Raw genomic sequence first — 144,179 nt, forward strand, 5'->3', positions numbered from 1 at the left:
TTCAAAGTAAGGAGGAGTAAACTGGATGTGAGTAAAGCCTGGATGCATCCTTATGGTGGGTGGCTGGTAATTTGAGAACTAATTGCCAATTGATAGCTGACCCTCCAGGCCCTGGATTTTAATTATCATGTAAGCAGCCATGATAAGCTTAGACTCATTCATTAGCAAAAGGAAGTGTGTGGGATGTGCAGAGGCTTCAGAGGGACCTTTAAGGTAACCAGCAGCTCAAGTGGAGTAAACAGAACAGCCTAGAGATGAATCTACAAGCTGCAGGGCCCCAGGAGAGGGGGCTCTGACGCCCGGTGAAGTCACCGTTGCATGACAGATGCTAATGGACAAAGGTCATGGCCTCCATGGTGATGGGCATGAGGCATGCTCTGTGAATCACTCACAGGCTTGCCCAGAAACTCTGGGACCCGAACCAGGCTGTCGCCAGAGCCGCACTCCTATAAAATACATGATTAATTATGATAAAAGCTTCTTACAAATGTAAGGCTCCAGGCTGGGTTTGCAATTAGCATGAAGAGACAGTGCTTCACATTCAATTAATTTTTATTTGACCTGCCTGATCTCCTGCAGCAAAGCTTGGCCGCTGCTGTAAGGATTACATTCTCTGCCAGGGCCGGGGGGAGCTGCAGCTGGGGGTCCTTCCAGACTGGAGAGTGTATTTGTGAGATGTGCAAACCGAGCAGATGGGGGAATAATGAGATTCACTGTCCTCTCCCCTCCCCCCCCCCCCCCCCCCCCAGAAACCTGGGGAAGTAAAATCGAGCACTTTCCTTTGGAATTTGAAAGAGAAATCAGGTGGCACAGTTTTTTCCTCAAGAAAGCATATTTTTTCAATAGATGCAGAAAAAGCTTTTGACAAAATTCAACACCCATTTCTGGAGAGTTTATAAAAACTCTCCAGAAAGTGGGCATAGAGGGAACCTACCTCAACATAATAAAGACCATATACAACAAACCCACAACAAACATCATTCTCAATGGTGAAAGACTGAAAGCATTTCCTCTAAGATCAGGAACGAGACAAGGATGTCCACTCTCACCACTATTATTCAACATAGTTTTGGAAGTCCTAGCCACGGCAATCAGAGAAGAAAAAGAAATAAAAGGAATACAAATTGGAAAAGAAGTAAAACTGTCACTGTTTGCAGATGACATGATACTATACGTAGAGAATCCTAAAGACGCTACCAGAAAACTACTAGAGCTAATCAATGAATTTGGTAAAGTTGCAGGATACAAAATTAGTGCACAGAAATCTCTTGCATTCCTATACACTAATGATGAAAAATCTGAAAGAGAAATTATGGAAACACTCCCATTTACCACTGCAACAAAAAGAATAAAATACCTAGGAATAAACCTACCTAGGGAGACAAAAGACCTGTATGCAGAAAACTATAAGACACTGATGAAAGAAATTAAAGATGATACCAACAGATGGAGAGATATACCATGTTCTTGGATTGGAAGAATCAATATTGTGAAAATGACTCTACTACTCAAAGCAATCTACAGATTCAATGCAATCCATATCAAATTACCAATGGCATTTTTTATGGAACTAGAACAAATTATCTTAAAATTTGTATGGAAACACAAAAGACCCCGAATAGCCAAAGCAGTCTTGAGGGAAAAAAACGGAGCTGGAGGAATCAGACTCCCTGACTTCAGACTATACTACAAAGCTACAGTAATCAAGACAATACGGTACTGGCACAAAAACAGAAACATAGATCAATGGAACAAGATAGAAATCCCAGAGATAAACCCACGCACCTATGGTCAACTAATCTATGACAAAGGAGGCAAAGATATACAATGGAGAAAAGACAGTCTCTTCAATAGGTAGTGCTGGGAAAACTGGACAGCTACATGTAAAAGAATGATATTAGAACACTCCCTAACACCATACACAAAAATAAACTCAAAATGGATTAAACACATAATGTAAGACCAGACACTATGTAACTCTTAGAGGAAAACATAGGAAGAACACTCTTTGACATAAATCACAGCAAGATCTTTTTTGATCCACCTCCTAGAGTAATGGAAATAACAACAAAAATAAACAATTGGGACCTAATGAAACTTCAAAGCTTTTGCATAGCAAAGGAAACCATAAACAAGACGAAAAGACAACCCTCAGAATGGGAGAAAAATTTGCAAAAGAATCAACAGACAAAGGATTAATCTCCAAAATATATAAACAGCTCATGCAGCTCAATATTAAAGAAACAAACAACCCAATCCAAAAATGGGCAGAAGACCTAAGTAGACTTTTCTCCAAAGAAGACATACAGATGGCCAAAAGCACATGAAAAGCTGCTCAACATCACTAACTATTAGAGAAATGCAAATCAAAACTACAATGAGGTATCATCACACACCAGTTAGAATGGGCATCATCAGAAAATCTACAAACAACAAATGCTGGAGAGGGTGTGGAGAAAAGGGAACCCTCTTGCACTGCTGGTGGGAATGTAAATTGATACAGCCACTATGGAGAACAGTATGGAGATTCCTTAAAGAACTAAAAATAGGATTACCATATGATCCAGCAATCCCTCTACTGGGCATATACCCAGAGAAAACCATAATTCAAAAGGACACATGCACCCCAATGTTCATTGCAGCACTATTTACAATAGCAAGGTCATGGAAGCAACCTAAATGCCCATCAACACCGAATAGATAAAGAAGGTGTGGTACATATATTCAATGGAATATTACTCAGCCCTAAAAAGGAACAAAACTGAGTCGTTTGTTGAGACGTGGATGGATCTAGAGACTGTCATACAGAGTGAAGTAAGTCAGAAAGACAAAAACAAATATCATATATTAACGCATGTATGTGGAACCTAAAATAATGGTACAGATGAACCAGTTTGCAGGGCAGAGGTTGAGACACAGATGTAGAGAACAAACGTATGGACACCAAGGGGGGAAAACCACGGTGGGGTGGGGATGGTGGTGTGCTGAATTGGGCGATTGGGATTGACATGTATACACTGATGTGTATAAAATTGATGACTAATAAGAACCTGCAGTATAAAAAAACAAACAAACAAAAAAAGCAACTAATACTGAACTTTCTTTGGGTTATATGTATGGAAATATGTTAATATAAATGTTTCAGACGTTACATGAAATTTCTAAAAATCTTATATGTTCTGGTATAATGTTATAAGTCATAATTCTAGTTATTACTTTAATGTATATCTCAGAAATAACTAAATTTCCTTGTCAATTGCATTATTATGAACTTTCATCAAATTTTTAACCGTGGTCATTTTTAAGTCTTTTGTCATTTACAGACAGTTCTGGGTGTACTCTGATGCTTTTTGCAAAAATATTCCTATAAAAGGGTTTCATCTTCAAGGAATTCATGGAAAAGACTCTGACAAGTACAGGTTTCTGGTAACTGACTATACTGCTGAACTGAATGAATAAGCATTTTCAGAACTCTAATGGAAAACTGATGAATTCATAAACGTGCTAACAAAAGATCAAGATAAAAAAAATTAATTACATGGGACTGAGTGAACTGATGAGGATGATTATAATTTTTGTGACTTTCTGTTTGAATAAAAAAAAAAAAAATCCCACAAGGACTCAGAGGCAAAAAATATACAAATCAACTTTCACTGCAAAGTAAAGGAGCTGTTACAGTGGAGGATTACTGGACTGAATGTCAATATTCTGACATAGTATGAGTGTGTTTTGTGTTTGTTAATTGCAATCGTTGCTTTTGTTGTGGTCATCCATTTACAATGCTTGGTGTCAGTTTATTTATCTCTTGTAAAAATAAAATACAGTGTGTGTGTGAGAAAAAACAAACAACAACAAAACAAACAAACAAACAAACAAAAAAAGAAAGCATATTTTTAGGGGAAAATTTCTAGCCTCCAGAGATGATATTGACCCTGCACTGGTAGAGCGAGAGGGGCAGGAACACAAGCCGTGGGTTCCTGATGTTTTCTGTGATGCCCCAGCTTTAACTTGCCCATGTCTTGATTTTCCCCTCCCCTGTGCCACGCGGATGGTCGGCGCACACGCTGGAGTGGGTGAGGCTTTCTCTGGGCTGCACAGCCAAGCACAGGCTCTTGCAAAAAGCGCCGTATCTTGGGGCAGAATTGGACCACTGGGTTGAGCAGGGAATGCTAATGTGACCCCTGGGCTGGTCTCCTGATCTGAGGGCCCAGTCCTACCACATGGGGGAAGAGGGGGTGGTCACAGGAACTCGGAAGCACTGGCTCTTGTTGAAAGCAGAGCGGATGGGATGGGGGAAGCCAATGGAATTGTTCACCAGAGAGAAAAGTCCGAGGCAGCTGGTTGGGATGGCACTTGAATGGGATGGAAGGATTTGGATCTTGGGATTAGGGGTCACTTTATTCAACCTTTACATAAGGCTGGGGTACAGTGGAATGCCACATCCTGGGAAGCCTGGAAGTTTTGAGTTTCAGGAAGAAGGGTTCAGAACTCCTACCTCCTAATCAGATTTACTCAGAAAGCTTGAGTCAGACAAATGCAGTTCTACTTCCTCCCTGTTGAGTCATCTTCGGGAGGTTATTTAACTTTCTAATCCTTATCTTTATAATATGAGAGTAATAAATACCTCCCTGTTAGGGCTGATGTGAGGGTCAAATGGAATAATACCAGCATACCCAGGGGTCAGCTGCTGCGGTGTCCTGAGCCCTCTAGCCTGAGAGACTCACCTTTTCCTTGATACCCTGAAAGTCTTACCTGAAGCCCACTCCACACACTGTGGCTGGTCCCATCTCCCCTCCTTCAGGGCTCTCAGAATTCTTGGGGGGGATTTTGTTTTCCTCCTGAGGATTTCTCACTCTGATTTCCTGCCTCCAAAGAATTTTCAGGCCCCCTCTGCATCTTTCTTGCTGTAACTGCCCTCCTGTGACTCCCTGACCCCTGTCCCTTTTATTTACTAGGAAAAGTATCATTATGACGGTGGTTGTGTTTACTGAAGATCTGGGTCTAGTTGGGGGTGGTTCAAGAGGGTTTACAGCACAGACCAGACAACAACCTAAAGCTGAGTGTTAGGTATTACCCTTCTAATGTCTCTCAGCCATTCCACAGGCCGTCTCACTAGTCATCTGTATCAGTTAGCTATTGCTACATAACAAATTACCCACAATTTTTGGTCACAATTCTGTGCATTAGCAATTGATGGTCAGCAATGTGGTTCTTCTGGTTTCAGCTGGTCTCTCATATGGATCGTCAGTTAGCTGTGGTCAGTTTGCTGATCTTGGTTGAACTCTCACATGTCCGGGGGCTTGGTTGGGACATGTAAGCTCTATTTCATGTGGTCTCTCAACTTGTAGCAGTTAAGCCCAGGTTTGTTCACATGGCAAGTGAGTGGAAGCATGCAAGGTCTCCAAGATGTAGGCCTACAATTGGCACTCTACTACTTTTACTGTATTCTGTTGGTCAAAGCAACTCATGGAATCAGCCCCAATTCAAGAGGAAACAAAAAGGAATCTCCTTTTGGATACAAGGAGCTGCAAAGCCACATGGCAAAGGTGTGGATACAGGGCAGAGTGAAGTACTGTATCTATGTTTTGTAAACTATGGCTCCATCTTTTCCCCTCAAGGTCTCTCCTATTGTCTTATTGTTGGATCTTCAGTCTCTCCTCCTGGACTGTCTGGATCTCTTTCCAAAGAGATCTCTTCTCCCTCTTCTAGGTTACCCAACTCTTCTTCCTATTTGAAGAACACTCCAACTTCTTGTAACTTTATTATGCAAAATGTTTATTTTTCTTTGTTGACAATGTTTTCCTTTCCAATCATGTTCTCACCAAAAATAGTCCTAAGTGTGTTGACTAAAGTATACTAGTGGTTCTCAACCTGGGCATCAGAGTCACCTGCAAAACTTTCAAAAATTACTGATGACTCGGTCCCACCCCCAGATGTGGGGTAGGCTTTGATGTTGGTATTTTTAAAAAATCTCTCCAGGTGGTTCTAATATGTAGCTAAGGTTGAAAACCACTGGAATAAACAAAAACCCTGTGTATCTCTGAGATGAATTTTGCTCCTTCTTTAAAATGTGGACATCTTAGAAGCTGGATTTTTTTTTTAAATGAGCAAATTCCCTTTTCATACTACACTTGTGTAGTGTCCAGTGCATTGCAGATGGCTCACTAAATATGAGCCATCATCAGTGTTACTATTGCCATCAGGGATAGGACAGTGTGTTGGTAAGGAACGTGGGCTCTGAAGTCAGACCATTTCACCTCTCTCTGCCTCAGTTTCCTCATCTATAAAATGAGGATAATTAAAATTCTTACTTCATAAATATCTACTTACCTCATAGGACTGTTGTGGGGATTGTCTTAATGATTGAACTTAGACACACAGTAAGTGTTCAATAAATGGTGGGTACTCTGTAATTATTGTTTTATTCTTTCAGCACCCCATTTTGTTTTTTAACTGAGCTCAGTTTTCTTTCTCTTTGGACCAGTTTCCAAATCAAATATGATGACAATGGATGGGGAGAGGTGGTGGTGCAGTTACACTGGAGCGTGCTGGGGTTGGAGGATGCGGAAGAGAGACATTTCCATTGCTCGGGGGAGCCCTCAGCTCTGCCAAGTCTAGATTAGTCACAGCATTAAGAAAATTCTCTCACAAACTTGGGAATTGTCTTTCTTTTCCAAGCTGAAGTTTTCTTCAGCCCAAACATTCATTTTAATGGAGGCAGCTTCAAACTTGTGCAATTACTTGAGTAGTGCATAGTTGGCACATTTAGCTAATTCAGATGTCCTGAAGATAATAGATGTGAACTAGGATGCGAAAATCTTCCAGGAGCCTGGACCGGGTCTGAGTGCCCGCCTGGGTGGTGGGGTACAGTCAGCACACTGAGGGGGTGGTGGGTAGGACAGTGGACATCTTGGAACCACAGAGAGAGTCAGTGGGACCCTTTGATGTCTAGACCCACATAGAGGGAAACAGAGTCTTAGAAGAATTAAGCATATCCAAAATCACATAACTGTGACTGGTAGAGCTCAGACTAGGGGAATCATGCAGATGTTAACTGTCATTGTGTCCTTCCTTGTGCCAGGCTTGTGTTGGGTCTCTATCTTTACTACCTCAGTTATATCTCACAATTCCAGGAAGTAGGGATTATTGACTACATTTTGTAGCTGAGAAAACTGAGGCTTCAAGTTACGATGCCGCAGCAACTAAATGAAGAGTTAGGTCACCACACAGTGAGCCTGTGACACCACAAGGACTGTTTAAGGCACTGGAATGACTTAAAAAAAAAAAACTCCTATAAAATTTCTATTCACCCAGAAGCAAATTGCTCACCTATCTGCAGATGCAGAATGGAATTATCTCCATGGTATGATTGTAGGAAGACCATAAATTTAAAAAAAATCCTTTCCAAAAACTGAAAATCAGAAAACCCAAATCTCACTTCAGTTTCCTCTCACCTTACTCATTGATAAGTGAAAATAAATTAGAGCTCAACTTAAGGCTTTAATTTCTGATACAATGAAATCATTCTTGAAAGAAGCTAAAACTCAGTTTGACCTGAAAGAGGCAACATGGTATAGGGTAATGAGCAGTGTGATCTCATATTTTAAAGAACCAATTTGGGTTAAAACTTGGCCAGCCCAGAACAAGTCACATATATGGAAAATTCTGGAGGGAAGGGCATGGGCAAGATCTTATTTGTTGGAAAACAAGTCAAAATTATAAAATACTTAGAAAATATACAATTTTATTATTATTTATAAACAAATGTATGTGATATTTTTGAACTATAAGATGGGGATAAGGAAAAGATAAATCTCAACAGCCCTATTAATGTCTCACAGGCATAAAAACATTACAAAATTAGGATGCCGTGTAGTAGGGTGGCTAAGTTTTTAGACTTGGGAGTCACACTTCCTGGTTTCATATTCTCGTTGTATCATGTTACTAGTTATGTTACTTTGTGTAAGTTTACTTAACTTCTCTGGGGTTGGGGACCCCTGAGTTAATGTATCATTATCTTCTTCCCAGTGCAGGATTCTCTTAATAGAAATCCTCTCTGAATTGTTACCTTATTGCTAGTAATATGTTTTTTTGATTTAAGGCAACCACTTTCCTGGTTTCTGGTCATTATCTTGGCATCGGAATGTCTGGGATTACCTCTTGTCACTTGCCCATGGTTGCCTTGGCTTAGACCAGCTGCTCTTGCATTGCCTTTCACATTAGTCATGATTTGCAGAGCTTTGGCAAATGTACACTGGCCCATTGTTTGCAGCAAGAGGCACTGTGGAGGGGAAGGCAGTTTCTCCTGTGTCATTCCCACTAGAAGGTGACCAGGGCATATCCGCTTGCTCTGGACGTGTCTGTTGGGTGTGTAACTCATGGATGGGTGTGTTATTTTCATGTCTGCACCCAGAGGCTTTGCCAAGCACTCGGCCTCTTACCTACTCCCGGTCCTCCTGGAGATCAGGCACTGCACTAAGGCAGGAATAGGGTTATCTGGGGCCCATACGGAGAAGAAAGAGATAGACTGCTTTCCTAGCCAAAATACCACCACAGACATTTTTTTAAATTAATTTTTATTGGAGTACAGTTGACTTACAATGTTGTGTTAGTTTCTGCTGTACAGCAAAGTGAAATCAATTATACATATACATATAGCCACTCTTTTTTAGATTCTTTTCCCATATAGGTCATTACAGAGTATTGAGTAGAGTTCCCTGTGCTATACAGTAGGTCCTTATTAGTTATCTATTTTATATATAGTAGTGTGTATATGTCAATCCCAATCTCCCAATTTATCCGCCTCCCCAATCCCCCTTGGTCCAACACAAACTTTTACAAGCAAACAGCACAAATGTTTCTATTACCACGTTCTTGGATTGGAAGAATCAATACTGTGAAAATGACTATACTACCCAAAGCAATCTACAGATTCAATGCAATCCCTATCATTTTTTACAGAACTAGAACAAAAAATCTTAAAATTTGTATGGAGACACAAAAGACCCCGAATAGCCAAAGCAATCTTGAGGGAAAAAAACGGAGCTGGAGGAATCAGACTCCCTGACTTCAGACTATACTACAAAGCTACAGTAATCAAGACAATACGGTACTGGCACAAAAACAGAAACATAGATCAATGCAACAGGATAGAAAGCCCAGAGATAAACCCACACACCTATGGTCAACTAATCTATGACAAAGGAGGCAAAGATATACAATGGAGAAAAGAGCGTCTCTTCAATAAGCGGTGGTGGAAAAACTGGACAGCTACATGTAAAAGAATGAAATTAGAACACTCCCTAACACCATACACAAAAATAAACTCAAAATGGATTAAAGACCTAAATGTAAGACCAGACACTATGTAACTCTTAGAGGAAAACATAGGAAGAACACTCTTTGACATAAATCACAGCAAGATCTTTTTTGATCCACCTCCTAGAGTAATGGAAATAACAACAAAAATAAACAATTGGGACCTAATGAAACTTCAAAGCTTTTGCACAGCAAAGGAAACCATAAACAAGATGAAAAGACAACCCTCAGAATGGGAGAAAAATTTGCAAAAGAATCAACAGACAAAGGATTAATCTCCAAAATATATAAACAGCTCATGCAGCTCAATATTAAAAAAATGAAAAACCCAATTAAAAAATAGGCAGAAGACCTAAATAGACATTTCTGCAAAGAAGACATACAGATGGCCAAGAGGCACATGAAAAGATGCTCAACATCACTAATTATTAGAGTAATGCAAATCAAAACTACAATGAGGTATCACCTAACATGGGTCAGAATGGCCATCATCAAAAAATCTACAAACAGTAAATGCTGGACAGGGTGTAGAGAAAAGGGATCCCTCTTGCACTGTTGGTGAGGATGTAAATTGATACAACCACTATGGAGAACAGTATGGAGGTTCCTTAAAAAACTAAAAATAGAATTACCATATGATCGAGCAATCCCATTACTGGGCATATACCCAGAGAAAACCATAATTCGAAAAGACACATGCACCCAATGTTCATTGCAGCACTATTTACAATAGCCAGGTCATGGAAACAACCTAAATGCCCATCAACAGATGAATGGATAAAGAAGATGTGGAACATATATATAATGGTATATATAATATTCCATTGTATATATGTGGTACATATACACAATGGAATATTAGGAATGAAAAGGATTCCTTAAAAAGGAATGAAAGCCATAAAAAGGAATGAAATCAGGTCATTTGTAGAGACGTGGATGGACCTAAAGACTGTCATACACAGTGAAGTAAGTCAGAACGAGAAAAACAAATATCGTATATAAATGCATAAATGTGGAATCTAGAAAAATGGTACAGATGAACCGGTTTGCAAGGCAGAAATAGAGACACATATAGAGAACAAACGTATGAACATCAAAGGGGGAAAGCGGTGGGGGGGGGGGTGATGGTGGTGGGATGAATTGGAAGATTGGGATTGACATATATACACTAATATGTATAAAATAGATAACTAATAAGAACCTGCTGTATAAAAAATGAATAAATAAAAAAAAAAAAGAAAACAAGTTATGCAAGTGAAATAAAAAAGAAGAAGAAATAAAATAATCATACCTTGAAATTGATATGAAGATGCTCTCATCAGGCAGGTGACCTCTTTGGAGGGCTCCAGAAGACCCCGGGTGCTTGGCATTATGATGTAGATACTTCCTTCCTCACTTTGTGATGAATCTTGATCAAGTGTGTGTGTGTGTGTGTGTGTGTGTGTGTGTGTAAGAGAGAGAGAGATTGTGACAGTTAAGGGACAATTTGTCCGGGCCATGCTGCCCAGATATGTTGTCAAACATATGTGCTTCTGTGAGAATGTTTTTGGATGTGATTAAAATTTAAATTGGTGGGCTCAAGTAAAACAGATTGCTCTCCCTAGTGTGGTGAGCCTTACCCAATAAGTTGAAGGCCTGAACAGAACAAGACTGATTTTCCCCTGGGCAAGAATTCTGTCAATCAATGGCCTTTGGACTTGAACTGCTCTTCCTGGTTCTCCAGCCTGCTGGCCCACCCTGCAGATTTTGGATTTGCCAGCCTCCATAATTGCATGAGCCAATTCCTTAAAAGAAATCTCTTGCTGTTGGTTCTGCTTCCCTGGAGAACCCTGACTAATTCTGGTGAGACAATAAGAGTATCAGTGTTCTCTGCTGCCTTGTATCAGCTGAGGGACTTCACTTGACAACCCTGCTCATAGCACTTTTTTCACAAAAATTCTTCATTTTAGAAATACTGTAGTCTTTTTGTCTTGTGCCTGCTTTTCAGTATTTCCTTACTTGGGATAAATTAAAAGCATAAAACAGGGAATAATATGGTCATTATTAGATTGTACTATGTTCAAGGGAATCTTAATTCATACTAAGACCAAAGACACACACCCACTCCTCTTCTGATGACAAAATAAAAGACAATATAAGCCAGTTTCCATCAACGTAGTTCTATTGTAAGGACCTACAAGGCAAGGATCATTTTAATAATTATGATAGTAATAACAATAGCTGCCACTTAGGAGCCCTTACCAATTATTTGGCATATACAGGACTTTACATATATTATTTCCTTAAACAAGATAATAGATTTGGACAGCCTCCCCAAATGTACCGGGGAATCACTGCAGGCTTCCAAGTTGTAGTGTTTAGTATCTCCCTAGAAATGATACATTTTGAAAGGGCTATCTCCAGATGATTTTCTACCAGATTCTTTCCAGTTCAGTTTTATCTATCTTCAACTCTTCATGTGGTAGAGTAAATATGTACGGTGGAGGTTTTGTTTATCTAGATCCAATGACAGAAAAGCCAGCATCATCAGAAAATATGTTTATTCTGGGTAATCAAGTATTCTGGTTATATAGATTTCACATAACCATATGCAGCTGAACAGTTGTCAGATAAATCTAATTCAATAAGATATATTTAATGCTCTGCCTCTGGAATGTAATTGCATTTTGATGGGTCATAAACCTCTTTAGGATATCTCACTGCCTTTGGGTCATCTTCACAGTCATCAATTCTCACTGTATTGTACCACTACTTTTTTTTTTTTGCAGGGGTATACACTTTATTCCTAATATTTTATGTCATAAGCTGGGCAATAGTAACATGGGAGTTTAATATATAACTTACATCCTTCATGTCTAAACTGTTTTAAACAAAAAACAAGAACAAAGATTCACGCGGTCTCTGCTTCCAGAGAGACCTGGTTTTGAATCCTGGCTCTGTTACTTACAAGCTGTGTAATGCTGAGTAAATCACTGAACTCCCCTAAATGTTAGCTTGCTTTTCTGTAATTGAGGATAAAAATAGAAGCTACCACATAGGAATGCTATAGAATATTGAAATAATAGGATACATTTAAAGCTCTTAGCATACTTCCCTGTTCTAGAATAAGTGGCAAAGAAGAATAACCTCTGTTTAAACATGCTTTAAATAGTCTCCTTGATATTTTTTATGCTCTTTATTTTTTTTTGACAACTTTATTGCAGTATAATTGCTTTATAATGTTGTGTTAGTTTCTGCTGTATAACAAAGTGAATCAGCTATACGTACACATATATCCCCATATCTCCTCCCTTTTGTGTCTTCCTCCCACCCTCCCTATCCCACCCCTCTAGGTGGTCACAAAGTACCGAGCTGATCTCCCTGTGCTATGTGGCTGCTTCCCATTAGCTACCTATTTTACATTTGGTAGTGTATATATGTCCATGCCACTCTCTCACTTCGTCCCAGCTTACCCTTCCCCCTCCCCACATCCTCAAGTTCATTCTCTACGTCTACATCTTTATTCCTGTCCTGTCCCTAGGTTTTTCAGAACCGTTTTTTTTTAGATTCCATATATATGTGCTAGCATATGGTATTTGTTTTTCTCTTTCTGACTTACTTCACTCTGTATGACAGACTCTAGGTCCATCCACCTCACTACAAATAACTCAGTTTCGTTCCTTTTTATGGCAGAGTAATATTCTATTGTATATATGTGCCACATCTTCTTTATCCATTCATCTGCCGATGGACACTTAGGTGGCTTCCATGTCCTGGCTACTGTAAATAGACCTGCAATGAACATTGTCGTACATGACTCTTTTTGAATTATGGTTTTCTCAGGGTATATGTCCAGTAGTGGGATTGCTGTGTCATATAGTAGTTCTATTTTTAGTTTTTTAAGGGACCTCCATACTGTTCTCCATAGTGGCTGTATCAATTTACATTCCCACCAACAGTGCAAGAGGGTTCCCTTTTCTCCATACCCTCTCTAGCATTTATTGTTTGTAGATTTTTTGATGATGGCCATTCTGACCGGTGTGAGGTGATACCTCATTGTAGTTTTGATTTGCATTTCTCTAATGTGTATCACTACTTTCTAATCAATAGGATGCTAAATAAATGAGCCTTTATTGCATTACTTGCCACAGGGGAAAAGGGGCTGTGTTTGTCTATAAAAATATCATTTGAGGTCTATTTAAAAGTGTTATAAGGTAATGGGAAAAAGGAGCTGTGAAATATACTTTCTCCTTACTCACTGCCCACCATCACCTGTCGGGCCTTCTGGATGTTTTTGTCCTGGATTTGCTGCCCGGATAGGCGACAGCGGCATACATTGTCTTCTGAACTCACTTAACTTCTGTAACAGGTATTCATCCTTTCCCTGATGGTGCCGTTGCCCTTATTTCAAGGGGTAGGATTTTCACCCAGGAAATGCTCTGTGCATGATGCCTGCAGTGACACCAATCACTGGTGTCCACAAAGTGCTGCCCAAGGCCTGCCAAACCCAGACAGTGGAGGAAGGGTTTTGCAGGCAGACTTCCCTAGGTTCAAGGGCAAATGAAGTCACTTGCTAGCTGTGTGACCCTGAGAGGATAATTCGACCTCCCTGAACCTCCTTTTTCTTATCTGTAAAATTGGGGTGATAATTCCTGTGCCATGGTGGAGGGGAAGGACTGTGAAGATTCAATGAGGTAATTAATATAAAATGCTTAGTACATGGTCTGGAATGATAATTCATGAATGGCAGTGAGTCTAATTGCTTGTAAACTCGCCATCAGCTCAGATTTCCCTGACCATTGGAGACACAGAATCTCAAATCATGCTGTGAAAGGCTAAAGACATCCCCAAGATGTCTGCAAATTCCTGAGGCTTAATCTCAAGTGGACAGTCTGCCCCTTTCCCTTACACCCCCTTTGCTTCCAGGTCACCAGCTCCTCTGTCTACAAGCACTACTTCTGTTCAGACGCTAACAAAGGAGAACAGTTCTTCTGTTTCAATATTAATATTGTAGTACTTTGACTTCCAAATTTACCTTCCATTTCAGGAATCTTCATTAACTTTTTCTGAAAGGCCAGATTCAGAATGTGAAATCAGAGGAACAGCACATGGGGTTACGGTGGAACCGTCTCTCCTCCGGCAGCTTTCCAATGAGAATGTGCCCATCACTGTCTCTAAAGAAATAAATGTCTTGATTGTTTGAACAAAAAAAATCACCACTCACCCATTATTGACCCAGATCCTTTGCTCAAAACATGATCAAGAAGGTAGGGAAAGTCAGGGTGTGTGTGTGTGTAACAAATTTTTCCGTTTTAAAGTTTTCTAATAGAACATGTCAAAATAAACAAAAGTAGAGAGAATAATGTAATAAACCCCCATGTACCATCATTGCCCAGTTCCTTTGGCAATTATCAGCTCATGCCTAGTCTTGTTTCACTTCTGCTGCCCTCTACCATACTACCCTCCCCGACAGCCGGAATGGATTCTTTTGAAGCAAATACAAGATAGCTGGGCTTCCCTGGTGGCGCAGTGGTTGAGAGTCTGCCTGCCGATGCGGGGGACGTGGGTTCGAGCCCTGGTCTGGGAGGATCCCACATGCCGCGGAGCGACTGGGCCCGTGAGCCACAATTGCTGAGCCTGCACGTCTGAAGCCTGTGCTCCGCAACAAGAGAGGCCGTGATGGTGGGAGGCCCACGCACTGCGATGAAGTGTGGCCCCCACTTGCTGCAACTGGAGAAAGCCCTCGCACAGAAACGAAGACCCAACACAGCCATAAATTAAAAAAAAAAAAAAAAAAAAAGAGTCAATCTAGAATATTAAAAGAAAAAAGATAGCAAACCACTTCACCCATAACTATTTTTATGTGTATTGCTAAATGAGAACCTTTTAAGAACTGAAACCACATAACCATTTTCACACCTAAAAGTGGACAACAAAAGAATTTCCCTATTTATATGTATTTTTTTAAAAAAAGAATTGGTTTGGGGAATTTCCTGGCAGTCCAGTGGTTAGGACTCTGTGCTTTCACTGACGAGGCCCTGCGTTTGATCCCTGGTTGGTGAACTAAAATCTCACAAGCCTCGGGGTGTGGCCAAAAAAAAAAGAAAGAATTGGTTTGTTTCAATCAGGTCCAAATGAGGTCCACACCTTCTCTTAAATTTCTTTTAATCTATAATCTTTTAATCTTTTTTTCCTTTTCAATTTATACATGGAAGAAACAGAGTCATCTGTCCTGCAGTTTCTCACATTTTGTATTTTGCAGCCCTAAGTGTCATTTCATCTGTAACTTGTTCCTCTGACCAACATTTCCTATAGACTAATTCTTTAGACCTACAGTCTAGAATGGAAAGTTTGATCTAAGTATAATTTTCCATCAAGAATTCTTCATAAGTGGTATTGCATACTTCTTTCAGGAGGCAAACTGGGCGACCAGTTGTCTGTTTGTTGTAGTTTATCATCTTTGATTAGATCCGATTTTTCAGTAGGGATTGCAAAATGGTAATATTCTAATTCTATCATTCCTTCATTTATTCACTGGAAGACTTCTAGAAAGAGAAACTTTTCCTTAAAACTATTTGGTTACCCTGAGATACAGTTTGTATGGCAAGGGCAGTTTAAATCCTTGATTCTTAAATGTGTTCAGAATAATGAATTGGTTCTCAGGCATCCTCCAAAGGTGATCAATGAGTTTTTGTTGTCAAGTATAATTACAACTTCATGGATTTTAACATATTTGATGTGTTTCAGTTCATTGCTGTCATTATTCTTGTTGGTTTTCAAATATTTCCACCTTTTGCCTCTGAGAGCCCCTTTCTGTTGCTTCTGAATCCTTTGACACAACCCCAGTATTTTTTGATAACTTCCTTGACAAATGTTCTAGGTACATTTTGTACATTTCCTGCTCCAGACCTAGAATCAGCAATTTCTCCAAGGAGGCTTAGTTCCTTCTGTGAAAAACAATATTTAAAGATCACAAGCTGGCTTTAGGGCTGCTCACTGCTTATGAGTTGGTCATTGTTTCTAGGCTGTTTCAGTGGACAGAATGATAAAAAATATTTAGGAGAAAATACATCATGAGTTCCTGCTAATATTTTGAATTTGAACTTAGTACTGCAGGACTTTAACTTCTTTGATTTTGTATTTGTATATTTCCACTCTTCTGCCTAAAATCTTGGTTCCAAACAATATTAACATAATTACTTTTGACTTTACTATCTACATTTCAGAATGATGATATTAATATAATTGTTAGCAGAATGATTTCTGAAAACAGTTCAAGATTTTTAAAGTGATTTTTGTCCTTAGGTTCTAACCCAGTAGGGTTCACAGAGATATTACTGTTTGGTTTTTTTTTCCTTTTTTAAAATTTTATTTTACTTTAATTTATTTTTTGTTGTGTTGGGCTGCGTGCGGGCTTTCTCCAGTTGCAGCAAGCTTGGGCCACTCCTTGATGCGGTGCGCGGGCTTCTCATTGCGGTGTCCTCTCCTATTTTAGAGCACAGACTCACAGACTCCAGGAGCACGGGCTTCAGTACTGGTGTCTTGCAGGCTTCAGTAGTTGTGTCACGCGGGTTCAGCAGTTGTGGCTTGCAGGCTCTAGAGGCCAGGCTTAGTAGTTGTGGCACATGCGCCTAGCCGCTCCGCAGCATGGGAGATCCTCCCGGACCAGGGCTTGAACCCATGTCCCCTGCATTGGCAGGTGGACTCCTAACCACTGTGCCACCAGGAAGCCTGATATTACTGTTTTTAAATTACTTGGATTAGTTCCTCTCAGGTTATGCTTCCGACTCAATATGCAGCGAAGTTCATTTGTTTAATTTGCTTTCTATTTTTAGGAATAGCTCCTTTTCAATTTGATTTAATGTTGTTTTGTAGTTATGTAAAGAATTTACATGTTTCCAATGTCAAATCTATACAGTCAGTTATATTCAGAGAAGTTCTAGCATCTGTTCTTATTCTCTCCACTTGGATCCCTCGCTTCCCCTAAGGTAACTATTAAACAAATATAGTTTATCCTTCTATTTTCTGAAGTATAAGCAAATACACACTTACATGTGTTTATATATGTACATAATTTTATATACATACAAATATATAAATTTGTATCTTCCCCTTCTTCATTATTAGCTAAATGGTAGCATACTATATATACTTTTTTCAATCTTGCTTTTTTCACTTAATAGTTATCCTAGAGATTGCTCCATAATGGTATATAGAAATCATCCTTGTTCCTTTTAACTGCAAACTGTTCATTGAGTAGGTGCACCACATTTTATTCAACCAGAACCTTATTGTGGATATTTTGGTTGCTTCTAGTTTTTTTGGTTTTTGGTAATAACTAGTGCTGAAATAAATGACCTTGTACATACATGTTTGGATAATTTTTCCAGTGTATCTATGGGATATATTCCTAGAAGGGAGATTTCTAAGACAAAGGGTAAATGTAATTTTGCTAATATTGCCAAGTTCCCATCCACAGCGTTGTAATACCATTTCGCATTCCCACTGCTCCCACTAGCAATGTATGAGAGTAGTTCTTTCTCCATAGCCTCTCCAACAGGACTTGTATTTTAGATTTTTATTAATCTGATAGTTAAGAAATGGTCTTTAACTTACAATTTTTTTTTATTTTTAGTGAGGTACAGTGTTTTTCTCATATGTTTTAGGGCTATTCGCATTTCTTTCCTGTAAACTAGTGTTCCTATTGCTTGTCCATTTGTCTACTCTTTTGGGTCTTTTTTGTTTCTATTTTAAGAAGCTCTTATACATTAAATATTTCAAGTCTTTCTCTGTTATATGTTGCATGTGTTTTTTTCCTAGTTTATCATATCTTGATACTTTGTTCTTAGTGTTCATTTCCATGCAAAATTTTAAAAATTAATATTATTAAGTTTATTAGTCTTTTCATTGTTGCTTCTGGATTTTGAGTTAGGAAGGTTTTTCCATTTCCTGATTGTAGAGGAATTCAGCCATGTTTTCTTCTGGTACTTGTATGTTTCCTTTAAAAAATTCAATCTGTGGTCTACTTGAAATTTGTCCTGGTGTGAGCATCCTGGTGTGTGAGCATTCAATCTTTCTCATATTCATTCAGGGTTTTGATCAGAACTGGGTAGCAGCAGCCAGACAAGACTCAGCTGGTTAGAAGCTGGTTAGAGCCTGGAAGTCAGTTATTCTAAGTTGTTGAATGGAGGCAGCTATAGATCATTTGTTCAACTCATGAACTTCTGTGTTCAAAGTCAGAACTCATGAACTCCTAGTTAAGAGGCAGAACTTACCAACTTCTGTGATTAAGAGAGCAAAATTCCTCAAATTGTCTACAACAAATGGGTGATGTTAAGAGTAACTTGCATGGTGCCTCTTCAGACTTGAGCACAAGTAGACTTGGAAAAAGCCTCCAAGGACCTAACCAGTACAAGAGGAAAAGAGAAGTTACCACCTTCCTCATCCTTAGGAGAGCCTTAGTGAGCCCAGGAGGCTTCTGAAATGGAGAGCATGGCATTTGGACAGAGCAGTCTGGATGAATTCATATAAATATGTCCAGGAGGGACTATAGAAGTAGATGAATTAACAGGGCTTGTTTAATATTGCCTACTTGAACATTAGTGAGTTTACCCAAAGCAGCAGTTTTAGTTTTGACATAAATTCTCCAGAACTTTTTTTAAGACTATGTAAAACAAAGTTGGTTGTATACTAAGGCCTCTTCTGATTGGTGGAGTCACTCAAGGCCAAGTGATGAGAGAAAGGGTGGGGTCACAGTGTCCAGGGTAGAAGCTGTGACTAGGACATCTCTATAAATCAGGAGCAATGTTCACAGTGACAAAGATCTTGAGTCAGTACATCTGAGTTCAAATCCTAGCTCTGTAACTTACCAGATATGTGTCCTTTAGCAAGGTATTTGACTTCTCTGAACCTCATTTTCCTTAACTGTAAGTGGGGTTGGAGATCGTGACCTAACTTTCAGACTTGTGTACATTAGAGATAACATAAGCCAAGCACTTTGCCCAGTGCCTGGCACAGAATAGACACTTGCTAAATAGACATCATCAAAGTAACTGTTTAGAAGTAATTCAGAAAGAGAAAGACAAATACCATATGATATCACTTATATGTGGAATTTAAGATATGACACAAATGAACTTATCTATGAAACAGAAACAGGCTCACAGACATAGAGAACAGACTTGTGATTGCCAAGGGGGATGTGGGGTGGGGGAGGGATGGACTGGGAGTTTGGAGGAAAAAAAGAGAAGGCATAAATCAACAAATAAATGGAAGAAAAACAAAGTAACTGCTTAATGATCAGACTAAACAGTTAAGCAGGAACTGGGGACCATCCCTAAATTCAGTAGATGAACACTTTAAGTGGCAAAACAACTTCTGGGGCAATCAGATGGGCTACATTTGAAAACTGTGCAAGGTTCCTGCTGGGGAGAGTTACAGGCTCCACAGAATATGAAGACAGGGTTATAAAGAATATGCTGCAGAATATAAAGAATATGCTGCAGGGTTATAAAGTCAGGGCAACTCTCTAGTCAGCTACCAATAGAAATCAGAGTTCCCACTGCAACTCCAGAAGTCATTTGGTGAGAAACATGTCCAAATTGTGTTCACTGTGGTGTCTAATGACTCATTTCAAGCTTTCTCACTGATGTTTGCTGCATTTTAACTTTTTAAATAGAAACTTATATGAGGATTTGAACTTAACTTTCTGTGGCTTCCTTTGTATTTGGTTTGCTATGTTAACGACACCAATTTTAGTTTCCTAGCAGGCTTTGTAATACAACAAGATAGGGTGATCAAGCCTCCTAGGCTTGTGACAGATGAGGCTAATTGCTGTTGGTTTCTGGTCTGGGCTTGGGAGGCAGATGGCAAAAACACTCTCAAGGCAGGTGGAGTAGAGTTGAAAGGCTGTTTAGAAAAGTAATTAATGGAAGATGTTGGGATTTCCTCTTTCTACCGTCGATATATTCTTAAATATCTTGGTACCATTTTTAGACAGAGTTCAGAGCTCCCTACAAACACCCCTAATGCATCTTAGTTTTTCACCCCCTTGGGCCACTGCAGTTATGAGCACAAACAGACTAGGGGCTGAGGTATGGAGGGTCTAATCTAAGATTTCCAAATCCATGTTGGTGATAAATATAGAAGTCAAAGAATAGCATTGGAATTGGGATTCAGATCCTAATTTGCCAGTACCCAAAATCTGTTGTCTTAAACACTCTGACTCAGAGAATAGTAGACTTGTTTATTAGGGAGCTAAATAAATCCAGGGAGAAATAAGTTCTCATTGCCTGTGTCAGTCTCATGAAATGTGTCATTGACACTGAGAACCCCTGGGACTGGCTCCCTGGTAATTTTCCCTTCATTCTTTCCCTCATGATCAATAAAAAAAAGGACCAAAGAGTCCTGTAGTCTAAAGACAGAAGAAAATTAATTTTCAAAGTCCAAGGTTCTTGTTAAATTCCAGAAGGAAGGTCAGCACGTTGGCATTGCTGCACTGGGAGCCACATGATACCCCAGTAATGGAGAGAATGTTCAGTCACTGAGGGGAGGGTACATGTAGAAAGCTCACTGAGTGAGGGGTAATTGAGTTACTGCTGGGGGCAAGGTGCACCTGGCGTCACGTCTAATTCTTTGAACAATATTGGCTGCTAGGCCTGGCTGGTCTGAGCTGAGCTCCAGTAAAGCTAACCACTTCCTCATTAGCTCTGAGAGAGGGTGACCTTCCTCCAGACCAGCTGAGAGAGAGACTGGATCCAAGTCAGCCAGGGGATGCTCTTGCTCCATGACAAGGGAGGTCAGGGGGACGTCTAAGAGGACACAGCTGGGGAAGAGATCTGGGTAGAAAGCGCTCTATGGGATAAAGTGGTTGATGTTATCAGTGAATGGAAATGACACCCGGGCAGGTTTCACAGCTGGGGCAGGATTCCCAGTGAAGTAACTCTCAGAAAAGGTGGAGTGGAGGGACAGCTGGTGAGAATGTTGCTGGGGTGGAAGTGTTGATGTTTTGGCTGTGGCTCTGTGAGCTGATGCATCCGCCTAGCGGACTGAGCTGCCCATCTGATTGTCGTGCCTGGTAGGTAAGTAGAGCTGCGTAGGAGACGCATTCTACAGGAGCTCAGCCCAGGGCAGCTGTGAAGTGCTTTGATTTTTTTTTTTTTTTTTAAATTCACACCTGGATTCAAGCCTTGGAGAGTCCATTTTTATCTTCTTTGTTCCTCAGTTTCCTTATTTGTAAAGTAATAAAAATAATGACCTCACAGTTTTGTTGTGAGGAGTCAATGAGATACTCTGCTGAGACCAATTAGGAAAGTGCCCGGCAAAGGCAAGCATTAGATCGGTGGGTCTCAACCTGAGCTGTGCCTTTGGTACCAAGGAGAACCTAGAGATGGTTGCTGTCAGGTCATCAAACACCAATCTTATCAGAATCCCTATGATTCCATGCAGCCAGGGCTAAGAACCTCAGTCCTGAAAATTTATTATTTGTCTTCAGAAAACTCTTTCAGGGGTTAGAAAAGAGTGGTGGGTTTTGGTTAACTTTTAGTCAAGTCCTGTGTTGTTAACTGTTATTAGTTTTCTTTTGTATTTGTAACTTAGAGACGGTACAGCCACCTCTGTCTTGTAAGTCTGTTTGGATGTAGTCCTGGTTCTAGGCAACCCCCTTTGTTTCTCATGTTTAGGGAGCAGATTTGGGAGGATATGGGAGTAAAATAGTCCCTCTGGAGCCCTGCCTCTGTGACACACTGGTCAAGCACATCAGGTTTAAATTAGGGGCATGGGGGTGAGAGGGATTCTAAGCAATTTAATTAAAGGTGCTCTGCAGGGCCTCCCCCATGCTTTGTGAGGGAGACCTGGTGCTTCCTGAGCGTTCATTGGTGACCCCCGAGAATCTCTCCCCAGTGTCTCCCCTCCTCCCCTCCTCCTTCCTCTGCACTGGAGAAGCTCCTGAGCACTGGCAGAGGCAGGGGAACCAAGTGGATCGCAGATGTGAGATTTCAGTTCCTGGATTTTCTCATGTAGCAACTGGAAAATTTCAGGCTTAAGATAACAGAGGTTTTCCAGAAATTCTCCTGGGTTGTTACTGACACTAGGCTTAATGTTACCCTGAGGGGAAAGACCAAAGGGAGAAAAAAATGTCTCCTTTTTCTTCCGAGTTGCTAGGTGTGGTCATGTAGAAAGAAAATTGTCTTCCCTTTTGGGTGGGCAGTGAGTTTAAAGGGTTTCTCTAGTGTTGAACTGCCTGACCTGAAACATTAGGAGAGAGACCGAAGGGCCTGTGGTCACACTGTCTTCTCCTTCCTTCTTTGCTCAGGGCAAAGATAATCTTCAAGTACTGAAATATTCTTATTCACATTTTTAAAAGTAAAACATAAAAGAGGAGATCAAATAATAAGTAAAATAAGTAAAACAAGTATATTTAAGTGAAAATAAAATGATTAAAACCCCTCAAAACATCTATAATAATAGAACACAATGAATTTGTTCTGAAATGCCTGGTCTGAGGTAACTGCAAATGTTTAGCCTGTGTCTTGTATTTCATATCAGGGTGGGTTTGGCTGCAGGACTTACCTCTTCCTTTTTTTGTTAACAGCTTTATTGAGAGAAAATTAATGTACATAAAATGCACCCATTTAAAGTATAGAATTCAATAGTTTTTAGTATATTTACAGAATTGTGCAACCATCATCACAATGAATTTTAGAACATTTTCATCAGCACAGAAAGAAACCCCATATCCTTTAACTATAACCCTCCACCCCATCCCCCTACTCCCTGACCTCAGGCAACCATTAATCTACTTTCTAGCTCTATGAACTTGCCTGTTCCAGACGTTTCACATGAATAGAATCATACAGTACTTGGCCTTTTTTTGTCTGGCTACTTTTACTTCATCCATGTTGTAGCATATGCCAGTGTTTCATTCCTTTTTATGGCTGAAAAATATCTTATTATGTGGATATACCACATTTTGTTTATCCATTTGTCAGATGAATGGACATTTGGTTATTTTTACTTTTGGTTATTATGAATAATGCTGCCAGGAACATTCATGTACAAGTTTTTGTTTGAACATATGTTTTCATTTTTCTTAGATACATACCTAAGAATGAAATTGCTAGGTCCAATGGTTTAAGTTTTTGAGGAAACTTCCAGATTTTTTCCCCAAAGTGAAATCTGTATCATTTTACATTCCCACCAGAAGTGTATGAGGATTCTGATTTCTCTACATCCTCTCCAATACTTGTTATTATGTGTGTCCTTTTTATTATAGCTATCTTAATGGGTATAAAGTAGTATCTTATTGTGGTTTTGATTTACATTTTGCTTATGCCTAATCATGTTGACCATCTTTTCATATATTTGTTAGCTATTTGTATACCTTCTTTAATAATGTCTATTCTTACCCTTTGTCTATTTTTTATTAGATTTTTATGTATTTATTTTTGAATTGTAAGAGTTTTTTTATGTCTTCTAGCTACAATTCCCTTCTCAGATATGTGATTTGCAATATTTTCTCCCATCCTGTGGGTTGTCTCTTCACTTTTTCAATAGTATTCTTTGAAGCACAAATTCTTAATTTTGATGAAGTCCAATTTGTTTATTCTATTGTTTGTGCATTTGCTGTTATATCTAAGAAACCATTGCCAAATCCAAGGACATACAGATTTACCATTGTTTTCTTCTAAGGGTTTTACAGAGTTCTTACACTTAAGTCTTTAATCCATTCTGAGTTAATTTTTCTGGATGGTGTGAGGTAGGAGTTTGACTTCATTCCTTTGCATGTGGATATGCAGTTGTTTCAACACCATTTGTTGAAAAGACTATTTTTTTTCCCAAGAAATACTTCTTAAGGATAATATTTTCAGAGGCAATCCCAATGTTTTCTTGTCTAGTGAGAGACTCATAAGCCGAGAAGGGAAACCAATGTTTATTGAGGCCCCAATATCCAAGTCACAGAGTCCTCCTAGACAAGGTTGGTGATTTCCAGGCATATCCATTGCCAGTCTCCTATTTGTACCCATGACAGGAATTACTAATCAATCACAGCACACATGCTACCAGGGCTAGCATGAAGCGGTGGTGTCCCAGAAGGATCAGTTTGGGAGGAATTAAAACCGTGCGGTTAATTTTGGATATGTTGAGCTTCGTTGTGTGTTTGGGAAGTGTAGATGGTGCTCTGGCAAAAATTGGTTGGACTAAAAAGACTGAAGCCCGGACCAAGAGAGAGATCTGGGCTGGTAAGAGAGACTTGAGACTTTGGTGTACAGATGGGAACAGAGCCAACCTCCTAGAATGAGTGATGAGGCCAGATAACTTGGGATTGACCCCAGGAGTCTAGTGAGGCTACAGATAGGACTAGCAGGGACTGGCTCAAGAGGTAGAAGAAAAACCAGGACAGAGTACTGGCAAAAAACCAAGGGTAAAGGGCAATTCAGGGAGAGCTGTGGATAGTGTCAGATGTTGTAAGAGGTCTGGTAAGGTGCAGCCCAGAAGGAACCTCTGATTATCATGAGGGGGTGTTATCACCTTGGCGAGGGCAGTTTCAATGGGGTACAGAAGGTGGAAACAAGATGCAATGGTCTGGGCAGTGAACTGGATATGAGGAATGACCCATGCTGGTGAAATCTGATAAGAGAGACAGAGACAGGTCTCAGAAAACCAACAAGATTATTGTAATTTCTTGGAATTAAGAAAAAAACTGAGGTCAAATAAAACATTCAGTAGACTGTGAAAAAAAAATGTCTGAGGCAAGATGAGCATCTTTGTGTCTGCCAGATTCAGTCTGCATGTACAACATCAAGCCAACTGCAGTGTTGTATGAGACAGATCCTGCAGAAATGGATCCTAAATGATGGGGGGAAATTAATATCAAGCACAGGCCTTGCTAAAGAATATTTACTGGTGGATAAAGCACAGAATCCTTAAGCTGTGTTTCTCAGCGTAGGGTCCATGTGATTACCCACATAAGGAATCCAGAGGGCTTTAAAAATGTTGATCCCTGGGATGCACCCCAGACCTACTGAACCAGGATCTCATGATATAAGGCCCAGTTTTAATAAACTCTCCAGATTTAGAAAGCTCTAGATGGCATTTGTCCAATGTATGGCTGATGTGGATATTTACTAACCATTCCAGTCATAAGATTCTCTAGCAGTTTCCTGACATGGGTAACTAACGCCAGATTAAGGACCTTGCCTAATTGCCTGGAGCAACCATCTATAGATGGAGTAAAAATATTCCTGAAATAAACAACTGCAAACCGGATCTACTTCTGCCAAAATAGATAGCAGGGGAAAAAACCTCTTTATTAGCCTCAAACTGTATTTTTTGAATATTTTTAGGTTGAACACAGGTGACTCTTAGCTAAGATTTTGCAACTGCATTATGTAGGGTTTGGTGTTTCTTAGCATTAGTGATTTATTTTCTTATCTAGGTCTTAAATCATTTAATAATTCCTTAAAGTGTCCTGGTGTGGAAAATTGCCCAAAACAACAACATCAAAAGAATCCCAAACTCAAACAAACCCACAGACAAGTATAAGAGCTGTAAAAGTAGGGGGTGTATTGCTTATATTTAAACGGACACTGTCCTGGCCAGTGAAAGGAATTAGGGAAAATTCTGCTTCAGCCTCAAACATTCACTAGCAGAAAATTAGTTTCACCTCATCCCACTAAATAAATATGGAACAAAAGATGTAAAATATTGGTTTGAGGGGGTACAAAATCATTCACTTGTCTGGGTTCCCATCAGCCTTGGTTGAGCCTGCCTGCAATCTTATTTGGAATTATGGGATTAAACAACTGAAAGGAGTTCAATTCTAAAAAGTATTTACTGAGTGCTAATGGAAGACAAAGTTTCTGTCATCATTAAGTTAACCTTAAGAGACAGATGTCGAGTAATTTAAAAATATTATTGTTACGTATGTATGTATTATACAACTTCTGTCAGGTGAGGCTGTATGTTGATAGGCCCATGATAAAATGTTCTCAAGACACATGATATGTAATGCAAATAAAGTCCATGTTAAAGTGCAAGTGCATGAAAAATGGAAAAATTTAGCATTTGTAGACTTCGTTTACCACGAGTTTTAAATAATAGGAATATTAAAAATGTAACATACTTTGAATTTTAAGAGTCATTCCAAATTTCACAAAGTTTTTATCTGGGAGGCTATCCAAACTTTACTCATTGCTGACTAGCACTGTCCAAAAATTAAATATTACTTACATATTTTCTAGGGCTAATGTTTGAGGAATGGTTAAAACATTATTATAGACAGAAGTGCTAATATGTTTTAATACCATGAAGTATTTGCCCAAATCTTTCCAATTGTTCACTTGTTTCCATCATATACATAATTTATGTCTACTTCGCTCTGATACAGGGAATTAGTAATCTTCATCAATTAGATTTTCCTTATTATTCCTATTATTACTGAGCCAGTATTAAACTACTGAACTAGAAATGCCTCATTTTTGTGTGAAAATGGGTTCCTAAAATGCAATGGTGTTCACTCTGAAACACAGGGCAAAACATGCATGCTCTTAATCTTTGGATTTAATCTAGAATTATAAAATCCAGATAATTTTATAAATTATAAATGTATAATTTAATACATAAACGATGAAACACACAGCTCTGAGAACCATGCTAACCTGTTATCGTGGAGAGCACAGGAAAAGCCTTTATAATTCAGAGATGCAATCACCTGTTAATTTCTCTGATGGCTTTTTTAGAGTTTAATCAATCTGATTCTCTGACTTGGAAGCTACAGCTTAGAGGTAGCATAAAATATATAGGAAAGCCCAGTTCAGGAACTTGGCCATCTCCCTTCAGTAACGGCCTCACACAGAGGGATTTCTTCCTGTAGATTTTTTATTACTTGGAGTCAGAAGGAAAATAATCCGGCAAATTTAACACTTGTGGTGAATAGGTTGGGCTTTGACTCAGACAGACGAGGGCTGGAGTCCTGATTCTGTAATCACAGGCTGTGTGACTTGGGCAAGAGGTAAAACCCCTCTGTGCCTTTGTTTTCTGTTTATAAGATGGAATCCACTTCAGGCCATGTTGTAAAGACTAAACAAGAAAACATCTTTTTTAACATATGCTATGAACATAGCTGTATAATATTGCTAAGAAACAATGGTTAAAAGTGATACATATATATATACATTCTTTTACAGAAAACTTTATAGATTTAAATGTACTTTTTGCATACCTTATTAGAAAGGACCAAATATTTCCAAAGAAGAAGCAAACTCCTTTCAGAGCAATGCCATGAGATTCTTGTCATTGATTCGGGAGGTGAAACATACAAGAGGAAGCTATTTGATTTTGTGGAACAAGGTCATTTCATTCAGCTCAGGGGAGGGCACAGGTGTTAAGAAAGTGAGAGCTGCTTAGCCTCACTGACCTCATTTCCCTAAATGTGGTTATCTTGGCTGTGAGACAGAGGAAGAAGGATCGTTCCTGGGCCTTCTGGTCCACTGAGTATGCTAACCACTGGCATGCAACTAGGTGGTTTCACTTCACGGTCCCCAAGATAAACGAAGCTTAGGGCTTCCCTGGTGGCGCAGTGGTTGAGAATTTGCCTGCTAATGCAGGGGACACGGGCTCGCGCCTTGGTCTGGGAAGATCCCACATGCCGCGGAGCAACTAGGCCCGTGAGCCACAATTACTGAGCCTGCGCGTCTGGAGCCTGTGCTCCGCAACAAGAGAGGCCGCGATAGCGAGAGGCCCACGCACCGCGATGAAGAGTGGCCCCCGCTTGCCGCAACTAGAGAAAGCCCTCACACGGAAACGAAGACCCAACACAGCCATAAATAAATAAATAAATAAATAAATAATTAACAAAAGTGATTGTTTAAAAAAAAAAAACGAAGCTTAGAGCAATCACTAAGTCTTCTGAAGGGGATCTGGGAAGCAAGAAGGCCATCTAGACAGTGGGCTGTGCTCTTGTGCTTTCATTGTGCTAGACGCACACCTAGAGGCAGATGGAAAACACAACACAGCTCAGGAGAAGCCCAGAAATGAATATCAGAATGGATATCAAATTTGACACAAAGGTGACCTTGATTCTCATCTTTAGTGTAGATTCCAAGAGTGACTGAGGGGTGGGAATCAGGAATCTGTCTAAGAGAGCCCTTGACTTAAGAAATCTGGGGCCGTGTTGTTTAATTGGAAACCTCATTCTGAGTGAAAAAAGTAGTAACTTGCTCTCAGGCAAATCCATTCTCAGAGTGGTGAGAAAAAGGACTTGGTTTGTGTTTTGGGGGAAGGCTACTGCTGGTTGTTTCATGCAGACTTTGAAGAGGACCCTTGGGTTTCAGAAGCAGGTGCAGCCCGTTTGCATCATTGGCTGTACCTTCTGAGTCATTTCCCATGTCTCTCGTGGCTGGTTATCAATGAACTGAGTCACTGCTCAGACATGGCACCCTGTGCTTGTCTGTGTTTAAGACGGAATCTACACAAATATATGTCAGCTGAGTCTTCTGTGCTAAGTGGTAGGGGAGCAAAATATGGATGAAACTCTTGGATGTCATGGACCTCGCACTCTACAGATAGTTGAATACACAGAGTTTTTCCACTTTAACTTCTTCTTGTCTTCTAATTTATTAAACCTACATTCCAAAATTCAGAAACCTGTTTTGAGATGTATTAGATGTGAATTAACTTCTTTTGGTACAAACGCATTTCTTTCCTGGAGTACAATACCTTTTATGACATCTGATGGTTCCTGAAAATCAATAAAGCCAGTCGATGGTTAATGTTTGACTGAAGGTGAAGGGAGAGGCTGGGGAAGCAGAGCAGAGCAGAGGGAGTGTCCTCTGGGGAAGACACTCAAGTCCCAGCAAGAGTCTCAACAGTTGAATGGAAGAAAAATAACTTTTAACAACCATTTTGTTACTTACAGAAAGGTAAGCGTTGACATGTCTTAACAATGTCGATAGTATATTTCTTTAAGAATGACAGAATAGATGGTGGCGGGATTACTTAAGTTGCTGGACAAATTTATTCCTTGAGGGGTGCTATGTGTCATTTGCTGGGAAGGAAAGTTTATTTCTAGTGTGATAAGTTTTGCTTACCGAGCATAACTTCTTTCGTGGTTTCTTTTTATTAGTCTATAACTTTTATAAATTCATTTGATGAAGTGGTTTGGCTTGAATCTCGCTTGGTAGTGGCATTAAAGAAAAGAATAAGCTTTTGGATGTTTAAATGTGGATTACACCCATTCTTTGTAATTAAAATATAAAAAAAGTTCCTAGCCCTGAGATGCCCTGGGGCTCTTACACTCTACAAATCAGGGCTGGAATCTCATTTTTACGAAGTGTCATCTCTCAGATGTGGTCTTCAAACACTGAGCATTCTCTTTACTTCTTAGAGAGTGAGATTCAATTTAGGATTCTTAGGACTGACTGCCCAGGGCACAGCAGGGAAGGGGAAAGCCATAGGAGGAAAAAAGCCCTTTCTTAAAAGAAGTGGAATAAGATTTGAAAACAAACAGATCTGCCTTCCCAATTGGGAAAGCAAGGCTGGTGTGTATGTTGGTCAGATTCTGGTCATTCTTTCGGCCACATCGGCAGACGTAACATCAACTAATGTGTGATTATTTTGAGATGTCTAAACATGTACAGCTTATTGGTGTCTTCAAAGGTCCAGCCCCTGCCTCTGTCTCAGTTTTTTCTTCATTGTGAGTGAGTGACTTTCTGGGAACAGGTGCCCTCTGTGATGGGGGATGCCAAACAGGAGATTGGAAGAGCAATGTAGTCTCTAATATTTTCTTGTCTTTATTTTTCTTCAAAAACTTAGATAGCAAGAGAGGAATAATTTGAAAGAAGAAAAAAGCATATGTTTAGATGACATGGAAAATGGATGGCATTCAACTCTTACCAGGAAACAAATGAGTCTTACTGAGTGAGGGTTTATCATGGACTATAGTGTGAGTGAGGGTTTATCATGGACTGTTAGGTATATAGTTTATGAGTCTTCAGGGTTGGGCAGATGGATTAGACCAGTTTCATCATTTACCAGCCAGCAGGCACTGAACAGATTGCTTAAGCTCACTGTACCTTAATTTTCTCATCTACAAAATGGAGATATTTGCCTAACCAAGTGGTTGTGAGAGTAAATTAGATCAGCGTGTAAAGAACTCAGTACCTTGTCTGACACTCAACAGACGTTCAATGAATATTAACTCTTCTTTCCATGAGAAAGTTCAAGCAGGTGATGCAGGTCAAACTGAGAAGTTGCTGTTTCATTCTCTAGGGGAAAAAACGAGTAATGCTGCAATAACTATATCGTCCATTGTGCAAGGGAGAAACCAATTCTATGCCAAAGAAGTGGGGTCAAATAATATGAGAGGATGAGAAAACACTTGAGTTTTGCTTTTTCTTTTTAATGAGGCATTTAATTTTATTTATTTTTTTTGAGGTTTTTTGTTTTCTTTAACAACTTTATTGGAGTATAATTGCTTTATAATGGTGTGTTATTTTCTGCTTTATAACAAAGTGAATCAGTTATACATATACATATATCCCCATATCTCTTCCCTCTTGCGTCTCTGTCCCTCCCACCTTCCCTATCCCACCCCTCTAGGTGGTCACAAAGCACCGAGCTGATCTCCCTGTGCTATGCGGCTGCTTCCCACTAGCTATCTGTTATACGTTTGGTAGTGTATATAAGTCCATGCCACTCCCTCACTTTGTCCCAGCTTACCCTTCCCCTTCCCTGTATCCTCAAGTCCATTCTCTAGTAGGTCTGTGTCTTTATTCCCATCTTGCCCCTAGGTTCTTCATGACCACTTTTTTTTTTTTTTTTTTTTTTAGATTCCATATATATGTGTTAGCATACGGTATTTGTTTTTCTCTTTCTGACTTACTTCACCCTGTATGACAGACTCCAGGTCCATCCACCTCACTACAAATAACTCAATTTCGTTTCTTTTCATGGTTGAGTAATATTCCATTGTATATATGTGCCACATCTTCTTTATCCATTCATCTGTAGATGGACACTTAGGTTGCTTCCATGTCCTGGCTATTGTAAATAGAGCTGCAATGAACATTGTTGTACATGACTCTTTTTGACTTATGGTTTTCTCAGGGTATATGCCCAGTAGTGGGATTGCTGGGTCATATGGTAGTTCTATTTGTAGTTTTTTAAGGAACCTCCATACTGTTCTCCATAGTGGCTGTATCAATTTACATTCCCACCAACAGTGCAAGAGGGTTCCCTTTTCTCCACCCCCTCTCCAGTATTGGACCTGCCCACCAGAAAGACAAGATCCAGCCTCATCCACCAGAACACAGGCACTAGTCCCCTCCACCAGGAAGCCTACACAACCCACTGAAGCAACCTTAGCCACTGGGGGCAGACACCAAAAACAACGGGAACTACGAAAACTGCAGCCTGCAAAAAGGAGACCCCAAACACAGTAAGTGAAGCAAAATGAGAAGACAGAGAAACACACAGCAGATGAAGGAGCAAGGTAAAAACCCACCAGACCTAACAAATGAAGAGGAAATAGGCAGTCTACCTGAAAAAGAATTCAGAATACTGATAGTAAAGATGATCCAAAATCTTGGAAATAGAATGGAGAAAATACAAGAAACGTTTAACAAGCACCTAGAAGAACTAAAGAGCAAAAAAACGATGATGAACAACACAATAAATGAAATTAAAAATTCTCTAGAAGGGATCAATAGCAGAATAACTGAGGCAGAAGAACAGATAAGTGACCTGGAAGACAAAATAGTGGAAATAACTACTGCAGAGCAGAATAAAGAAAACAGAATGAAAAGAACTGAGGACAGTCTCAGAGACCTGTGGGACAGCATTAATGAGGCATTTTAAAGCCCCTCTGATGTTTCACTATAAGCCTTCTGGGGAGGTGTGGGCGTGGCATCCTTTGAAACTTGCTAAGATGTCCCCTGGGAAAACTCATTGTCATTCAAGGTGAAGATTGCATTTCTGGTACCTCCTCCATTCTTTTATGAAAGGCAAAATATATCCTGGCAGCAACTCGACTTCCTATTCCTTTGTCAAAGGCACTCTCTGGAAAGTGTGCTCTCGCTTTTCTTCCAGGTCAAGAGAGATGACTCTGAGAAGGAAAGCTGAACACCACTGTGTCCCTTTCTCCAAAGGCTGACAAATAAGTGCTTTTATGGCTGTTAGTTTACACAGATAGAAATATACATATTTATTTGTTGGCATAAAATTGTATTCCTTCAGAAACCTCTGGTGTTGAATTTTTAAGGGACTAGTTGTTCTGTGGTCTCCCCAATGATTAAACAAGGAAAGAGTACTGAATTTTGTTAGGGGAATATCTATCTATCTATTTGTTACTTGTGAGAACAAACATGAGTGTTTATTTAGGTATAAGAAATATTAACTTAATAAAAGCAGACATTCACCTAGTGGTGGAGGTTTTAACCATACTCAAGATGATTTTTTCACTTATGCATATATAACAGACGAAGCTATCCTTGGTTATTGTGTATGTGACACAAAGAAAACTTAATTTCTCTTAAAATATTCTGTAAGACTGACACTGAGTTCTCTCATCCATGATATTCTGAATCAATGATTTCTTACCGTATGTTAATTATTTTAAAACTTTAGGACTTGTGTTGCTGAGTAAGAGATAAAGAGAAATCATAAAGGTAGATTTATGCCCTTAAAGAATATTTAAACTAAGGATGAGCACATCTTCCTCACATAGAGGGTCTGTGCTTGGTCTCTGCAGTCAGACTGACACCCTTTCCTCAACCTCTCTGAGCTGTTTCCTGCCCTGTGGGATGGCAACAGGACCTGCCTATAGGATTGTTGTGAAACTTAAATGAAATAAGTCTTCCAAAGTACTTAGCTTAGTAAATGTTCATTAAATGCTAGTTTTTTAAACTTTCAATTATTAAAAAATACTAGCCAACGAGTGAGATTTCATAGTGGTATGGCATCCGTTATGAAGACAGAACTAAATTTATTTCTGCCTTACTCTCTTGCCCATCCCAGTTGTCAATTATGATTTAATTACAGAAATCAGAAAGTTAGCCTACTACACTCGAGCATGACTGTGCATTTTTGTCATTGCCTCAAGGTCACCTCATAAATGAGCTAGTATTGTAGCAAGTCTTTTGTTTTGTTTTGTTTTAAATCTCAATGTTTAAACCATATGGGATGGGATCTAATTGAGATTTACCTCGTACTGAATTTCTAAGGCCAGAGTGTGTAGTTTTATTATCTTGACAAAATACTCATCTGTGCACTTTATAATACACAATGAAATGTTGTATAATGCATGAAGCAACACTTTGTCAAAAATAATTAAGCCACTTTTTTGAGAAATAGTGATTTCTACCCTCCTTTTTAGGCCAGAAAAGACCCTTGTGATGTTGTTCTGCTAGATATGGAAGAAAGAAAGTCCTCCCTCTGTCTCTCTTGTAGAGTTTCTGGGGTGGAAACCTGTGCACCTCAGAGAACTCAACACTGACATCCTTACTGCCAACCTGCTTAAGACGTCAGAGAAGCACCATGGGGTGGGGGGGGTCACCATCTGTGTCCCCATGTGGGGGGCATCCCTCCCCTCTGACCTCCTCACCCCTGCTGCCCCTTCCCTTGCTCATGCTGGGGGAGTGCCAGGTGGGACAATAGCCAGCTGGGAGTAAGAGTGACCACACTTCCTAAAATATTCCTTAGAACTCATTATTATTTTCTTTAATAATTATGCTTGTAATTTGTATTTAAGTCAATCATAGAAATTTAAAATATTTTAAGAGGAGCCATCTATCCTCTCATAAGACTATTTACCTGATCATGAACCTATTGATTAAGTAAGAAATCACCCTCAATTTTGCATATGTGTAAATCCAGATTTTCATATGCTGAAAGATTGGCATACTTATTGCAAAGTTTAGTGAGAGAAAAAAGTGCTTACGTTTATGTGTATGTTGGGTGGGGAGGGGGCAATCCACCCTTCCTTTTCCTTCCTTGGTCCTTCCTTCCTCCCTCCTAATCAGTCTGAAGTGCCAGGCAGCAGCCCAGATTTTATGCCTGCCTGTTTGTTTCTAGCTTATTAATGGTCACTTTCATTGGGTCCTTAATTTGCCAAGAGTGCAAATTGGTCAGATCCTCCTGTGATTTTTTCTAAACCTTAAGTGATGTAATTGGTGCCAGAGATTTGTGAGTGAGAACACAAAGATGGGCATGATTGATCTGAACAATACTTGATGAACAATGGTGTGAGCAAGCTTTTTATCTGATCTTTATTCATATCTGGCCTTGCTGTATAATTTATGCTGCTCTTAGCAATATACAATGCAGAGGTAAACTAAATGGCACACAGGATATTTGGTGCTGTTTGGTTCTGGTGATGTTATGAATTCTAGTCACATTCTTTCCTGTCCACATCACCTATGATATTTGAAAACAAATTTTGCAGTCCTCTCCTTCTGTACCTTCTTTGTTCTTTGGAAATGTGTGGTTTAGCCTTAGAGCATGGTGAAGTGTTTTAATTCAAAGCCCTTAACATTTTTTTTTTAACAAAAAGGATGAGCCATGACTGACTCGATTTAAGGTTTACCTATCACTTAGCTTTTGTAAGAGAGGGGAAAAATCAGTGCTTATGTATTGATTTACTTGTAGATTTTGAGAACTGATACCTAGAAATTTCCTGTCCTTACTCAGATAAATGGGGAAATGACAGGAGTGTCTAAAAATGCCTCTTGGAGTCTCTGGAGCCCAGCAGGAGATTCGATCAAGCTTGGAGTGGACCCCCTGGGATGCCGTGGGCACTGCATGTATAATAACTGGATAAAGCCCCATCTGAGGCCACCCTATCCTGGGACAGCAGTGCCTTTGTCAGTCAAAACTAGAGTTCCTTGATATGTTAGTTTGCTAGGGCTGCTGTAACAAAGTACCACAGACGGAGTGGCTTAAGCAATAGAGATTTATTGTGTCACAGTTCTGGAGGCTCGAAGTCCAAAATGAAGGTGTCTGCAGGGCTGGTTCCTTCTGAGGGCCATAAGGATTGGTTTGAGGGCTTCCTCCTTGGCTCTCAGACAGCTGTCTTCCCCATGTGTCTTCATGTTGTCTTTCCTCTATGTGTGTCTCCACATCCAAGTTTTCCCTTTTGATGAGGACACCAGTCATATTGGATTAGGGCCCACCCTAATGACTTAGTTCTAACTTCATTACCTCTGTAAAGACCCTGTCTCCAAATAAGATCACATTCTGAGGTACTTGGGGGTTAGGCTCCAACATGAATTTTGAGGCAGGGGACACCATTCAACCCATAACACTTGGCTTGGTTAAAAAATAAGAGACTGCTGAGGTGAAGGTCAGAAGGAAATGAGAAGGAGAGAGGGTACAAATCAGAAATAGATGTGCTGTAGGAGCCAAACTCCTAGGCTGATGGCCCTCTGAGAAGGCAGACTCATGTCAGCATCTGAAGAAGAAGAGCAGCTATGGAGTGAAAAAAAACCTTTTTGAATTTTTGGAAAGATGTATAATAGATTCAGTACTGCTAGATATCTTATTTATCAGGATGCTTGTGCTTTCATAAAGAGAATAATATACGAATAAGAGTATAGGTGTGAAATTAGCCAGGCAGTGTGATCTTGTACAAGTCTGGTAACTTTTTTGACCCTCACCTCTTGATTTTTGATCTTTGAGAGAGAAATTTTAACAGTACCTGCTTCATAGGGTTCTTATGAAAAATCAGTAAGATAATTCATATAAATCTCTCAGCATGTGCTGAGACAAAGGGCTTCTAGTAGATGTTAGCTGCCTTTGTGATGTTATCCTGGCTGGACACAGATTCAGGATATGGAGGGTTTCAGTGTTGTCTGGGCTACGGTGAATTAAATGAAGCCTTCAGCCTTAATCTGCAAGTCCAGCAGCCCTGATTCTGCATGTGTAAATGGTCCAAGATTAAAGCAAGTGGTGGTGGCTTTTCAAAACCCCCCTAAACCTTTGACCTCTGTTGCTAAGGATGTACTTGCCGTCTCAGATAGTTGCCATAGAAACTGTCTGAATTTAGTCTTTGTACCTGAGGAAACCCTGACAAATAGCAAAAATTCCCAGCAGATGGTTGTATCAACTATTTCAGGTAGTTCAGACGGAATGTCACTGAATTATCTGGAAATCTACTCCAATCTTTTGCCAAGTAGGGTTTGTGAAATAATCTATCAAGTGTGTATGGCTTGGTGATTTTAGGCAATTTCAGTTATAAACCATGGTTTCCCTCCAGCATCATTATGATCCAGGATGTGGTATTCATTAGTGAAATTATGTCTGTAAGAAGAGGAAATACAGGCAAGACTTGTTTGAGAGGCTGAAGTCCTCTTCTGGAATAATCCTAGTAATGGTGTAGTTTGCCTTGGATCATTCAGACGAAGGCTTTGCCTGGCCACTTCATTTGGCTGTGAGGGTGTTGCTGTGAAGGGTGCTTCTTGAGTATCCTTATGGCCAGGGCCATTGAAAGCTGGGAATTGTGATAGGAGCTGTCCTGTGGGACAATATTTAATTTCTGACTAAGCAAACTTGGGTGGCAGAAGGAATTTTTATTTGACAAACACTGTTCAAAATATTAACTTATTGAGTCCCATAACTCTCAAAAGTAGATCCTTTATTATCCTTGCTTTACAGATGAGTAGACATGAGTCAGTGAAGGAGCCAGGATCCAAACCAGTCAATCTAACAACCACATGGTGTGATAGATTTGTCCACAAAGAAATCACAAGACCCTAGGCATGGGAGCAGAAAGCAATTACTTCTGTTTCCCACCAGAAACCCTTCTGTGAAGGATGAAACTAAATGTAAATGACAAAAGAAAGAATGAGTGTAATGCTACGTTTACTTTTTAGGTTCCATTAAAACACTGTGGACGGTGGTCTGTTTGAGCATCTGACTAAAATAAGGCATTTATTTTTTATTTTTTTATTTTATTTTTATTTGTTTTTTATCATTCAACTTACATGTCTTTGGAAGATTGAAAGTGCTAAAAAAATCATTTCAAGTGGAGATGGTATATATATCAACCAGTTCTTAACCTATTTACTGAACAGAAATCTGTTCATGTATTTAAAAGAGAAATAATCCTTTTCGTCAACAATAAAAATTTATTACTTTGCATCAGAATAAACTTTTAGATCTCAAATTAGTTTCCTTTAACATTTTCTGTTTATTCTGAAAGCTCTTATAGATTGGACAAATTCATAGAATACCAATCTTAGACAATCACAAGTGTTTTAGAATTTAACAAACATCTGTTGAGAGCTTAGTATGTGCAAGCCATACTATGAAGAGCCATGAGAGGTTAAAAAAATATAATTATTTTTAATAAGTTTATTTATTTATTTATTTATTTATTTATTTATTTTTTTGGCTGTGTTGGGTCTTCGTTTCTGTGCGAGGGCTCTCTCTAGTTGCGGCGAGCGGGGGCCACTCTTCATCGCGGTGCACGGGCCTCTCACTCTCGCGGCCTCTCTTGTTGCGGAGCACGGGCTCCAGACGCGCAGGCTCAGTAGTTGTGGCTCACGGGCCCAGTTGCTCCGCGGCATGTGGGATCTTCCCAGACCAGGGGTCGAATCCGTGTCCCCTGCATTGGCAGACGGATTCTTAACCACTGCGCCACCAGGGAAGCCCCCAAAATATAATTTTAAAATGAGGTCTCTGTCTTGAAGGATTTTGTATTCTAGTAGAGGCAGCAACACAGACATGTAAATACGTGATAAAAAATAAAAGGCAGGCAGGAGGGGCCTTGAGAGGAAGATGCTTCTGGCTGGAAATCAGGGAGATTTCATGAAGGACGTAGGTTCTAGCTCCATGAAGCAGACCCTGTACCCCTTATTTTGTCATCCTCGTTCTTAGCACAGTATCTGGCACATAATAGAATTATTAAATTCAGTGATTTTAAAATAAATGAATAAGTTGGTCTTAGATGGTAGGGTATGAGAAGTAAAAGTAGAAGTGAGAAAGGATAATCTCAATCCAGCTTGATTCAGAAAATATCAATTGTCATTTACTCCGGGTGGGGCCCTGTGACGGGTGGGGAGAACAGCCAGTGACAAAGCGTGGAGACAGGGAAACTCGGTGCAAAGTCCATGGGGTGCTCAGCATTACTGGGTGTGGTGGGTGTGGGAGATAAGGCCAGAAGAGTAAAGTGGGAACAGCATTTAAAGGATCTTGAGGGACTTCCCTGGTGGCATAGTGGTTGGGAACCCGCCTGCCAATGCAGGGGACACGGGTTCCAGCCCTGGTCCAGGAGGATCCCACGTGCCGCGGAGCAACTCAGGCCGTGCGCCACAACTACTGAGCCTGAGCTCTAGAGCCCGCGAGCCGCAACTGCTGAGGCCTGTGCTCCTGGAGCCCGTGCTCCGCAACGGGGATGGCGGGCCACAGCAGTGAGAAGCCCGCGCGCCGCATTGAAGAGTAGCCCCCACTCGCCGCAACTAGAGAAGACCCACATGCAGCAGCGAAGACCCAATGCAGCCCCCCCCAAAAAATAAAAATAAATAAATAACAGTTCTTAAACGCTGAGGGGTTTGAGGAGAAAGAGCCTCAAATGTGTCATTATTGTCTGTATTTTTACTTCTCTTAAGCAAATATTGGTTGATAGCTGATCATGTTTATTTGGCTAATAAAAAAAAGACTAGTTAGACTTAAGAATACCAATTTATTCATTTAGATACATTTCATATTGCAATATGCTAGAACCTGCGATTGTTATTTGTTTCTGTGTGTTTCAAAACCCTGTGAGCAGTCTAAAGCAGCAGAAAAATGTCTTGTTTGTGTTTGACAAGGAGCCAATTCTAAAATGACGTTTGGACACATAGACCAGACTAATTCTGTTGCAAAAGCTCATTTCTAAACATTCACAAAATTTACAGATCTAATTGCACTGAAGGGGTGTAGTCCTAGCTCTTCCTTAAAATAGCTGTAGAACCTTGGGACAAGTTGCTTCATTTATATAGCATGTACAAGCAATATGTACATTTTATACGTCTCTACATCTCTACACCTACAGCTACATCTCTTCGGCTATCACACTGTGTAGGGTATAGCAGAAAGACTCGAAAGACTCTTTGGACTTTGGCATCTGACAGATCTGGTTGGAAACACGGCAATATCACTTTCTAGCTATGTGTCTTTAGGTGAATGGCTTAACTTTGAACCTCAATTTCCTCATGTACAAAATAAGAGTAACATTTCCTAACTCATTATGTCTGTGATAAACTCATAAGAGCACTCATTACTGAGCAATTGCTTTATTACTGAGCAATTGCTATGTATTTTCCATTTGAGGAAACTGAGGCACAGAGAGATTAAGTAGTATACCCATAGCCACACAGCTAATGAAAGGCCAAGCTGGGTTTCCGGTCCAGGCTGACTCAGAGTTTACCTTCTCCACCTCTGTCATTCTGTTTGTAAAAGTCCCTCCACTAATCTACCCTATAGAATGATGCTTAATAAATGCTCATTTCTATCTTTATCTCCCAGGGCATTTGTGAAGCTAAAATGGGATAGTACTTTGACCTTTTCAAAGTTCAAATATAAGCTATCCAAAAGTAAGGAATTAAACAGTTTCAGGGTCTAAATTTTTAGAGTAGTTAGAATTTTATAACCATTTTCCCATGCGGATTATATTGATGATATAAGTTCAATGTAGAAAACTTTAAAAAATAAAGAAAAAGATAAAGAAATAAACCAAGATCATCCACAATCCCTAGAGGCAATAAAATAATTGGAATTTTAGTGAAGTGAATGCATTCTTCATTTCCCTGGTTTTTTGTTTTGTTTTGTTTTAGCAGTCCAATATTATGATAGGCAACAACCCTGCTTTACAGGCCATGTGGAAAATTTATCTCAGATCTTAAAATCAGTTAGTCATGACGTGTCTTAGGGTGAAAGTTATAATTTCTGTGAAATGCAAAGGCACAAGGAAAAAGGGAAAATAACATTGAACAGAATAGAAGAGGGGCAGAGTTTGGATTTTTATTGGGTGGCTTTTGAAGTAATAAGAAGTACATTTTTTCCTTAGATGTATTGCATAGTTAACAGCAAGGTTTAGAAGAGCAAAGAGGCAGCTGGTGAGGTCTTTGAATGAAGGGTTGTGAACATTCTTGGGTTCTTCCTGCTTGAAGAAGCTCATCTATTTGCAGCTTTGAATCAGCACCACTAAAATTTCAGTATCTAGTTATTGGGGCATTTGCCAAAACATATATCCCACACACATATAATGAGTGAAAATTATACTTATTGCCTATCATTTAAGACTCTTAAATGAAGAAGACTAATAAAGTGAAGCGGTTAGTAAAGATGGAATTAGCACATGCTTGTTTCCGGATGTTGACTTGTAGTTGCTGTGGACAAGGTATCAGGAAGCTTCTGGAAGTCCAGGCTGTTCCACAGAGGAGAGGCTGAACTTCAAGGATGCATTCTACTAGGTTTATAAATGAATATCATCCAATGATCCTTTATGCTTGGAGAAACATGGTTTTAACAGGATGGCAACTAATCAACTTATCTCCGGTTTATTCACAGGAGTTTGAATAGAGGAAACCATGATGTTGCAAGCCCAACTGCACTGCTTGTGTCTCTTTACACTTTACTTGGTAAGAGAAGAGAATGTTCTTTATTTATTTAGTAGACTATTTCCAGTCATCCTTCTACCCCGTACCAGGGAAGCAACGGCTATCATCATTTAAAAAATAGTCTATCAAAATGAACTCATTGCGAACAAAGGACACTTTGCCCCGATGGACTATTTTTGTTGAAATAGCTACAAGTCATATGTCCAACCTTCAACCAGAGATGTGCTTTCTCCTCAGCTCTTAAAAGCCAATGCCACTTCACAGGCAAGGTTTAAACAAATCCATCTACTTAGCTTTAGACCGTTGCATACAGCTCAGGGAATCTGGAAAGAAAAGTATACTGATACATGTGTTAGTCTATGTCCCTTAATCATGACTTTTTTGTTTTTTTAACTTTGACCATGAGAAATTACCACCAAAATTAAGAAAAGCATTTTCTCCATTTTTGACCCTTCTCTGCTCTGTACTTTTCTTCCCGTATATGGCTTGGAGTTTTCTGACCAAATTTGTGCTTAGTCACTTGTTGAGCTAACCCTATCAACTCGGGCTTCTAGAAGTTGGAGCTGGATGGAAACTGGGGAGACCAGATCTTAACCTCCAGTAGAGACAGGGATGCCGTCTTCACTTTCCTTATTAAGCTCATAAAGGTTATACACTTTCCAAATCTGTTGTATTATGAAGCAAGATTATGGGGAAGCATTTGCTTTCTCCTTAGAAGGAAGCTACTAGATCCTCATACCTCTAATCTTGGTTCCTTTCTTCTAAAACCCAAATATAACATATTGAATTTCAAGTTCCAGAGAGCCCCTGAGAGCCCACACAGTTCAAAATATTTAGAGTGAAATACAGCCAAACTTGTAAATCTACCAGAGCTTTCCCCTTGGGGGGAAAATCTGCAGTTCAAACCTTATGAGCAAGGTGCATCCTCACAGACCTGGGCTTGAAGCTTGTAGCTAAGACTGCCTAAGGACTGGGTCCAACATCCCCACTTGACTTCTCTCCTCCTCCTACCCTCTCAGATGTCCTTTGCTATCTATATTATCTCAGAATGGTGGTGAAGTCAGTGCCTAGTTCAAACTTGGCACTGCTATTGATCAGTGACAAGAACTTGGGTGAGTTACTAAGCTCTGAACCTCAGTTTTCTGCCCTGTGAAATGGGTCTAATAATAGTACTTGCCTTATGTGGCAATTAAATGAGATAATGCATTTATAAAGCCCTTGGATCAATGACTGGCACAGTCTAAGGGCTTGATAAATATTAGCTATTAGTATTACTACCACATTTGAAATATTCAGCATCTACACTCAAATGGACTCTGACCTCCATGAGGAGGACTGTGTTTTAATCATCTTTGCAGCCTCAGCACATAGCACAGTGCCTGGAACAAGTTAGAAATTAAATACATAATTATGGATTTATATTAGGAAACATTAGGAAACAACAGTGAGACCTTAAGAGAGACAGAAGATTCTGTCTCGATAATCTGACATCAGCAGGCTCATCAGCTTCTTGTCTGAGAAGGAGACATGCATTCTTCTTCCTAGATAAAGGATGAAAGTAAGTTTTCCTTTTTCCCTGCTCTCACCCCAGTGGGATTTCTACCTGGAGTAAGAAACACTGCCCAAACTGCTGCTGGCAGCAAGAGCCTTGCCCAGGAGACAGCCACGTGCACAGCTGTCTCTGGGTGAAGGAGGGAGGCTGAGACCTGTGTGCTGGGATTTCAGGGGCATTGGGACAGAGCCATTTCTCTTCTGCCTTCACCGACCCCTATGCCCAGACCCCCTCCTGTGAAGGCTGGAAGTTCCGTTGGAGCTTCTTTCCTTCAGCATAAAGTTTTTTTAATCAGCAGAGGTAGCCATTTAAAGTGATTGCCAGTCATTTATTCTATACTATGAATGGCTCTCCTGTCCTTTCCTGAGAACTGGTTCTCATAGGGGGTTAGAAACACTGCATGAATATATTGTAAGGGCACTGATGAGAGGGTTTGGGAAAGAGTGCTGAGTAGGGAGGCAGGGAAATCAAGGAGAAGCCAACTATTTTGGAGTTTTGCCTGGGACTATGCTTCTTCCGGAAGGAAGAAGAGCTGACATACATACTATGTAAACATTGCAGAGCACTCTTGCTGGAAAGTACAATGACGGTGGCTACTAGGCAGGTAGATCTGACAACAGCATGCATCCTTTGCTGGCTTGGAAGGCAGTGGAGCAACATGGTGCAGAGTTGGGTCTTGGTGGTCCAACAGAGCTGGCACCATCCCACAGCAGCACCAATTACATGTGCCTCTGCTGTGGGACTTCTCCAGAGCTTCCCTGATATTGTTGAGGATCAGAAGAAATGATGTGTGTGGAGGGTCTAGTTCCATAGCTGCCATACAGGAAACACTCAAAAATATCAGTTCCATTCTCTTCCTACTTTTCACCTTTTTATGCAAGATGGTGGGTTTTATTCTTCCAACTCTTTTCACAAATTTCCACCATAGCATTCTTCCCAATTATGGATGTATGGCTTGATGACTCATGATGTGCCCATGCATTTTGAAATCTTTATAGCTCAGATAGCCAGGTTAATGGGCAGGAAGAGAGATTTGTTGCCCTGATACGAGAACCCAACCCAACTTTGAACACTGCAGCTGAGACTTATCCTTTATTTCTCATAGGTGAGTCAGCTCGTCCACCCGGGAAAAATGCAGGCTTATTTGTGAGGTTTGCCTGACTAATGTAGTTTTCCTATAGATGCCGTCACTGGTGTGATCAGCTGAAAGATGGACTGCTTGCTGATGTGAGCAGAAAGTTGATGAAACCGTTTGCTGTTAAGCAGTAGCCCCTCAAAAAGCACTGCCCTCGTCCTGTACCAACCATGGCACCCACTTCTTGTGTCCTGCCTTCCAGAGGAACTGATGGAGCTGGAGAAGATGTGGAAAGGAGTGGAAGGGAGGAAGAGCCCCCCAGAGGAAAATACACTTTGAGAGGAACTGATGAGCTAGAAGTCTATATAATTATTGTGTCAGTTAAGAATGCTTTTAGCTACAAGCAAATTTAGAGTGTCTCCAGTCAATAGGGATTTATTTTTCTCAGACAACGAGAAGCTTGCCGTGGGCAGTCCCGGGCAGGTTTAGCAGTTCTGTGATGTTATCAGAGATTTGGGCTTCTTTCTCTTTGCTCCACCGTTGTTTGAGCTGGTTTGTCCCCTCGTGGTTTCATGATGGCTGCCACAGCTACAGACATGAGGTCCATTGCTTGAGCAAGAAGAACAGGGCAGATGCCAGCCACATCTGTCTTTCTTAATCAGGAATACAAAATCTTGACCAGAACCATTCCCCCACCTCCACCCAGACACAGCAGACTCCACCTTTTGTTTCGCAAACCAGAACTGGGTCACTTGGTCACCCTCCTAGCAGCAAGGGAGTCTGGGAAAGAGATCACTTGTCTTCCCAAGGGAGAGAGGCTGGCGATGGCTGGGGTCAGCTAACCCAAGGGCCTGACACAACTCTGAGGGAGAGGAGACCATATTCCAAAGTCCTCTGTATTCTTGTTTGTTACTATTTTTTTGTTGGACAAGCCAGATCAACTTAATCAAGATTCAATGAACCAAGGGATATAGTACAAGACCTTCTTCCCCATGATTTCATCCTAATTGTTTTTGGGTTATTCCCAGTGTTTCTATACGATAAGAGTGTACTAGCTCCTCATAAAGAAATGGAAAATAAATTCTCTTCTCGCCAGTTCTTCTTTCTTTTTTGGTTTTACCTGTCCAGTTCCCCAAACCATTAACTTTCCGTATCATACTTCTGATTCTAACCTATCCCACCCCTGATTCCCATAACAAGTAGGAGACCTAAAGAACCACTCGGGAAGGAGGGGGGACTGGCATCGGTGTGGGTGCTAGATCCTTCGTTCCAGAGGGTGCTCTCTGTGGGGGTTTACGGCTGGCTGTCCCTTCCTGTGTTCTGCCTGCTCTGCTCTGCCTCGCGACTCCCGTTAGTGACCAGTCCTGGTGGGAGACGAAGGGATGGCAGGAACTACTGCTGAATGCACCCTCCTGCACATCCCCATGCTGCCAGCTTCCCACCCCCCCGACCCCCACCCCAGGCTGTCTTGGCTGCTTTTGCTGGTGTGTAGTGGGGGTAGTGGCTAAGAGGGCCGGGTCTGGAGTTGCAGGTTCGAATCCTGCTTCCTGCACTACCTGGGCAAATTTCTTAACCTCTCTGCATCTCAGTCTAATCACCGGTGAAACAGAGCTGGCAATAATAATCTACCCTGTAGGGTTGTTGTCGGGATTCAATGTGTTTAGGACAAAGCTCAGCATATACTAATTTAGCAAGTGTGAGCTCTTCTTGTTGGGTGCCAGGCAAGCGTTGTACTAAACACGTCTACATATTTTTTCCCCTTAAATGTTCAATTGTCTTTGAGGTGCCTGAACTCTAGTGTGCTGGGAATCTGCCATGGATTTCCTTATAAACCAACAGGAGTGGAATAGAAGGGTTTTAAGAAGCTGGTGTAGGTCTTCCCTGGTGGTGCAGTGGTTAAGAATCCATCAGCCAATGCAGGGGATAGGAGTTCGAGCCCGGGTCTGGGAAGATCTCACATGTCGCGGAGCAACTAAGCCCGTGCACCACAATTACTGAGCCTGCGCTCTAGAGCCTGAGAGCCACAACTACTGAGCCCACGTGCTGCAAGTACTGAAGCCCATGTGCCTAGAGCCCATGCTCTGCAACAGGAGAAGCCACTGCAGTGAGAAGCCCTGGCACCACAACGAAGAATAGCCCCTGCTCGCCGCAACTAGAGAAAACCTGTGCACAGCAACGAAGACCCAACACAGCCAAAAATAAAAAAATTTAAAAAAAAAAGAAGCTTATGTAAAACCATGTAGAATTTAACAGCATAGTGGCATTGTGGGAAGATCATGAACTTTCCTTCAGTTAGAACCCAGTGTGTGTGCCATGTCAACTGCTTATGGGTTTTACTCTGGGCAAGTAGCTAACTTCTGTGAGCCTCATTTATAAAACGGGAGTGTTAATTTCTCCCCACAGGGTGATTGCTTGAATGGTTAAATGAGAAAAGCAGTGCTAGGCTCTAAGCAAACCATTTTGACATAGTAGAGCCTCAACAAATATTAAACCCCTTCCTGCCTGTTTTGACTAGATTTCACACTGTTTTGAGCCCGGTTAGAATCTTAGGTTTTGTATATCAGTCCTGGAACCATAAGAAAATCAGCAAGTGACACATATACATTCATAGTAGATGGTGATGCTAATCTTCTTTTTCTTTCTTTTTTTAACAGACAACTGGATATGGCCAAGAGGGAAAGTTTAGTGGACCCCTGAAGCCCATGACCTTTTCTATTTTTGAAGGCCAAGGACCGAGTCAAATCATATTCCAGGTAATGGCTGCTCTTGATCACTGTCATCTTGATTTTGCAGGCTCTCTCAGTGGACTTTTACTCCTTTATCTACTGTACACCCAGAAATAAAATATAGGCATAGTAGATCTCATTACCAAGAATGATTTCAGAAGCTAAGTTAAACACAGAGATGAGTGGCTTCAGTGTTGTAAGACGCTGTACCTGACATCCTCATTCGGACTTCCTCAGTGGTGTCTGGGGCAAGTACTCTCATCTCTGGGGTGGGGACCTTGGTGCCTGTAGACTCCGCCTCTTCCCCCAGTGTGGGAAGGGAAACTGTCTCTGGAGTGGCATGGCCATCTGAGTATCTGTCTCTTCAATGAGCTGGCTGCTTGAAGCATTTGAAGATGAGGGTTCTCTGGATTAGTGCTGGAATGGCCTGCTTTCCTCACCGCCTCCTCTGAGCCCATCCCTGGGCCCTCACCCATGGGTTGGACAAGGCACACTGGGTGGCAGTCATCTCATTTAGTTAGTTAACTGAGAAAAGCATCAGATTGAGGGGTGGACTGCAAGAGACTTCAGCTTTAAGGGCACTGAAATAATCCCGGAAATGTAATGGAGAGAGGGAGAAAAACATACTACTGCACGGACCAGAAATCCCCTGGGGAAGCCTGCTTGGCCTTGGAGTGGCTGAGGATACTTTGATGAGCCTCTGGGTGTGCCCATGATCTCCCATCCCATGCACCGGGGTAGCAACAGAGGGTTGCTAAACTACCATCTAAGGTGGATGCCTTCTGTTAACTGTCCAAGCATTTGTTTTCGGCAGTTCCCGCCCACAGAGGAGAGACTGAAAGCTGCCTCATCCCACCTTCTCTCATTTGGTACCAAATTAGTGCCAAGGGGCTCCATAGTATGAGTTGCTGGGGGTGCACGTGTATCTCTGTGCCCTGCTGTGGGTATTTTAGAGGCTTTGACCTCTGCAGTCAGGGAAGCCGCCACTGAGCGAGGAGCAAATGCTTTGAGAGCTGGAGGCTAATAAGAGAAGAGTGTCCCAGCAAAGGCACAGCTTGGACACCTGCCCTGTGCTGGGAGAGGGCAGGGCATGCCCCGAGTTTTGGCAGAAGGCCAGCAGAGATCCTAAAGAAGAAGGTAGGAGAGGAGGCTGCAGAGACAGGAAGGGTCCTGACCTCTAAGGCTCTTAGATTTTCTCCTCAAAGCAGCGGGCCTGAATCAAGTTTCCATTCAGGGCTACAAGCTGGAGGGGGGGGCGGGAAACAGAAGAGGTTGCAAAGGAACTGGTTGGGAGTCTATGGCAGGGCTCACACAAGAGGTGATCTCGTTAACTAACTTTCTTTCCCTTGCCAGGGAGCACTTAGTTATAGATATCTCGCTTACATTAAAAAAATTCTGTTCAAGATGTAGAGAACAAACATATGGACACCAAGGGGGGAAAGGGGGGGTGGGATGAATTGGGAGATTGGGATTGACATATATACACTGATATGTATAAAACAGATAACTAATGAGAACCTACTGTATAGCATAGGGAACTCCACTTTGCTGTACAGTAGAAACTAACACAACATTGTAGAACAACTATACTCCAATAAAAAAAATTCTGTTCATTTGTGTATTTTTATGCTTCATAAGCTGGTAAGAATGCTGTGGGCTAGGCACACGTTCATCTTTTTTTTTGAATTTGATATATTCTTATTTATTTTTATTGGGGTATAGTTGCTTTACAATATTGCATTAGTTTCTGCTGTACAACAGAGTGAATCAGCTATATGTATACATATATCCCCTCCCTCTTGGACCTCCCCCTCCCATCCCACCCATCTAGGTCACAACAGAGCACCGAGCTGAGCTCCCTGAGCTATATAGCAGGTTCCCACTAGCTATCTATTTTACACATGGTAGTGTATATATGTCATTTCCAATCTCCCAATTCATCCCACCCCTCATGCCCCTGCCCCGTGTCCACATGTCAGTTCTCTATGTCTGTGTCTCTATTCCTGTGTTGCGAATAGGTTCATCTGTACCATTTTTCTAAATTCCACATATATGTGTTAAGATACAATATTTATTTTTCTCCTTCTGATTTACTTCACTCTGTATGACAGACTCTAGGTCCATCCACATCTCTACAAATGACCCAGTTTCGTTCCTGATGGTGCCTATTGTTACAAGGCACTATGCTGGGACTGAGGATACAAGATGATCCCAACACCATCCCTGTGCCCAGTGAGCTCATAGGGTAGTAGCTCTACCATTGAGTAATCCATTAACTCAAAATGGATTAAAGACCCAAATGTAAGACCGAAACCATAAAACTCCTAGAAGAACACATAAGCAGAACACTCTTTGATATAAATCATAGGAATATTTTTTGGATCTGTCTCCTAAAGCAAAGGAAATAAAAGCAAAAATAAACAAATGGAAACTAATTAAACTCAAAAGCTTTTGCACAGCAAAGGAAACCATTGACAAAATGAAAAGACAAACTACGGAATGGGAGAAAATGTTTGCAAATGATGTGACTGATAAGAGGTTAATATCAAAAAGATAGAAAGAGATCATACAACTCAACATCAAAAAGCGAACAACCCAATTAAAAAATGGGTAGAAGACCTGAATAGACATTTTTCCAAAGAGGACATGTAGAAGGCCAACAGTCACATGAAAAGATGTTCAACATCATTAATCATCCGAGAAATGCAAGTTAAAACCACAATGAGATATCACCTCACACCTGCCAAATGGCTATCATTAAAAAGAACACAAATAACAAATGTTGGTAAGGATGTGGAGAAAAGGGAACCTTCATGCACTGTTGGTGGGAGTGTAAATTGGTGTAGCCAAGGAAAACAGTGTGGAGCTTTCTCAAAAAACTAGAAATAGAACTACCATATGACCCAGCAATTCCACTCCTGGGGTATATATCTGAAAAAAATGAAAATACTAATTTGAGAAGATACATTCACCCCAATATTCATAGTAGTATTATTTACAGTTGCCAAGATATGGAAGCAACCTAAGTGTCCATCAATGAATGAATGGATAAAGAAGATATAATATATATATATATATATATACATATATGCACACACACACACACACAATGGAATACTACTCAGCATAAAAAAGAATGAAATTTTGCCATTTGCAACAATGTGGATGGACTTGGGGGGTATTATGCTTAGTGAAATAAGTCAGACAGAGAAAGATAAATACTGAATGATATCACATGTGGAATCTAAAAAATAAAACAAACTAGTGAATATAACAAAAAAGAAAAGACAGATACAGAAAACAGACTAGTTGTTACCAGTGGGGGGAGTGCAGGGGAGAGGGACAAGATAGGAGTAGGGGATTAAGAGGTACAAACCATTATGCATAAAATAAATAAGCTACAAGGATGTCTTGTACAACACAGGGAATACAGCCAGTATTTTGTAGTAACTATTACTGGAATATGACCTTTAAACATTTTGAATCACTATGCTGTACACCTATAATTTATGTAGTATTGTACATCAACTATACTTCAATTAAAAAAAAGGCCAAAATAAAAAGTAGGTTACATAGCAAAAAAATAAAATAAAATCTGGAATATACAAAAAAAAAAAAAAAATAGCATACCATGCTCTCTCCATCTTCTTATGTGGAAATGATGTAGAAAACCCAGCCTTGGTAAGATGTACTTTGGGCTCTTTATTACAGTGGTGGGAAGGAGTTGTCCCAGTTCCCTCATCTGTATCACTTGAAATGTTCTTACCTGAAGTCAGGGAGGCACAAAGCAAGCTTTTTGCCCCATGAGGTTGATCCTTGGGTTATTAACATGTCCTCCAAAAAAGAAAAGAAACAAAGAAAGAAAGAAAGGAAGAAAAAAGAACTAAACACCTACAGACTTCTTTCACTGAGGATTTTCAACTGTCCCCAGCTCTGTACTCTCAGGGGCTTCCAGATCTAAGGATAGTATGATACGTATCTCAGATACGTAATTTTTTTTCTTTTTCTTTTTTTTTTTTGCTTCAAAGGAGTAATTTTATTTTATAATTCTCCCCATTTTTTAGTTACTTAGTACTTGATTTTTAAAACTGCACATTAAAAAAATGATTACTTAAAAAATGAGAGTTGAATACAGGACTTTGGAATAAAGAGGTCAGGAATACCGAATAAATTGAGCCCGTTTTTAGTTTTGTTCATAATAATTAAAGATGATTCAGCAACGATGGCCATTTTACGCAGCTCATTCAGGAGGGCTTCTGGTACATGCAAGTGCATGAACTTGATACAGAGGAGGATTTCACGAAGTTTTAATGACGACTAGAAATATCATAAGGTGACTATGGACGATCTATAAACACCTGTTGTTGTCACTGGACAGAGAAGGCTTCCAGTTTTCCAATTCACAGCTGGAACCAAGCTCTTGGATCTTCCACTCGTCTTCACTGGCCAAAGGAAAACTCTGTAATGGCTGATATTTTTTCCTTACAATTTCAATGAAGCCTTAGATTGGATCACATGAAAATGCCTCCGCGTATCTTCCAGAACTCCCCAATGCCTTCCTTAATAGCGTATTCAGCACAGTTCTTGCACTCTTGGGGTGTAAATCCAATTAATGCTCTCCTTGTAGTGCCAATTCCCCGATCACTTGTCAATTTTTTAACTTGAGCTTCTATGTAATGAGGAGATGCATAATAAAAATGGTCCCCAAGGACACTGTAAGCCATGTATTGAGAGCCTTCTGAGGTTTATGTAACTTCTTGATCTTCAAAACTCTCTACATTGCAAGCTATCTCCATTTTCCCTTCGTGAGGAAAAGCCATCGTTTGGACGCCCTTCAGTCCATTCACATTTGAGCCCCGAATGGCACTAGCGAGCTCTTTTCCCAGAGCCAAGTCTTGAGAATCTATGGTAACATTGCAGTTCATCACATACGGGCTAGCTACGATCGATGCCTGATGTGAAAGTTTGTTTCTCAGTTTGAGGTTTCGCTCAGCTCCTGCCTCCCGCAGATTGGCTCTCGGCTGCTCTAGCGGCGGCATGAATCTCCTCACGGCAAAGCTGAAATTCCAATTTTATTCCAACGCACCTGTCACAACGCCCTGAAGCAAGCTGTTAAACCACATCTTCGGGCAGGTGCAGCTCCCAGGTCAGGTTTAAGAGCACTGAAATCCCTCCTTGTGAACCAGCCCAGTTGCTTCCTTCTCTGGACAAGAGTGCGCTTCTCAGGCAGGTCAGCCTCACCAAAGAGAAACACACTGCAGCCAGGAACACGCTGGACCAGATTCTCAGCAAGGCTTCTGGCCACAGCTCCACACTCTTCCACTCCAACACCAGAGAGAGGGTAAATGGGAATCAGGTCCACTGCTCCCAGGCAAGGATGGATCCCCTCTTGAACCTCCATATCAATTGACTGGAAGGCCTCCAGGCAGGCAGCCAGAAGGGAATTGCCTAACTCAGCAAGAGAAGCTGCTATTGTAGTGACTGATCTGTTGCACTCTTGATCAGAAAATATATTGAGCACTGAGACCTCAGGATGTTTCTGTCCATTTTTTTTCAAGAAAAGCTGCTTTCGCTGCGTTCTCACCAATGTATTTTCTTCTGGCTTCTGAAATGTTTCATAAACAGGCAGCCAAACGGAGCCCCAGTCTGTGTCCTGCGCACACACCACCGTTGGCACTTTTAGGGCGGCAGAGGCTCTCCGAGGAGGCCGTAGTGCGAGGTCTGGGCAGACACCGGCGCTGGGACCCCCTGCGCGGTCCCGCCCAGGTTCTGGTGTGGAGTGGCCCAGACCCACGTGGGCCGAAGGGTAACCCGAGGGACTCGCTGAGGGCCCCGGGAGACTCCAGCAGGGGGATCAGCGTCCGCGGGCGGCGGGGCCCGGAGCGAGGGGCGGCCTGCGGCGGCGCTGCCCCGGGCCCGCCTCCAGCCTGCGACCACGCCGGCAGCTCCGCGGTTTGGGGGGACCCACCTGCGGGGGCGGAGGACGTCGCGGTAGGACGGCCTCTTTTTTCTCTGTAATGTGTGAGATATAGCTTATGTATCATAAGATCTACCCTTTTAAAATGTCCAATTCAGTGGTTTTTAATATATCACAAAAATGTACAACCATCACCACTATCTGATCCCAGAACACTTTCACCAGACTCAAAGAAACCCTGTACCAACTAGCAGTCACTCCCTATTCTCCTCTCCTCCCAGCCCCTGGCAAACACTAATCGACTTGCAGTCTCTAGAGATTTCCTTTATAGACATTTCATATAAATGGATTCATGTAACATGTGACCCTATGTGTATAATTTCTTTTACTTAGCGTAATGTTTTCAAGGTTCATCTATATTGTAGCAGGTATTAGTACTTCTTTCCTTTTTTTTATGGCTGATTAATACCCCATTGTATGAATATAATACGTTTTGAATATCCAGTTATCATTTAATGGACATTTATGGCTATTAGAAATAATGCTATCATGGACATTCATGTACAATTTTTGTGAGGATATATGTTTTCCATTCTCTTGGATATATACCTAGGAGTAAAATTTCTGGGACATAGTTAATTCAATTTTTAACTTTTTAAATAACTGCAAAACTGTTCTGCAAAACAACTGAACCATTTTACATTCCCACCAGCATTGTGTAAGTGTTCTGATTTCTCCACATCCTTGCCAACACTTGTTACTCGTCTGTTTCTTTATTGTAATGATAGCTATCCTAGTGGAGTAAAGTGATATTTCTCTGTGGTTTGGGTTTGCATTTCCCTAATGCTAATGTTAATATCTTTTAATGTGCTTATTGGCTATTTGTATATCTTCTTTGGAGAACTGTCTGTTCAAATCCTTTACCTCTTTTTAAATTGAATTATTTGTTTTTTATTGTTGTAAGAACTCTTTATATATTCTGCATAAAGTTCCTTATCATACACATGATTTGCAAATATTTTCTCACATTCTATAGGTTACTTTTCACTTTCTTGATAGTTCATTTGAAGCACAAAAGCTTTTAATTTTGATGAAGTTCAATTTATTTTCTTTTTTGTTTGTGCTTTTGCTATAATATCTAAAAACCTATTGCCTCATCCAGAGTCACAAAGATTTATGCCTGTGTTTTCTTCTCAGTTTTAGAGTTTTAACTCTTAACATTTAGGCCTTTGGTCTATTTTTAGTTAATTTTTGTGCATGATACGAGAGGTAGGGAACTAACTTCATTCTTTTGCATGTGGATATCCAGTTGTTCCAGCACCATTTGTTGAAAACACTGTTTTTTCCCCATTGAATTATCTTAGCACCTTTGTCAGAAATTAATTTGACCATAAATACAAAAGTTTATTTCTGTACTCCTGATTTTGAATCCATTGATCTATATGTCTGTCCTTATGCCAGTTCCACACTTTCTAGAATACTGTAGCTTTGTAGTAGATTTTGAAATTGGGCAGTGTTAAGTCTCACAACTTTGTTCTTCTTTTTCAAGATTGTTTTGGTTATTCTGGGCCTTATACATTTTTATATAAATTTTAGGATCATCGTGTCAATTCTACAAACAAGACAAAAGTAATTTTGATAGGGATTGTGTTGAATTAGCATCTCAACTTGGAGAATAGTACTATCTTAACAATATTAAGTTTTTCAAGTTTTGAGCATGGGATGTTTTTCCATTTATTTAGATCTTCTTTAATTTCTTTCAACAATGTTTCATAGTTTTCAGTTTACAAATCTTGTATTTCTTTGGTTAAATTTATTCTGATGTATGTTATTCCTTTTAATCCTATTGTAAATGGAATTGTTTTCTTAACATCATTTTCAGATTTCTTTTTGCTAGTGTATAGAAAAAGTTGATTTTTTTTTGTATATTGATCTTTTATCTTGCAACCTTACTGGACTTGTTTATTTGCTGTAAAACTTTTTTAGATTCCTTAGGATTTTCCATATGTAAGATCATGTCATCTGTGAATAGAGATAGTTTTACTCATTTCTTTCCAATCTGGATGACTTTTATTTCTTTCTCTTGCCTAGGATTTCAAGTACAATGTTATACAGAAGTGACAAAATTGGGCATCATTATCTTGTTCCTGGTCATATAGGGAAAGCTTTCAGTCTTTCACCATTATGTATAATATTAGCTGTGGGTTTTTCTTAGATGCCATTTATCAGGTTGAGGAATTTACCTTCTATTCCTACTTTTTATTTATTTATTTATTTATTTTTATTTTTATTTTTTTAAACATCTGTATTGGAGTATAATTGCTTTACAGTGGTGTGTAAGTTTCTGCTTTATAACAAAGTGAATCAGTTATACATATACATATGTTCCCATATCTCTTCCCTTTTGCATCTCCCTCCCTCCCTTTGCCAGTGGTAGTTTGATAGGGATTGCATTGAATCTGTAGATTGCTTTGGGTAATAGAGTCATTTTCACAATGTTGATTCTTCCAATCCAAGAACATGGTATATCTCTCCATCTATCTGTATCATCTTTAATTTCTTTCATCAGTGTCTTATAATTTTCTGCATACAGGTCTTTTGTCTCCTTAGGTAGGTTTATCCCTAGATATTTTATTCTTTTTGTTGCAATGGTAAATGGGAGTGTTTTCTTAATTTCACTTTCAGATTTTTCATCATTAGTGTAGAGGAATGCAAGAGATTTCTGTGCATTAATTTTGTATCCTGCTACTTTACCAAATTCATTGATTAGCTCTAGGAGTTTTCTGGTAGCATCTTTAGGATTCTCTATGTATAGTATCATGTCATCTGCAAACAGTGACAGCTTTACTTCTTCTTTTCTGATTTGGATTCCTTTTATTTCTTTTTCTTCTCTGATTGCTGTGGCTAAAACTTCCAAAACTATGTTGAATAATAGTGGTGAGAGTGGGCAACTTTGTCTTGTTCCTGATCTTAGTGGAAATGGTTTCAGTTTTTCACCATTGAGGACAATGTTGGCTATGGGTTTGTCATATATGGCCTTTATTATGTTGAGGAAAGTTCCTTCTATGCCTATTTTCTGCAGGGCTTTTATCATAAATGGGTGTTGAATTTTGTCGAAAGCTTTCTCTGCATCTATTGAGATGATCATATGGTTTTTCTCCTTCAATTTGTTAATATGGTGTATCACATTGATTGATTTGCATATATTGAAGAATCTTTGCATTCCTGGAATAAACCCCACTTGATCATGGTGTATGATCCTTTTAATGTGCTGTTGGATTCTGTTTGCTAGTATTTTGTTGAGGATTTTTGCATCTATGTTCATCAGTGATATTGGCCTGTAGTTTTCTTTCTTTGTAACATATTTGTCTGGTTTTGGTATCAGGATGATGGTGGCCTCATAGAATGAGTTTGGGAGTGTTCCTCCCTCTGCAATATTTTGGAAGAGTTTGAGAAGGATAGGTGTTAGCTCTTCTCTAAATGTTTGACAGAATTCGCCTGTGAAGCCATCTGGTTCTGGGTTTTTGTTTGTTGGAAGGTTTTTAATCACAGTTTCAATTTCAGTGCTTGTGATTGGTCTGTTCATATTTTCTATTTCTTCCTGGTTCAGTCTCAGCAGTTTGTGCATTTCTAAGAATCTGTCCATTTCTTCCAGGTTGTCCATTTTATTGGCATAGAGTTGCTTGTAGTAATCTCTCATGATCCTTTGTATTTCTGCAGTGTCAGTGGTTACTTCTCCTTTTTCATTTCTAATTCTATTGATTTGAGTCTTCTCCCTTTTTCTCTTGATGAGTCTGGCTAATGGTTTATCAATTTTGTTTATCTTCTCAAAGAACCAGCTTTTAGTTTCATTGATTTTTGCTATTGTTTCCTTCATTTCTTTTTCATTTATTTCTGACCTGATCTTTATGATTTCTTTCCTTCTGCTGGCTTTGGGGTTTTTTTGTTCTTCTTTCTCTAATTGCTTAAGTGCAAGGTTAGGTTGTTTGTTTGAGATGTTTCCTGTTTCTTAAGGTAGGATTGTATTGCTATAAACTTCCCTCTTAGAATTGCTTTTGCTGCATCCCATAGGTTTTGGGTCGTCGTGTCTCCATTGTCATTTGTTTCTAGGTATTTTTTAATTTCCTCTTTGATTTCTTCAGTGATCACTTCGTTATTAAGTAGTGTATCATTTAGCCTCCATGTGTTTGTATTTTTTACAGATCTTTTCCTGTAATTGATATCTAGTCTCATAGTGTTGTGGTCAGAAAAGATACTTGATACGATTTCAATTTTCTTAAATTTACCAAGGCTTGATTTGTGACCCAAGATATGATCTATCCTGGAGAATGTTCCATGAGCACTTGAGAAAAATGTGTATTCTGTTGTTTTTGGGTGGAATGTCCTATAAATATCAATTAAGTCCATCTTGTTTAATGTATCATTTAAAGCTTGTGTTTCCTTATTTATTTTCATCTTGGGTGATCTGTCCATTGGTGAAAGTGGGGTGTTAAAATCCCCTACTATGATTGTGTTACTGTCGATTTCCCCTTTTATGGCTGTTAGTGTTTGCCTTATGTATTGAGGTGTTCCTATGTTGGGTGCATAAATATTTACAATTGTTATATCTACTTCTTGGATTGATCCCTTGATCATTATGTAGTGTCCTTCTTTGTCTCTTGTAATAGTCTTTATTTTAAAGTCTATTTTGTCTGATATGAGAACTGCTACTCCAGCTTTCTTTTGATTTCCATTTGCATGGAATATCTTTTTCCATCCCCTCACTTTCAGTCTGTATGTGTCCCTAGGTCTGAAGTGGGTTTCTTGTAGACAGCATATATACGGGTCTTGTTTTTGTATCCATTCAGCCAGTCTGTGTCTTTTGGTAGGAGCATTTAATCCATTTACATTTAAGGTAATTATCTATTCCTACTTTGTTGTGTATTTTTTTTATCATGAAAGGATGCTGGATTTTGTCAAATGATTTTCTGCCTCTATAGAGATACTCATCTGGTTTTGTCCTTTATTCTATTAATATGGGGTATTAAATTAATTGATTTTCATATGTTGAACCAGCCTTGTATTCTGAGATAAATTCCACTTGGTCATGATACGTAATTCTTTTTATATGTTGCAGGCTTCAGTTTGCTAGTATTCTGTTGAAAACTTTTGCGTCTATATTTATGAGATATTGCTCTGTAGTTTTATTGTGTTATTTTTTTTTTCCTGTTTTGCATATAAGGATGACACTGGCCTCATAGAATAAGTTGGGAAGTATTCCATACTCATCTACTTTTTGGAAGCATTTGTGAAGGTTTGATGTTAATTCTCCCATACTTGTTAGGTAGAAGTCACCAGTGAAGTTACCTGGTCCTGGACTTTCCTTTGTGGGAATTTTTTTGATTACTAACTCAAGCTCCTTACTTGTTATAGTTCTATTCAGACTTTCTACTTATTCTTTGGTCAATTTTGGTAGTTTTTATCTAAGAATTCATCCATTTCACTTAGGTTGTCTGATTTGTTGGAAAACAATTGCTTATAGTATTCTATTTCATCCTTTTTATCTCTGTAAATTTGGTAGTACTGTCCCCTCTTACATTCCTGATTTTAGTTGTTTGATTCTTGTGTTTTTTAAAAAAATATTTATTTGTTTATTTTTTTATTTTGGCTGTGCTCGGTCTTAGTTTTGTCACGTGGGATCTTTTTTTTTTAGTTGCGGTGTGTGGGCTTCTTAGTTGCGGCATGTGGACTTCTTAATAGTGGCATGCATGTGAGATCTAGTTCCCTGACCAGGGATCAAATCCAGGCCCTCTGCATTGGAAGCAGGGAGTCTTACCCACTGGACCACCAGGGAAGTCCCTCTTGTGTCTATTTTTTTCTTGGTAAGTCCAGTTGAAGATTTGTCCATTTTGTTGATCTTTTCAAAAGACCAACTTTTGGTTTTGCTGATTCTCTCCTTTGCTTTTGTATTCTCCATTTTATTAATTTCCACTCTAATCTTTATTTCCTTCTGCTTGCTTTAGGTTAGTTTATTCATCTTCTTCTAGCCTCTTAAGGTAGAAGATTATTGATTTGAGATTTTCTTCTTTTATAGGCATTTACAGCTATAGATTTGCCTCCATGTACTGCTTAATCTGTATCCCATGGAGTTTGGTATGCTGTGTTTTCATTTTCATTCATCTAAAAGTATATTCTAATTTCCCTTTTAATTTCCTCTTTGACCTATTGGTTATTAGAGTGTATTGTTATTTCCATATATTTGTGGTTTTCCTACATTTCCTGCTATTTGGTTTTAGTTTCTCCATTGTGGTTAGAGAACATATTTTGTATGATTTCAATGCTTTAAATTTACTGAGACTTGTTTTGTGATCTATCATATGATCTAGCCTGGAGAATGTTTAATGTATATTTAAGAAGAATGTGTGTTAGGATTTTGTTGGATGGAGTGTTCCATAGATGTCTGTTAGCTTCTAGTTGGTTTATAGTGTTGTTCAAGTCTTCTATTTTCCTGTTGATCTTCTGTCTGTTTGTTATATTCATTATTGAAAGTGAAGTTTTCGAGTCACCAACTATTATTGTTGAATTGTATATTTTATCTTCAATTCTGTCAGTTTTTGCTTCATGTATTTTGGGGTCTGTTGGTAGGTGCATATATGTTTATAATTGTTATAGAATCTTGATGGATTGACACTTGTATCAGTATAGAATATCCTTTTTTTCTCTAGTAATTTTTATCTTAAAGTTTGTTTGTTCTAATAGTAGTATAGTTTAATTTCACCCTCATTTTGAAGGATAGTTTTGTTGCATATACAATTCTTAGTTGGCAGTCTTTTTCTTTCAGCACTTTGAATATGTCATTTCACTGTCTTCTGGCCTCCATGAGAAATCAGCTGTTCAGTTTATTGAGGATCCTTTGTATGTGATGAGTCTCTGCACTTCCAAATTCTCTTTTTTTTTTTTTTAATAAATTTATTTATTTTTATTTATTTATTTTTGGTTGCATTTGTTCTCTGTTGCTGCACGAGGGCTTCCTCTAGTTGCAGCGAGTGGGGGCTACTCTTCGTTGCAGTGTGCAGGCTTCTCATTGCAGTGGCTTCTCTTGTTGTGGAGCATGGGCTCTAGGTGCACGGGCTTCAGTAATTGTGTCATGCAGCTCAGTAGTTGTGGCTCGCAGGCTCTAGAGCACAGGCTCATTAGTTGTGGCACATGGGCTTAGTTGCTCCATGGCACATGGGATCTTCCTGGACCAAGGATCGAACCCATGTCCCCTGCATTAGCAGGTGGATTCTTAACCACTGCACCACCAGAAAAGTCCCTGTTTGTTTGTTTTGTGTTTTATTATGATGAGTCTAAGTTTGAGTCTCTTTGAGTTTATTGTATTTCGAGTTCAGTGAACTTCTTGGAAGCATAGATTAATGTTTTTCTCAAATTTGGGAAGTTTTTGATTAGTCTTTCTTCAAATAATCTTTCTGCCCCTTTCACTCTTCCCTTTTCTTCTATGACTCTCATTATGCATGTTTGCTTGATGATGTTCCATTTGTCTCTAGGGTTCTGTTAATATTTCTTCTTTCTTTCTGTCAGGATGGATAACCTCACTTGATCTATTATCAAATTCACAAATTCTTCTCCTGCTAGCTGAGACTTACTGTTGGGCCTTTTCTAATGAATTTTTCATTTCAGTTATTATGCTTGTCAACTCTAGAATTCTTATTTGTTTTTAAAAAAAATAATTTCCATGTCTTTATGTATATTGTCTATTTGGTAAGACATTGTTATAATACTTTAGTTCTTTAGAGAAAGTTTCCTTTTGTCTTTGAACCTGTTTAAAATAGTTAATTTAAAATCCTATTTAGTAAGTCTAACATCTAGACTTCCTTGGGGACAGTTTCTGTTGACTGCTATTTTTCCTATATATGGGCCTTACTTTTCTTTTATTTGCATGTCTCACAATCATTTGTTGAAAACTGGACTTTATAAATAATATGATGTGGCAACGCCAGAAATCACATCCCATTTTCTTCCCAGGATTTGTTGTTGTTGCTGTTTGTTTGTTTAATGACTTTCCTGAATTAATTCTGTAAAGTCTGTATTCTTTGCCATATGTAGCCACTGAAGTCTGTTTGGTTAGCTTAGTGTTCAGCTAATGATTGAATTAAGATTTCCTTACAAACCTAGAATCAATAAGTCTTCCAACCTTTGCCAATAGGCTCTGAGTACTTGTTGGGTACATCTTCAAAGATGTGGCAAATGGTTTACAACTCTGCCTTAGCCTTTACTTCCTGCTTGCACAGAGCCTCAAGGTCAGTCAGAGGTGAGAGATTAGGGCCTTCTAAGGTTTTTCCTGGGCATGTGTACAGCTCTACTTATGAATGTGGCCTTTTAGACTCCCAGAAATCTATTGGAGATTTTTGATGCTCCCCCAGCCCCTGCAAGGAACATCTTATTCTCAAGTTTTACCTTTTAAATGTTTTAGTTAGAGTCTTGTTTGCATCAACTGTTATCACTGTCTCAGGTAGCTGCAGTATTAAGCAACTGCTGATGATTATTTTCAACAAATTCCCCAGGAGGAAAATTGTTTGAAGTGAGTGAGCTCTGAGTTGGGTCAAATAAAGACAAGCTGCATGAGTAGGTGTTTCCAGGGAGCTTCCAGATAGGTTAGATAGTATCAGTTCTTTGGGGACAGGACTTCTGGGAAACTCCAAACTCCAAACTCCTTCTACCCCCTACATAGTACCGTGGTTGTGAGACTGTTGGTTTTCAAGGCCACTGCATATCCTGAGAAAGGATGATGCCATTAGGGCAAGTCAAAGCAACTACAAAGCTTGGTTCTAACTGATAGTAATTTTCTTAAATAGTCCTTGGATTTTGCAAGCATTTGGTTTATTTCCAAGGTTCTGAAAAAGTTGATATTTACAATTTTTGCCAGTTTCTCATTACTTTTATGGAGAGGGAGTTTTTGTAGATCCTTACTCCACCTTTCCATTGATTTCCAGGCTTTTTAATTAAAATGCAAAATAGTAACACTTTCATTTATTATATAAACAACATAGTATCAACAAGCAAACACTCATAAAAAGCTCTTCACCCACAGTTCTACCCAGGTAACACATCAGCTGTTTTTTTTTTTAAATCCATTTCTTGCCAGCTGACATGAATACACTTGGTACTGTTACAATCATAGTCTAGATTTACTCATGTTCTCCTTTTGTTACTTTACACCGTATCATTGTTCTTTTGCTGATTCATAATTTATAGAATGAACATTTTAATGCTTAAAATTCATTGTCTATGTGTTATATAATTGTATACCTTTCTTTTTTTGACCATTTAGGAGTTTCAACTTTACCAGTATTGTAGGCTACTATACTACACGCATGCAGTTTATTGTTTAAAAAATATTTCCTTACAATAAATTCTGTTTAGTAATATTTGCTATCAAAGGTTACAAACATTTTATGCCTCAAGTTATTTCCAAAAGGATTATGCTAATTTATATTTTCATCAATAATAGGTGTGTTTATTTACATCCTTTACAACATTGACTATTAGTGTTTATTTTTTAAATATATAAAAATATATTAAAAATTATTAATGAGGTTGAACAACTTTTACATCTGCTTTATTTTATGTAAATTTTCTATTCTTGTGGTCTTAAAAGTATTATAGCTATCCCATGAATAATCATTGGGATTTTCTTTACTTCTGAAAAATTAAGTGAGATTGTCATATAGAACTTTATCAGTTAAAGCCAATTTTAAGTTGTTTTCCTTAATATTAGAATGTCTTTTAATCTTTGTTACAATTTTTAGAAGTACTAAATGACATCTTTTTTATCCTAGCAATGAAACTACCCTTTTTAATGTTACTTAAAAGCTAGTAGTATTATAGCTTTCCGATATTCCCGGAAAAATCTCATCTAACTTTAGCTACAATTTAAAGCATCCATTGGCTTTCGTCAATGTACTGAATTATGTCACACATTGTTTCTTGAGGAAAATGTATTTTGAATGTACATAGCTAACGTTCAAGCAGACTTTTAGAATGTATCACTTTAAAAGCTTAGAATTTCTTATTTTAGTGATTGTACAAATGAAAACTTTACCTGAAATTGGTGACTTACTACAAATTCTACAACATTGTTTTTCCTTACAACCTAATCTAATGTTTGCTTTTTCCCAGTTTAAGGCCAGTCCTCTTGCTGTGACTTTCAAACTAACTGGGGAGACAGATGACATATTTCAGATACAACCAGATGGACTTCTGTATCACAACAAAGCCCTGGACAGGGAAACAAGAGCTGTTCACAAACTCCAGGTGAACTGAGACCAGACAAAGAACACTAGCTCTAATCTCTCTGATCACTCTTTGTCCTGGAAGTATCACTGGCACCTTCTTCCCTAGCACAGAATCCTGTTTCAGCTCTCCTGACACTAATGACATGCTTTGCAAATCTCATTTGTCTTTTTTAAATTTAATTTTATTTTTTAACAACTAGAGAGGTGTGTGGCAAAGGTATCCTCTTTTTTAGGCTTTTTGACCAGAGTAGCCCAATTTATATTGCTAAGGCTCTTAGATGGCATTACTCATCAAAATGAGTGGAAACCTGGATGGCACCTGGATCAAAATGATGGCACCTGTTTCAAAACTAGCCAGTACTTCTCTGATACTTCACTGGTGTCTGCCTGTGGCTGTTGGGTGGGCTCTGGACCCACAAAGAAGGCAGCACTGGTACTAGATGGAGCTCCTTTGGGCCTTGCAAGAAGCAGAAGTAATCAATGACCAAAGTCAGAGGCTGCCTAGAGAGACCCTTCTCTCTCTCTTTCCCCCTTAGTTTTCATGGTTTGTATCTCTATCTGAAAGATAGAGAGCTAACTGTGGGGAAAGAGCAAGCCAAAAGCTTTCTATTTAAGTTTTACTACTGGCTCTGCAGATCACCGCTAAAATGCCTCTGTAACAGGACATATTTTCATACCCTCAGGGGTCAAAGTGTTCTTATTTTACTGATTCCAGCTATTTAGAAAAAAAGCATGTCCAGTGTCCAGCCAACCCCACTGCTGGAAAAACAGTCATGATTAGATTGGTTTAACTGATAGGGCCTCTATTTTAGCAGCTCCCAATTTGGGCTCTTATGGGTGTCTTTCTCCCCTGTAGTGACCAGGTTATTGGTTATTTGGGCTCTAATTTCCTTCAAGTGACTTTTGACTGTGTGATATGAGGTCCAGGCTCACCAAGGAGGTCTCCTTTTCCTGTCAACATCAGGTCTCAGCCCTGGATGCTGATGGCAATACAGTGGAGGGCCCAGTCCCCATCACCATAGAAGTGAAGGACATCAACGACAATCGACCTGTGTTTCTCCAGCCAAAGTATGAAGGTTCAGTAAGGCAGAATTCTCGCCCAGGTAATAGGCAGGAGCCTGGAGATATCTGTGGAAAGATGGAAGTGTAACAGGCAGAGGGGCAGATTTGTGTGGCTAACATGTGTAACTATCATTCATTAAGTACTTACCATCTTATTTAAATTTTATTTATCTTATTTAAACTTCACAGCAATCCTCTGGGAGTTGTTTTATTACCCCCATTGCTCTAGGACACAACTTCTCCACGTTGGCACTATTGACATCTTGGGCCTGATAATTCTTTTTTTGTTAGGGGCTGTTCTGTGCGTTATAGGATGTTAGGCAGCATCCCTGACATCTATCAATGCACCAGATGCCAGGAGCAACACTTCCCTTCTAAATTGTGACAGCAAAGACGTCTTCAGACATCACCAAATGTCCCCTGGGGGGCAAAATCACCCTTAGTTAAGAATCACCATTTTAGGGTGAGAATTTAGAACACCTTACAGCTTTAGAACACTCTAGAACACTCTGGAAAGGTAAGCTTACTCTCCCACATCCTCCCAGAAATCCACACTCTCATGGTCACTGCTGGCTTCCAGTTCTTGTTCTTCTCTGTCTTCAGCTCCTAGCTATGGCTCATCCCTTCACTCTTTTACTTTTCATTTCTACAAAAGCCCCTCATCAAAGCATAGGTGTGTGTGGCAGGCTTTACTGAAGATTTAGAGGAATGAAGGAGCATCATGTCATAACAGTGCACAAAATAAACATGAATATTAGAGTGTGAGTTCTCAGAAAGACTTTTGCCCATTTCCATCAACTCACTGTCAAGCTTCCCTCTGTGTCACTTAATCGCTCTCACTCTTCAATGCCCACTTCCAATAACTCAGGAAGAATATTCCTTCCACTTTATTATGTGGAGCAATTTCACGTGTCTCTGCCCCTGAGGTTGCATACCAAAGGCTCACCACTAAACTCTGCCAAGTAATAATCTTCCAGGTCTTATTCTTTACCAATAGGGTTTTCTAATTCAGTGATTCTCAAACTTTTTGGTCTCAGGGCCCTTGTATTCTCATAAAAACTATTGTGGACTCCAAGAAACTTTTGGTTATATCCAGTGGTGTGCTGGTAAATTTTAATAGCTGTCTCTCTGGGGAGAAAAAACCCTGATTTGTAGAATTTGTCAATTTCTGTGGTATAAGTACTCTCACCATAACCTATTTTAAGCTACCACTGGTGTTAATAATTGGCTCACAAAATTTCTGAAAATTCAACTAGGTCTCACGAGTTGACTCCAATACATCACTGGCTATATCTATCAATATTTATCGTATTTGAAATTAAAACTGAGAAATTTAAAAATATTTATTTAGTAATTGATTTAAAGTAATAAGCATATTTTAATAAAAATAACTATTTTCAAAGACAAAAGGAATGTTAAGAAGAATGGCATTGTTTTAATCTTTGCACATCTCTTTAATGTCTGGATTAATTGAGAACAGTTGGATTCTCATTTCTGTTTCTGCATTCATTTTGTTGCCGTATGCTGTTTTGGTTGAAATATTTAAAGAAAAACTCTCCTTACACAGCGTTAATAGTGTAATAACGCTTCACATAATTGTGGATATTCTTTGATACTAGACCAAAACTCAACAAGTGGTGGTTTCTTAAATGCTAGTTGCAATGTATAATCTGAAACCATATTAATGCCTTTTGGGGGATATTCCTTTATGCTAAAATCCATCAAATTATGTTTTGATTTGAATGGGTCTTTTACACATGTATGACCCTAAAAACAGTCTCAAAGACCTCTAGAGGTCCCTGGACCATACTTTAAGAAACCTCATCCTAGAGGAAAGGGGCAGAATAAAGAATTATTCCACCACTGATATGAATTATGACACCTTCCTCCATTCTATTTCTGCCTCTTAGAAGGCAAATGTGTCTATGGTTGGTTTGGGTTTCAATTAATATCTTTTTTTTCTGGGTACATTTTGTTAAACAGGAAAGCCCTTTATGTATGTCAATGCTACAGACTTGGATGATCCAGCCACACCCAATGGCCAGCTTATTTATCAAATTATCATGCAGCTTCCCAAGGTCAACAATGTCATGTACTTTCAGATCAACAACAAAACGGGGGCAATTTCACTTACTCGAGAAGGTAAGTTAAGTGATGCCCTCATATGACTCTATGAGTCAGTAAAAAGGACCTAGATCTGTATCACCTTCAGAGACATTTCCTTTTCTTTTCTCTCCTACTTCCCATAGGATCCCAGGAACTGGATCCTTTGAAGAATCCTTCCTACAAGCTGGTGGTCTCAGTGGAGGACATGGGAGGCCAGAATGATCATTCCTTTAGTGACAGCACATCTGTGGATATTATGGTGAAGGAGAATATTTGGAAAGCACCAGAACCAGTGGAGATTGAAGAAAACTCAACTAATCCTTACCCCATTAAAATCACTCAGGTAGTGCCCAAGGAATGCCTAGAGCCTACCCAGTCAATCAGCACTCACATTGTAGGGGCCCACCCTCATGGTCTTCACTGACATTTTTGCATAGCATCATTATGAAGCAAACTAAATAGACAAGGTCTCTGGTCCCAAGTCTCTGGAGTTTGCCATCATGGGTAATCTCTGGACTTTACAACTTGGATTCAGATATATATATGTATATATACATATATCTATCTATCTATCTATCTATCTATCTATCTATATCTATCTATCTATCTATATCTATCTATCTATCTATCTATCTATCTATCTATCTATCTATCTATCTATATGAGTTTTAAAAGAGAACTTCACTCACCTTCACCTTCACCTTCCAAGTAGATAATACTGTTGTTCCCTGTTAATAGTGTAGGATATGGCTGCCCTAGAGTGGGTTGTATATGGTACATGTACATGATTCAAATTTGGGGCTGCAAATTATTTTTGAAAAGCTGTTTTTTATTCCTTTGGGAAAAATCTCTATGCGAAAGACTCAACCCATCACAGGCTGAGGAACAGAGATAAGACTGGTCAAGTGTAAAAGCTGAGTAGACAACCTTTACCCTTGGAGCCCACCCCTGCCAACTCCATCTCCTGTGGGTACCTCTCCCCTCCATTCAAATCTTCCCCTGGTCCCACCTCTATGGCTGGTGTTCATCCTGAGCCCCCTCCTCTTTCTTTAGCTCCTGGAAATCCACTCTGGTGTTCACCCAGATCTGATCTTTTCTGGAAGATCAGGAAGTTTCTTGACACAAAAGCTGTGAGTTAATGGGAGAGCACTGGATTTGGAAACAGATAAACTGTTATGAGCCCCAACTTCTCACCAATAAAATGGGGATAATAACAGATCTTTGGGTTGTTGTGGATATTAATTAGTATCTGTGGAAGTGAATAAAAGTTATTAATGTTATGAAGGAGTTGTAGTCTGTAGTAGCCCTAATTTTTTTTAGATGACACTGTTGTTGTTAAGGGGTACTGGAATCGCCTATCCCACCATATCTATTGTCTAACTTAAAAGGATTTTTATTTATTAAACGTTGAATTAATGAATTTCACCTTCAGAGGAAAAAAAAAAAAAGAATGAAAGCAAGAAATATTCTGCTTTACCAGCTAAGAAAGTATGTCAGGACTCTTTACCATGAGAATTTCAGATTGGGTTCCTTTACTAAAGTCTTCCTGTTTATTGTTTAGGTTACCTTCATAAGGATTTGTAAATGCTAAAAAGAACACATACACTTGTTTTCTCTTAGGGCTGTCAAAGAAAAGAAAATCTAAAGAGCCACACCCAATACCTAGGCCTGGGGAAGGTACTTTGTGTGTCTTGAAACTGAAGAAGAGTGGAGGGGGACAGCTCAAGAGAGAAGAACTTAGGCTGAATTTTTAGGGCATAAAAGGAGCTCGCTTACAACTAAGAACATGGTCTTTGGCTTGGACAGAGGGTGTGCTTAAATAATTAGAAAGGGATACCCTTCCCAGCCTTGTTTGAGAGAATAGTTTAGTGTGGAAATTTCAAATGGCTGTAAGACTATAGGCAAGTCACTTAAATTTTTGTGCCCTAGTTTCCCCATTTATAAGGTGGGGATAACAATAGTCTCTACCTCATGGGGCTGTTTGAGGATTTAATGAGATAACATATAAAAGTGTTTAGAATTATGGCTGGAATGGGGTAAAACCCTCAATACTTGTTGTTATTAGTAGTAGACTATCAGATAGGCCAGGCTCTGTCTGTAGCAAGTAGACAGGTCTTACTATTGAGTTTATTGACTTTTTATTTCGAACATCTTTATTGGAGTATAATTGCTTTACAATGTTGTGTTAGTTTCTGCTGTATAACAAAGTGAATCAGCTATATTCACTTATATCCCCATATCCCCTCCCTCTTACACCTCCCTCCCACCCTCCCTATCCCACCCTTCTACGTGGTCACAGAGCACCGAGCTGATCTCCCTGTGCTATGCAGCTGCTTCCCACTAGCTATCTATTTTACATTTGGTAGTGTATATATGTCCATGCTACTCTCTCACTTCGTCCCAGCTTACCCTTCCCCCTCCCCATGTCCTCAAGTCCATTCTCTATGTCTGCGTCTTTATTCCTGTCCTGCCCCTAGGTTCATCAGAACCATTTTTTTCTTAGATTCCATATACATGTGTTAGCATATGGGATTTGTTTTTCTCTGTCTGACTTACTTCACTCTGTATGACAGTCTCTAGGTCCATCCACCTCACTACAAATAACTCAATTTTGTTTCTTTTTATGGCTGAGTAATATTCCATTGTATATATATGTCACATCTTCTTTATCCATTCATCTATCAATGGACACTTAGGTTGCTTCCATGTCCTGGCTATTGTAAATAGTACTGCAATGAATATTGTGGTACATGTCTCTTTTAAAATTATGATTTTCTCAGGGTATATGCCCAGTAGTGGGATTGCTGGGTCATATGGTAGTTCTATTTTTAGTGTTTTAAGGAACCTCCATACTGTTCTCCATAGTGGCTGTATCAATTTACATTCCCACCAACAATGCAGGAGGGTTCCCTTTTCACCACACCCTTTCCAGCATTTATTGTTTCTAGATTTTTTGATGATGGCCATTCTGACCGGTGTGACGTGATACCTCATTGTGGTTTTGATTTGCATTTCTCTAATGATTAGTGATGTTGAGCATCCTTTCATGTGTTTATTGGCAATCTGTATGTCTTCTTTGGAGAAATGTCTATTTAGGTCTTCTGCCCATTTTCGGATTGGGTCGTTTATTTTTTTGATATTGAGCTGCACGAGCTGCTTGTATATTTTGGAGATTAATCCTTTGTCAGTTGCTTGGTTTGCAATATTTTCTCCCATTCTGAGGGTTGTCTTTTCGTCTTGTTTATGGTTTCCTTTCTCATTTGTTTATTTTTGTTTTTATTTCCATTTCTCTAGGAGGTGGGTCAAAAAGGATCTTGCTGTGATTTATGTCATAGAGTATTCTGCCTATGTTTTCCTCTAAGAGTTTGATACTGTCTGGCCTTACATTTAGGTCTTTAATCCATTTTGAGTTTATTTTTGTGTATAGTGTTAGGAAGTGTTCTAATTTAATTCTTTTACATGTAGTTGTCCAATTTTCCCAGAACCACTTTATTGATTTTTTTTGCCAAGTTGTTCACAAAACAACTCTAGGAGTTGGCAAATATTCTTTGTTTTAAAAAAGTAATTAATTAGTTAATTTATTTCTTTTTGGCTGCGTTGGGTCTTCGTTGCTGCACGCAGGCTTTTCTCTAGTTGTGGTGAGTGGGGGCTGCTCTTCGTTGCGGTGCGCAGGCTTCACATTGTGGTGGCTTCTCTTGTTGTGGATCATGGGCTCTAGGCACGCGGGCTTCAGTAGTTGTGGCTCGCGGGCTCTAGAGTGCAGGCTCAGTAGTTGTGGTGCATGGGCTTAGTTGCTCCGCAGCATGTGGGATCTTCCCTCACCAGGGATCGAACCCGTGTTGCCTGCATTGGCAGGTGGATTCTTAACCACTGCACCACCAGGGAAGTCTGTTGGCAAATATTCTTATCCCTGAAGTCTTTAAGACTAAAGATTTAAGGGAGGAATGTTCTTTACTTATGTGTCGTTTGTCTTGCTTAAATAATAGCATGGTGAAGAACTGAAAGTGTCTCATCATCTTCACTGGTGAGTTCTGGGAGCTTGTTGTCCATCATGGCTTAGTGCTCAGATAATGCCGCTACTAAGTACATTTTGTTTCTTAAATTGGTGTTTCATGACATGAAGTCTTCACATTCGGACTTCCAAAAGAACAACCCACAAACTCTTTAGAGGGTTCACAAAGAATTGCTTTAGAAAAGAAAAATACCCCTATGTGCTTATTTGGAGCAATATAACTTAGTAAAAAGGAGAAAAAAGGGGAGGGATTATTTTAAGCTGAAAATGAAAAATGTAATTTAGTAGTTATAAGAAACCACAGACATCTAAACAAGGTTGTCAGAAATTTCAAATCGAGAACCAGAAAATTGTTTATTTCCTTTCCAGTTCTCTCTGTCTGGATGTATCTTTCCTAACAATTCACTTTGGGCCCTGTAGGTGCAGTGGAACGATCCAGGTGCACTATATTCATTAGTGGACAAGGAGAAGCCATCAAAATTCCCATTTTCAATCAACCAGGAAGGAGTTATCTATGTGACTCAGCCCTTGGACCGAGAAGAAAAGGACGCAGTGAGTAAAATTAGGAGGAGTTTCACAGGTGATGAGATCCTGGGCCCATGGATATCTGAGAGCAGAAACAATTTTACTTAACACCCTGCCCCCCACCAATATCCCCCAAACTGTGTTCTGAAACTCAGTGCATTATTGCTCTCGGAGACTTGATAATACCCCGACAAATTCAACCCATTTTATATTTTCTCATTTCCCAATTCTAAGCGAATTGATGATAAGGGGATAAATGAAATAGCATTGAAATAGTTGTTTTCTCTGCCTTTTAAAGGAGATGATGAAGGATTCATGTCTTAACTCTGATCTCGTTGTAGTATGTTTTTTATGCGGTTGCAAAGGATGAGCATGGAAAACCACTTGCCTTTCCACTGCAAATTCAAGTGAAAGTTAAAGACATTAATGATAATCCACCTACATGTCCATCTGCAGTGACTGTACTTGAGGTCCAGGAGAATGAACAAATAGGTAAGAAACCGTGTATCTGTCCTCCCTATGTTAATTCTGTAATGCCTTTCTCCTTTTTGTCAGGTAAAAGGTGGGCAGGTAGACCTGACTGGGGATCAGTGGTCCATGCTCAGCACAGCATAGAGATAGAATAGACTTTGGGACTCACATAGGTACAGTATTTAATTTCAAGCAATATCTGGGAAGTGTTTTAAAATTGGAGATTTTATAACTACTACCCCTACTCCTAGCACTGTTACTGCCACTACTATTACTACTACTACTACCACCCTTACCACTACCACTAGCACCGTAACCATTTACACCAGTATCCTGTATACATGTATAAGGTTATCTCTTTGCAAGGTTTTTTTTTTTTTAGATTTTATTTATTTATTTATTTATTTATTTACTTATTTACTTATTGGCTGCATTGGATCTTCCGTTGCTGTGCACCGGCTTTCTCTAGTTACAGTGAGTGGGGGCTAGTCTTCGTTGCTGTGCGAGGGCTTTTCATTGCAGTGGCTTCTCTTGTTGTGGAGCACAGGCTCTAGGCACGCAGGCTTCAGTAGTTGTGGCACACGGGTTTCAGTAGTTGTGGCTCACTGGCTCAAGAGCGCAGGCTCAGTAGTTGTGGCACACGGGCTTAGTTGCTCCACAGCATGTGGGATCTTCCCAGACCAGGGCTCGAACCCGTGTCCCCTGCATTGGCAGGCGGATTCTTTTTTTTTTTTTTATAATTCATCTATTTTATTTATTTTTGGCTGCGTTGGGTCTCCGTTGGTGTGCGCGGGCCCTCTCCAGCTGTGGAGAGCGTGGGCCACTCTTCGTTGCGGTGCGCATGCCTACTGTGGTGGCTTCTCTTGTTGCGGAGCACGGGCTCCAGGCTCACGGGCTTCAGTAGTTGTGGCACGCGGGCTCAGCAGTCGTGGCACACGGGCTCAGTAGCTCCGCGGCACGTGGGATCCTCCCGGACCAGGGCCTGAACCTGAGTCTCCCGCATTGGCAGGCGGATTCTTAACCACTGCACCACCAGGGAAGCCCCTGCAAGGTTTTTCCATAGATTCTTATTTGCCTTCAACAAACTCAGTGACAGGTAAAATCCCATCAAATTTGCTAAATAATTTAAACAAACATTCACACTCAATGTCAGATATCCTGCAATTGACCCTTGATTGTCCCTCTCTAGGAAGCTGATAATAGCGCATGAGGCTGGAAGATGAAGTTCAAATCCTATCTGTTTTTGTCCTTTTGTTCTTGACCTGTTTTGTTTCCTTGTACTGTGCCAGGATAGCTTTAGTTTTGTACAGGGACAACTACTATTAGAGCACTGTGATTTCTGGGAGTTTTATGACTTTGCTGGATTTGGGACACCTATTGTCTATTACCCCTTGGTGTTGAGCCCATTGGCTGAGCAGGCTGGCATTGCTTGAAATGTTTTTGTCTGTTTCGTGTAAGTTTCAGGGTTTACAGGGTTAGCAGGCTCCCATGACTACCATTCCCAGGGCTTGGCTGCCCTTGTAGGCAGGTCCTCACCTGCCTCATGGGCATTCTCATCATTTTCTTTTGATCTCTTTACTCTTCTTGCCACACACTTTTCACACAGTGGGTGCTGTCTTGGTGGCTTGGTGGACACTGGTCACATGGCTTGCTTGCTCAATGCTCACTTTTTTTCCTTCTTGCTGTCAAGAGTCACATGTAGGCTACCTATTGTCAGTGTGTTCTGCTTAGGTCTTCTCTTTTTCATTTATTCCAGTTATTCTTACAACAGGAAGTATTAAATGACAGTTTGAAGGATTTCAGTTAATTATAAGGAAGAATCTTCTAAAGTGACAGTGGAGTAACAATGAAATGTGTGACAATAGCCAAGAAACACTTATGGCATCACCCTTTTTGAAAACATGGGATGGTCTGTGATGCTGAATGAAGGCAGAAGACCTTTGAAGGCCTTTGTAGATGATACCTCAAGTCTCTTTGCACAGGGCCTAACATTTAGTGTATTAGTCATCTATGTTGCATAACAAATTGTCCCAAAATTTAGCAGCTTAAAAGAGCAAACATTTATTATCTCACAGTTTCTGTGAGTCAGGAATCTGGATATGGGGTGCATGCCTTTGATTCAGAATCTGGATGTGAGGTGAGTGCCTTTGATTCAGAGAGAGAGAGAAAGAGAAAGAGAGAGAGCTCAAAAAATGGCAAGTAAGATGGAAGTCAGTCTTCTTATAACTAATCTCGGAAGTAACATCCCATAACTTTTGCCAAATTCATTAGAAATGAGTCACTAGGCCCAGTTCACACTCAGAAGGAGGAGGTTACACCAAGGCATCAATATCAGGGTTGGGGGGATTGCTGGGAGCCACCGTAGAGGCTGCCTGCCTTATTTGGGAGGAGGACAGTACTAGTTTTCTGAAGCTGCTAAGGATGTCATTGTTGGTAAAACAAATTGTTCAGAGGTGCAGCATGCTCTTTGCATCTCCAAAAGTGAGAATTTATTTTGTAACAATATTTCACAAAGTCTTGAATTGTGGACTTAATGGACCAGGAATTCTTATAAATCAACACAGATTGAGTCTATTTTCTATATGTAGCCCAAAGGGGTACAAAAAATGTCCCTGCCTTTTGGGGGCTTACCGTCTAGCTCAATAAAATACTCAATTATTCCTTAGTATATTTATATTCTCCTGTTTGGTGTCTTATATTGGCCAGAATCTTGTGGGACTTATGTCCCCAAGTCTCAGCAATAACAACATTAATTCTGAAATCCCACCTGCTACCAAGACCTTTCTGTTCATACGGGAACTTTATCCTCTCGTAAAAGCCCCACCTCCCTAAAGTATTTCTGAGTGCCCCAAGAGTTGCTGTATGTACCTCTGAATCAACTTGGGCTGCCACTTGTTCCTGGCCTTTCCCACTCAGGGACATGGCACTTCTTTGACTCCTGGCTCATTCATAAGTTCTCTGCTCCCACTGAGTGGCGTCTCCTACTGGAATTTCCCTGTCACTGACGTCAACAGTCTTCACGGTGCTTCTGACAGCTGGAGGTTTCCTCCGTGGTGAGAGAAGGACAGTGTCCTCTGTGTTATGCTCACTTGCTGCGGGAAAGGTCCAGAGCAGGGCTGCTCAGACACCAAACAATCACAGAAGTTTGCAAGACACTCTTTCATTCCAACACACAGATGCTTTCCTTACAAGGGCAGAGGCATATTCCAAAGGTGACTCGGTTGTTTGTGAAAGCAGAAATGGCAGCAGCTGCAACACTAGATACGTGTTCTCTTCTGCTACCCACGTTGCCCCTCCTCCCCAGCCCATGAGACACATCTGCTCGTGCCGGCTCCATTATAGACATAACATAGGTACTTCCATTCCTCCCCTCACAAACCCTCCAAATCTCCCAGTAAATCAGTAGATGCAAAGTAACATGGGGGAGGGGATGAAACCGACCTCCACAAGTGGGGAATACATATTCAAGTTTTAGCCCTCACATGGGATTCTGGCTGTGTGTAGAGAAACCCACAATTCCCATTTCACGGAGCAAGATGACCCAGCACCAACCAGAACTCACCCAGACCTGGGTGGAGCACTGAGTCAGAGCCGGACTTCTGGAACTCCCTGGACTGAGATGTCAATAGAAATAAAACTTAGGACTATAAACTGCAGCAAGGCATAGACAGTGTCTGCCTGCTCTCTGTCCCGTGCCTGTCTTTATCTTTGGGGTGGAGTCAGTCTCTGCCATTTTTCCAGAAAGTTACTTAGAAGTAACCACGGTTGGCTTGTCCTTGTTAAGTTTTACCATTTGCCTTGTGTATTAGTATCTGAGGATGGCCGTAACAAATTACCACAGACTTGGTGACTTAAAACAACAGAAATTTATTTGCTAAGAGTTCTGGAGACTAGAAGTCTGAAATCAAGGTGCCAGCTAGGGGAGAAGTCTTCCTTGCCTCTTCTGGCTTCTTGTGGCTCCTTGGCTGCTTGTGGCAGCATCACTGCAGTCTCTGCGCTCTCTTCACATTGCCTCCTCCTCCTCCTCCGTGGGCATCTCTGTGTCTTCTCTTCCTCTTATAAGAACGCCCATCACTGGATTTAAGGCCCACTCCAAATGCAGGATGAGGGACTTCCCTGGTGGTGCAGTGGTTAAGAATCCGCCCGCAAATGCAGGGGACACAGGTTCGATCCCTGGTCCGGGGAGATCCCACATGCTGCGGAGCAATTAAGCCGCATGTCACAACTACTGAGCTTGCGCTCTAGAGCCCGCGAACCACAACTACTGAGCCTGTGTGCCATAACTATTGAAACCCGTGTACCTAGAACCTGTGCTCTGCAACAAGAGAAGCCACCTCAATGAGAAGCCCACACACTGCAACGAAGAGTAGCCCCCTCTTGCCACAACTAGAGAAAGCCCGTGCACAGCAAAAAGACCCAACATAGCCAAAAGTAAATTTAAAAAAAAAAAAGCAAATCCAAGATGATTTCATCTCAAGATCCTGGATTATGTCCTCCCAAAATTTATATGATGAAGTCCTAACCTCCAGCACCTCAAAGTGTGACTATTATTTAGAGATTGGATCTTTAAAGAGGTAATTAAGTTAAAATGATGTCATTAGTATGGGTCTTAAGCCAATATGACTGGTGTCCTTCTAAGAAGAAAAAATCTGGATAGATACAAGTACTGGGGAAGACCATCTGAAAACATGCACCAGACAGCTATCTACAAGCCAAGGAGAAAGGTCTCAGAAGACATCAGCCCTGCTGACACCTTGATCTCAGACCTCTAGTATCCAGAAACTGTGAGAAAATAAGTTTCTGTTGTTAAAGCCATCCAGTTTGTGGTACTTTGTTATGGTGCCCCTAGCAGACTAAGACACTTCTCCACACACTGCACTACTGAAAGGGTTAGAAGAACCAACATCGATCTAAGAACTTTAGTCTGCTACTCAAAGTTACTTCCAGTGCTTTCTAGGAACCTGATTCTTCAGTGAAATCATTTTTTAATAGAGTAAAAAGAGCCTATAATGGATGGGTTTCCTTCTTTTCTTCTCTACAGGGAGCAGTATTGGAACACTTATTGCTCATGACATGGATGAAGAAAACACTATCAACAGTGTTTTAGGATACAGAATTGTGGATCAAACCCCCAAAGTTCCTAGAGATGGACTCTTCCTGGTCCAAAGCTACTCAGGAACGTTCCAGTTAGCCGTGCAGTCTTTGCGGAAGCGAGACACTCCGCAGTACAATTTGACAGTAGAGGTGTCTGACAAAGGTTAGTATCGCCTTCACTGTGTCAAGAGTGATAACACTTGTTTTCTTTCTAGTTGTGATTTGTTAGGCTGCTCTAATGCCTGGGTGTATTACAGAAGGATGCTGTTTAAGAGTTCTTGCTTCCTATGTAAAACACAGCACAAAGGCAGCAGGCCCAACATGGTAACGGCCACAGTTGCAGCTTAGGCAACGTTATTATGTTGGTTCCTTGAGAAGAAGATGCCCAAGAGGGGATTAAATATATAAGGATTTTATTAGGGGAATTGCCTATGAGAAAAAATGGGGAGGGATACAGAGAAGGCTGGGAGAGCCATCAGAACTCAATACAAGCCGGATGCTGAGTGAAGGAGAGAAGGAAGGACAGTGGTGGGAGTACCATAGACCACTAAGCAGTCAAAGGGAAGCTCAGCAAGGTCATTAGGAGTCCAAAGTTGGCCGTGGAAGGAGTCTGTGATCTCCAAAACAGGCCTACCTTAGCCTGCCGGCCTTGCTCTGTCACTGGCTTGGGGCAGCCAATGGGAAGCAAGGCCTTGGTGCAAATGTGGTGATGGGTTTCAGAGCAAGGCGGCATGTTGTCAATTAAGATCTCTGGTGTTAGGGGTTGGCAAGGCACGTTGTCATGGCCACCATGGTCACAAACAAGAAAATTAGTTATATTTCCCAAGTCTCCCTTTCAGACTCAAAGGATTCTACTATATGACAGTGAAGGAAAAATATATCGTTTGGGAAGTTTTGTCTTCTTATATTAGCTTCTAGTTGGCCATTTGACGATATCTGGAGACATTCTTCCTTACGCCTTATACAATTTCAAAGCAAGTGGTTTTTAATCTGTGTTAAGTCATGAGACCCTTTGAGAATCTGATGGAAACTATGAATTCCTAAACAAATGTACACATTATCAACAAATCGCACAGACACACAAACTTACATGAACTCAGGGGCAGGCTTATTTTAAGATCATTAATACTCCTAGGTTAAGAATCTTTCTTTAACTAGCACTGAATCTTAGATTACCAAATAGTTCAGTGATTGTTATGTTACAAGAGAGAGATTATACAGGTGTGTGGAAGTGAAGAGCATCATTTCATACTGTGTTTCACATTTTTTTTTCATTACACAGTTGCTGAGATACTGAAGAGAGCTGGGGTTTAGCAGGCCCCCGAAGCAGAATGTTTGAGACATAGTGATTAGGCAAATATTGAGGGCCTAACATAATGTCTAGTATTATGTTAAGTGGTACAACAGAAGTGGGTATAATAAATCACCCCTGTCCATGATGAGCTGACAATCTCACACCATTAGCCAGCCATTCTTTCAGCAGCTATTGAGCATTTACCATGATTGAGGCACCATTCAAGGTACTGGGGATACACAAATGAATAAGACCCAGTGTCTGTCTTCAAGGAGCATTTGTGGTAGAGGAGATGGACATGTGACTAAATAAATTGTAAGAAATATGTACAAGGTAGCCCATGAAGGCAATGAGTGACTCAGTGGAGAGGGAGAGAGCTGATAAAGCTTTCTGGAAGAGGTGTCATTGATCTGAATTTTGATGGATGAATATGACAAGTTACAAAATAGTGTAGAGGCTTACAGAGGAGAAGAAAGCCCATGTGAAAATGCATGGGGACCTGAAGCAGTTTGAGGCTGCAAGAGCATCAGATTACAAATTGTCTATGTACCTGACTACATCTATAGACTATATGGACCAGATTATACAGTATATTTATATATAACTATATATGTGTATTGATGGAGTTAAACATCCAGTTGTGTACTATAGAAAATTAGACTGGTAGGCTGTAATGAACATAGTTTTACCTAAAATCAGGGAAGATCTGTTAGCCAGGAGGTCCACTGCTGGCCCAAATAAGGTTTGTGCAGAGCAGGGAGCTAGTGAGTTCAGGCCCTGGGACCTCCTGAAATCTTCAGCCATTCTTGCTGTCTACAAACGTTCTGGGGACTGGACCCGACTTGAGTTAACATCCACTTCTTTGTAATACTGTTATTATTAGATTACACGCCTAGCTTTGTGTCCAGTGCGTCGAGCACAAGCTTTAGAGCTAGGCTGTGTGAGTATATTTGTCAGGATCCCAGCAGGAAACAGACAGCCCCCTCAAAAGAAGTAACCAAAAAGTGTTTAGAGAGGGGATTATTTGTAAAGGCTGGGGGTAGGGGTTATGGGAAACCAACAGGAGGTGTGAAGCACGATGGCAGCCTTTCTTACCTGAAGGTGAGAAGGGATGAGGGAAGGTAACATTCCCTGAAGGAGCAAGGCCTGTCCCTGTGACTATAGAAGAGGCTGCTGGCAGGTGGGGAACTAGACCCTGACCCTGTTCCTCCTGCCCTTCCTTAGATCTCCTGCCAGTGCTCCCACTGGTAGAACCCAGAGGGCCAGGATGCCCACTGATGCAGTTCCTAAGGTCAGCCTCTGGGGCACAAAGCAGGGTGAAGGGCGGAGAGTGGACAGAGAGGGAAAAGAAGGGCATGGATTTGAATTCTGGCTTGACCATTAGTTAGTTGTATGACCTTGGGCAGGTCACCAACTTCTCTGTCCTTTGGCTTCCTCATTTGTGAACTCAATGAGAATGATAATTGTACCTACATCACGGAGTTAGAATGAAGATGAAATGAGTCATGCAAGCAAAGCACTTAATATGGTGCCTGGTACATAGAGAGTGCTAACAATGTCAGTTAGGACGAGAACCTTGGCTCTGTTGCAATCTACATTTTCTAGATAAACTGACGACTGCACAGAGATTTTGAGTGACATTCCCAAGCTTTCACACATCTGATAAGTAGCAGAGACAGAATTTGAACAGTGGGGTTCCAAAACCCAGAGTCTTCGCCCTTGTATAATAAACTACTTCATAGTTAGAACAATGGAAACCCCAACAAAAAACCTACCATGTTGGTTCTCACTGTGGATATTTCCCTGGGGACCCCATCCCCACCTGTACTCCATGCTCATCTTGGACCTAGGTTGAACCTGCTGTCTCTGACTAGGTCTCTGAATTGTCAAACCCACCCCTCAAAGCCTATGCCATCTCCCAGAGTTCTATGAGCTACCTCTGCCTCTGTAGGCTGGGCAGCCAGGCCTTTTGAAGGGGGCTAATTGTACATTTCCTCCCTCACTTGGGCCTTCCCTTTAGGGGGGCAGAAGGGATACAGGACAGTAAGTGCTGGAAGTGTTCAGAGTAGGAAAGACAACCCTCTGGGATGCTCAAAGAAGTCTTTCTAGAAGGATAGTTTTGTACTGGGCTTTGAAGGCTACATAAGTTTCACTAGCCAGAAAAGAGAGGCTGCCTCACAGAAAAGAAACCATCTTGCTCAGGGACAAGCCTTACTGAGGAGGGGGCAGGTAGAGGGAGTGGGAAGCCCAGGGGAGCCTCTCGTGGGGTTTTCTTCAGCCCCTGGTGACCTGCTCATGGGTGCAGGTGGGGAGCAGAGAATCCCCTCACCACACAAATCTCATGTCAATAGTAAAATTGTGGCTATGGCTGTCACTTTACATGCCAACTGTTTTTCTTGCGGATTTCTGATTTTAATGCATGATTTTCAGTGAAAATTTTTGTGATATGACTTTGATTTTCAGATTTCAAGACCCTCTGCTTTGTGCAGATCAACATTATTGATATCAATGATCAGATCCCCATCTTTGAAAAACCAGATGTGAGTAGTTATCACCTTGTTTTTTCTTTACTTTGTTCATATTACCTGACCCCTACTTCTGGGATAAAGACACAAACAGTAGTTAGGGAAAATGGCAGACTTAATATCTTAGTCAATGCACTGGTACCAAACTCAAGCATCATCTTCAGTGGAAATCTTCAGGGAACAGTAACATTCACTGTTATAGTATCTGGGAGCATCTGTTCTTTTTATTAGAAACTTTTGCCAACAACTCATTTATTTCAAGGACTGCTTGGAAGCTACAACCACAATCTTTGTCCAATTGAAAGGAGTTGAGTGGCTGCTTGCAGTTTGTCATTATATATTTTGTGGGTAGTAGGACAATAAATAGATTACTGCTAGGTCTCAAACAAGCATGTGTAGTCAGAATTTAAAATTGTGAATATTGGCAATTAAAACTCATTTTGTAATTATTGGATAAGAGAAAAGGGGAAGAAAAAACTAATCTCTGGTTTATGCCAAAAAATGTGCCCAAGACATCTGCAAGAATTAGAATTGGGAAAAAAGAGCAGGAGAAAAAAGATCGGTTGAGTATATCAAGAGGAATTCAAGTTAACTTATTATTAATGTGGGGGTAGTTTGACCGTTGCTTCCCTTAAAATGGATGCCTCTATTTATTTATTCTGGAGAAGAGAGAAGCCCTTTTGGCTAGATTGTTGTGTTTGAAGTCAGTTTATGAGGCGGACAAGACCCTTGTGATTATGTTCATAAATCACAATAGGGATAAGGCAGCGACAAAGAACGGGAATTGATTTATGGGAGGGTTTGAGGAGGTAAAAGGTGTGACAATATAACTTGTAGAGTAGGCACTGAGGTTAAGCAAGTGTGAGACTAAGAGCCTGTTTCTACTCTGCCTCCATTCTCTTGGGCATTTGGTCCTTTCTGTGTGTTGTAGTTTCCTTGCATTACCTCTAGACAGTGTTTTTAGATTGAGGGTAAGAGTTCTGCTTTGGGAATCTCAGAGCTTGGAAAGGCAAACTGGGCCTTAGAAAGGTGAGTCCACGTCTTTCATTGCTGTGGTCCTTTCCTGGACCCTGCCTGTTACCATCTTCATGATCATCATGCCAAGAGACATGATCTGGGGGATTTTCAGCGGAGGAGTGGGAGATGGTCTAGGTCAGTGTTAATTAAGAGCACCTGCTTTGGAGTTGGACAAACATTGGTTTGAATCCCAATTCTGTGACCAGCTAGCTGTGTGGTCTTGGGTGGGTTTTACCTCTCCAGTCTTTTGCTCCTCTGTCAAATGGAGATGATAATATAGCTACTCAGTAGGGTGCTTTGTTTTGTTGCTTATCTTTATTGAGCACTTATTATGTGCCAGGCATTCAGGGGTTTTATATGCATTGTCTCTGTAAATCACCACAGCACACATGAAGTAGGTTCTGTTATTATTATTATTATCATCATCATCATCATCTCCAAGGACAGATGATGAACCTGAGACTTTAAAAAATTAGATAACTTATTTCAGTTCACCCAGGTCATAAGTGACAAGCCTAGGATTCATACCCAGGCCATTTGACTCCGAAGTTCAGGCTCTTAACCACTATTCCCTGATAGATTTAAGAATTAATTAAAATAATGTAAAGTGCCTGCCACATTGTAGGTACGCCATACATAGTAGCTATCTATTTGTCTCAACTATAATGATAATTACAGTTATTAAACATATTGGATGTGAGTGGAGGGATACGTTTTAGAATCCTATCAGTAGATCTCTGAGACGTTGTGTTTCCTGGTACGATGGATATCAGTCTACAAGTATGACTGATGTCAAAATCAACTGTAACCCACTCATTAATAGAAAAAAAACATGCTTGGTAAGTATTGACGCAAACTGTGACTTGTGTCCATTCTGAAACCAAGGAGACAAGTTTGCCCTTTGACAATTGTACTCGCTGACAATGGACATTCTCATTGTTTCCTTCCCCTGTTTCCTTCTTAGTATGGAAACCTAACTCTCCCTGAAGATACAGCCATTGGAACTGTCATCTTAACCATCCAGGCCACCGATGCCGATGAACCACATACGGGAAGTTCTAAAATCCTGTACCGAATTACACAGGGAGACAGTGAGGGACGTTTGGAGATTGAAACAGATCCCGAAACCAATACTGGATATGTCAAGGTTAAAAAGGTAAATAGCACATTGAATGGAATTTGTCTTTTTCAAAGGTTAATTTACTTAGGACCATTCAAGGACCTATAAGCAGAGGTGACATATTAGCAGTGACCTCTCGGGTGTGTGATGGACTCCTGGAACACTCTCAGTCATTCCTGTCCTCCCAAAAGACAGAAGGCAGGATTCTTGTTCTGGGTCTGTCACTAACTGACCAAGTAGCCTTTGCAGAGTGAGGTAGAATTGACATATAAAATATATAAACTACAAGATAGAAAATTTTTTAGTACAAGTATGTCCCATGAAATACTTGGGACATACTTACACTAAAAAATTGCTTGTTGTTTACCTGAAATTCCAATATAACCAGTTGTTCTATATTTTTATTTGCTAAATCTTGGGCAAGGTGGTGCTCCGGGCTTTATTTCTCTCTTTGCAAATGTGCGGTATTAGACTAGACGAACCCTATGAGCCCTTTAGCCTGTAGACTCTTTATCCTAATGGGCCAGCCATCGGCTCCTCTTTAATAATGACTGGAAATTGGTAGGTCTCCTTTAATAGACAAGTTTTAATAAACAAGTTTATTCTTTCATGGCTTCTTCCCTGCCTACCCCTTACTTTCATCTTTTATGGTATTGCTGAGTCCACTGGCTCTTGCTTTGTAAGGACTGGGTAGTCTAGAGCCAAAATCTTGATTACCATGATACTTGCTTTTTAATAGAGGGTCTTCCCATCCTTCCCTCAATCTACTCCCATCCCCCACTGTGTACAGCTGAAGTTTGACCCTTTCCTCCATGGCTGCCTCATTTATGCTTTAAAGCATGTAAACAGTTTACCAGATGACTCAATAGGAAGCAGCACTTGTCATCCAATGTAGTTAGAATTAAAAGGCGTCAGAGTTACAGCAATGGAGACTTTGCAGACATGGTTGAATGCTGAAGGCAGTGTGTTGGAGGCTGCAAAAGAAAGCTCTGGAAGAAAGTTTTGACCCAGAATAAAGGAGAGCTGAAGTAGACGCTAAAAATGAAGACAAAATAGAATAATTTCACAGAAAATGCATAGAAGCACAGGGAGAAAAGTGCTATTGCTGAAGGAAGCCCTGGGGCAGTATCTCAGAATTCTGATACCATTATGACTATATGACCCACCTCTGATGAAGAGCCTCGCTGGGTTTTAGCTGTGAGGTTTTTGTGTGGACCTACTCAACCCATTAGTATTTTGTGTGAGTCTAGACATTTGGAAAAGGTGCCATAACATCTTCCCCCTCTATTCATGGCTGCCTACATGGAGACAAAGAACCCAGAAGAAAAGGCCAGTTTTCAGAGTTTTCAGTGGGTGGTCCAGGCAACATACGTGATCTTTTTGCAGGAGGTGGGGGCAGATAGCTTCAATCCTCCTACAGGCCCAGAGGTCTCTAGGCATCTAAGAGAAGATAAAGTCCTGTCCATCTCAGTATGAATGAGTCCCACATGTCAGTAATTTTTCACAGTGGCTTGTTGTGAATCAACTTAACTGGACCATTTGTGGCTAAAGGCCACCTATAGGAAAAATTGGTAACCTTGATGATTAACAGTAGGTGAGGGCTGTAAGTATCCTCCCACACGCTCTTGACATGAGGAGGTATGTTACAGTACAGCAGGCCTCTGGCCAAAATCTTTGTCACATCCTTATTTTGTTTGTGGTTATATTCCAAGTGTCCAGAATATTGCCTGGCACACAGTGGAGGTTCAATAAACATTGGTTGCATTGAATAAATAATTGAATTCTGTGCCACGTACAATTAATAACAAGCAGGGACAAAAACCATCATCCAACTTGTGCTTTAGGCTTGTGATGTCCCAGCTCTCTGTCCCTCAGGCACTGTGGGCACAGTACTCTAGTGTGAGGATTCATCTGACTGTCCAGAGAAAAGGTGTTGATAGACAGAACAGAACTGGCGCCCTGGAACTATGAAGGGTATAAGCTGCTGGACTAGCCAGATGCTACACTCTTGTTCATTTAATGACCAAGAGGTATACTATATTTTTAACCAAACTGCGTGTCTTGAATACCACTAATATCACAAAACCTCTTTGTGAGATCACTTTGCTAATTAACAAACCTTCTAGTGCAGCTTGAGATAGTGTGAGCTCAAAGCCTGTAGTAGCTGCCTCTGGAGTGTGGATCTCTGATTAGGATCCGTCAAATGCTAAGTGACAGCCAGCCCAGAGGTGTGGTTTCTTGATGAGGATACACTAGATGTTAGCCAACTGCCCCTAGGATGTGTGTACTCACGTTGACAGATGTATGTATTCATACAGTTTTCAGTATTTTAAATAAATTAGACTCTATTATGTGGTTTTTCGTGTGTAGCTTAGCCTTACTTCTAACTCCCTCCCCATTAAGCCATCCATTGCTTCAGAACCATTGTGTTGATCATTTTTTAAAAATTTAAAATCCCAATGTAGGCTACTTTTATTTCCTGATATTTTCTTCTTTTTTTTTTTTAAATAAATTTATTTATTTATTTATTTATTTTTGGCTGTGTTGGGTCTTCGTTTCTGTGCGAGGGCTTTCTCTAGTTGCAGCGAGCTGGGGCCACTCTTCATCCCGGTGCGCGGGCCTCTCACTGTCGCGGCCTCTCTTGTTGCGGAGCACAGGCTCCAGACGTGCAGGCTCAGTAGTTGTGGCTCACGGGCCTAGTTGCTCTGCGGCATGTGGGATCTTCCCAGACCAGGGCTCGAACCCGTGTCCCCTGCATTGGCAGGCAGATTCTTAACCACTGCGCCACCAGGGAAGCCCTCTTCTTTTTTTTTTTTTAACATCTTTATTGGAGTATAATTGCTTTACATTGTTGTGTTATTTGCTGCTGTATAACAAAGTGAATCAGCTCTACATATACATATATCCCCATATCCCCTCCCTCTTGCGTCTCCCTCCCACCCTCGCTATCCCACCCCCTAGGTGGTCACAAAGCACTGAGCTGATCTCCCTGTGCTATGCAGCTGCTTCCCACTAGCTATTTTACATTTGGTAGTGTATATATGACCATGCCACTCTCTCATTTTGTCTCAGCTTACCCTACCCCTCCCCATGTCCTCAGGTCTGCTCTCTACTTCTGTGTCTTTATTCCTGTCCTGCTCCTAGGTTCTTCAGAACTATTTTTTTTTTTTTAGATTCCATATATATGTGTTAGCATATAGTATTTGTTTTTCTCTTTCTGACTTACTTCACTCTATATGACAGTCTCTAGGTCCATCCACCTCACTACAAATAACTCAATTTTGTTTCTTTTTATGGCTGAGTAATATTCCATTGTATATATGTGCCACATCTTGTTTATCCATTCATCTGTCGATGGATACTTAGGTTGCTTCCATGTCCTGGCTATTGTAAATAGTGCTGCAATGAATATTGTGATACATGTCTCTTTTTGAATTATGGTTTTCTCAGGGTATATGCCCAGTAGTGGGATTGATGGGTCGTATGGTAGTTCTATTTCTAGTTTTTTAAGGAACCTCCATACTGTTCTCCATAGTGGCTGTATCAAGTTACATTCCCACCAACAGCGCAAGAGGGTTCTCTTTTCTCCACACCCTCTCCAGCATTTATTTGTAGATTTTTTGATGATGGCCATTCTGACCCATGTGAGGTGATACCTCATTGTAGTTTTGACTTGCATTTGTCTAATGATTAGTAACGTTGAGCATCTTTTCATGTGTTTGTTGGCAATCTGTATATCTTCTTTGGAGAAATGTCTATTTAGGTCTTCTACCCATTTTTGGATTGGGTTGTTTGTTTTTTTCACATTGAGCTGCTTGTATATTTTGGAGATTAATCCTTTGTCACTAGTTTGATTTGCAAATATTTTCTCCCATTCTGAGGGTTGTCTTTTTGTCTTGTTTATGGTTTCCTTTGCTGTGCAAAAGCTTTTAAGTTTCATTAGGTCCAATTTCTTTACTTTTTTTATTTCCATTTCTCTACGAGGTGGGTCAAAAAGGATCTTGCTGTGATTTATGTCATAGAGTGTTCTGCCTATGTTCTTCTCAAAGAGTTTTATAGTGTCTGGCCTTACATTTAGGTCTTTAATACATTTTGAGTTTATTTTTGTGTATGGTGTTAAGGAGTGTTCTAATTTCATTCTTTTACATGTAACTGTCCAGTTTTCCCAGCACCACATATTGAAGAGGCTGTCTTTTCTCCATTGTATATTCTTGCCTCCTTTATCAAAGATAAGGAGACCATATGTGCATGGGTTTATCTCTGGGCTTTCAATCCTGTTCCATTGAACTATATTTCTGTTTTTGTGCCAGTACCATAGTGTCTTGATTACTGTAGCTTTGTAGTATAGTCTGTAGTTGGGGAGCCTGATTCCCCCAGCTCCGTTTTTCTTTCTCAAGATTGCTTTTGCAATTTGGGGTCTTTTGTGTTTCCATACAAATTGTGAAATTTTTTGTTCTAGTTCTGTGAAAAATGCCAGTGGTAGTTTGATAGGGATTGCATTGAATCTGTAGATTGCTTTGGGTAGTAGAGTCATTTTCACAATGTTGATTCTTCCAATCCAAGAACATGGTATATCTCGCCATCTGTTGGTATCATCTTTAATTTCTTTCATCAGTGTCTTATAGTTTTCTGCATACAGGTCTTTTGACTCCTTAGGTAGGTTTATTCCTAGGTATTTTATTCTTTTTATTGCAATGGTAAATGGGAGTGTTTCCTTAAGTTCTCTTTCAGATTTTTCATCATTAGTGTATAAGAATGCAAGAGATTTCTGTGCATTAATTTTGTATCCTGCTACTATACCAAATTCATTGATTAACTCTAGTAATTTTCTGATAGTATCTTTAGGATTCTCTATGTATAGTATCATGTCATCTGCAAACAGTGACAGTTTTATTCCTTCTTATCCAATTTGTATTCCTTTTATTTCTTTTTCTTCTCTGATTGCTGTGGCTAAAACTTCCAAAACTATGTTGAATAAATGGTGAGAGTGGGCAACCTTGTCTTGTTCCTGATCTTGGTGGAAATGGTTTCGGTTTTCCACCATTGAGAACGATGTTGGCTGTGGGTTTGTCATATATGGCCTTTATTATGTTTAGGTAAGTTCCCTCTATGCCTACTTTCTGCAGGGCTTTTACCATAAATCGGTGTTGAATTTTGTCAAAAGCTTTTTCTGCATCTATTGAGATTACCATATGGTTTTCATCCTTCAATTTGTTAATATGGTGTATCACATTGACTGATTTGCATATATTGAAGAATCCTTGCATTCCTGGGATAAATCTCACTTGATCGTGGTGTATGATCCTTTTAATGGGCTGTTGGATTATGTTTGCTATTATTTTGTTGAGGATTTTTGCATCCATGTTCATCAGTGATATTGGCCTGTAGTTTTCTTTTTTTGTAACATCTTTGTCTTGTTTTGGTATCAGGATGATGGTGGCCTCGTAGAATGAATTTGGGAGGTTTCCTCCCTCTGCTATATTTTGGAAGAGTTTTAGAAGGATAGGTGTTAGCTCTTCTCTAAATGTTTGATAGAATTCACCTGTGAATCAATCTGGTCCTGGGCTTTTGTTTGTTGGAAGATTTTAAATCACAGTTTCAATTTCAGTGCTTGTGATGTGTCTGTTCATATTTTCAATTTCTTCGTTGTTCAGTCTCGGAAGGTTGTGCTTTCCTAAGAATTTGTCTATTTTATTGGCATATAGTTGCTTGTAGTAATCTCTCATGATCCTTTGTATTTCTGTAGTGTCAGTTGTTACTTCTCCTTTTTCATTCTAAATCTGTTGATTTGAGTCTTCTCGCTTTTCTTCTTGATGAGTCTGGCTAATGTTTTATCAATTTTGTTTATCTTCTCAAAGAACCAGCTTTTAGTTTTATTGATCTTTGCTATCATTTCCTTCATTTCTTTTTCATGTATTTCTGATCTGATCTTTATGATTTCTTTCCTTCTGCTAACTTAGGGGTTTTTTGGTTCTTCTTTCTCTAATTGCTTTAGATGTAAGGTTACATTGTTTTTTTGAGATTTTTCTTGTTTCTTGAGGTAGGATTGTGTTGCTATAAACTTCCCTCTTAGAAATGCTTTTGCTGCATCCCATAGGTTTTGGGCCATCGAGTATTCATTGTCATTTGTTTCTAGGTATTTTTTGATTTCCTCTTTGATTTCTTAAGTGATCTCTTGGTTATTTAATAGTGTATTGTTTAGCTTCTGTGTGTTTGTATTTTTTACATTTTTTTCCCCCTGTAATTGATATCTAGTCTCATAGCACTGTGGTCAGAAAAGATAGTTGATACGATTTCAATTTTCTTAAATTTACCAAGGCTTGATTTGTGACCCAAGATATGATCTATCCTGGAGAATGTTCCATGAGCACTTGAGAAAAATGTGTATTCTGTTGTTTTTGGGTGGAATGTCCTATAAATATCAATTAAGTCCATCTTGTTTAATGTATCATTTAAAGCTTGTGTTTCCTTATTTATTTTCATTTTGGATGATCTGTCCATTGGTGAAAGTGAGGTGTTAAATTCTCCTACTATTATTGTGTTACTGTCACTTTACCCTTTTATGGCTGTTAGCATTTGCCTTATGTATTGAGGTGCTCCTATGTTGGGTGCATAAATATTTACAATTGTTATATCTTCTTGGATTGATCCCTTGATCATTATATAGTGTCCTTCTTTGTCTCTTGTAATAGTCTTTATTTTAAAGTCGATTTTGTCTGATATGAGAATTGCTACTCCAGCTTTGTTTTGATTTCCATTTGCATGGAATATCTTTTTTCATCCCCTCACTTTCAGTCTGTATGTGTCCCTAGGTCTGAAGTGGGTTTCTTGTAGACAGCATATATATGGGTCTTGTTTTTATACCCACTCAGCCAGTCTATGTCTTTTGGTTGGAGCTTTTAATCCATTTACGTTTAAGGTAATTACTGATATGTATGTTCCTATTACCAGTTTCTTAATTGTTCTGTGTTTGTTATTGTAGGTCTTTTCCTTCTCTTGTGTTTCCTACCTAGAGAAGTTTCTTTAGCATTTGTTTTAAGGCTGATTTGGTGGTGCTGAATTCTCTTAGCTTTTGCTTGTCTGTAAATGTTTTAATTTCTCAGTGAATCTGAATGAGATTCTTGCTGGGTAGAATAATCTTGGTTGTAGGTTTTTCCCTTTCATCACTTTAAATATGTCCTGCCACTACCTTCTGGCTGCAGAGTTTCCGCTGAAAGATCAGTTGTTAATCTTATGGGGATTCCCTTGTATGTTATTTGTTGCTTTTCCCTTGCTGCTTTTAATATTTTTTCTTTGTATTTAATTGTTGATAGTTTGATTAATATGTGTCTTGGTGTGCTTCTCCTTGGATTTATCCTGTATGGGACTCTCTGCACTTCCTGGACTTGATTGACTATTTCCTTTCCCATATTAGGGAAGTTTTCAACTATAATCTCTTGAAATATTTTCTCAGTCCCTTTCTTTTTCTCTTCTTCTTCTGGGTCCCCTATAATTCGAATGTTGGTGCATTTAATGTTGTCCCAGAGGTCTCTGAGACTGTCCTCAATTCTTTTAATTCTTTTTTCTTTATTCTGCTCTGCAGTAGTTATTTCCACTATTTTATCTTCCAGGTCACTTATCCGTCCTTCTGCCTCCATTATTCTGCTATTGTTTCCTTCTAGAGAATTTTAAATTTCATTTATTGTGTTATCATTTTTTGCTCTTTAGTTCTTCTAGTTCCTTGTTAAAGGTTTCTTTATTTTCTCCATTCTATTTCCATGGTTTTGGATCATCTTTGCTATCATTACTCTGAATTCTTTTTCAGGTAGACTGCCTATTTCCTATTCATTTGTTTGGTCTGGTGGGTTTTTACCTTGCTCCTTCATTTGCTGCATATTTCTCTGTCTTCTCATTTTGCTTATCTTGCTGTGTTGGGGTCTCCTTTTCACAGTCTGCAGGTTTGTAGTTCCTGTTGTTTTTGGTGTCTGCCCCCAGTGGGTAAGATTAGTTCAGTGTGTTGTGTAAGCTTCCTGGTGGAGGGGACTGGTGCCTGTGTTCTGGTGGATGAGGCTGGATCCTGTCTTTCAGGTGGGCAGGACCACATCCAGTGGTGTATTTTGGGATGTCTGTGAACTTATTATGATTTTAGTCAAACTCTCTGCTAATGGGTAGAGTTGTGCTCCTGTCTTGCTAGTTGTTCTGTAGGGGGTGTCCAGCACTGGAGCTTGCTGGTCATTGAGTGGAGCTGGATATTAGTGTTGAGATGGAGATCTCTGGGAGAGCTCTTGCTGATTGATGTTATGTGGGGCCAGGAGTTCTCTGGTGGCCCAATGTCCTGAACTTGGCTCTCCCACCTCAGAGGCTCAGGCCTGACACCCTGCCAGAGCACCAAGACCCTGTCAGCCACACAGCTCAGAAGAAAAGGGAGAAAAAATAGAAAGAAAGAAAAATAAATAAAATTAATAAAGTTATTAAACTAAAAAAATTTTTTTAATTATTAAAATAAAAATAATTAAAAAAGAAGAGAGCAGCCAAACCAATAAACAAATCCACCCATGATAACAAGTGCTAAAAACTAAACTAAGATAACCATATAAATTAGAAACTAGTCAGTTGCATACAGCAAACCCAAAGTCTACAGTTGCTCCCAAAGGCCACCACCTCAATTTTGGGATGATTCATTGTCTAGTCAGGTATTCCACAGATGCAAGTACATCAAGTTGATTATGGAGATTTAATCTGCTGTTCCTGAGGCTGCACAGAGAAATTTCCCTTTCTCTTCTTTGTTTGCACAGCTCCTGGGGTTAAGCTTTGGATTTGGCTCCACCTCTGCATGTAGGTCATCCTCTGGTGTCTGTTCTTCACCCAGACAGGAGGGGGTTAAAGGAGCGGCTGAATAGGGGGCTCTGGCTCACTCAGGCCAGTGGGAGGGAGAGGTATGGAATGCGGGGAGAGCCTGTGGCGGCAGAGGCCAGTGTGATGTAGCAACAGCCCAAGGCACGCTGTGTGTTCTACCGGGGAAGTTGTCCCTGGATCACAGGACCCTGGCAGTGGCGGGCTGCATAGGGTCCCGGTAAGGGAGGTGTGGATAGTGACCTGTGCTTGCACACAGGCTTCTTGGTGGCTGCAGCAGCAGCCTTAGCATTTCATGCCTGTCTCTGGTGTCCGCGCTGATAGCTGCAGCTCGCACCCTTCTCTGAAGCTTGTTTAGGCAGTGATCTGAATCCGCTCTCCTTGTGCACCCCGAAACAATGGTCTCTTGCCTCTTAGGCAGGTCCAGACTTTTTCCTGGACTCCCTCCCAGCTAGCTGTGGCGCACTAGCCCCCTTCAGGCTGTGTTCATGCAGCCAACCCCAGTCCTCTCCCTGGGGTCCGACCTCCGAAGCCGGAGCCTCAGCTCCCAGCCCCCACCCGCCCCGGAGGGTGAGCAGAGAAGCCTCTCGGGCTGGTGAGTGCTGGTCGGCACCGATCCTCTGTGCAGGAATCTCTCCGCTTTGCCCTCCGCACCCCTGTGGCTGTGCTCTCCCCCATGGCTCCGAAGTTTACCCCCTCCACCACCCCCCATCTCCACCAGTGAAGGGGCTTCCTAGTGTGTGGAAACTTTTCCTCCTTCACCGCTCCCTCTCAGAGGGGTAGGTCCCGTCCCTATTCTTTTGTCTCTGTTTTTTCTTTTTTCTTTTGCCCTACCCAGGTACGTGGGGAGTTTCTTGCCTTTTGGGAAGTCTGAGGTCTTCTGCCAGCGTTCAGTAGGTGTTCTGTAGGAGTTTTTCCACAAGTAGATGTATTTCTGATGTATTTGTGGGGAGGAAGGTGATCTCAGCTTACTCCTCTGCCATCTTGAAGGCCATCCCCCTGATATTTGCTTAATCACAATTCTATCAGCACCTGTTCATCTGAATTACAAATGTGCTAACGGCAGGTAAAATTCACTGAGGAGTGCACACTCCACAGCTGAAGCCCCTTGTGCTTCATGAAGCACTTCTGCACATGCTCCTTTTCTTCTCACGCTGACTCTGAGGGAGGCAGAAATAGCCCCGTTGTACAGATGAGGTTCAGGCCCACAGCAAGATACAGTCAGTCCCTCAGGGATGGCAGAGTTGGGAACTTGACCCCAGGCTTCTAACTCCCTTCAGGAAATGATTTCTGTTGGGGCCTGGCATTACCATTTACTAGCTCTGCGACCTTGACCAAATGTTGTAACCTCAGACCTCAGTTTTCTGATCTGAAACATTGGTGAAATGGCAACACCTTCTTGATAAGGACATTGGAGGATTCAGTGTGAAAATACATATATAGCTCTTAACACAGCCCCCAGAAGGTAGCAGTCAATTTAATAAATGTCCAGCATTATCTTAATTCTAATTAATTAGAGTGAGGGCAGAAGCCAGGATTCTGCCTGTGGACAGATGTGTTTTTGCTTCTTGCCAAGGGGACCAAACTTGTCTAATCCAAGAGTCAAATGGTGCCCACTGGGGACTGCTGACTCAGCCTCTCTATGGGAGGACCTGGAAATCAGTAATTTTAGTGCCCTGCAAAGTGTTCCTCCTTTACTCTTGCATTACTACCACACTTCCCTTTTGACACCAGGTTTGTGGGTTTTCCACACATCAAGCCATTCTCCAACAACAGCCTGATGTCCTACAATTTAACTCAGTTCTGACACTGTCTACCTGGAGACAGCATCAGACCCCACAGGTTAAGGGCTCAGTCCCACAAGACTCCCCCCACCCCACTTCAAGAGTCAATTGCAAGTCCTAGGTTGTCACCTGTCCTTCTGACTGACTGGCTATAAATCAGAGGTTCCCATGACTCTCTCCTTGGGTTGGATCATTTGCTAGAACAGCTCACAGAGCTCAGGGAAACATATTTACCAATTTTTATTTAATAAAGGATATGATAAGGGATATAGATGAGCAGCCAGATGAGGAGATACATAGGGCGAGGTCTGGGAGGCCCCCAAGAGTAGGAGCTTCTGTCCCATGGAGTTAGGGTGTGTATCACTTTCCCAGCACATGGATGTGTTCACTAACCCACAAGCTCTCTGAAGGCCTTACTTTGGGGATTTTTACTGAGGCTTCATCATGTAGACATGATTGATCATTAACTCAATCTCCAGCCCCTCTCCCCTTCCGGGGGAGGGGGGTGTGGGGCTGAAAGTTCCAAGCTTCTAATCATGGCTTGGTCTTTCTGGTAACCAGCCCCCATCCTGAAACCATCCAAGGAGCCACCAAGAGTCACCTCATTAGAATAAAAGGCACTCTTATCATCCAGGAAATTCCAAGGGATTTAGGAGCTCAGTGTCAGGAACCAGGGGCAGAGACCAAAATATACATTTTTTATTGTTTCACTTGCCCCAAGTGATGCTTAGGATTAAGCAAGTTTTAGAAGTGCTGTCCTCTCTCTGTTTACTGCTGCCCCAAGCTCTCGCCTGCTGTGTGGTAAATCATCATACTCTTGGGACCAAGCAGGTGTCAGGAGCCAGGAAAGCTATTTCTTTGAGCCCTGCCTGGCTCATCAATAACTCTCCTGGCACCCCTTTCTTGAAATTCAGGGGTTTGTTTTGGCTTTAATTTTTTTTTGTATATACAAATTTCGTCACTTCTTCATTATAGCTGATCCTTTTTCATTCTTAGTATGTGACTTATTTTTAACCAGCCAGAGTATCATCTGGAAAACGAATGTGCACTTTTTTCTCATCACTGATGATTGGTGAAAATGTTAAATATCCCCAGTCTCAATTCCTTTCCTTCAGCACTTTATCTCTGCTTCCAGGTTGAATCTAAATCATGGGGTTTGACCTTTTGAGCAGTTGTATGCAGAAGAGGGATTGTGGCATGAGTATGTGTTTTCAGCTTACCTGATGAGTAAGTTGCCCAGATGGGCCCGAGGTTATCCCAAGAGGCCATGAGGGTCTCTTGACTTGGTTTTGCAGGCCTGCCATGTCATGAAAGACAGTATACGTGGTTTGACAAGGCTTGTCCTTGATTAAACTCTGCTGATTATCATTTGCAAATTTAGCATCTTCCATTTCTAATTTTATCCCTGGAAAATTTGGTTCAGTGTTTTACCTGGTGTGAAAGTTAAGCAGACTGATTGATGACAGGCTGATTCTTCCATTCAGTAAGTGTTTCAGGAGCACTGACACCCTCTCTTAGGAGGGTGACTCCCAGGAGACTGACACTGGTCTCCCTGCCCAGGTCAGATAAATTCAAATCCATCCCTCCCATGGCTGCTCCCAGAGTTAACTTTCTACAACACAAATCCCCCCCTTGTCAGTCTTGCACTCACCACCTCTCTCTGCTCATCAAGAATAAAGTCCCAACTTCTTAGCTTGATGTGCATCTTCTCTGTCATCCCTCTCTTCTCTCAGCTTCACATGTTCTGTTCTGGTAACACAGGCTGCTCCTCATCTGCAGATATACCATCTCATTTCTTTACCCCTCACCTCTGGTGACCACATGAAGCGATGGAAAAGCCAGGGAGGGCACTTAGGACCTGATGGCAAGAATGGAGGGTGTGCATACTCTGCCTGAGCACATAGAATGCTGTGCTGCCTGTCTGAGCCTGGGTGTGGCTGGACCCACAAGGAACAGAGTGCTGTGTCCTTTATCCACATGGCAGGCTTGCTCTGGGGGCCGCTGCCTTTCTGCTCCATCAACCAGACCTTCTCAGTTTGACACCCCTGCCCTTATCCCTTGAGATGATGAATGGGTCCCGGGGAGTCAGATGCTCCAGCTTGCACGCACTTCCTCACAACCCTCTAGGTGAGGGGCCCTTTCAGACCATGTGGTAGTGATCAAGAGGTCATCATGGGGTTGTGCCCTGCAGGCAGTGGGTGCTTATCTCTATGAAAAACCTCTTTTTTTACATCTTAGCTAGCTTACAAAATTTTATATCCTGTATTTTAACAAAGGTCAATTGATTCTTATTTTCTATCTCAAATGACCTTGAGTCTTCATACTTAATTCTTTCTTTTCCATATGGGCAAACTTTCTATTATACTTTCTTTTGAACTAGAAATTGGGTTGTGATGTTGTGTGTGTTTGTGTGTACATGGAGGAGAGGGTTTCTAGAGAGTGGGGATTTTCTCCAGAATCTCTTTCCCACTGGAGTCTGCAAGGGCTTGAGAAGGACCAAGGCCTTCTCATTTTTATCTTTCCTAATGGATATACTATAGGCACTGCATGTCAGCGAAGTGATGAGAAGCAAAGAAGAATATAAAACAATTCCTCTTCTCAGAGAGCTCATGGTCAATAAGGATTTAGAATACATAACCAAACAATTAGAATCCTGAGTTAAGTATGATGAGATTACAGAGGACATGGAGCTCACCCATTTGTGGATAGAGAGGAAGGTCCAGGGAAGCCAATATGGAGAGGACAGCATTGAGCCAATTTTTGACTGAGGGGGAGAATTTTTTCAGATGTTGGGGAAGGGCAGGCCAAGCTAATGCAATCATGTGTCAGTTTTCCTCTTCATGAAAGGATACTACCATTTTTGTTTAACTGATGAGAAACTGATATAAACTCAAGTTAAAGAGCTGACAGCTCACCAGGAGATCCTGGGTCCTCCAGGCCTGGAAGAGTGAATAAAACAGTGCAGTTCCCATAATCTATAATGTGCCTTTTGGGCTTTACTTTGGTTCCTTCATCTTTTTGAGGTCATGGGTACCTTTGAGACTCTGACAAAAGCTACATATCCTCTCCCTACCAAAAGATTCACATATGTATTGTTAAACAACAAAAATTCAATTGTAAATTTAAGGATCAAATTGGCTTTATTAAATACTTCATAAATCAAGTGTCATCCCATTTAGCAAAAAGAAAGAAGCTCCACCAAGCTGTAGAAAAGAAAAGATTTTTTAAAGGTAGAAAGGGGAGGGACAAAGGAAATTATTAGCAAAGAATTCATTGTTTCAGACAAGGTTGCCCCCCTAAGGGGAACAAAAGGGCCTATGGGGTGGATTACCTCACTAGTGCTGACCAGGTAATTCAAGACTGACTGGTTAAAGGTTGCATTCCTGGAGCAGGGATTGAAACTGCAATAAGTTAGTTATTAAGTTTTGATTTGCTTACATGGGGTTTAGCACAAGTGACTCCATTTTGGGCCTGCTGTTTCTTTTTAACAATTTTCCCCTTTTGATCAGACTCTCAGCTTATCTGAGAGATGTGATCAAAATTTAAGGCATTAAATGCCACTATCACATACCTCTCTGTAGTTCTCTCAGCTTCTGTTGATCCTCTGTGTGGTATTCACAAGTCATAATGTTATCTTGCTTAATCTCTATGATAGTCACAGGCATCAGCTTCAGGTTCACAATTTTTAAGTTGGTCATTCTCTTTGTCTCTTTTCTGATGTTCTAGTCTTAGGGAGACTTGGTAGTTAGCAGTTGTGAGCATGCATTTAATGCTTTTGAGAGAATACAGCACATGAGGGAGAGTACTCTGATTCTAACAAGCAGGATAATTCCCAATGTTTGGAGTGCACTTTGGAGCCATGGTCCCCAAGACCCAAACCAATCAAATCAAATAAGTCAAAGAAAGACTCCATTGCAGGAGTCACCCTTTTAAGCCAAGAGGAGTGGCTTGCTCAGTGATCTTATGGAACTGAATTTCAGCTTCCCCAGAAGTGTTACTCCAGCTGCAGCAGGTGGTGTTGGTCACAGTGCAGACACCTCCTTGCTCAGCTAAAAGAGAATCAAGGGCTATATTATTATCAAGAACAACTTTGGCCAGAAAGTCTAAAGATTTTTTTGTTGGACACCTATTGCTCTAACAGAGGATTTTTCAATATGTTTCAATATTTTCAAGAGTTAAGGAAAGGTTCCTGATCTAGTCTCATTTACATATACTCTTTTTTTTCCCTCTCATTTACATATACTCTTAACCGGGGAAGTATGGCCCTGCTAAAGGAAGTGAATCCTGAGTCATGAATACCTCTTGATAATTCCTTTCTAACTCAATGATGTAAATCCAGGGGAGTCAACCAATGAGGTGCCTCAGTTTGTTTGTGAACAGTTAGGGGAACAGTCAGATAACCTAAGAGACATTGCCTGATATGTACCAGCCGTCTAGGTACATAAGAAGAATGACAACCACCACAGAAAAAGATAAATCCCATCGGGACACAAATCACTTCCACCAAGGTGGCACTGTTAATAGATTCACTTGCAGGGATCGTTGCATTTGCCTGTTCAAGCTAGATGTCAGTTAGGTTTTCTCCTAGCCTGAAATAGTAGTTGTTTTAAATTTCAGAGGTTACCTCCCTTAGCAATGGCCTGGAAGATACAGATGATGGTGTTACCTTTCCAGGCCAATGCCAGAGTAAAAGAAAGGGAAAGAAAAAAGAAAGTTTCTTGTTCAGTTGAAGTGTGAAGTCTTGATGTGGTGTCTTGGAAGGAAGCATCTACCTCAGTGTCAGCTACTTCTCTTCCCAGTCAATTTGATTTGGAGATTTCCAGCATTTGTATAAGACCAGATGTCAGGTGGAGCCTTCTTCAGCTGTGAGATGTGTATCCAAGGTTTAAGACCCTGAAGTTTGGCTGCCATCTGGGTAGTGAGGAGGACCTGGTATAGTCCCTTCCAAGGAGATTCAAGGGCAGTCTTTGTTCTTAGTGATTCCAATTCAGAAGGGTGGGAGAAAACTGGAAACATTAGCTTGGAAAGTTGTAGCCAGATATTTGAGGAAAGTAGAAAAATTCAGGATCCAGTCCAGTTTACAGGTATATAACAAATCCTTAAAGATAATTAGCAGGATTAGAATCTAATATAGATAAAGGTACAAACATAATTTATTAAGCAGTTAATAAATTTAAGCAGTTATTCCTGCTTTTTAAAAGAAGTATTTTTAAGGATAATCCCACTAAAACTTAATTTGTCTGCATTAAATTTGCCTTGATTATTTACATAAGTGCAGCAAGAATAGTGATTGACTATATAAGCTCTTTTTTTTTTAACATCTTTATTGGAGTTAAATTGCTTTACAATGGTGTGTTAGTTTCTGCTTTATAACAAAGTAAATCAGTTATACATATACATATACATATGTTCCCATATCTCTTCCCTCTTGCATCTCCCTCCCGCCCACCCTCCCTATCCCACCCCTCTAGGTGATCACAAAGCACAGAGCTGATCTCCCTGTGCTACGCGGTTGCTTCCCACTGGCTATCTATTTTACGTTTGGCAGTGTATATATGTCCATGCCACTCTCTCACTTTGTCACATCAAGCTCTTTTTAAGATTGCTTTGCTGGAACCTTGGAAGCAAGGTACTCTCTGAGTCTATTTACATCTCTCTCAAATGTGACAATTCAGTCCAAGCCTTGGTAATATGGTCAATGTTTCCAGCTGTGTTCCATTACAGGAGAACAGATTCTTATTGAACTTACGTGAATGACTACCTATATTGCCATGAAAAGAATACATTAAGAGTTTCTGAATTCTGGAGAGATCATGTAGAAAAAAATGTCATTTTTGTTTACAGAGGTATAGTGTATCAATTGCTGTAAGTCATAAATAGCTTAAGAGAAAAGATTTCTTTAAATCTGGAAAACCAAAACATTAAGGAACCAGCAGTGTTTTAAAAGTCATACAAATTATAATCAATCATCCTCCTCAGTTTATTTAATCCAATGTAATTAATACTTGCTCTATTTGAATCTAGTTTTTCCACTAGTTCTGGAAATTCTTACTCAGTTTAGTTTTATGATCTTAAAATGATCAGAAACCTGTATTCTAGAATACCTGTCAGTCCTTTTTATGGATTTCTCTGAAGATGAAGCAATTTTGTAGGAACATTTTTGCAAAAGCATTAGAATAAAAAAATTAACTATCTGTAAATGACAAAATCCTTAAAATGCCCGTTATTAAAGATCTAATGAGAATTCATTATAATGGAATTGACAAGGAAATTTGGTTATTTTTGTAATATGTAATATTTAAGATAATAATTACAATTATGACTGATAACATCATACCAGGAAATAATAGATTTCCAGGAATTTTATCCCATTTCTGTAACACTTATAACATGTACCTATACAAATATAACATAAAGAAGGCTCGGTATTACTTGTTTGATGGTTTTTCCCATGTAATTTAACATATCAAATAAGCCTAATTAGTGTAACATCTCTCTTTTTATAAGGAGAAAGAAGAAATCTTTTCTGATTTTTCCAAAGGCCCTCTGGAAAATCCCAAAGTTATTTCCAGGTCAAAAAGACTTCACTTAGAATTTGATTTGGGGAAGTTTGCCAAAAACTTCAAAAGGTTTTGGACACTTGGCTAAAAAGGATTACAGATCATTATGAAACAATACTTAATTATCCACTTAATTATCCAAAGTGACAATAAAAGATTTCAAGAGCAAATGCAATAAGTTACATACTTCTGAGCCAAACTTTGCTCTTTTAATATTGAGAAGACTCAGTTTCCTTAAGTAATCAAAGACCTGATAATAAAGATATAAAACCCAAAAAGTTATTTTGATAAAACACAAAATCTTTGCTTTCCAGGCAGGTTATTTTAAAGGTAAAGAAAAAATTTTGTTTAAATTTCTTATTAAGAGTAGATCTCATTTATTAGTAAATCTAATAAAACTTTGTCCTTTTAACAGAGGAAAGAAAATTAAGTTTTAGTTTTACATAAGTATACTACTGGTATTAAATCTTATTTTAAAACCCTTATAATAACAATTTAATGTTTAACCAACTTGACCACACAAGATTTCCTCTTTCTTCCTCTCTTTTTCTTTTTCTCTTTCATTCTTCTTAACTTCCTATGTCCATAGTTTGTCCTTTTTTTTTCTTCCCATTTTGAAATAACTAGTTTTACTTTAGAGCAAAATCACTTTTATTTCCCTCAACAAAATGTATCTCCATACTTCATACCCTTTTAACCAAAAAAAAAAAAACCAACTCCAAAACAAAAAACACATCCAATTTTCCTTGCATACAGAGTTGTTTCTTATTATTTTAAATTGCATATATTAGAATTCTAAACCCTTAGAAACCTTAATTTATAGTGAAAACTTAGTAAGCAGTTGTGAACTATTACACTAGCATTCTTTAGATTAGCAAATTTGTGAATACATTTCATAATTTTTAGAAATACATGCTTCTTCATAGTAAAATTTGTAATGTGGCACAAACCATATATACTAATAGAGCCAAATATCTTTAGTTCCTCTGCAAAAGGAAACCAAAAGTAGGTAAAAATCTATGTTCAGTAATTAATGTTTTAGTATTTTATATTATTTAGAAGTGATCTAGATATTCAATGAACTTCTATCATTTAATTTAGCAAAATGCTAAGGGTGTAAGTTATTAAAGAGATTTGGGAGACTAAGTACACATACCATAAAATATAATTATTGCAGAAAAAAGGTTACCTAAAAACTCTTATCCCACTTCCATCTATCTAAATCACTTGCTCCCAACTAGTATGTTTAGATTACCCATGAAAACTTCATGAGACATTAGACAAAGTCAGCCATCACCCCAAGCTATTTTTTTTTTTAATTTTTTGCTGACAAATTTTGTAACAGAGATAACATGGACTTATTTGACTAATAAACCCATGTAGAATAAAACTTGTGTGCCTGTATTATATTCAGTGTAATTCTAGACACATTCTATTTTAATCAAACCAGCAACTTTAAATTAACTTTGATATAAAATATTTTCCCAGAATATATAAATCTGAAAAACATTTGGATTAGCCTCTATTATATTTTTAAGACTTTCTATGAAGACTAAATTTATATAAATGCTTGTTTGTTTAAACCAGCTAATTAGAACTCTTTTGTAAATGAGTTTTAGCAATACCATACATCTGCAACACATGTATATGTAGACACACACGAACATACAGACGGATGCAGAGACCTTATCGCTTCTGTTTTACTAGTTATTAAAAGAGTTGAATTTAAGTTGCTTTTTTTGGTCCTAAATTTCAAATGACCTTTCCCCTTTTTGTTTTTCTTCTGATAAAACTTACCTCCCTGAAGTTTGTACTTTAACATTTACATCTCAGAGGCACAGGGAAAGAATGCAAGTTATAAGCCTTTTAAGATAAAATAGGGGAGGTTTGGAGATGATTGGTAAAAGGAATAGGTGAACTTTGAATCGCCTCTAGAGCTGCATATCTAGTTTTGCAAAGATTTGTAAGATGAAAAGAATTGCTCTTGATTCCTCAAGGAATTGGGTTGAAACCTAAACGACATCATAAATAGCTTGTCAGTGTTCAGCCTGTTTAAATGGTAAATGTTTCTGGCAGTATTAAAGAACTCCATGGACCCAAGAGGTATCCTCAAAGAGGGTGCAAAGGTTACTACCTTTCCAAGATCCAGAGTTACTCCCAAAGATAGCGAAGGGAAAAAACTGACAGCCTGCTTACCCTAGATAGGCAGAAAGCCAAGCCAAGCTCTTATTTTATTAATAAAAGGTAACTAATTAATAGTTTCTTCAGAGTGGAGAGGCAATTCAGACAGAAAATTACGAGAATGAATATTCTAATAAAGGAGGATGGAGGGGAACACTAGGAATTATGTCAGTCCTATAGTCTTTTTTGGGTACTTTTTATATCTCTAATTTTTTATTAGCCTCTTGCAATGAAATTTTCAATGACACTATTTTGGAATTTTTAAGTCTTTTGGAGGCTTCTGCATGCCAATTAAAATAGGTATTCCTTGATTTTAAGTGCAATTCTTAATTGCTTTTATCTAATTGGAACGTTCCTCATGATGGTCATTGTCATTCCCCTGAGGGCTGGCAGCAGTTTGCTAGGACCCTTAGCAGCAAATGGAGTTCAACTTCCATTACTTTCTGTTCAGCCATATTTGGGACCTCAGTCCGATGGTTACCAAGCCAAGTTCTTATGCACAAAATTCTAGGTTGTCTTTAGTAAAATTTTGGCCATTTTTTGGTAGGTATTTATAGCTCCTGAGACATAGTTTTTAGACATAAAATAAGCAAGTATGCTGGAAGGTGGCACACTTAACTCTTTAGAGTTTATGGATCCCATTAGCTATGCTGAACTAATACCTAAAAGGCCTGTGCCACTGACTTGGGGATTGTGCATTGTTTTACCATGTATTGTACCTTGTTGCACAGAAATTTTCTTTAAGTTGGCAGGTGGTCTGTATCAATCTAACCTGTTCTATGACCAACTTATCCTAATACAGGAGTCTTTGAGTTAGGTGGTGAGCACTCTAACAGCCCTTAAATGCTCCATATGTACCCACCAAATTTTGCAGCTTTTTTTTTTTTGGCTTCTGAGATCTCTGCTAGCAATAGCCCTTATCTACACAAAATAAGACAAACAAACATGTACACCTTAACACACCAGAGGTAACCAAGAGATGTTACTGCAGACTGACCAAGAGAAGGCTGTGCACACCATCAGCAATTCCCAGCGTGGATTAAGTCAACAGACTCCAGTAAATGGGGAATGTGGAGTGGAACTAGGGAAAGGGATTCTATACAACCGAGGGGAACTTCAGACAGAACCAAGGGCTAGCGACTCAGGTTCTGCATGGAACCATCTGCCAGCTCAAGTTGACCCACTGAGCCCTGGACTGGAAAGCCAATTGGATCAGGAGCTAAACACAAAGAGAGTGGAGCTCAGAGGGGTTTACCCCCAGCTCTTAGAAATGGCAAGAAGGACGGTGAACTTAGAGTTTTTGAGGGGTACCACACCTGTGTTTCTCATTGTCCTCAAAGCTGTTGTAAGTCTCCTTCAATCCCACCACTGCCACCAAATTTGTTAACAAAAATTCAACTGAGGAAATTTAAGGATCCAATTGGCTTTAGTAAACAATTAATGGATTGGGCATTAGCAATCTAGCAAATAGAAAGAACCTCTGCCAAGCTGTAGAAAAGGAGAGGTTATTAAAGGCAGAAAGGAGGTGGAAAAAGGAAATTATTAGCAAAGAATGCATTGTTTCAGGCAAGGTTGCCCTCCTAAAGGGAACAAAAGGGCCTATTGGGCAGATTACCTCACTAGTTCTGATGAGGTAATTCCAGGTTGATTAGTTAAAAGTTGCATTTCTGGGCAGGGATTGAGACTGTAATTAGGTTAGGTATTAAGTTTTGGTTTGTTGACATGGGGTTTAGCACAAGTGACCCCATTTTGGGCCTCCTGTTTCTTTTTAACAATACAATATTTAGAGTTTGGTTTCTAGGAGTTCATGGATCCCAGGGAGCCCCTTTTTCCCCCTTTAGAAGCCTTACTTTAGGGTCTGTCTCACTCCTCAGCAGGTCTCTAGGATTAGGACTTTTTCCCCATAGAATTATGGACTCTGCCTTGAGAGAAACCTTAAAAGAATGTAAACCAATTGTTTGGGTGATATTTTTAAAAAAACCAATTGCTTAAATGATACTTAAGTCCTTTTATGCTAGGCTGACATGTATTGTTTAAGCCTATTCTTGAAAGCTTCCAGAGTTACGAACTTGCTTTTTGAAGCAACTCTTTCTGTCTTGGGTAACCCTAACCGTTAAATTCTTCCTCAAACTAAACCAAAATTAGTTTCTTGATTTTCATTCCTGGTCCTGTCCGACATGGCTTGAACCAGAGCAGACCATCGATTTCTTGATTGGCTCTGCTAACCTCTCCCACCCTCCATGAGTTTAAAGTCTTTCATTTTGAGGTTTGAGTTCTGAGGTTTCTGGGAAATCATCCTCCACCAATGTGAAAATCTCTGCATAAGCATTTCCCAATGACTTCTGAGAACCATCTTGAGAGAATCAGTTTCTGCTGAATGAATGAATTACTCCAGGGTTAATAAATTTGAGGAGTGCTGCATTGATTTCCTCTTCTAGGAGAGTCAGAACACACATTAGCATCTTAAAAGTCCTGAGAAGTCCTGCAGCAAAAACTTTTCCATGGTTCTATTATCCTGAAAAGTAAGTTTTTGCTGACACTAGATTAAGAACTGCTGCTCTGTAAGCGTTTTTCAAGGAACATAGGGAATGAATCTTAAGAGAGCTAATTATCCCCCAATTAATTTTCCTTCTTTTTTTTCCCTACACAGCCTCTTGATTTTGAAGCAGTAGCCATTCACAATATTGTGTTCCAAGCAGAAAATCCTGAGCCTCTGGTGCTTGGTGTACAGTACAATGCCAGCTCTTCTGCTACATTCAGACTTATTGTGACAGATGTGAATGAAGCACCACAATTTTCCCAACAAGTATACCAAGGAAAAGTCAGTGAGGATGTGGCTAAAGGCACTAAAGTGGGCAACGTGACTGCCAAGGATCCGGAAGGTCTGGACATAAGGTAGAGGAGAGCAGTGTTGGGCAGGCCTAGCCGCGCGCTGTGACCACAGATGGTGGGGAGGAAGAAGGGCTGGGAGGGGCAGAGAAGCTGGCCTGACTCCAGGATTCTCCCCTAAGGGAGCAGCCAGCAATCTGAGGCCATGTCGCAGTGCACTTGGTGAATCTGCCCTTGGTTCTGGCAGGTGCCAGTACCCTGGGGGGCATCAGTGAGAATCCAGGCTCGGGCAAGCGGGAAGCGGGTCAGATTCCACCCCAGCCTGCCTACTGCAGGTCCCAGCTGAGAGCTGGTGAGTTCAGGAGGTGGGGTCTAGAGACTGGGCTGTCCAAAGCTAGGCCCTCTGTCTGGACCAGTCATGGGACCAGGGTCTGGGGAAGAGTTCCAGCCCCTAAGGCGGACTGGAGTTCTAAACAGAAGAATAAAGCAAAAACCTGACTGGGCAGACTCAGCCACCTGACAGGGTGAAGGGAATCTTCTCAAAGGGGGTTGTATAGGATCCTCAGCTTTGCAGAGAGCAGGTCTGGGGCAACAAGACTCATTCCAGAACTCAGCCCTGGAGAGATGAGTACATGGGCTAAGAAAGTTAAACAATATGTGTAACTCTTTCTATCTTAGCAATTCTCAAACTTTTTTTTTTCAGTGCAATAGAACCCACACAGATTTGCCTTAAATATGTACAATGATAATTAATTTTTCCAAGATAACATATGTATGTGTATGTATCCATATCTGTATCAATATCTATAACATTTTTAAGATCATCTAGTTAATAAGCACACAGATAGGACTTGAACCCGGATCTTTTGCTTCTATTGTATAACATCAGTCCTACTGTCCATGGCATGACAAATATTTTAGCATGACTTAAAACCCACGTATGTGGTTATGAATGACAATTCCTTAAGTGCCTCTAAACATTTAAGGGGAGTTTTGCCTCCCATTGAAAGATCATTTAGGCAATTGGAATCAGTTCCAAGACCTTTTTCTTATTGTCTGTCAGAGTAAAGATCCCACCTACTGTTTCGCTCTGCAAGCACTTGCCAACTTTCATAAAGACAAATATGAGAAAGGAAAGAAGACTTCGGTTGTACTGTATGGATAGTGTAGATACTGCTTCATACATCAGAGTCACTAATTATGATGAGGCACAAAATGTTCCTAATTTAACAACCATTTATTGTTTAACAAATGCTTCTATCTCCCTTATGAGAATGCTATGAAAGTTATTAGTCAGAGACAAGTGAGTAAAAATTTGAGTTTATGAGTGGAGAAAACAAAGGCATTTAAGATCATTCCTCAGATGGATCCAGGAAAAGATACAATGCATGTACTATTAAGTTAAAATCAGGAAGATGAGAAAGAAGACTGAGAAAGGGAGTGTCCTGTAAGAGACAAATGAAAAAAATACTTCATGAATGAGGAATAATCAATAGTTCGAATGCTAGTAATGAGTCAGTTAAGAATTAAGGATGACTCCAAAGCTGCCAAAGCCTGAGCAATTTAATTCTTTTCTTTCTTTCAGGTCCACAAACTTAGAATCCATTAGCACCCAATGGCTCCTAATCCAATGTATCAGTAAATATTAGAGATTCTTTCATTGAAACATATCCAGAATCCACCTGCTTCTCACCATTTCTGCAATGGTCCAGGTCACCGTAATCATCTCCTCCACCCCTCCCTGAGTCCATTCACTGCAATCAGAGTGTGGGTCTTTAAAAAAGTAAATCAGATCATGTGACTCCTCTGAAAACCCTCCAAAGGGTGTCTGTCTCACTCAGAAATCCCAACTACATAGGAATTTTTAATTCACCGACCATACACATAACCTAACACAGTGCTTGGCATATAGAATATTCTAACACTGGGGAAAAATTAATTTGAACTAACACATCATAACTTCTTAATCATTCTCCTACTACTGGACATGTAGGTTGCTTCCAGTTTTTTTTTTTTAATTCTAGAAAAGTTTTGAATGTATGTATATAATTCTTTTTTTTAACTTCTATTCAATTGTTTTTTATTTGGAGAACATTTCCAGAGGTGGGATTCTTTGACCTAAAGATATAGACATCCTTATGGCTCTGATGTGTTGTTCCCAAAAGGCTATAGAAATTGGTTTTCCTGGGTTCTAGGCTTGTCTCTCTCAAATTCACCTTTCATACACCTACCAATGAGTTCCACTGAAGACACAAACATGACTAGGTCACCGTCCTGCTTACCACCATTCCCTGGCTGCCCACTGCTACTCATGATCCAGCTCTTTCCAATCTCTCTGGCTTCATCTTTTGCCATCCACTGCGTCCTATTGATATTTTATCTCACCACTGCTGGAATGTCTGATGCCTCCACACCCTAAGCTACTCCTTGGCCTCTCAGCCTTAGTTCATACAATTCCTTGTGCTTAAAGCATCCTTCTTTTTCTTGCTTTAGTTAACATCTACTCTTTCAGAAAGACTTCTCTGGTTCCCATTAACTTATTTGGGATTCCACATGGCCTCTTTGTATTCACCACATTTTACTGGAATTATCTGTCTCTGTGTCTGTCTCCTCCACTGGCCTAGAACCTCTTTTTGTAATCTCCTCCCTTGGTCCACAGCCTGATGTTTGCTAAGCCCTCAATAGATGTCTGCTGAATGAGGAATTCACTGTGCCACCCACCAGTAGCCTCTGAGTATCCACCCATTCACACGTTTCCACCAATGAGTGTTCAAGTTTTCTGAGAGGGAGCGGTTTGCTAATCAATTTTAAAAGATAATTCCAGGTTGTTTTAATTGAAAATCTTTGATTGCCAGAAAAGTTTAACTTTTTTTCTGCTAGGGTTTGTGACGATACCTTTTCTTTTAAAACAAGTACAAAAACCACTTTGTAAGGATGAACAAATCCTCCCTTTGAAGGCAGATGGTATACAAATAAAGCAGTAATAATATTAGATCATGCTTCTTTAAATATGTTGTCAGTAATATGCAAGGAATAGTGCTGATATAATAGCATAGTGATGCATAAACTATCTTACATTTTCATGCAGAGTAACGTGGGCTTCCTTTTGCTCTTTTCTCTTACTAAAGTTATTCATTAAGAGGTGACAAGAGAGGTTGGCTAAAAATTGACCCCGTCACCGGCGAGATCTTTAGTGTGGCTCCGCTGGACAGGGAAGCTGAAAGTCTGTATCGGGTACAAGTGGTGGCAACAGAAGTAGGTGAGCCTAAATAGATAAATAAATTTTAAAAATAATAAATAAAAGGTAACACAAATGATTAGGGGCTACATCAGTAGGAATGGGAAGGAGGGTGAGGTGGGTGGGAAACTGGGTCAAATTGTCAGAATATCTTACAGTGGAAAAATGAGAAGGGTACAAAAGTGGAGAGAAGTGCTCACACCTCAGTTTTGTTCAAGATGAGAACCCCCGTGCCCGGTAGCAGGGCTCTTTCAGGCAGGGATGCACCTGGAGGCTGGCTAGGCTTCAGGGCTGCTGCTTACTCTGGGGTGTCCTGAAGGGACCACAGCTTCTAGGAAGGTTCCTGTGTCCCCACTGAGCTACCTCCCTTCCTCCAAAGTGGCTGTGGGTTTCTCCAGGGAGCAGGGTCAAACCACTGCCCTGCTGACCTAGACTATTACTTGCTCCTTCAGGCTTAAATTGCAGTGACCGAGGTCTCATCCTTTTGAAACATAAAATGTTTTATTCAATGTTCTCAACTTTATATATGCCAGAATCACCCGGGAGCTTGTTCAATACAGATAGGAATTCACCTTGCAGATTCTGATTTGGTAGATTTGGGTGGCCCTGGATATCTGTTTTGATGAAACCGGGTGAACTTTTGAAAGGAGAGATTTATTATAAAGATAAGCCAAGGATGTTTGAATCTTATATAATCTATAAAAATAAACTCACAGGAATATTATGCTTACCAGGGATAAGGCTTGTGATTAAAACACTGAGTTTCTTTACGTTTAAATGGAATTTTCCAACTTGGAGTCGGGATTCTGTTGATCTTATGCTGGTCAGAGCCTCTAATTAGACAATAAATATATCTGCCTGGTTTACCAAAAAATTAGAATTGAACAAATTATGACTAAATAAATATAGTTTTATACCAAAGAAGGAAACTTTCAAAATGTGAAGCCCAGGGTTGGGAGCTGGAATGTGGAACATTCCAATAGGTGGGAATCATGAAAATGGTCCCTGTCTGTGAAAAGATGAAGAAAAACAAAAGTACTGCAGTCACGTTAAACCAATGAGGGTAGACATGCAGAAACGTGTGTCGAACTTGGAATGGTGTGTGTGAGTGGACCGGCCTCGCTGAGGCAGGTCAGGGACTGGCTCTCTCTCTTACTTCTAGTTGATGTGCTTCTAGCACATACCACTATCACACTCTATAAATTTAACTCTCAATTTAAAAGTTCCTGATTTAATCAGCAGGAAGTTTCTGGCTAAGCCTTTGTGCTGTCCCTTCCGCTAAAATGTACTGTGGGGTTAGCACTTCGCTTTAGATGTGTCCTAAAGGCCTCTCACATTTTAGAAGTTTCATGAATCAAAACCAGGGTTCAAAACCCTGCTCTGTTTGCAGTTGTTGGCCCTGAAATGATACACATTGATGAAATGACTTCCTCCTTTGGTTAAGGAGACAGCCGACAAGAAAAGCAGGCAAATAGGGCTTACCAGAATTGAAGCAGCTCGGAGTCAGAAATTCTAGAAACATCAGGGAGAATGAGAATAGTAAGTGTTTACGTTGTACTGACCATCCTGTTCTAAGCACTTACCCCTCATACAACACTATGGGGGTAGGTACTATTATTGACCGTATTTGATGTATGAAGAAACCAAGGTACTGAGAAGTAACTTGCCCATGATCACACAGTTACCAATTGTTCAGGCTACAGAGGTCAAAATTTTCTCCACAATACCACAGCAAATAACATTTGTACAGCTCTGTACAATTTTCTAAGAATACATGTCAGATCCTCATAAAGTCACGTTTTACAGCTGAAGAAATGAGCCTTAGAAAACTTAATGAACATGCCTAAGTCAGTGTTGAGCAATTAAAGGTGTGGGCTCTAGAGTCAGATCCCCTGGGTTGGAAGCCTCTCTACCGCTATGTGACCTTGGGCAAGTCACACAACTTCTCTGAACCTGTCTTCTCATCTGTAAATGTACACCAGTGTTGCTTTGAAGTAATGTATATAAAATATTAGCACATAATTCTTATTATTATCAAGACTTTCTAAGCAGAAAATGAAACTAGGTCTGAATTGTAAATTCTTGTTTAAAGAAAAGGAAATATCCTTTCTTATTGAGAGGAGAATGAGAAAGCAGATACCCTATTTCAATGGTTCAATTCCTTAGGTGGATCCTCCTTAAGCTCCATGGCGCAATTCCACCTGACCCTCATGGATGTGAATGACAACCCGCCGCGGCTGGCCAAGGAGTACACAGGCTTGTTCTTCTGCCATCCCCCTAAAGTACCCGAAAGTCTCATTTTCGAGGCCACTGATGATGATCAGCAGTCATTTCGGGGTCGACACTTTACATTTTCCCTTGGCAGTGAAAGCTTACAAAAAGACTGGGAAGTTTCCAAAATCAATGGTGAGTTGTCAAAAGAACATCGAGAAAAACACTGATGGGCGATGGAGTGAGTTTTTATTTGCCTTGGTATGCATGCAGCACTCAACACAGAGCTTTCTTCCACGCTCCAGGAAGGAAGTTCATGCTGTGGAAACTTGCACAGGCAAGCTCTCCAGAGGGTTGAAAGCCCCCGGGGTTTGGAGGAAAGAAAGATTGTTAATACACAACATCTCTCTTAGTGTACATGAATAGTTGGACAATCAGAGCAGCATTGCAAAATTTCCAGCGGCAGCTGAGAAACAGGTTTCATCATGATTTTTTAAAAAATAAATTTATTTATTTTATTTATTTTTATTTTTGGCTGTGTTGGGTCTTCCTTGCTGCGCGGGCTTTCTTTAGTTGCGGCGAGCGGGGGCTACTCTTGGTTGCGGCACGTGGGCTTCTCATTGCGGTGGCTTCTCTTGTTGCCGAGCATGGGCTCTAGGCATGAGGGCTTCAGTAGTTGTGGTGCACGGGCTCAGTAGTTGTGGCACGTGGGCCCTAGAGTGCAGGCTCAGTAGTGTGGCACATGGGCTTAGTTGCTCCACGGCATGTGGGATCTTCCCGGACCAGGGCTCGAATCCATGTCCCCTGCATTGGCAGGTGGACTCTTAACCACTGCGCACTAGGGAAACCCGCTCATCATGATTTTCAAAAAGAGCTTTACTGGGGCTTCCCTGGTGGCGCAGTGGTTGAGAATCTGCCTGCTAATGCAGGGGACACGGGTTCGAGCCCTGGTCTGGGAAGATCCCACATGCCACGGAGCAGCTGGACCCGTGAGCCACAACTACTGAACCTGCGCGTCTGGAGCCTGTGCCCCGCAACGGGAGGGGCCGCGATAGTGAAAGGCCCGCGCACCACGATGAAGAGCGGTCCCCGCCCCGCGATGAAGAGTGGCCTCCACTTGCCGCAGCTAGAGAAAGCCCTCGCACGAACCGAAGACCCAGCACAGCCAAAAATAAATAAATAAATAAAATGGTTACTTTGTTAAAAAAAAAAAAAAAAAAGAGCTTTACTGAAATGTAATTGACTTACAATTAACAGCACATATTTAAAGCATACAATTTTATAAAAATCAATATATGTATATACTATTGAAGCCATCAGCACAATCAGATAAGAACAGTTCCACCACCCCCAAAGTTTTATTCATGCTCTGCTGCAATCCCTATTTTCCACCCCACACTGTCCATCCCTCACCCCCAGGTAATCACTGATCTGCTTCCTGTCACTATAGATTCGTTTGCATTTTCAAGAATTTTATCTAAATAAAATAAGAGCATGTACTCTTTTTTTGTTTGGCGAATATCACTTAGTATACTTATTTGGGGATTTCACCATGTTGTTGCATATATCAACACTTCACTCCTTTATATTGTAGAGTAGTATTCCATTGTATGACTATATCATGATTTATTATTCATTAACATATTGATTATTACTTAAATTGCTTCCAATTTTTGCTATTTCAAATAAAGCTGCTATGAACATTTGTGAACAAGTGCTTTGTAGGAGCTATGTTTTCATTTTTCTTGGTTAAATACCTACAAGTCATCATGTGGTAGCTATACAGTCCAATTTTTAAGAGAATATCAAATTGCTTCCCGAATAGTCTGTAACATTTTACATTCCCACCAGTGAATGAGAATTCTAGTTGCTTAGTATTCTTCCCAATGCTTGCTATGCTCAGTCTTTTTAATTTTAGCCATTGTAGTGAGAGTGTAGTATTTCATTATGGTTTTAATTTATATTTTCTTAATGACTAATGGTGTTGAACATCTTTTCATATGCTTATTTGCCATCCATATATCTTCACTGGTGTAATGTCTGGTCAAATATTGTGCCTGCTTAAAATATTTAGCAGTTTGGCTTCTGTTGTTGCGTCATAAACATTCTTTATATAGTCTAGATTCAAGTTCTTTGTCAGATATATGTTTATAAATATTTTTTCCCAGGCCATGGCTTATGTTTTTATTTTGTAACAGTGCCTTTTGAAGAGCAAATTAAAATTTTTTGATGACATCTGGTTTACTGATTTTTTTCTTCTATAATTTGTGACTATTTTGGGTATTAAGAAATTTTTGCCAAGGTCACTAAATTTTTCTAATTTTTTTTCTGCCAGAGGTCTTATAGTTTTAGCTTTTACAGTTATGGCTATCTAATTGTTTAAACACTATTTATTGAAAATATCCTTTTCACATTGAATTATCTTGGCAGCTTTGTCAAAAATCAAGTGACCACGTATATATGAGTCTATTTCTGGACTTTCTTTTCTGTTTCACTGATCTCTTTGTCCTTATAGCAATACTCTAATGTTTTGATTACTGCAGCTCAATAGTAAGACTTGAAATCAGGTAGTGTAAATGTCCTTGCTTTGTTCTTTTTCAAAACATTTATTTTGCATTTCTATATAAATTTTAGAATTGAACTTGTCTATTTCTACCCCAAAAACCTATGCAGATTGTGATTGAGATTGTGTGAATCTATAGCTGAATTTGGGGGAGAATTTACATCTGAACAAAATCGAATTTTCCAATCCATGAATATGATTATGTCTCCACTTATTTAAGTCTTCGTTACTTTCTCTGAGCAATGTGTTTTAATTTTCAATGTATAGTTCTTATAGAATTTCCCCTAAGCATTTCATATGTTTATGCTGTTTTAAATATTTAAAAACTTAAAATTTTTAAGTAATTCCAGGATGTGGAAATATAATTGATGATTTTTGTATATTGATCTTGTAGCCTATAACATTGCTGACCTCACTTGTAAGTTCTCTCTCCCTCTTTTTCTTACATATTCATAGATTTTCTACATAGACAGTCATGTTGTCTGTGAATTATGTTTTATTTCCTTTCCAGTCTGGATGGCTTTTATATCTTTAGCTTGCTTTCTTAGAGGCTAAAATCTTCAGGACAATATTGAATGAAGGTAGTGAGAGCAGAAACAACTTAGCTTGTTCCTGATCTTAGGGAGAAGGCATTAATAGTCTTTCACCATTAAGTATAAAGTTAGCTATAGGTTTTTTGTAGATGCCCTTTATCAGACTAAGGACTTTATATTCTATTCTTAACTTGCTGAGAGGTGTTTTTTGGTTTTTTTTAATTAGGAATGGGTGCTAAAAATTTCAGCGTTTTTTTCTGCATCTATTGAGATGATTGTATGGTTGATTTGGGGTTTTGGTTGTTGTTGTTTTTGTCTGTTAACTGGAGAAGTATATCAATCAACTTTTGGATGTTAATTCAGTCTTCTCTTCCTGGGATAAAGCTTACTTGGTGGTGAAATATTAGCATTTTTATATGCGGTTGGATTTTATCTGCTAAAATTTTAAGGATATTTCTATCTATATTCATAAGGGATATTGGTCTGTATTTTTCTCTTCTTGCAGTGTCTTCGTCTGATTTTGGTATCAGAGTAGTGCTGGCTTCATAGAATGAGTTAGGAAGGGTTCTACCTCTTCAATTACCTGGAAGTTTGTGTAAAATTGTTTTTTATTTCTTCCTTAATGTTTAATAGAATTCACCAGTGAAGGTTTCTGGCCCAAAGTTTTCTACAATAGGACTCAGTGCCTACTGTAGTCCTTACCCTCTTTCAACTGGTGTCCTTACCATAAGTTAACTACAAATTCAATTTCTTTAATAGATATAGGGCTACTCAAGTTATAGATTTATTTTTGGTTGAGCTTGTTAGTTTGTTTCTTTCAAATAATTTCTCTATTTCATTTGATTTGTCTAATTTATTGGCACAAAGTTATTCATAATGTTATTTTATTAATCTTTTAATATCTGCAGAATATATAGTGATATCACCTCATTCTGATATTGGAAAATTTTGCCTCTTTTTTGGTCCTGATCAAGCTGGCTAGAGGTTATTAATTTTGTTGATATATTCTCAATGAACCAGCTTTTGGTTTCATTGATTTTGCTCTATTTTTTTGTTTTGTATTTAATTGTTCAGATCTTTGTTATTTCCTTTATTCTTCTTATGTTGTATTTAGCTTTTTCTTCTGGTTCTATTTTTATTTAGATGGAAGCTGAGGCAATTGAGAACTTTTTCTTTGTTAACACAGGCATTTGGTGCTATAAATTTATCTCTTAGTGTCATGTTAGCTGTATTCTATAAAGTTTGATATGTTTTCATTTTCATTCAGTTCAAAATACTTTCTAATTTCCCTTTAGATTTCTCCTGTGACACATGGTTTATTTAGAAGTGGGCTATTTAGTTCTCATATATGTGGGGATTTCCCACGTATTCCTGGTTACTGATTTCTAATTTAATTCTGTAGTGAACAGAGAACATTTGACTGGAATATTTTTAAACTTATTGAGACTTTTTTCTTTGAGTACTTTAAAGATATTTCTCCATTGTGTTCTGGATTGTATCGTTTCTTCTTCGTTCCTTTGAATGTCATGTGTCTTTTTTCTCTGGATGTCTTTAAGATTTTCTTTTTCACTAGTTTTAAGTAATTTGAGTATTATGTGACTTGGTGTAGTTTTGTTCATTTTTCTTTTTCCTAAGATTTGTCTGTCTTCTTGGATCTGAGGATTTAGACTTTTCATCAAATTTGGAAAAAAGTTAGCAGTTATTTTTTCAAATATGTTTTCTCTTTCTAATTCAGTGTTTGCGGTCACTATATAGAACATAACTACCATGAGTAATGACAACCTACTATATTTAGTATTCATTTCTACAGAGAAGTCATGAATTGAGAACTTGAAGGATGCTTTAGCATCCTTTTTGACATTATGAATGGTACCTGTGGAGTGGTGATACTTTTGGTAGTTTAACTCATACTTATATCTAACCATTTCCCAGTCAACTTTAGTATTATATGATACAGAGATGAGCTTTATTCCTGCTCATCCAGGGGCCTACAGTTGTGTTTTCATGTCAGTCATTTTTTCCCTATTCTGACAGGAACTCATGCCAGCCTCTCCACCAAGCACACGGGTTTTGAGGAGAGAGTTTACCACATCCCAGTCCGCATCAATGATGGTGGTCGGCCACCCTTGGAAGGGACTGTCTCTTTACCAGGTAGATATTTTGCTGCAGGCAACTTGGGATAATGTCTGTCAATATGGTAGTTTGTAGGAATTCTTGTCTTTGAGATGGGATTCTGCAATTGTTCGCTCAAAAATTTATCTACGAAATATTGTTCTGTTTTTCAGTTACTTTCTGCAAGTGTGTGGAAGATAGGTGTTTCCAACCAGCAGGTCACATGCCTGGGATACCCACTGTGGGCGTGACAGTTGGTGTACTCCTTACCACCTTTTTGGTCATTGGTGAGTATAATTTCTCAGATTCAAGGATTTCTGTTCTGGGCCTTGGAAACATAAGCTCACATCAGGGTCTGACTTCATGGACTGGTCTGGGACTGCTCAAATGGCAATCTAGGCAATAACCAAGAATATAGATCACCAGTAAACCATATCCAACTTTCCTGATTGGGAGCTACTGCTTTAGTACCACCCTCTACCTATCACTGCCTTGCTGGTTAGTTTGGGAAATACAGCATAAGAGGCTTTAAAGAATAAATTAATGTATTTTATGCCTAGTTACCAAGTTTTCATGATGAAAGAGAAAGAAATGCAGTAGCTGTGCCTCTGCTATGTGTCAGGCACTGTGCTTGGTGGGGAACACAGTGACAGACATACACAGATCCTTCACTCACAGAGCTTATGGTCTAGTCTGCCATTGTTGGAATAGGTAGAAGCTAGCCTTCCAGTGGAGATGCTGGCATACCTGAAATTTTGCAGAACTCCCCTTTTTATGTTTTGTGACTGCGGGCCTTGATTCTTTATTATCTCAGAATAATTCCACTGCATCACAGGCCTCACTCTGCCATGGCCCCTGGCCCGGCTAGACAGCAGAGTTCCCTGTCTTCATTTTTGTAAACAGCTCAGTGCCTACTGTAGTCCTTACCCTCTTTCAACTGGTGTCCTCACCACAAGTTAAGTATTAGAAGTAGATACTTCTTCTGCCCATTTTTTAATTGAGTTGTTTGTTTTTTTGCTGTTGAGCTCCATGAGCTACTTGTATTTCACCAAAGAAGACATATAGGTGGCCAAGAGGCACATGAAAAGATGCTCAAAATCACTAATTGTTAGAGAAATGCAAATCAAAACTACAATGAGGTATCACCTCACACGGGTCAGAATGGCCATCATCAAAAAATCTATAAACAATGAATGCTGGAAAGGGTGTGGTGAAAAGGGAACCCTCCTGCACTGTTGGTGGAAATGTAAATTGATACAACCACTATGGAGAACAGTATGGAGGTTCCTTTAAAAACTAAAAATAGAACTACCATATGACCCAGCAATCCCACTACTGGGCATATACCCTGAGAAAACCATAATTCAAAAAGAGACATGTACCCCAATGTTCATTGCAGCACTATTTACAATAGCCAGGACATGGAAGCAACCTAAGTGTCCATCAACAGATGAATGGATAAAGAAGATGTGGCACATATATACAATGGAATATTACTCAGCCATGAAAAGAAACGAAATTGAGTTATTTGTAGTGAGGTGGGTGGACCTAGAGTCTGTCATACAGAGTGAAGTAAGTCAGAAAGAGAAAAACAAATACTGTATGCTAACGTATATGTATATATGGAATCTAAAAAAAAAAATGGTACTGATGAACCTAGTGGCAGGGCAGGAATAAAGACGTAGACATAGAGGATGGACTTGAGGACACAGGGTGGGGAGGGGGAAGCTGGGGTGAAGTGAGAGTAGCATCAACATATGTACACTACCAAATGTAAAATAGATGGCTAGTGGGATGCAGCAGCATAGCACAGGGAGATCAGCTCGGTGCTTTGCGAAAACTAGAGGGATGGGATAAGGAGGGTGGGAGGGAGGCTCAAGAGGGAGGGGATATGGGGATATATGTATGCATATGGCTGATTCATTTTGTTATACAACAGAAACTAACACAGCATTAGGAAGCAATTATACTCCAAAAAAGGTGTATTAAAAATAAAAAGTAGATATTTCATCAATTCACCTGTGTAAAGGGGTTTATACAGTTCCACATCCTTTCTCTTTTAAAGGAAGAGCTGGGATTATTCTAAGTCTTCTTAATTGCTCTCTTGGCATCTCGTCTTTTCTGCTGCCATCCAATCTACCACATTGGACTCTGATTCACATCTCTAAAAGGGATCTCATTTCTTTATACCCTTCCATTCGAATTCCTCATTATTATGACATAAAAGGGCCTTTGTGACATGACCATTGTGCATCCTAATATTGCATGGTGACCATCATTTCTCTTTGAGAACCACAGTTTGGTGCACACCTTTTATACTAATTGAGCTGGCTTTTGAGGTTTACTCATTTATCAAACTCCCCTCTACCTCTATGCCTTTTCTTATTCTATTTGTCCTCTCATCTTGAAAAGATTTTTGAGTTTATATGCCATGGTTTTCTAACATGACCATTTACTCTCATAATTTTACCACAAGTTAAAGATTGGATGAGTTTGGTGATCTAAAGATAGAAGTAATAGGATCTTGTAGTTTCATATCCTTACTTTTTTCAAAATAGGAGGGTTGGGATTATTGCAAGATTCTTAATGGGCTTCTGAGCAACCAGTCTTTTTTGCCATGATTCCTCTTGTAAACTTACTGACAAGTTAATTTCTTAAAAACAACTTACTTTTCCAGATAAGTCTCTGATTTATAGTATACATTTAGTGCTAAAATGCACAATGTAATTTTGTAGGAGGTCAGAGATGGGGGAAACCAGAGAGATTAGGTAGTCTACTCAAGCTGGAGTGATGAGGAAGATGGCAAAGAAAATGTAATACTTGATGTGGACATGGTGAAAGTAGGCTTTAGGTAGGTGAATTGGTCTAAGAACAGCTTTCTGGTTTTTCTCATTGGACTACTTCCTCTAGGGAAGAGGAAGAAGAACTGGAATCAACACTTATTGACTGTGTCTGAAGTTCAGGAATTCTGTCCGATGCTCATACACTTAGTCTTCAGGGTAGTGCAGGCATTAGGTCCTATATTCCTTGATAGAGACCCAGCAATCACCACCAGCTTCGATATGACTTGGGACTTGTTACATACTTACTGACAACAAGATAAGTGGTAAGCTTACTTATCCAAGAAAGCCCATGCCTAGAATCCCTTAATCACCAGGACAATGAAACTTTGTTGAACCACAAACAAAAATGAAATTATATGAGTCATTTTTTCCTATGCGGGTGCTACTTTATAAATGAATGTGACAGTACATTTTAAGACTCCATCTATTTGACTCTGAATTTTCTCTTTTAGGTATAATTTTAGCAGTTGTGTTTTTCCAGATAAAGAAGAATAAAGGCCAACATAATGTTGAAAGTGCTCAAGCATCTGAAGTCAAGCCTCTGAGAAACTGAATATGAAAAGGAATGTTTGAGTCTATGTACCAAGTGCTATTTCAGTAACACAACCATTTAATCCCATAATTTTGCTTTTCATCCAACATGTGCACTATAATTTTTTATGATATACCCTCTTGCCCTTTACTATTTTATTACTCTTAGATATTTCATGTGCTATAGACATTAGAGATATTTTCCATTTTCTCATGACACTTTTCCACCCTGCAAAAGCCTTAGCTATTTATCCAAACACAAAAATGTATGTGCTTTTCCCTCTTAGGGAAAGAGGGGCTGATGAAATACTCTGTGCATCTTTTTCTTCGTCAAGAGATCTATCAGTCATCCATCACAGCACATCCTGGATTCCATTTATGCTTTTTCTAATTCCATCCCGTGTCTCCTTCCTCCATATCTCCTTTGGTATTTCACTAATTTTAAAACATTTGTTGGAGGAAAGAACAAAGCTAAGTCTCAGGAAAAAAGTTAAAGCGCAGACCTGTCCCTTAGTTTGAACAGAAACTCTTTGTTGTTATTAGACTCCTTTAGCCCCACGTGGCTTATGTTGCTTTTCGTTGGAGGATTTTGCACTTGGGAACAGCATGAACTCACTGCAGACCATGCAGAGGCCTGCTTCATAAACCCTGGTGCCAACACCAGCCGCTAACCTGTTTACTCACTACCTACCATGCTCGCATGCTGCGCATGTTTTCTTTATGTGTATATTAATAAAGTTTCGGTTATTATATATTTAACAGTAGAGGAAGATAAAGAAGCACAAAAGATGTAGTGACAAAAATCAAGAATAAACATTGGCTTTGGTTTTGTTTCTTGGATCTCTTTGTCTCTGCTTCCTGGTTCTCTGCATTTGTTGAGGGAAGGACTAGATAACAATGGTTATCTGTCATTTATCAAAATTGCCTCCCATGTAGAATTAACCCATAAAGAGGGGGTCCACAATGAAATAAAAATTCCCTGTGCTCATGACTGTGGATTGGGGTGTTCAAGGCAGATACACTAGGAATTTTAAAATTTTAAATAAGAAAACCTTAGAGATTTGGAAGCATTTTGAGGCCCTGTAACTGTTTTCTGGCTCCTGATTCGAGGCTTGAAAGCATTCAACATTACACAGCCTCTCAGAATTTTCAAGAATTTTTGGGAAAACAACTTGTATCTGAAAAGGTGCTCCTACAATGACGGCTGAAGCAGGCCATGGAGTTCTGTTTTTCATAAATAATCCTCTTTGTGGGCTTTTATTATATTTTTTAAAGGCAAAAAAGTAAAACAAAAGAAAATATCCAAACTCTATTTCTAAGACCTCAGTATTACTTTCTTGTATTGATATAATGTTATCCTGTGCTTCAGGATGATATTGAGCTCTTTCACCTGTTTTTTTTCCACACAAGGCTCATCAGAAATCTCATAATGGCGAGGTTCTCTCTTGTCTCACCATACGCTGAAAGACAAAACAAGAAAACAAAAATCTAAGAGCACCAACAGCAAATTATACCCCAACCTAAGGAATGGCTTAACTTTCTCAGCAACTTCTATAGGTATTTTTTTGTGTGTTTTTGACCAAGAGTGACTGTGATATGACATTTAGTTCACTTAAAATTGCATCATTGTTAGCCCTGCTTATTTTCCGGAAATCACTTTATCATTCCTGAAAGACTGAGGCAGTCCCAAGGCAGGTCTGCTCAGAGGGCTCAGGGATGCCTCCTGCCTCAGTTCAGGGTTATTCTCTCTGGACCAACTTGTATCACCTAATAATGGACTGATCACACATAACCTTCTCGTCTAAAATCACTGATTAGTATTCACATTTCTTGTGCTGTTCTTCCTCTGGGTGGGCCTTCCCTCTAAACCTTCTCTTCCTTCCACGACCAGATCCCACCCATTCCTAAAGGCTTAAAGACCAATTTATATACTGGTCCCTTTGGGAAGCCTTGTCTTAGGAAACTACAGGGTACCAGGCCACTACCTCATCTAAACTTCTATACTGTGGTGAGGAAAATTCTAGGATCTATTCCCTCTTCTGGTAAAGATGGTTCCATTTCCACTGAAAAACATCTTCCCCTCTCCTTCACCTGGCTCTTCCACACCTAGTCTGTATAGTTTGAGTAGAGTCAACTTCCTGTTCTCCCCCATCTTCCCATCTCTCACTTCTAGAATTTTGTTGAAACTCTTAGAAAATAGCTCTCTTTAAGTGGAATTTGCTAAACTAGTAGAAAATAAACTCAGAGCATTCTAGTTACCACAAAAGGTAAGCCTACCCCAGAACAAGGACCACAGAGACTTGAGAGAAGATTCTGAAGATGTTGAGTGCCTGGATCCAGCTGTGTCTGAAGGCAACCTTGCCCTGGACTTTCCTATCCCGTGAGCCAGTACATTCCTTATTACTTAAAGCTCAATATATTTCTGCCCTTGCAACCAAGAGTGCATATTTGTGCCTTGCTTATGGACCTTATGTTCTACAGTTAGAGCCCATTTGATCTCCCCAACTAGTCTGGGACTTCTTGGAATCCTTTCAATGTCTCTATGACAAGTCTTGGCTCATAGTGGCTCCTCTATAAGTTTTTGAAGAATGAATACATGAAATAGCTGATTCATGTAGGCCACTTATGCTGTTGTCGTCTTAGAGCCACCCACTTGACAAAACTGAAACTAATCCTCTCTCTGTTTTTAGTTACAGTATCCTCAAAGAGGCCTTAAACTCCCACTTCACTACACTCCGTTTCCCTACATACAAACTCTGATGCTCCGTTCAAACATCCTCTGAGCTGAATGCAGTGGTGAATGAGGCTGTGAGTGACAAAGCCCTCAAGAATTTCTGGATGGTTAAGAAATAGCAGGGAGAGTGAGAGGGTCTCAGGGTGGGGGTGGGAAGTATAGGGGCAACTCCTGTGAGCAGCTACGTAGAAAGTCTCAGGGGTTTCTGAAGAGCAGTAAATTAAGGGTAGAGATCTCAGGGTGCTGGTCCATGGTCTAGATAGCTCACAAGAAGGAAGCTGAGATTACCTCTGAAGTATCTAGGGCAAGAAGGAAATAATTTGTTTCCAAGATTCTGTGTAATGCCATATGCATCATGGGAACTTGTTAAACTTGGAACCTTAAAAGTTACCTGAAAAGATACAATATCTTACAATTTGATTTTAAAAACTCATTTAAACTGTTTTGAAATGTACAGTTCAGTTGCATTAAGTCCATTCACACTGTTGGGCAATCACCACCATCATCCACCTCCAGAACCTTTTCATCTTCCTAAATGAAACTCTACTCATTAAATAAGAACTCCCCATTCCTTCCTACCTCCAGTCCCTGGTAACGACTATTCTAACTTTCTGTCTCCATGAATTTGAGTGTGCTAGGTATAAATGGAATCATACAATATTTGTTCATAATATCAATGTTTTAAAACAGGTTTTAAAATAGTAAGAGAGAAAAAAATAGAATTCAAACCTAAAAGTTATCTTATAAGGAGACTCTCTCAAGACTAATGCTAATTTTGATTTTGTTGCATTCAAATGTGTCACACATTGTATATACTTAAATATACATTTTACACACCTGTGAAGATATCCATACAATGTATACACAATGCAGGTGTGTTCTCCAAACACCACTCATTGCTCCTAAATTTCTTCTCACCAAAGCCTGTCTTATTCTGACTGAGTCCCAAAACTGTGGTCAGGTGTCGGATGCCCAGCTCTCTACCACAGGAGTGCTCAATGGATGCAGGTTAGAAACACCTGGGGGAGTTTTTCAAAAATACTCATTCCAGAGCCCTATCCCCAACTGAGTCAGCATCTCTGGGCAGGGTGCCCTAGCTTTAATATTCTGAAAAAATATCCCCATGTGAGTTTAATGTACAACCACAGCTGAGATCCCTTATTCCAGACAATCCCCAGAGGAGTTAGTACCAGTCTGGTGTGGAATATGATCTTTTTTTTTTTTAAAGTAATTTATTTATTATTATTATTTTTTTAATTTATTTTTGGCTGTGTTGGGTCTTAGTTTCTGTGCGAGGGCTTTCTCTAGTTGTGGCAAGTGGGGGCCACTCTTCATCGCGGTGCGCGGGCCTCTCACTGTCGCGGCCTCTCTTGTTGTGGAGCACAGGCTCCAGACACGCAGGCTCAGCAATCGTGGCTCACGGGCCCAGTTGCTCCCTGGCATGTGGGATCTTCCCAGACCAGGGCTCGAACCCGTGTGCCCTTCATTGGCAGGCAGATTCTCAACCACTGCGCCACCAGGGAAGCCCTGGAATATGATCTTTTGTAGGGTCTGAATCAGCGTCTTTCTTCAGAACATCAGCTTCCCAATCCTCTCAACTTTCTGGGCACCTTTAATCCTAACCAGGCCTGCTTAGACCCTTTCCCAATGCAAACATGGGCCATGCCCCAGAGTTCAGGGAAGGTAGGAAGGGCTGCTGTCAAGAGAGCCATCCCTTGGCCCACAGAGATCCTTCAGCTAAGAGCAGCCTGGTGGGTCAGGACCCAGGTCACTCTTGCCAGCACATCGGAGCCTATGAAATCCAGCCACGAAGCTGAGAAGAAAGAAGCTGGTTTCACCTGCAGGAGAGTCGCCCCTTTGTAGACCAGAGCAAAAATTATTGTGAAAACACACATTTCTGTAAAGTGATCTTCTTGTGCTTGTGCTTGGAAAACTGGCTATTTAAAGGGAAATTCCTGACAATGTTAACAAAAATATATAACATTTTTTATAACACAAACAATTATTTCCCATTTTATTGGTTTTCCACTTTTACATCCTAGCATAGTTCAGGCTCCATTCGACATTTCAAAATGACTATATGCTATGTGTTAGTCGTGTGTCAGCCATCTGGGCCCTTAAGACAAGCAGGACGGCCTCCTGAGATGGTAGATAATTCTAAAGGGTAAGATGCTGCCCTGGAATCCAGGGCTAATAATGTCGATGGCTAAAGCACAAGTCCCACTTTAGGCCTCCACAAGTTCCTTGCCTCGAACAGTCATTGGTTTCTTTGGGCGGAAATCAAAACTCCCCTTTTTTTCATGTGATCCTTATCCTGGAAGGGCCGACTGAGTGCACAGTGCTACAGGAAGGGGTGTGACGAATGGCCGGTTATGGAAACAAGTGTTCATCTGATTGAGAGAAAGAGTTCTCATTTTTTCCATTGCAGCACTTGGGCTGAGGGTAAGTCCAGGATTTGGAGGGCTGCATTTGGAAGGGGAGGAGGGTATGCAGAAGGAGGTGGGAATAAAAATAGCCCCTGTGTGTACCCAGCATTTCAGTTAATCTCTTGAATTAAGCACAGGACAGGGAGACAACAGAATATATTTTTAGTAACAGAAGTTAAACTGAGCCTCTTTGGCTCCTGGCCAAGAAGAGATCCCGGAGGCAGAGTTTCCGGGGGCTCTGCTCTGGGACAACCAGAGTCAGCCATGGCCTTGGTTGGCGGTGGACACAAAGAACCAGGGAAAGGTCCACTGTGGGGCAGGAGGGGAGAGGCCCCAAGCTGAGGTTCCCTGCTGAGTTTTGCCTTTTGTGGTGGGGTCTCAGACAGCCTTCCTGGAGCCTATGAGGGGGAGGGATTCCCCTGAGTAAGGAAACATGGCTTGGTGTATGCTCGCAGAAATCCCAGCACAGGGATTTTGACCTTGAGCCGTGATGGAAGGTTGACGGGTGTTAAAGAAGAGAAAGAGGGAGGGGGTATTGATGCGAAGAGCCTCAGGCCCATTATACAGCTCTGAGAGAGCCTGGGCCAGGCAGGAGCAGAGCCCCGAAGCAAAGACTGATGGAGGAGCCCATGTTTGGCAGAAACCACTGATCTTAGAACCCCTACTCTGCCAGGTTGCTGACTAGGGGTGTGATCCTGAAGGTGAAGATGGCAGTCAGCCAGCTCCTGCAGTGGGGGCCTCTTGAGGGAAGGTCTGAGCCTGCCCTCCCATGGCTGTCATAGTTTGCTGTTTTGCTCTTTTGCTTATTTGTCAGATATTTATCGAACCCCCATCATGGCCAGATACTGAGTTGGTCACTAGGAACACAAACAGCAGTAGCTAATAATTCTACAACATTTATAATGTGCCCTGAACTATTCTAAATGCCTTACAAAATATTGTCATTGAATCCTTACAACAATTGTATGAGTGAGATACAATTATTATGTCTATTGTACAGATCAGAAACAGTGATAGAGAAAGCTTAAGCATGTAACTTGCTCAAGGTCACAAATAAACGATCCCAGAAGTCTTACTCTGAAGGCCATGCCCAAAGCTACCGTATTTCGTCTAATCTATGGAACCATATATTGTAAGATGTGTTGTTATTTTATGTGACACTAAGAAAGAAAAGAGCACTATCAGTTAACTTTGCCGTACCATTATATGATTGCATCCTCAACTTCAGAGATGTTAAAATGTGAAAAAATGTGAGTCTTGAATCGACAGTTGTTACACAGAGGCACTTTCTCTGTTCTCATGGGCTGCACAATTGCACAGGAGAGACAACCTAAACAGTCATCATGCAATAAGGTGAGCATCAGGTATCACCAAGGTGGAGCACACAGATTGCTGCGGTGATGAGAGAAGAGAGACCTTCACTTTTGCCTGAGGGTCTGGTAACCCATCACAGAAGTGACACCCAGCTGTGCCTTAGTGTTTCTCCAAATGCAGAAGGGGAGGATGAAATGGGAAATCTGGGGCATTTTAAGGGCCATGGTTGATAATACTAATGCTAATAATAGAGCAATAGCTAACAATAGCTAATCATTAAGCACTCACTGTGTGCCAGGCACTGCCTAAGGGCTTTCTATGCATCATCCCATTTAATCCCCACAGAAACTCTATGAGAAAAGCACTCTTGTCAGGAAGAAACCTGAGGCTAAGGAAGTGAACCGATTCATCCTGCAGGGCACAGCTAGAGGGAAATATACCAGAATAAGGATCTCCGGAAGCCTGACTCCCAAGTTTCAGACTTTAACCACACTGCTGGACCAGCTCTCAGAAGTAAATTAGTCTGATAACACTGTACTGTATAACTGAAATTTGGAAGACAGTAGAACTGCAATGTTCTCACACACACACACAAAATGTAAATATGTGAGGTGATGATTGTGTTAATTTAAATAGTTCAATGGGAGGAATCCTTTCATAATGTGTACGTAACTCAAATCATCATGTTGTACACTTTTGAATATTGGATTGGCCAAAAAGTTCATTTGTAACATCTTACAGAAAAACTCAAACGAACTTTTTGGCCAAACAAATTTTATTTGTCAATTACTATACATCTCAATAAAACTGAAAAAAAGAAAAAGAAAAAGAAGAGAGTTAGTGATGAGACATGCTCACCAAAGTCATTCTCATCCACTGAGCTCTCCATTTCCTGGGATAAGCACGAGTGAGGGCTGGACATTGTCAAACACAAGGATTGAAGAGAGACCTTTGGGAGACCTGACTCTGAAGTTGGGCAGAGAATGACTGATGGGCGGGAGGTTCTGGAAGGGTTGCTCAAGACTGGGACCTCAGTCATTTCAACTATCAAGTATCTGCTGAAAGCTCATCCTGAGCAAAGGTCTGTGTCGGGCATTAAGGGGACTGTTGAAGGAAGTCGTGGCCTGAGAGCCAATGCTGAATGAAACAAGTATAGCGTTGAATCCCTTTGCAGGCCTGCCTGGTGTGGCACTCTGACCTGGTCTCCTGCCTCCTTCCTCTTGCTCACCATGCTTTAGCCACACTGACCATCCGGCACTTCCTTGAGGAGGCTGAATGCCTTCCATTTCGTTCCTTTATGCGTGCCTTGCCTGGAACATTCTCCCAGCTCCAGCCTCTTTTGTATGGCTTGCCTTTTCTCTTACTTTAGGTCTCTGTAAAGTTGGTCTCCTCCGAGCTGTCCTGCCAGTTATTTTCTACCTGTTAATTTTCTTCTTAGCACTTTTCATAGTGTATAATATGTCCTTTATTAGTTTGCATCTTTGTGGGCAGAAATTTTGTTCACTGTTGTGTCCCAGCACTGAGCATGGTGCTGGCATATAGTAGACACTCCCTATTTGAATGGATGAATGGCTTAGCTTAGAATCTAATCATGGAGCCAAGAGGTACGTCTATGATACAGAAAATAGCTGCTGAACTTCTCAAGGAATGGAGAGATTGGTGTGGGTGGAAACTGTCAAGGAGACGCAAGCATTGAACAGGGTGGGCAGAATTCAGACACTTAGGGATGGCCTTGGAGAAAAACCAGCTGGGGGAGATAATGCAGTCTGTGGGAGAACAAAAAATAGTTTTCTCTTCCCTGCAGGTTTGAAGCACCTTTATTTTCAGTATCTGGAATCACCCTAGCTTTCCTTACCTCCTGAGCTCTCCTTCAACTTACTGTAACATGGGTGAAAGCCATGGCGGCCAGTTGTCCAGCCTTCTCTCCCCAGAGTGCTTTGGTGGACTCCCTTCGGGGACCAAACACAACATTGAGACTGAACTCTCATATGGCTCCTCAGCCTAGGAATGAGGATGTTTTGGGGAAACCATTATGGATGCTGTTCTCACTTCGAGCATCGTGAACAAAGTGATTCCCAATGTCCAGAAAGGACCTCAGATGGCCATATTTTAAAATCGCTTCAAGGATTTTAGAAGCAGAGATATAGCTCAACAATTATAGTATCTTCATTCAGCTATTCCTGTCCCCCCTCCACCCACTCACACAGATCTAATAGAGCACATCATTTGATTCACTCTCTTAATAGTTGTACTTGTACAACTTTGAATTTCATGGATTTCCACACCATAAATTTTGAAGGTCAAGATTTGTTACCATTTTATACATGTTTTGCCTTATTTATCTTACATGTCTAGAAGGATGTCTGTCTATAGAGTATCAAGTCTTATTTTTATTATTTATTCATGTGTTTACCTCTCCTCACCCCACCTCCTGAGGGCAGGAGACCATGTCTTATTATCATTGTAACTCTGCTGCTAGCAAAGCATCTTTAATAAAAGTTTCTTGGTAAATGTTGAATTAAATTGAAGAGTTCCAAGACCTTCCAGAAGTTCAGTTCTCTTTTTAGCGGAGCAAGTTGCCTCAATTCACCTGAGCCCAAGGTTGTTGCCTGTTAACCATATAAACCAAATTCGTGTCCTCCTTGTCAAAGACTATTAAAGAGCAGAAATCTCATTTTAGCTTTAATTGATCTGTGACTTAATTTGGGAAGCCTTGCCTTACCCAAGATTAGACATTATTGAACAAGAATACAGAAGAATGAACTAAAATAACTTTCTGCTATAATGGAACAACAATTTAAAAATTTAAGGAAAACTCTTTGCCATAAACTTCAACCCTTTAAAAAGCATCTAGTTATTTCAGAATTTGTAGGGAATATTAATTGCCACTTTTCAGCCAAGGACAACACCATGCAATGGAGCTAGGAATGAAGTCATTTTGGTATGTGTTTTCTGGAACTGTGCCCTGAATAGTTTTCTTCTTGACATATGTCCAGCTCTTTAATACAGCTTAACATTAGTAATGCTCATAGTTTGTTTATAAAAATCATGTTTAGAATATAAAGGAAGCATGGAAAAATGCTCAGAGTGAGGGAAAGGAGAGAAAAGTAAGGAAAAAAGCAGTTGTTGAGGATGAGTGAGCATTTACCCTGAGAGTGCATGATGAGATTGCTCTGTCAATGAGAACCTTATCCAAAGAGTCATCCCAATGATTGACATGACATTTGCTCCCTGAATTAGGACACTCTGAATTTAGCTAAGGATTATCTTCTTCAGATTCATGCATTATTCACTTAATCCACAAACGACTATTTATTACTTTTTTATTCCTACGAAGCAGGCAGAAGCAGTGGTAACAACCCCTATAGCTTTTGTTCATGCAGTTTCCTCTCCATTAATCTTCTCATTCAACAGAACTCTGTCAAGTCTTCAGAAGGAATTGTGGATGTTCCCAGACTCCAGGTTCAAGGACTCTTCCACCAAGCGATTATTAAGTAAATGTTTGCAGTAATATTTACCCACTTTGGACTGTTCCTATCTCTGGTATTTCACCACAATCAGAGCCTGATCCTAAGATCAACTGGGAAACATTTTAAGGAAATAAAAGGTAAAATCCCTTTGTGAGGGCGGAACTATGGAATTACAGAGAGACTTGGTAAATTCTCCCCAGCAGCTGGGAACAGTCAGCCAGAGAGTGATGCAGAATTCATAAACCATGTTAAAAGTTTTGGTGCCCTGGAAAAAGCTCTGAAATGTTCCAATCATTAAATTACTCAACTGAAATCACTTTCAGATGAGCAAATTCAGAGCAAACATTACCAAGCTTTTAAACTACATCATATGTTCCAAAAGTAAAATGGAAAACAATAAAGCAGAAAGGTCTGTTCCCTCACTGGCTTATGCAGGTGATTTCAGATTTAATACAAAGAAATCTCCAGTATGTCTGCCATCAGTACCAATAATGTGAATAAGCTTGGACCACTGATTCCAAGGAGTTTAATCTTTAAATGGTTCTGCCAATTAGAGTGGTTAATGTCAGGACACTTCATACGTGGTAGATGTTCAGTAATGTTCATTTCACTGATACATAAACACATGGATAAATAACACGTGATGAAGAGAATAAGGTGAAAACTCCTTATTTTAAGATAAGGATAAAGGGCATAAGATAGCCCTATGAAAGAGGATAAAAACAGAGGTCAAAAAAGTAAGACAAAAACTTGCAGACTAAAGGGTTGACAAAAATCAGAGAAGAAAATTATAGAAAGGAGTAAGTGGTTGACAAGATCAAATGTAGTGAGATGCCTTGGACTGATAAGTGTCAAGTGGATTTAATAACAAAGTGGTAATCTGGATGGTGATAGTTGCAATTTGCATATAAGACCAATTAAGTAGGCAGGCTTTACCACTACCTCCAACTTCCTGCGTTCACACCCTTGTATAATCTCCTACCAGGAGTGTGGGCTGGATTTAGTGACAGAATCCTAGTGAATAGAATCTGGCAGAAGTTACGGATGTCACTTCTGGTGTTAGGTAGCAGAAAGACTGTGGCTTCTCTCTTGGGCTGCCCTCTCATTCTCACTCTCTGATTTGCTTTTTCTGGGGAAGCCAGTTGCCACATTGTGAGCTCTCCTAAGGAGAGAGTCACATGACAAGACCCCTAATGTTTCTGGCTGGTAGCCAGGGTGGACCTGAGGCCTGCCAGCAGCCATATGTACCTAAGCACATTTCTGCAGTCACTTACCCTGTTAGGAATATGTATTAATAGACATGGATTATTTTCATTGGTCTCAAGAAGTACTGCTATGCTATTGCTGAAGATCACAGGGTAGCCATTCTCTCACCTAACAGCAAAGAGTGGTGGCCCTATGGGCTTAAGGATAACTATGGAAGACATCCCTCCTAAATGACTGAGCTAAGAAGACGTATGTCTTCTCATATTCAATTTACTCTTTAGTCTCCCAATTCATGGTTTCACCTATTGCTTCAAGGTCCATTTAGAAAATTCTAATCTGTTTTGACTAAATAGACAAAATAGATAACTAAGAGCCAAAACAAAATATTTCAGAAATTGTGATCTTTTAAAATGGGATGTGTTTTAAAGTCACTTTCTCTTTTGAAAAAAAATACCTGAAGAAAAACATTTTAACAGGATTGATTAACACAGCCATTTGGTTGTGGTTATTTTGATATAGAAAGTATTTTGATGTAACTATTTTGATCACAGTATTCTGTTGCTTCAACAGAATGAAAAATTACTGTTTATTTTTTAAAATTACCAACTGATATACCCAATAAATTAGTGGATATTTCTACTCTGATCCTCCCCCATCCTAGATCACTTTGATCTTAATTTCCAGGTACAAGTTGACGATGGGATGAAACTTGGGGATTGGGTAAGGATGACAACTTCACAGTATTGCAGAATGATATTTAAAATGTAAAATTTTACATTACAAGGAACTAGCAGACTAGGATGGTAAAACAGCTGTATTTGAGTGTTTAAAGACAAAATATTGAGATCAGTAGAGCTATAAATAAGAACTGAAATGGAAATTCTAGACATAAAAACCACAATATCTGAAATTTTTAAAAGTTCACTGGATGATATTAATAGCCAATTAGCCACTACAGGAGAAAAGATTAGTGAATTTGAAGACATAACAATAGAATCTATACAAACTGAAGCAGAGAGAAAAAAGACTGTAAAAAATGAGCAACTCAGTAGAATGAAAAGACAAGTCACAGACTGTGAAAAAATATTTGCAAAAGACATATATGAAAAGGGATTGTTACCCAAAATACATGAATAACTCATAAAACTCAACAATAAGAAAATGAACCTGATTTAAAAATGGGCAAAAGACCTAAACAGAGGCCACACTAAAGAAGATATTCAGATAAAAAAGTACATGAAAATATAGTCAACATCATATGTCATTAGGGAATTGCAAATTAAAAAAACAATGAGACACCACTACAAAAAATTTAGAAAACATTTAGATTTAAATGAAAATTAAAACACAACATATAAAATGTGTAGGATTCAGCTAAAGCAGTTCCTAAGAGGGAATTTTATAACTCTACAAGCTTATATTAGAAAAAAGGAGGGCCAAAATCAATGATCTAAAATTTCACCTTATAAAACAAGAAAAAGAAGGGTAAGTTAAACCTAAAGTAACAAGAAGGAAGAAAATAATAAAGAGCAGAAAACAATAAATTAGAAAATGGAAAGAAATAGCAAAAATCAATTTATGTAAAAGCTGATTCTTTGAAAAGATCAATGAGGGGCTTCCCTGGTGGTGCAGTGGTTGAGAATCTGCCTGCCAATGCAGGGGACACGGGTTCAAGCCCTTGTCTGGGAAGATCCCACATGCTGCGCAGCAACTGGGCCTGTGAGCCACAATTACCGAGCTTGTGCGTCTGGAGCCTGTGCTCCGCAACAAGAGAGGCCACGATAGTGAGAGGCCTGTGCACCGCGATGAAGAGTGGCCCCTGCTTGCCACAACTAGAGAAAGCCCTCGCACAGAAACAAAGACCCAACACAGCCATAAATTAATTAATTAATTAATTTTAAAAAAAAAGATCAATGAAATTGATGAATATTTAGCTGGACTGATCACAGAGAGAGAGAGAGAGAGAAGACACAAACTACCAATATCAGAAATGAAAGAAGGAACATCACTATAGAAACAAAGTTCAGCAGCCGTCTTGCAAATGAGAAAATTGCAGAGTCAGTAGTCCTAACATCTTTAGCTGTTGAATCAGTAATGGAAATAATGGCCTTCCTATTGATTTTTTATTGTTGTTATGTGAGAAAAATATTTATTTAAACAGTTGATGTTGAGCTTTCATTTACTTGCAACTAAACACAGTCTTAACCAAAGAAGACTAGGGCACATTTATATACCCCCATAATGAAGGAAACAACTAAGGCAAAAAGGGAGCCATCATTCAGCTCTTCCCTTGACTGGCTACAAAATCTTAGAACCATTACTTAGCATCAATGAACCTGAGTTTTGACACCAATAGATTAATAAAAATAATAGCAACAATAATAGCTATCTAGTAAAAACAGTGCTGAGAGAGGGAAGAAAGAGGCTTCAGAATCCCTTTTGGCCACTGGAAAGAAAGACAGTATGTCAATACAGGAATTTTTTACACATCAGAATTGCTAAATCTAGGCTGTGATTCTCCATGTGGCATAATAAGACTTCACTAAGCATCAGTTTTAGTATGAATATGAAGAGTCTTGAAATTTTTTAGAGGCACTGACACTAAGAAGGAGTCAACTCCTAAGAGGAACAAGAAAAGTAAATTAAGCACATTCAGTGTTCCCCCAACAGAAGCCTGTGACAATATTTCATATGAAGGAATCTTTGCCTCTGTGATTCACTGCAAATCCCATGACCCGTGTTTCTTTTTACATGACAAACCACCAGGGTTCCCCCAGAATAACTCCTTGTTTAGCAGATATTTGTGGTCAAGGTTCAGAGAAGATTTTTGCCCATAAATGGCTTGTGCTCTATCCAGCTGGAGGAAAGGAGGTCTCATGGAATTTCAGAAGACTGCAACTGCCCAGGGAAATCCATGCAAACCAAATGGGCATGTAAGCAAACAGAGCAAGCCACAGTCATGCGCCACTTCCAGTTGAAAAGGAAAGGTAATAAGATTGGAATACACACAACCATGGTGCCTTACCTTTCTTTCTTGAAGCATGGAGCTCTGTTAGCTTGCTAGTCTAATTGGTTTCTTGTATAAAAAGAAGGGCTCTGACATCACCCAGCTCCACCACTTACCAGCCAGCTGAGTTGATATTGGGGAAATAAACAAGTTGTGTCTCAGTTTTATCATGTGTAAAATAAGGATAATAATAGCCCCTCAATAATAATAATAATAATAATAACAATAATATTAAATTTATTGAACGTTTACTTCATACAGAACACTATTTTAAGCACATTAAGTATGTTAAATTCCTGTAATCTTCACAACTCTATGACGTAGACTCTATTATCATTATTGTATTTTATGTTGAAAAAAATTCAAGAAAGAGTAAGAACCTTCCTGAGGTCACATAGCTGGTAAGTGGCAGAGATTAGATAGAGGGTGACTGTCAGGATTGAATGCAATAATGTATGTATGTAAAGCCCTGCCTGGCACGTAGTAGGTATGTGCCATGATAAATGCTAGTTGTTATTTCTAGGTCACCTTTTGCCCATGATGTCACCTCAGCAACAATTATAGGAATCTATTGGAGGCCATGAGTAGGGAAAGTACCACAAATAAAAGCACTGAATCTTTTCATTGAAAACAAAGTTAGTGGGATAGGAACATGTTGGGTAAGGCAGTTGTAATAGTTTTCTTGGAAGCCTTTCGGGAGAAGCAGCCAGCACAAACCAGATACAGAGCCATTGTCAATGGAGAACTAAAGTCAAGCTTAGGAGAGAAACAAATGCTGAATTCTCACAATGGCAGGGGAGCTATAAGAGAATGTAAAGTGGGTAACACTGAAACAGACACATTCCCACTTCTTTCCAAAATAATCTACAGTGATCTAATCCTTTTGTTTTTCTATTTCATAATTAAAGAGTCACTGGCTATCTTTCTGCTCCCCAGACAACCCCTTCTATTAATATGGACTCTTAGAACATTTTTTCCATTCCCCAAGATATACTTACTGCTAATCCACTCTTGATTTCATCTTTAGCCAAGCTGAATTTTATTCATCTTTACTTGTATCGCCTCCAACCCAGTTTAGAACTATTCACTGAGCTATTTTCTCAAAGATTTTTTCTGCAATCAAAAAGATTTATTCCTTAATGAACTTCATGGAAATAATTTTAAGGTTTTTTTTTTTTCTTTCTTTTTTACAACTCTCCAACACAGCTTTCTGTTCTGATATATGGGACCTTTGGGAACTATCTTGTGATTTGTAATATTCTCAGAGAGATGACTCCTTCCTTTCCCAGAGGTCTTGCCCTCTGACCAAGGTTAACCTCCTGTGCACACCCTTGGCTCCTACCTCTCCTTCTTCCCCTTTGAGTCCACTCTTACTCTTCTCTTCCACCAACATCCATTGCTCCCTCTCCTGTGTCCCCACTTCCCACAGTCTCATTGACCTCTTGTCCCTTTAGCACACTAGTCCCCTCTGCTGTCTTCTTACTTCCTTCCCACAGTGGTCAGTTCTCTCCAACAAGTGGTATCACTTGTAGTTTCAGCTTTGTCACTGCCTCAGTCTTATTTCCCTTTAAAAATACCCTCTCCTTGATGACCTATGACCTCCTACTTGTCAAAGTCAACAACCTTTCCCTGGTTTTTGTCTTCCTTAAGCATTCGGTTCTATTTGGTGCTGTTTACTCACCACACCCTTCCTGAAATTCTCTTCCTTCTTCTGGCTCCTCTTCCTGACAGAGGTGTTTCTTTGGGGTAGCTGTCTATCCCCGATTTCCCCAAATGAGATGTGACTTCCTCCTTCCTGCAATTGCATGTGTCTATGTTGTATCTGTTCTAGATTATTAATTCCTTGAGTGCAGCGACTTTGTTTTTATCTCTTTCTCCACATACATATATACACATACAACCTGGAACTAATACAGTGCCCTGCTCAAAGCTAGTATTTAACAACAATGAGCACAGATAGAAACATGGCCTCAAAATGTCAGGATGGAGGCCCAAAGTCTGAATGTGGCCCAAAGATTAATTTAATTTGTCCCACTTAGTTACTTTAAAAGATTTAATAATCAGCTTTTTAAAATTGGGATATTTCGGGCTTCCCCGAAATATTTCCGGTGGTGCAGTGGTTGAGAATCTGCCTGCTAATGCAGGGGACACGGGTTTGAGCCCTGGTCTGGGAAGATCCCACATGCCACGGAGCAACTAGGCCCGTGAGCCACAACTACTGAGTCTGCGCGTCTGGAGCCTGTGCTCCGCAACAAGAGAGGCCACGATAGTGAGAGGCCCGCGCACCGCGATGAAGAGTGGCCCCCGCTTGCCGCAACTGGAGAAAGCCCTCGCACAGAAACGAAGACCCAACACAGCCAAAAATAAATAAATAAAATTTAAAAAATAATAATAAATAAAATAAAATAAAATTGGGATATTTCACATAAAATATTCATATGTTTTGGTCATTTTTTTGACAAATCTGATTTAATCTGATCTGGGTCCCTATTCCTATATGGCAACACTTAGAGGGTCTGAGCATCCACTGTCACCATGGGGAGGACACATGTCCCCAGTTTTCCACTTCACTCATTGATATTTCCTCCGTGGACCCTCTAGGTACTTTTGTTTTATGAACTCATGATAAATGAACCAAGACAATTGGATCAAGCAGAGATAGACTCTTCAATTTCTCCATCAGTTTTCCTATCAGCTCTGTCCTTTGGCTATCTATTAAGAATTTGGAGTGAATGGCAAATTGTAAGTCTCTCTGAGCTTCCTGTAACTGGCCAGGATCTGGAGCTAATGCTTCCTCCATGAAGTCTTCCATGGTTGCTCCTGCTAATACAGGACCCTCAAACTCAATACACACACACACACACACACACACACATTTCAGTCAGCTTTGGCTATATATATGGTTTAACTTTGACCACCTACACCATGATTGCATCTTGGGGTCTATTCCCCTCTGTTCATATGTGTCTGAGCTTTTGATTGGTGAGCAGTAGAGGAGGAAGAGCCTTGGTGGGGGCAGGGAGAAGAGGAGGAGGACATTAGAAAGGATGATTTGGTCTCTTCCTCAAGGGCTGGCCCTATGGACTGAGTGTGCCTCATGGTGAAGAGGGAAAGCCTGAAGCTGACATCAGTGTCTGGAGGGGTTCTGGGTAGAGCTGCCCAGATGCCCCAGGAGACACAAGGTAGCCAGATTTGCAAGAGTCCCTACTTACCTTTGTAAAGAACTTTGGCACCGCTATTTACCCAGAAGTCTGGAGAGGTTGGAAGTGGGGGAAATAGTCTCTTGGCCTGGGTAGTGGCCATCTTGTGATGGGCTGTGACTGTGGCAAGGCAGGCCAGGCTGAAGGCAATGTGGGTGACGGAGCAGAAAAGGAAGGATAGAAGAAGTGTGCACATTAACAAACTAGTTGTGGGCCACTTGTAAAGCACCTTCTGGGCCTCCCAGGAGTAAATGGGGACACCATTACGCAAACGGGGCTTACCTAGTTATTGGGCACTGATTTACAGGTATTTGTGTTCACATTTCTATTAATTGGTGTCTTTAACAAAGAGACCTAAATAACAGTGATTTAAATGATAAGTTGACTTCCCTCTCAGGTAAAAGTACAGAGAGATAGTCCAAGGCTGATATGGCAGCTACATAATCATCACAGTCTTAGCTCCTTCTATGTTGCTGCTCTGCCAACCTGAATATGTGGCTTCCACTTCATGATTCTAGATGGCACTTCTTGCTCCTGCCATCATGTCTGCATTCCAAGCAGCAGGAAGGAAAAGGAGGGGGAAAGAATGAGGACACTGCTTCTTTTTCTTTTTTCTTTTTTTAAATTTATTTTTTATATTTATTTATTTTTTTATTGAGGTATAGTTGATGTACAATATTAGGTAAGTTTCAGGTGTACAACATAGTTACAATTTTTAAAGGTTATATTCCATTTATAGTTATACAATATTGGCTATATTCCCTGTGTTGTACAATATATCCATGCTGTTGCAAATGGCAAAATTTTTTTTTATGGCTGAGTAGTATTCCACTGTGTATACATACCATCTCTTTTTATCCATTTATCTGTTGATGGACACTTAGGTTGCTTCCATATCCTGACAATTATAAACAATGCTGCTATGAACATTGGAGTGCATGTACCTATTTTTTTTTAATTTTAAAATATTTTATTGCTAAAAATTCCAAAACAATTACAATAGTAACATCAAAGATCACAGATCACCATAATAAGTATAATAATAATAATGAAAATGTTTAAAATATTGCAAGAATTACCAAAATGTGACACAGAGATATGAAATGAGCAAATGCTATTGGAAAACTGGTGCTGACAGACTTGCTCAACAAAGGGTTGCTAAAAACCTTCAATTTGAAAAAAAAAAAAAATGCAATATCTTTGAAGCACAATAAAGCTAAGTGCAATAACACTAGGTGTGCCTGCAGTTGTAGTACTACACTTATGTTACTATTAGCAGTCCTTGGTCACAGTGAAGCCCTCCAGACAAAGTGCTAAACTTTTCCTGGTTCTCAGTCACTTGTCTCAAGATTCCTATTTACTAATCACTCTTAAAGTCAGCATCCCACAGTTTAACATATTTAAATGTCCTCTAGTTTCTTCATGTGCTTTAGTCTTCTTAATTGTAAGTATTATAGGGCAGAGACCATGTCTTGAATTCTCAGAGATTCTGATTCAGCTAAGCTAGCATGGGGTGCAACGGTTTGTTATAAGCACCTGAAGTGATTCTAATGCAGGTGGTTTATGCAGACCACATTTTGAGAAACAATAAGATAATGGTTTAGTGTGAGCTCTGGAGCCAGGCTGCTAGTGAGTGGTTGTAGGCGTGGGCAAGTCAACTTGCCTCTCTTACGCTCAGTTTTCTTGTCTGTGAAAAATGAATAATAGTATCTGCCTCACAAAAGTTGCTGTGAGGATTGAATGACATATATTGATTTAAAGCGTGTCTCATTTGATGTGCCTGACCCACCATAAGTGCTCAATAAACAGTAGCTCTTATTCCTGTAATGCTATTTATATTAATTACTGCACGTATCTTTTTGAGTTAGTGTTTTTATTTTTTTCAGATATACACCCAAGAGTGGAATTGCTGAATTTTATGGTAGTTCTCTTTTTAGTTTTTTGAAAAACCTCCGTACTGTTTTCCACAGTGGCTGCACCAATTTACATTCCCATCAACAACAGTGTACAAGTGTTGTTTTACACTCCACATCCTCACCAACATTTGTTATTCGTATTCTTTTTGATGATAGTCTTTCTGACAGCTGTGAGGTGATATCTCTTTGTGGTTTTAATTTGCATTTCTCTGATGATTAACAATGTTGAGCACCTCTTCATGTGCCTGCTGACCATCTGTATGTCTTCTTTGGTAAAATGTCTATTCAGGTCTTCTGCCCATTTTAAAATTGGTTTGTTTGTTTTTATGATGTTGAGTTGTGTGAACTGTTTATATATGTTGGATATTAACCCTTATCAGTCTTATCATTTGCAAGTAAATATTTTTTCCCATCCAGTAGGTTGTGTTTTTGTTTTGTCTTTTCTGTGTAAAAGCTTTTAAGTTTAATTCAGTATCATTTGTTTATTTTTGCTTTTGTTTCCTTTACCTTAGTAGACAGATCCAAAAAAAGATTGCTTTGATTTACATCAAAGAGTGTTCTGCCTATATTTCCCTCTAGGAGTTTTATGGTTTTGGTCTAACATTTTGGTCTTTAATCCATTTTGGGTTTATTTTTGTATATGGTATGAGAAAATGTTCTAATATCATTCTTTTACATGTAGCTGTTCAGTTTTCTCAGCACCACTTATTGAAGAGACTGTCTTCTCCATTGTATTTTCTTTCCTCCTTTGTCGTAGATTAATTGGCCGTAAGTGCCTGGGTTTGTTTCTGGGCTCTCTATTCTATTCCATTGATCTATGTGTCTGTTTTTGTGCCAGTACCATACTGTTTTGATTACTGTAGCTTTGTAGTATAGTCTGAAGTCAGGGAGCATGATACCTCTACCTCTGTTCTTCTTTCTCAACATGGCTTTGGCTATTCAATGTCTTTTGTGTTTCCATACAAATTTTAAAACTATTTGTTCTAGTTCTGTGAAAAATGCCACTGGTATTTTGATAGGGACTGCATTGAACCTGTAGATTGCCTTGGGGTTATGGGCATTTTTACAATATTAATTCTTCCAATCCATGAACATGGTATATCTTTCCATCTGTTTATGTTGTCTTCAATTTCTTTCATGAGCCTCTTATAGTTTTCTGAGTACACATCTTTTACCTCTTTAGCCAGGTTTATTCCTAAGTATTTTATTCTTTTTCATGCAACGGTAAGTGGGATTGTTTCCTTAATTTCTCTTTCTGACAGTTCGTTGTTAATGTATAGCAATGCAACAGATTTCTTTATGTTAATTTTGTATCCTGCAACTTTACTGAATTCACTGATGAGATCTAGTAGTTTTTTGACAGTGTCTTTAGGATTTTCTATGTATAGTATCATGTCATTTGTAAACTAACAATTTTACTTATTCCTTTCCAATTTGGATTACTTTTATTTCTTTGTCTTCTCTGATTGCTGTGGCTAGGACTTCTAAAACTGTTGAATAATAGTGGTGAGAATGGACATCCTTGTCTTGTTCCTGATCTTAGAGGAAATGCTTTCAGTTTTTCACCATTGAGAATGGTGTTTGCTGTGGGTTTGTTGTATATGGCTTTTATTATGTTGAGGTACATCCCCTCTGTGCCCATTTTTTGGGCAAGTTTTTAATCAAAACCTTTTTCTGAATCATTTGAGATTATCATATGGTTTTTATTCTTCAGTCTATTCATGTGGTTATATCACATTGATTGAGTTTGCAGATATTGAAACATCATTGCATCCCCAGAGTAAATCCACTTACTCATGGTGTATGATCCTTTTCATATATTATTGCAGGGGTTCCCAACCCCTGAGCTGCAGACCGCTACCAGTCTGCAGTCTGTTAGGAACTGGGCCACACAGCAGGTGGTGAGAAGTGGGCGAGTGTGCGAAGCTTCATCTGCTGCTCCCCATCACTGGCATTACTGCCTGAACCACCCCCCAACCCAGGCCATGGAAAAATTGTCTTCCATGAAACTGGTCCCTGGTGCCAAAAAGGTTGGGGACCACTGTATTATTGGATTTGGTTTGCTAGTATTTTGTTGAGAATTTTTGCATCTATGTTCATCAGTGATATTGGCCCATAGTTTTCTTTTTTTGTGATATTTTTGTCTGGTTTTGGTAACAGGGTGATGCTGGCCTTGTAGAATGAACATTTGGAAGTGTTCCTTCCCCTGCAATTTTTTGGAATAGTTTGAGAAAGATTGGTGTTAACTCTTCTCTAAATATTTGGTAGAATTAACCTGTGAAGCCGTCTGGTACTGGACTTTTGTTGTTGGGAGTTTTTTTTTATTACTGATTCAATTTCAGTACTGGTAATTGGTCTGGTCATATTGTGTATTTCTTCCTGGTTGTGTTTTGGGAGACTGTACATATCTAGGACTTTGTTAATTTCTTTTAGTTTGTACATTTTATTGGCAAATAGTTGTTTGTAGTAGTCTCTTATGATCCTTTGAATTTCTGTGGTGTTGGTTGTAACTGCTTTTTCATTTCTGATTTTATTGATTTAGGTCCTCTTTTTTTTTCTTGATGATTCTGGCTAAAGGTTTATCAATTTTGTTTATCTTTTCAAAGAACCAGCCCTTAGTTTCATTAATCTTTTCTATTGCTTTTTAGTCTCTATTATTTCTGTTCTGCTCTTTATGATATCTTTCCTTCTATTAATTTTGGGTTTTATTTCTTCTTCTTCTAGCTCCTTTAGGTGTAAGGTTATGTTGTTTATTTGATATTTTTCTTAGTTCCTGAGGTAAGCCTATATCACTATACACTTCCCTCTTAGAACTGCTTTTGCTGCATACCATAGATTTTGGATCATTGTGTTTTCATTTGTCTCCTGGTATTTTTTGATTTTCTCTTTGATTTCTTCAGTGATCCATTGGTTATTTAGTAGCATATTTTTTAGACTCCATGTGTTTGTGTTTTTGCAGGGGTTTCTTTGAAGTTGATTGTTTTGGCCTGCTACTGGGCTGGGCCAGGGCCCAGCTGGTCCCAGGGCAGGATCTGGACTGCTAGTGGGTGGGCTGGGTCAGCAGGCTGTGGGATGTTGGGTTTCTTGAAGGTAGTGTCTGTCCACTGGTGGGTAAACCTGGGACTGAGGCTAGAACAGGTTCACCAGTTGGTAGGGCTGGGGACCAGCTGGTCCCAAGGCAGGATCTGGCCTGCTGGTCAGTGGGCCAGATCCATAGACTGCAGGGCTGCAGTTTTCTTGTGGCTGGTGTCTGCCCCTTGGTAAGGCTTGTCCCAAGGCTACAGCAGGTTCCCTGGAGGGTGGGGCCAAGGTCCAGGGGATCTAGGGCTGAGGACTTCCCACTGGTGGGTAGAGCTCGGTCCTGGGGTCTCTGGTTGGAGGGCCCTGGTTGGGGGGAGGTGGTCTCATGTCTGGCGCCTGTGCACTGGTGCATGTGGCCAGGTCCTGGGCCCTTTGGTGGTCAGGGTCATGTCCAGAGGAAGCTGTGGGCTCAGAGGGTCTTAAGGTAGCCTGTCTGCTGGTGGATGGGGTTGTGTCCATGCCCAATTAGTTGTTTGGTCTGAGGCATCCCAACACTGGCACCTATAGACTGTTGGGCCCTGGGACTAATGAGCTAGAGGGAGGATTCCAAAATGACATTTGCCAGCACCATTGTCCACTTGGTAGAGGAGCTCCCCAAAATGACAGCTTCCAGAGTCTATGTCCCCAGGATGAGCTGCAGTTGCCTCCTTCATGTCCAGAAGACTCTCCAAGATCAGCAGATAGGTCTGACCCAGGCTCCTACCAAACTACTGCTTCTGTCCTGTGTCCCAGAGGGTGTGAGGTTTAGTATGTGCCCTTTAAGAGTGACATCGCTATTTCCTCCAGCTCTGGGACTCCTGAAAGCAAGCCCAACTGGCCTTCAAAGCCAAACGCTATGGGGACTCATCTTCCTGGCACAGGACTCCCCAGGCTGTAGAGCCTGACATGGGTCTTGGACCTCTCACTCCTTGGAGAGAATCTCTGCAATTGTAATTATTTTCCTGTTTGTGGGTTTCCCACCCAAGGGTATGGGACTTGACTACATAGTGATTCCGCCCTCCTACCCAACTCTTGTGGTTCCTTTAGTTATCTTTAGTTGTAGGAGATATTTTTCTGGTAGGTTATGGTCTTTTTCACCAATAGTTGCTCTGCAAATAGTTGTGATTTTGGTGTACCTGTGAGAGGAGGTGAGCTCAGGGTCTTTCTACTTTGCCATCATCGCTTCTTTTTAAAGGCACAATTAAGAAATTGTGAAGACCACTTCTTCTTATATCCCATTGGCCAGAACTTTGTTATAGGGTCATTCCTATCTACAAGGGAGGCTGGGAAATACAGTGTTTAGCTTGGTTATAATGCACCCACATAAACATTCTCTTTCCTAGGAGAAGGGGAGAATGAATTTTGGATTTCATCTGGAAGTCTATTTTACAACAGCTGTTTCCAATAGACTGAAAGCTCATGGAAGACCGGGTCTTTGGCAACACTTATTACACTAAGTACTAGCATAATATGTATGCATAGTTGGTTCATAAACAAGAACTGCCATGAAATCTTCTCTTGCCATCCTGGTCACTATGGGCTAGTCATGGAGTTAGTGCATGCACCTGCAATGGAAGCTGATCATCACAGAATCAGTGTCTTCTCTACTGCTTTCTAGCTGGGGGGTCTTTGAACAAGTCAGCATGGAATCAAGTCTCTTCATCTATTCAGTGGGAATAATAATACCTACTGTCACAGTGTTGTTAGGATTAAAGGTATGCTTAGTGTTTGGTACTCAGTCAGTGCTCTATAAATGTTTTAAGAAACTAGAATCACAAGTAGATTATCCCATAGCTGATAGGGACAGAGTAAATGGACAAAGTAGGTGATTAAATAGTTAATCCCACTAAGGGATAGTAAGTAAAAAAAAAAAAAAGTATGGGAGACCCCTGTAAGTTAATGATCACTCAAGAAAGCAGGCTTGCTTAACAACAAGACCAAGCAGGCTTGCTTAGCAATAAAGCCATGAAACAGAAGCATGAGACAAGCCCTGAAACATTTAAACAATGGTGGAATGAGATGCACATTGTGCCCAGTGAGGTCAGTAAGTTAATGATTCCTAGGACATGTTCCTCTGTGCACACTAAAAACAAAAATATAAGGAAAAGGTGACATTATACTGAAGCCTGAGATGGTTTACCATACTTTAGTATATGTTATTTGCCTTTTTGCTCATCTCGGTTGCACCATGACAATCCCAGTTTGACCATGTAGGGACAAGAAAACTACCCCACCCAATGTGGAGGAGGAACTGATAATGGAAGCTTGTCTACACAAGAATGAGGAAGAAGGTGGTCTTCTCCCCCCCACCCCCCACTTTTCCTCTGATTATAAAACTGTAGCCCACTAAGTTCTTGGGGTGGCACCCTCTTGCCCACCTGCTTGTAAACCTCACAAGTGTCCTATTCTAATAAATCACTTCTTTTCTATCACTTTGCCTCTTGCTGAATTCTTTCTGCACTGAGACATAAAGAACTGGAGCTCCTTGAAGTCCCTGAGCTGCATTTCTGTGGTTTCATAGCAACATCAGGGAGGCGCCACACACAGAATCCCCCAGTGCACACAGCTGCTGGTAAGGAATACAGAATAGTTCTGGGTAGGTGTGTGCTTGCTTGAGGAAACCCAATTTATAATAATCTTTATAAACAACCAAAGAAAATCCTCAGCAAGTAACATTAGGAGGCCAATAGCTTGAATTTCTCCACTGATTTATGATATAGCTTTTCTCAGCACGACTCTTTTGCCAGGTACCAAGAGACATACTGGGAATGTCTTCTCTCATGACAGAAGGGTACTAGTGGAAGGCAAAGAACTTTTCATCTAAAGGTTGAGCACTGCAGAATTCTAATCCTGTGGGAGGTTTGTCTATGAGACCTGCCCTAAAGGGCTTCTCCTGTTTCCAGACAATAAGAATTCTTGGCTCCAGGGCTGAATTTTTCTTGTGAACTCTCAAGGCGGTTGGCTCCTTTTGTGCTCTCTAGAAGGGTGAGAGTATAGACCTCCCTCTAAATCATACAGTCATTGCAAAAACCATGCAAGCTACCATTCCCAAAGTGCTGCCACATTTTTTTTTTAAAGTAAATGGTCTTGAGTGTGTCACCTGCAGGAACAAGAGTCATATTGACAAACACAGTGACATGGGAAGAGCATGGATTTAGAATCAGATGGACTTTGGATCAAGCCCCAGCTCCACCGCTTGGCTGAAAGAATTTGGGCAAGTTCTGTAACTTCACAAAGCCTCAGTTTCCTCTGGAGGTGAATGTATTGCCTCAATAGTATCCTTAAAAGAATCAAATCAACTAAAATCATGTATCAGAAAAGCACTTTGTACACTGAAAACCTCTGAAAACATTATTTCTAAAGTTGTGAAATTGGTCAAGGGACCAATTTCATGCTTTTAAAGGGATCTCCGGGGTCCTCTGCTACACAACCCCCCCGCCCCACCCCCATTAAGAGGCTAGGGTGTTATGCCACTCTGGCCTCTTATCCCTCCCCCATCTGATGAGGAATATTCAAAGAAGAATTACACTCTCTCCCTTATGATGTTGCATCCCCCACGAGGGTCTGGATCATTGTTTCCTTGGCTCCCCTCCCCTCCATGAATGGCCCCTTCTCAGACTAGTTAGCAGGTTAGACCTTGGCATCAGAGTCAGAGAAACCCCATTTTGAACTCTGTTGTCCAACTTTTGAGCTAGTTAGTTAGCTGTCTGAGTCCTGATTTTCAAGTGGGGAAAAAATAATAGCAATGTATCAGCTTTGGGCTGCAAGTAGCAAAACAATCCAACTCAAGCTGGCTTAAGCAGTAAGTTTATCTTATATAACAGGACATCCAGAAGAATTCTGGGAAGGAGACAAGATTACCCTGAAATGAAGCCAGCTTATCATTGGTGTGGGAATGCATTTGTCTTTCCTGAGGCTACACTAGGGAAGAACAAAACTGTGATTCAGTTAGAAGAAAGGGAAAAATGGA

General features: G+C 40.0%; 1 protein-coding gene across 7 annotated transcripts; it reads left to right on the plus strand.

The window, feature by feature from the left end:
- Window positions 1-40,859: 40,859 nt before the first annotated feature.
- CDH17 (cadherin 17) lies at window positions 40,860-117,898 on the plus strand. Of its 7 annotated transcripts, XM_059901459.1 has the most exons (17): window positions 40,860-40,910; window positions 46,171-46,269; window positions 62,318-62,452; window positions 63,398-63,536; window positions 65,479-65,637; window positions 65,745-65,944; window positions 70,034-70,165; window positions 70,480-70,630; window positions 75,651-75,866; window positions 79,461-79,537; window positions 81,504-81,695; window positions 103,667-103,911; window positions 106,974-107,104; window positions 109,250-109,489; window positions 114,425-114,541; window positions 114,676-114,789; window positions 117,798-117,898. In XM_059901459.1, the coding sequence occupies exons 1-17, from the start codon at window positions 40,860-40,862 to the stop codon at window positions 117,896-117,898; spliced, it is 2,499 nt and encodes an 832-aa protein (XP_059757442.1). The 7 variants fall into 7 exon arrangements, with proteins under 7 accessions (XP_059757442.1, XP_059757444.1, XP_059757449.1 ...); XM_059901461.1 differs by lacking the exon at window positions 114,676-114,789; XM_059901466.1 differs by lacking the exon at window positions 109,250-109,489.
- Window positions 117,899-144,179: the final 26,281 nt, after the last annotated feature.

Source organism: Balaenoptera ricei, chromosome 17 (genome assembly GCF_028023285.1).
Source record: "Balaenoptera ricei isolate mBalRic1 chromosome 17, mBalRic1.hap2, whole genome shotgun sequence".
Lineage (NCBI taxonomy): Eukaryota > Metazoa > Chordata > Mammalia > Artiodactyla > Balaenopteridae > Balaenoptera > Balaenoptera ricei.

Coding starts and splice junctions, on each gene's coding strand:
- CDH17 (XM_059901459.1), top strand. CDS start 40,860: ATGATGTTGCAAGCCCAACTGCACTGCTTGTGTCTCTTTACACTTTAC. Junction 62,453..63,397: donor GAGCTGTTCACAAACTCCAG/GTGAACTGAGAC, acceptor TGTCAACATCAG/GTCTCAGCCCTGGATGCTGA. Junction 107,105..109,249: donor AGTGGTGGCAACAGAAGTAG/GTGAGCCTAAAT, acceptor TCAATTCCTTAG/GTGGATCCTCCTTAAGCTCC.